The 144,179-nt window shown below is 37.0% G+C and overlaps 4 protein-coding genes across 7 annotated transcripts; 1 reads left to right on the plus strand and 3 right to left on the minus strand.

Annotated features, from left to right (window-relative positions):
• Positions 1 to 8,272: 8,272 nt before the first annotated feature.
• Positions 8,273 to 11,827, minus strand: LOC115446112. Its single transcript, XM_030172670.1, has 4 exons — positions 11,578 to 11,827; positions 10,456 to 10,614; positions 9,490 to 9,636; positions 8,273 to 8,546 (listed from the first exon to the last, which is right to left on the minus strand). The coding sequence occupies exons 1-4, from the start codon at positions 11,629 to 11,631 to the stop codon at positions 8,376 to 8,378; spliced, it is 531 nt and encodes a 176-aa protein (XP_030028530.1). The 5' UTR covers positions 11,632 to 11,827; the 3' UTR covers positions 8,273 to 8,375.
• A 2,296-nt stretch (positions 11,828 to 14,123) lies between these two features.
• Positions 14,124 to 48,797, minus strand: LOC115446116 (kynurenine/alpha-aminoadipate aminotransferase, mitochondrial). Of its 4 annotated transcripts, none has more exons than XM_030172676.2 (16): positions 48,584 to 48,797; positions 48,011 to 48,198; positions 47,141 to 47,263; positions 46,473 to 46,544; positions 45,350 to 45,463; positions 44,113 to 44,268; positions 43,247 to 43,441; positions 41,571 to 41,762; positions 35,751 to 35,868; positions 35,228 to 35,375; positions 34,409 to 34,572; positions 33,840 to 33,956; positions 33,262 to 33,359; positions 32,577 to 32,686; positions 30,641 to 30,729; positions 17,987 to 18,111 (listed from the first exon to the last, which is right to left on the minus strand). In XM_030172676.2, exons 2-15 carry the CDS (start codon positions 48,023 to 48,025, stop codon positions 30,645 to 30,647), a joined length of 1,707 nt encoding a protein of 568 aa, XP_030028536.1. In that variant the 5' UTR covers positions 48,026 to 48,198; positions 48,584 to 48,797; the 3' UTR covers positions 17,987 to 18,111; positions 30,641 to 30,644. The 4 variants fall into 4 exon arrangements, with proteins under 4 accessions (XP_037301033.1, XP_030028537.1, XP_030028536.1 ...); XM_030172674.2 differs by having other exon boundaries at positions 33,840 to 33,959; XM_037445136.1 differs by lacking the exons at positions 32,577 to 32,686; positions 33,262 to 33,359; positions 33,840 to 33,956; ... (9 more) ...; positions 48,011 to 48,198; positions 48,584 to 48,797 and adding exons at positions 14,124 to 14,690; positions 15,281 to 15,478; positions 15,937 to 16,116; positions 16,674 to 16,934; positions 17,230 to 17,416 and having other exon boundaries at positions 17,943 to 18,111.
• A 5,290-nt stretch (positions 48,798 to 54,087) lies between these two features.
• On the plus strand, positions 54,088 to 58,618 carry LOC115446114. Its single transcript, XM_030172672.1, has 4 exons — positions 54,088 to 54,157; positions 57,505 to 57,663; positions 57,889 to 58,035; positions 58,348 to 58,618. Exons 1-4 carry the CDS (start codon positions 54,104 to 54,106, stop codon positions 58,516 to 58,518), a joined length of 531 nt encoding a protein of 176 aa, XP_030028532.1. The 5' UTR covers positions 54,088 to 54,103; the 3' UTR covers positions 58,519 to 58,618.
• Positions 58,619 to 61,030: 2,412 nt separating this feature from the next.
• LOC115446119 (homeobox protein orthopedia) lies at positions 61,031 to 109,393 on the minus strand. Its single transcript, XM_037445471.1, has 8 exons — positions 109,014 to 109,393; positions 98,355 to 98,474; positions 94,313 to 94,418; positions 91,913 to 92,030; positions 69,024 to 69,189; positions 67,221 to 67,373; positions 66,260 to 66,379; positions 61,031 to 65,333 (listed from the first exon to the last, which is right to left on the minus strand). The coding sequence occupies exons 1-8, from the start codon at positions 109,045 to 109,047 to the stop codon at positions 65,200 to 65,202; spliced, it is 951 nt and encodes a 316-aa protein (XP_037301368.1). The 5' UTR covers positions 109,048 to 109,393; the 3' UTR covers positions 61,031 to 65,199.
• Positions 109,394 to 144,179: the final 34,786 nt, after the last annotated feature.

A 144,179-nucleotide genomic window follows, 5' to 3' on the forward strand; every position in this document is an offset into this window, starting at 1 on the left:
GAACGGCTGGACCGATTTCACAATTTTTCTTTTTTTTTGGGTTTTTTATTGTCAGGAGGAAGTTCTTATGAAAGAAAAAAATCAAAAAATTGCGCGGAAAATTAGAAAATTTAAGAAAACTTAACGAACATATCAATTAATTTGATAGTATTTGTTTAATACATGTGTTTGCGCCTGCGTATTACAAATCTCTAGTATAAAGCAAGCGTGTTGTATTAAATATGTATTTTTATTTTTGGGTTTATTTTAATCCCAGTAATAAATTACTTCTGATAATCTATAGATATATATATCTTAATCTCTCGTTTCTTTTTCAGAAGTTTCATTCCTGCCGTATGTGAATTTCAACACTCACGTTTTTTTTTAATATCATCATCATCATCATTTCAGCCGGGAATCATCCACTGCTGGACATAGGGCTCCCCCATTGAGCGCCACAAGGACCGGTTCTTGGCCGCCCTCATCCATCGCACTCCGGCGACCCTCACCAGATCGTCGGTCCATCTCGTGGGGGGCCTACGCTGCGTCTCCCGGTTCGTGGTCGCCACTCCAGAACTTTTCTGCCCTAACGGCCATCAGTTCTACGAGCTATGTGTCCTGCCCACTGCCACTTGAGTTTCGCAACTCTAAGAGCTATGTCGGTTACTTTGTCTTTTTTTAATATATTTGAAACTAATCTTATCTTGTAAATTTATTCACTTTTAGAAACCTAAATGCACCTTAGTCTAACACCTATTATTTTCTTTGCTGAAATGAAAATATAAGAAAAAGGGTGGCAAAGGATTTTCTATCCTTCGAAATAAATTCTTAGACCTCGCGCAGTGAATTCCAGTCTCTGTGTTTAAGTATATTAAGTACCCTAATGTTAAGAATAATTAAACAAGAACAGAGCAATTTAACTCAACTTATACTATGCTGTTCTAAATTTATAAACAAAGTATTTTGTAGTGACCGATTGGAACTAAAGACCAGCAAGGAGAAAATATGCTTTTATATAAAAAAAATGTCGACTCAAGTCTTAAAACGCTTGTAGTACATAACTCGCTCCACACACCAGCACAATGAATGAGGATCGCTAATCAGTTTAGATTTCTCATTTCCAGGAGTGCAGCTACCTCTCCTCCCTCCCCCGCGTCGGTGCACACCGTCCCGCCCCCCTCGCGCCCGCCTGCAGTTCCTTTCGATTTCATTTAGCTAATTAACTGCAGAATTATGAATTTCCAATGCTTTATTTATTGATATACTTTTTATGGGTTGTGAATGGTTGTTATTTTGTCTTCATACACCGGCTTGAACAGGGTAGTTCCATAAAGAACATAGGTGAAGTTTATGTAATTATTTATGTACTAGCTTATGCTTACAGCTTTGCTGTGTGTATAAGTTATTTCGGGATAAAAGTCCTGTTTTATATTTTTTTGGGATAAAATGTAGCCTATATTTTAAATTAGACTTCTAGCAATACATCAGTGAAAACTGCATTTAATTCTATTCAGTAGTTTTTGTGTGATGTGTGTACAAACATAGACATGAAGATACAAATTCTAAAAAACAGTTTTGGCTTCTGTTGCTTTAATAAAGGTCCCCATATTAGTGTTTCTTTAATATCTATAATGTACAAACATTAGCCTGTTACAATTTTGTTATATGTAATTATAACACAAGCGGACTAATCAGAAACTGGAGTGCCTGATGATAAATTATATCCATTACGCCTAAATATACACAATTCCAGAAATATTATGGAGTTATGTATCTGGATGGATTTTCATATGTATTGTTAAAGCGGCGATAGCCTAGTGGAACGGACTGCCAAGACGAATGTTCGCAGGTTCACATCCCAAGGGCACACACCTCTGATTTTTCTAAAAATTATGTGTGTATTCTTTATGAATTATCGCTTGCTTTAACGATGAAGGAAAACATTGTGCGGAAACCTACATACCTGAGAAGTTCTCTATACGAATTTTTGAGGGTGTGTGAAGTCTACTAACCCGCACTAGGCCAGCGTGGTGGACTAAGGCCTAATCCCTCTCAGTAGTAGAAGAAGCCCGTGCCCAACAGTAGGACGGTATAAATACAGGGCTGATATTATTATTATTAAAAGTACTGTTAAGAAAGAACTGTAATGAACTAGCAATGTTTTATTTAAAAGTATTTTCTAGGCAGTCTAAATTAAATTATGAGTCTTATCTAATGTTTCAGAGTATACCTCAATATGTTTTAATTTAAGGTGCATATGACTATTGTTTATGGAAAGTTTTGGCGTTTATCATCAGACGGTCAACTTGCTCGTATTATCATGCATTTACATATTTTTTTTTATTGTAAGCCAAGCTACTGTCAGGCGAGCGGCTTGTTTCATCATCTGAAAGATATAAAAATTGCTAAGCCAAAACTGATTTCTTAGTACGCTGTTCATCCTCTTTGTAGTCGGTTAGTTGAAATAGTTTTTGCGTGTTTACGATATCCATGTCGTATTATTAATGTCACAAAACACGCGATCCCTCTGTTTTGAGGGGCCCTTGAACTATTGTACAAGATCTCAGATCACTACAAACTAAAACAGCCACAATCGCCTTGATTTAAGGTTGAAATTTCTATAAAAAATCATAATTTTTACAAATACTAATCCATTTGTATCCAAACCGCCAAACTGATGCGACAAAGATAATTTGCGCATCGGAAACTGTTAGTCTATACGTAATTGTTAGATTTTGATGTTTTTGGACGGTAAAGTTATATTGGTAATGCATGTATTGTCTGAGGGCGTTATTTTTCGCGCCATTTTTTGCAATTTCGAGTAGTTTTGCGCAAACTCAAAAGATTTTGTTGTTTGAGACGCAAAGGTGCCGAATTTTAAGGAGATTTATTTTTTCTGGAAGCACGCTCGAGAGTAAGCCATCTTAGAAGATAAATCCCGACTAAGAGATAAGTTTTGCACATTATACTTAAAATATTAACCACAATACTATACAGTCTACGCACTGGATTTCTATTACATTGTTCTATCTTAATTTTTACTTATGTCGCAAAAATGACTAAAATTTTTCACGTCGGTAAAAATTAGAAAATAATAATTAATGCTTCCCATTTATTTATATTTCTTCTCCGGTCATGTCGGATTGCCGTCTCACCGGACTATGAGAAGGAACAGAGAGTGTTTGTGTATTGCACACACTTGTGCACTTATAGCTCCTGCGTGGCTGATCTCCGTTGAGATTGACCGCCGTGGCCGAAATATGAATGTCATGCAATTTATATTAATGTCAAGCGAATCTTTGTACTCAATTCAAATGCCATCGCTACTGATTTAACGCTGCCGCATACCACCAGCTAAGCGTCTTATTCGTCTCGACATTCAATTAGAAAATGAATTAAATCCAATATTATCAATAATACTAGAAATCCTTACTCATCACTTTGACATTCAATTAGAAACTATATCAAATCCAACATGTTGAGCAATACTAGAAATCCGTACTGATCACTGGCGTCCTGGTGACGTCATCCGATCAAAACAACGCGGTACCCGTAGAGCCCCAGTGGTACCGGACCAGGCCCAGCAAACCAATCTCAGACACAACAAAACAGCATCCAAACGAAACGACGCGAAAAGCCAAATCGCTCCTGAATAATCGCTCAGCAATTAAAACTGCTTATTTCCTTAATTCGCAGCAATCGGCCGACTGAAGAGTTCAACACTTGCACATTTACATGAACTGAGCTATTTTAAACCTTCTCTTGATAGTTTAGAGTAGATTTCACCGTGGCACGGCTTGGTAATTTCCTCTAAATGGTAGAGTCGAGAGAAATAGACTTTAACTGTACGGAATAAAAGTGAATTTGGTGTGATAATGCGTGATGAGACGAAGTAAATGGGAAATTGTGAGCTAACTCGACGATGTCGGTATAAAACAACTCGTCTCTGATAATGAGAAAGAATGCTCAGAGTAGTGACGCGGACAGAGGCTGGATGAACACGGAATTTCATTTGTTAATATTGTAGTGTACGTGATTTATACACAGCGGTCGGTTGTTAACTGGTTTATTCGTTCAAACATCCTACCCCCATAATAAGAATATTGTAAATGACCTTGACATCACGGACATTCCTAAGTATAGGAAACAAGTCCTGCAATTATTACGTACTCACAATAAATAATTATAATTAATCACATTAATACATGTTATAATATAAGATGTTGTTATGTTTTGTCACTTCTTATTATGTTTAATGCCTTTTGTCTGCTTTAAGTTTCTACTTATATACCTAAATAATATTAGTAACAAATATGATTATTTTTGCCGCTATACTAATATATAAATTTGCATGCTGTGGTCTCCTATAATCGAAGAGGCACGTCACATTGTTAATTGTACAAATACTACTACATTGTATTTATTATATGCCGTGTATCCTTTCTTGGAGGTCCTTAAATAAATAAATCGATGTAGACTAATACAGTATAAATATCAAACGAGAGACCGCGGCTTCGGATTCCACATTAATAATCTCTGCATGGACCTAAAATATTCGCCTCAAAATTGGCATCAACGATAGAAGATACATGCACACACATACACATTTTATCCCCGAAGGGATAAGCAGACGCGTTACTAGAGCACCAACTTTTCACCATGTGTGTTCCGTCTCATAATAAGATAGGGGGCGGGTCTATCGCCATATCGGGCACAAATTCCAGACTCCGGGCTGATACTGAGTAGAACCCAAAGTCACTTGCTGGACCCGAGGATCGAACCCGAGACCTCAGCACTGCAGTCGTACTACAACTACGCCATCAAGGCAGTCAGAACGATAGAAGATTTGTAAGTATAATTTTTTAGGGTGTAAATCATTGTTATATCATTGATCTAGATCACAAGGGGAAGACATAATATCAAAGTGTAACCTCCCCCCCCTCACCCAATGAGAACCAAACTAAGATGGTAACATAGTAACCAACGTGGTAACCACGTGAAATTATAACTTCATTAAAAAGATATCAAAGTGTAGACATATCAGACATGACTAGTAAGATTTACCACGGTATAACCTATTGTCACAAAAATCCGACGCGAAACAACACTCATAGGTATATGCCATCAAATACCCACATATTTGCTTACATTAATATCTATTCATTATTTTATTCGTTCTGATATTGCAGATATTTCTAATATAAGTTGTGGACATCAAATAAATAAAACTATATTTAAAAAAAATAATAAAAATCGCAATAGCATGGTTAAACCAAGTTTCAATAAAAATAAACTAGTTCCTAAATCAAACTAAAAAAACTTTTAAAGTAAATTTTAAAACCGCACCAAATATTTTGACAGTCTAATTCATACCAAAGGGCAATATAAGCGAATAACCAGTCTCTGTAACAAAGTGCTCTGCTCGCATAGTGAGAGCGAATCAAACGCTAATGATAACTGCAGGATGTCTGTCTGTGTGTTGTTTGAACGTCATTACCGACTGGCGCGTGTACCAACACAGGTGAATTAGAAAAACTCCGATAAACTCAGAAGGGAATGTTTTTGTACAACTTAATGAGGGACCTAATTTAACATTACCTATAAGTACGGGAAATTTTTACATTACGGTACTAAATTAAATTAAATACTTATCTTCTTGAGTATAATACTTTACCCGAACTGTAGATATAAAATGATTTACATAACATAACAGTATATTACTGGTCGTAGGTCTCTCATATGTGAGAGTCCATCTGGATAGGTACCACCGCAATGTCTATTTCTGCTGCCAAGCTGCAATGTGTAGTCACTTTTGTGTTGCCAGTATAACTACTGGACATAATTAGACTTAACATCTCATGTCTTAGGATGGCGAGCGCAGTGGAATACCAAACAATACTTTGTAATTCAAGGTGTTGGTGTTTCTACTGTTTATGGGCGGTCGTATCGCTTACTATCAGGCAAATGGCAAGCTCGTCTCGTCATTCAAAGTAATAAAAAAGTATATACGGGTTACCAAATTTGGTGTCGGTGCCTAATTAGAGAATTTTCTAAATCGATTCATAAAAGGCCCAGAGGTATCAAATATAAAAAAATGCGCATCGAATTGGTAATTATCGATTAATAATAAGTTTTAGGTAATAGTCCCAACTAGGTAGTTTTTGTTCAAGAACTTACAAGAGGTTAAGAAAAAAACCGGACAAGTGCGAGGTGGACTTATGCACCGAGGGATCCGTACAAACTTGTAGGTAAAGTATCCAAGTAAACAAGTTCAAATTGGTCAAACTTAACATTGCCGTTCGATCGTAAGACACAGTTATTACACCGACCGCAAATAATAATTTTGTTATTATAAATCCGTTTTTTTGTTATTATAAAATATAATTGATATGGTTTTCATATTTTTTACTTTACATGTATTGTAAGACTTAGCTTCTTGTTAATATTTTGGTAAGTACCCTATAGGTTTACCCCCTTATTCATAGACGCCCAAAACATGGCGCATATTTTGGCCTAACAAGCATTTCATTATCTTATCCCGTTTCTAAATTATAGCTTTATTTATGTTAAAAGTGGACAAATAAATATATTCAAATAATATATATTTTGTTGTAGACAAAGTAAATAATTAAATAATAAAATCAATAAACTGCGACTTATAATCTGTTCAATAGTAAAGAAATTAAATAAAATGAGTTGTTTAATTCTCCCTCGAGTCTATTGTTTGTAAACAAATTAATCAAGTGTGTAGAAGAACTAAACAACTTGATTTGTTTAATTTAGACATTGAAAATCCTAATGGTATTCACTTTAATAAACTCTATAATTGTAATTATTTAACCTTATAATTACTTTACCATATGGTTTCTAGTGTGGCAAAACTAAATAACTATACGAGTTATTTAGTTTATTTCAGCAAACTTACAAAACATTGTTGTGGCAGAATTAAAGAAGAAGTTTTTATTTTTTTATATTTTTATTCTTCAGGTCAGAGTTGTTTTTGTTAATGCATAATATAATAGATAATAAGACCCAAGATATATAAAAATACCGACATTAAAATTATTTATAGTTTTTTAGTAATGTTTAAAAATAACGAAAAAAAAAAACAGTTAATCGCGTTTATCTCGAAACTAGAAATTTTGAGTTATTTAGTTCTCCACCTACAGCGACGATATTTAATATTAATTATTTTTAGATTCGTAATAGACTTATGTGCCATCTGTTGTCGAGTAGCTATAAACGTAACAAACATGATTTAATTTCTATCATTAAAATATCTATATTTCATTACAAGTAGATTCAATTTTATTATTTCAAGACGGAATGCGCTGTATTAAAAACTTTTGAAGTAAAAATCAAATTTCAATGTCCCAATATAGCGAACGTACAAGACGAAAGTACTGCCATCTAGTGGCGAAAATTAATACTTTTAAAATATTCATAGACATGAAAAATATTATTAAATTTGTTGACGATGTCTTATTCTCTACCTGGATTCATTGACACAAAGAAAATAAATCAAATAATGGAAAATTGTATTACGTTGCCAAGAATAGTATTTACATTTGATGGTTAAGTATATGTAAGTGTCAAATATTAATAAACGTTATAAAAAATAAATATCTCGTAATGTCATTTATAAAAATACCTGTAAGTGTTGTCGTTAATTTAATACAAAAAAAATACTGAACAGATTTGGATGAAACTTTGCCATAATATTGGTTAAACATCAGAATAACACAAAGGCTACAATTTATAATGATTTTGTGTAATTTGGTCATAATATAACGATACATATCAAGTAAGTCGGAAAAAAAATATCCCAGAAAACTACTTCACGCGGGTGAAGGTTCGACAAAAGCTAGTTTGTCATAATATTAAAAAACATATTATCTTAAATAAATTATAAGGTGAAAATCCACACTGTGGCTTTTACGGTTTCGTGCTGTCATCTATAGTTTATACATGTTTCCTGTAGATGGCGACAATGTAAACACGCGATGTTACATTATATGGTGACAACTAGATGGCGCTGAAGCAAAAACATTGCAACTACAAATCACGCAGATTACACCGAAAGAAAATATTTCTCATAGTTTCTGAAATTTATAAACTATCGACTTGATTCGTGTCAGTAAATTAGTTCTAGAATTTTATTTATAGGCATAACGTATTTATCTGTTTGATATTTATGGAATGCCTTGGTATACCTACTTCAAGTATCCAATGTTAATACCATTATGTTAAAGTGGAAACTTACACATTAATAAATTTAAAAAAAATAGACTCCCGTCATAAAAATTTAATAATAACGCAACTTTCACTGATATATCACTTTCATCATTTTGTTATCCAGTTTGAACATTGCTTGGAGGCAGGCGGTGTTGATGCAATCAGGGTTTCGCGTTTCTGTGTTGCTTGATGGTGAAATACAGCTTTACCCACATCAGTAGTTCATTGGAGGCAGTCTTGCGCGCCGTCATGTTGGCCATGGCTTTAGAAAAAGGCAGTTTGTACGGGAAATTATCCCACTTAAATGTAGAGTTCTTAAGCTCGACCACACCCTAGAATAAATATATATTTTTTATACATTTTCTGCAAAGTGACAAAGCTGCACCTGATGGTAAGTGGAGTGGGTCTAATAGAACTGACGAGAAATGATAACCCCGCGCCAGTCGGTACAATTATGTCGGCCTGTTGGAACCGGATATACATCTAATCCCGGAACAGGACACACCTATGAGCCATTATGGCGGGTTTATATTACTCCCTAAATTACTTAACAATCACACAAATACATACAATACATAGATAAGTTACACACACAGCCATGAGCGCGCAGGTATAAACAATCACTTAATTACATCCATTAAATGTCCGCATGTGGTCGAACATGAAATAATTTACTTTAAACTGATAACATTTTAAAATGTAAACGTGCCTAAAACAAAAATACCGTTGTCTAATTTTTTTACTCTGAGTTCGATTATGAATTTTTAATATTTTTTTAATACTTCATTTCGAAGAAAAAAAATAAAAACCAAAAAATGCTTGATGACGTCACACATACGTTTGAATGAAATAGTTCCTTGGTCCACCTTACTATTTACTTTAAGAACTAAGGCACCGTCATTTGTCAATGTCAAATGTCAATATTACAACCGTCACAAACAAAAAAATACGTCACAACTGTCACAAACAAAAAAAAATGTCACTTCACTTCTTTTTTACTGCAAAGCAAAGGTCATTACATCTTGAGCCGTATATGTGACGTCATTTGGAGATTACGTCGTTTCAGAATAAAACACAATTCAAAGTGAAAATCATGAATGAAAATAGTTTTGAAAAAAGAAAAAATATGGGTCTCATAATTTTAGATCTAGTATCATAAAATATAGACATTTGAGTATGTTAAATAATGAAAAGGCAATTATATTAAGATCCATCACAATTTTGAACATGGAGGCATATTTTTAGTCAATTAGAATAGATTAGCGTAATACGCACCGGTTGTACAGGACAGACGAAGCCTAACCTACGAAGTATGTTTCCCATCAAAATGTCTTTATTCATGAGGTCACAAAGCTTTTCGTGTATCGTCATAAAAGAGAGCCGGTACTCGTTGTGAAGGTGTTCGTGCGTGTCCACATGCACCTGGAGAACACAAACAAAAGTTAATAACTGCCTAATAACAAAGAGATGCATATAATTAGGAGTGACGTCAATAGGCGCAACGATTCGGGAGTGATGGCGATTGCAAGATAGCCCTACTTCTTGCCCGCTCTTGCTCGCGGCGAAATTTTAAATTAAGAATAACTGTGAAACGAATTTATTTTGGATAAATATTGGTAATCATTATGACTAACTTTTTTTCTTTTTTTTTCTATTGCTTTGAATGACAAAACGAGCTTGCCATTCACCTGATGGTAAGCGATACGACCGCCCATACACAGTAAAAACACCATATAAAGTATTGTTTGGTATTCCACTGCGCTCGCCATCCTGAGACATGAGATGTTAAGTCTTACGTCCAGTAGTTCCACTGGCTACAATGTTCTTCAAACCGGAACACAACAATGACTACGCACTGCTGCTTGCAGAGATAGACATTGTAGTGGTACATACCCAGACAGATTCTCACAGAGACACCTACCACCAGGGTCAGTAACGGTGTCATCTATATATATATAAAATGAATCCCTATTTCCCTTGGTCACGCCACCACGTGTGAACGGCTGGACCGACTTCGCTATTTTTTTTTGTTGTGTTTGTTATTGTCAGGAGAAGGATCTTATGAAAGAAAAAATCAAGGAAGTTGAGCGGAACGTTAGAAAATTTAAGAAAAGTAAATTTCGGCGATTGACAGAATGCGCGCTGCAAATTCATAGTTAAGAGGGGACATCTGTCGCGTCAGCTATTTTTAATGCAAACCACGAGGTTTTTTCTTCATATTGCGTTGCATTCCCGACTCACCGTGACGTTGTTGTTCCATGTTTGCTTCAATATTCCCTTCCCGGTTATGTAGTAAGGACTTCGTCGTCCGTAGCGCTTCACCATTGCCGAGGCATTCACGATGTGATCAGGATGAGTAAAGGCTAACTCTATCCTTTCTGGTACTACTTCAAAATAACACTAAAATTTGATAAAGTTTAGCGTTAATGTTGTTAGTATATAACGTGTCGTAGTAAATTGACTGAATCACCTGTCTTAGAAAACTGTTAACTTTATGAGATAGGTATATTTATTTAGCAAATATGGGTAAAACAAATGATTATACATGATGATTCAGTAAAGCAAACATATTTAACCAGAGGACGGTATGCAATATTACATTGTTTGAATTATTTAAAATATTTATGTCACATTTATTACATAAGAATAATCATTTATTTAACGATATAAGACGTTAGTTGGATAGATAATATAATATTTTAATAGTAATATAAAAAAAAACTGTTATTAATTTGTCCAGGTTTATTTATATAACAAAAAGTTATTTCAGTGATATTACTATAAGGAACTATTCATTTTGTAAATCGATTTATGTTATAAAACAATTCATTTTTGCACGCCATCTGGCAGCATGTATCGGAACTTATAAATTATATTACCATCCTATGTTTCGTACCTACATTAAATGAAATTTAAATACTGTGCTTATGAAATAATAAAAAATATATATTAAAATATACGTCAGTCACTTTGTTTTTTGAATATTGATATATGCAAACCTTTTAATGCCTTAGACAGCAAGTATATAAGTAAGACTGATTGTTATTAAGTAAATACGTAACGATACATATCAAGTAAGTCGGAAAAGAAATTGCTATCTTGGCGTACGCTGCCTAAACCGTTGGAGTTAGACAAAGATGATGTACCGTAGGATTGTTTGTCTTAAATAGTTCTAAATAAAAGTCCACGACAGTCTATATCTAGCTTTTATGTGGAAGCCACTATGACCAAAATAGTGAGCCATAGATATAATTAAATCGGATACTTTTTTAGCGGGACTTTTATCTCAGAAAACTCCTTCACGCGGGCGAAGACGCGAGCAAAAGCTAGTAAATAATAAAGAAGAAATAAAGATGAACTTACATATATCATCCCGAAGCAGAAAGTTAATAGTATACCGAATCTTGTGCCCGACATAGTAGCGCGGTTTATGCGCGTCGAACAGAGATCTGTTTGTTAAATGGTCCTACTTATATTATCCATCGCATTATCTAAACTATATTTTGTACGCGTCTCCGTTCGGAAGGCAGTTTATTTGTCGATTAATTCTTTTGCAATATACAATTTAAAACACCTATTTTAAAATTTTGTTGAATTACTACGACACACCTGATTTATATTGTACTAGTTGACCTGACAGACGTTGTCCCGTCTTAATTATGAATTTGCAGCGCGCATTCTGTCAATCGCTGACAGTTATTTCAAACAATTGACAGTTATATAAAATTCATATTTTCGTTATGTTTTCTTAAATTTTCTAAATTTCCGTGCTATTTTTTGATTTTTCTTTCATAAGAACCTTCTCCTGACAATAACAAACAAAGCAACAACAAAAAAATAGTGAAATCGGTCCAGCCGTTCACGCGCGATGGCGTGACCAAGGGAAATAGGGATTCATTTTTATATATAGATAAACAAAAGTGTAAATACGAAATACGACATTCAGAGTGATTTTATATTTACGCGAAAGTTAGAGATTGAAATAAAACTATTTTAGATATTTCATCACGGTTATTATTCTTATTTTCTCCCGGTATTTTTGAAGATTACAATCCCCTTAAACTAAAGGCTGCAGTCTTCGAAACGTCGGGAAAATAATAATATAAATAAGCGCGATAGAATCCGTTAATAGTTTTATTTTAATGTAATTTGGAGGTTAAGTATACAGGTATCTTCTAGGCAAGCGTGTTCCAGTGTGTGTGTGTAGACTACGTCATTACTCACCATCAGGCGAGATAGTGGTCAAACGCAAGCCTATATGCCATAAAAAAAACTACGAACGTCTATACAAACTATAATCTCCCATTAATGTTTTAGAGGGTGAATTCAAAAAACTTTTCACACCTAATTGATCTCTGTGTAAAACATTGTTTGTAGACCCAGCGATCACACCACCTAAAAACTGACCAACTCGGTTTTCAATACACTATACTTATAGTTTTTTTTTTGGTTGACGGATTCCGCAATCAACACCGGGGGAATCCTGCGAAGGGTATACTGGAATCCCCTGGCTTAGCGACTGCAGGGCCTGGAGGTAAGTTGGAGGGGATAGCTGGGAAGGTAGAGTGGGGAAAGGAAAACTCTTGGGATGGGAAGAGTGGAGAAGGCCAGGAAATATTCATAAGCCCTTATAGGTATCAATGTGAATTAGCAACCATGAGGTATACACACTTTACTGTGCCTAGGGCCGCGATAAATGCACGTGAATGGACTACATCGGTTTGTATTGCAATAACACAAACAGACAGACTAAATTTGTTAGACGTAAATTCGCAATTAATTCATAATGTATGGACCAGAAAATTTTAATAATGTTGTTTTCAAAACAAGGATTAAAGTTATGCTCCATATCCTGTGATTACGAATTTAAAATCGCGTCAATTTCAATAATTGGGCATCATTGATGGGTATCTTCCGTGACCAGAGGCGACCGTTGCGGCATAAATTAAAAGGTTTTTTAGGCTATAGTGTAATATTTAAATTAGAATACAAGTAATGCTGACGAATGTGGTGGATTGGCTACTGATGGTTGGTCGGTGCAGTCACTTCTATGATGCCGAATTAAAAAGCAAATTTATGTCAAATGTTACAACTTGTCAACGCACAAACACAAGTTAGTTATAGTGCCACAAACTTATCTGGCCCGGTGGCCGAAAGAGGAACTAACGACGTCGTTTTGAAAAGTCAATCAGGGCCCTTATTCTGTATGATAGTGTAAACGCGTAACGCGGCCGTGTCATGTTATCTTCGAGAAATGTGCGTGGAATGGTATTCTGTAAGCCAAATTTCTATAGTCCTAAACATGATTGTGTTACGTGCTTGTTACGCACTGTCAAAATAACGTGCGGGATAGAGAATAAGGCTCCTGCCTGCCATTCGCTGACATAACAGCGACTTTCTCACCGGGCCAGATAAGTTTGTCGGACTATACGTTATACTTGTGTCAAAAGATATCGCTCGATGAGCTAACAGCAAAATATTAGATTCTAGAAAGTAGTTGCAAATATTTGGCTTCCTTGTTGGAAACATGTATTTAAAATTATCTTTTGCTTGGGGATAAGAGTCTTGCTTTATATTTTCTCGGGATAAAATGTATTCTATATTTTAAGTTAGACCTCTACCAATACATCTGTGAAAATTGCATTCAATTTCATGCGGAAATTTTTTCGTGATCCGTGTACAAACATAGATAAAAATTCTAAAGACTTGTTTTGGCTTCTGTTGCTAATAAAGATCCTCATATATTTTTTTCTTCTATGTCTACAATTAAATATACATAATAAGTAGTTGTAATTATTTCTCTTCATGTTTTGTGATGTGATACTCAATTGAAAAATATGATTGATAGTTAGAGTTCCTAATACCAGTCACTAGCTTCACATACTTACATTAATAAAAATAAAAAACAGTTTTTCCTTAATATTAAATTTTATTTATAAAATACTTACAAAATATTGAATAAATTACAATATAAATATGACTATTTGATTGCAAGCCCGCACTAGGCCAGCGTGGGTACATAATTATCTAAAACCTCTCAGCGCTAGAACCGCTTGCTCCAAAAGTAATTTTATTAATTTCGATTATAACTTGACCAGGAAAATAAAAAACCTGCATAACATCACATTAAAATTGTTCAGAAATAATATTTTTCCTTAAATTCACAACCTGCTTTACGTGCATCATTTCTATCTCGAACATTATAATTTTTTAAATAGTTCCACATTTTACACGAGGTGTTTTATATTCCTGGTCAGGGTACAATACATTCCTTATTGAGTCCCCGTCACTCTCTTGTGCTGCGCCTGCTGCTCCTCTCGTATGAGTTGCGCGAGATGTGATGCTGCGATGGGCATGTCCTCGAGCTTGACTTTGCTGAACGTCAGCCGCAGGTAGGGAGAGGGAGCAGTGCTGTCGTATTGGAAGGCATGTCCTGGGACCAGCATCAGACCTCGCTCGAACGCCGTGTGGAACACCTGGACATTATATACATAGATAATAAAGTTTATTTTGGTCTTTTTAAAGTGATGATAGCCTAGTTGGTTGTGAAACGGACTGCTGAGACGAATGTCAGGTTCAAAACCCAAGGGCACACACGTCTGCCTTTTCTAATTCTAATCTGAATTATTGCTTGTTCTAACGGTGAAGGAAAACATTGTAAGGAAACCTGAGAAATTCTCTACAGGAATTTTCGAGGGTGTATGAAGTCTGCCAATCCGCACTAGGCCAGCGTGGTGGACTAAGGCCTAATCCCTCTCAGTAGTAGAGGAGGCCCGTGCAGCACTGGGACAGTTCTACACAGACAGGACACAAGACTACTACTCCTACTCATTATACTTAATTGTAATTGTAATTATCACTGTGATTTTCAATTCAGTACTGTATACAATATTGCAATCTATCAATACGCTAGCTGTATTCACATCAAGAAGATGACAATTATTGTAAAAATAGTTTTAAGACCGATACCTTTATTATGTAACTTGTAAAATTTGACAGTGTTGTGAAAAAAGCACAAAAAAAAAAAAAAAAAAAATGCCCTATTAGTGTACTGCAGTCTACGCACCATGTTGTACACGTCGCTGACGCCCCGCAGCCGCATCCAGAGGAACAGTCCGGCCTGCGGGGAGCTCCACGCCGCGAGCCCCTGCAGCGGCTCCAGCGCGCGCTGCAGCGCGTCCCGGCGCGCGCGGTAGAACTCACGCGCGGACTGCAGGTGAGTGGCGAGGGCCCTGCGGTCGCTCAGCAGCTTCAGCAGGATCGCCTGCGGATACCGACAATTTTTTTTTTATTGCTTCGAATGACGAGACGAGCTTGCCGTTCGCCTGATGGTAAGCAATGCGATAGTAGAAACACCAACACCTTGGATTACAAAGTATTGTTTGGTATTCCACTGCGCTCGCCATCCTGAGACATGGGATGTTAAGTATTATTATGGCCAGTGGTTACACTGGTTACAAAGTTCTTCAAACCGCAACACAACAGTGACTGCACACTACTGGTTGCTGAAATAGACATTGCGGTGGTACCTACCCAGGCGAACTCTCACATATGAGAGACCTACCACCAGTAATATTGAAGTGAAACTTTTTTTAAAACGTGATTTGAAACTCGATGAAACGAAAATTCGTCACGATATTTGAAAAATGAACATCGTCCAGCCTGCTTGCTACAATATGTTTAATACGTGTGTTGCGCCTGCGCATTACAAAGCTCCCTGACCTGCGAGAGCGTGCAGCTGTGCAGCAGCTCGGCCTGCGCGTGCAGCTCGAGGCGCTGCAGCAGCGGCGCGGGCGCGCTGACCCAGCCCGCGCGCAGCCCCGCCGACACCACCTTCGACAGCGAGTCCAGCCGCACCACGCGCCCGCACGCGTCCAGCGACAGGAACGACGCCACGCGCCTCTACAACACCCGCCGCTTCACAAATCACTTCAAATAAACACGTCGGCGAACATACTTGTGCTTATAGTCAACGTAATGAAGTTTTTATATGACTAAAGGCATTTTATATTGAACATTAAATAAATGAAGGCAGGAAAGAAATTAAATAAAACAGTGTATAATGTTAATAAAGACAAAGGGAACAACGCGTGACGACGATTAAAGCCCTAACCTAGCTAACCTACTAGCCTTTCACTAGCTACCTAAGCGATGACTACCTGAAGAAGAAAGTCTTTTTATCATCAATTATCCATTAAATCTTTAAATTTAACACATATACCAAAACTTAAAGTATAAGCCGCTCATTATTTCGAAAATTTACACAATGCAACTTTCATTCTAGAACATACTCACACTGACATACCTTCAAAGTTAAATTAGTAAAAAAAGCAACTCGAAATTCACACACCAGACATAAAAAATAGGACATTTGTGATTCACCAAATTGGCTGTTACCAAACAATATCCCCAATCCTAAACCTACGCTTAGCTTTCATAATACAACCCCAAACACTCACCTCGTCATAATTAAGGAACATGTACGGATCATCTTCCACGATGATGAAGTCGTATTTGCACGCCAGCTTGTAGATCTTCCTCCTTCTCTCTTCAGGTATGACGGCTCCTGAAGGATTGCTGCCGGTCGGGATCACGTACATCATCTTGGGCATCTTCAATCCTCGGGAGAGACGGTCTTGCAGGACAGACTCCAGCGTCTCCGGAATCAGACCGTCTTCGTCTTCTGGAATGCCCAGGATTTCTGGGTTGTAGGGTCTGAGCTGGAAGTGGAATTATAAAGGTATATTGGAAACTATTATTAGTGAAGTTTTAGTTTAAGCGCACTGATATCTGAAACTACTGCTCTGATTTTGACAATTCTTGCTATTCGGACAACTTAGCTTTTCCCATAGAATTTAGTTCTTTTGAGTATCGTACTCAATGAGGCAATAATTCGACATAAACAAACAGGCCGGCAAAATTATGTCGACTGGCAAGGCACTCGTTAATCGATACTCTAACTGGATACCTATAATCCTACCATCAGGTATAAAAGAGAACAACTAAACTACTCACTGTGCTGTGAAGTCCACCATAAGCATACTCGGTGGTAATCAGCGGGTCTCCTGGCTCGAGGAACAGCTCCGCGCACTGGTAGATGCCGTGCTGCCCGCCGTTCATAACCATTATATCCCGAGGGATCGGCGGGGGACGGTGCAGGTCTTCTTGGAACTGACGCAGCTCCGTCAGAAGGGACGGGAGACTGTGATAAGTTTTTATTATTTATGGTGTCTGTATGGTCGAAAATGGCTTGGCTCTGACAAAAGAAATGAAGAGGCGACAGAGTAATTTGTTTAAAGATACATGGGCCCATATCTTTACCCCTGGAGGAGTAGGTTTGTGCATCATGAATCGTATTTGCACGACTTAACTACTTATCTGGTTTCAGAGTCTATCGCTTCGCCGTTTCCATGTAGTATTATTTCGAACCTTAACTCTGCTACCATTGCCATTATATTACATTGGTATCATCGACTTCCTTTTCATATCTGTACGGCCTGTATACTAGGAGGAACTGGGTTCGAAACCCGATCAAGAAACCCTGAATGAGTTTTGACAGCAGGTCGTCAAAACAGAGCTAAATTTGTTTTAGCAACAACCCTGAAAGAGTCTTGCATCACATTAACAGTTCAATTTTGAGTTGAATTGCAAGTGAAAAAGGGTGACACCATTGACTTTTATATTAAGGGGAACTTGAAACTATTACCATTTAAAGTAATTCCACGTACCCTTGCGAAGGCACATACTGCAGCGCGGCTCCCAACTGCTTGCCCTCAAACAGCATCCCTCCACCGCCCTTCATCTCCAGGGAGAGGCGCTTGAACGGAAACACCTCCTCGTTGGGCATACCCTCCGCTAAAGATATCATCCGTTTGCCCACTTTGTACGCGAGAGATGCTGGAATAAAAAATATATTTAGGCTTTAAATTAATACAGTAAGTACGAATTTATATAAGGATCTATATCCTAGTTATGTTTGCTTTGTAATTATTAGTTGGTAGATTTTAGTTTTAATCTGTCTTTTTGTAAAATATCAACATTGCGTACTAATTTGTGAGTGTTGTGTACTCCTATAACTGGTACATACATCAGAATGTGACTTTACTACTTTTATGTTATGAACAAGAAATGTCTGTACTGTTGGAGAACCATATTTAAATAAATAAATAAATAATATATACCTAATTTAAAATAACGCACAGTATGAGTTGGACTCGCTAATTATGTGACATAAACGGTTATATCTTTTAATAGTGTTGACTTAAAAGCTGGATTTAATCACATTTGAAAGAGACCGAAGACCCGAGTATTTAATATAAATTTAGAATTTGATAACCCTACGCGTTTTTGAGGAAAAGTTTCTTGTCAGACAAACGGATTTCATGAGGGTTAGATTTGGCTATGGATGGACCTTTATACTTTTAATTTTCTATAAAATTATTTGAAAAAGGATTTACAAAGATATGTTATAAGCAGAGTCACAGAATACGGCCATTAGCAGCTACGCTATGTAATAAATATACAAACGATTTCACTTCAAATTAGAGATTAACTCCAAAAAATAGTTAATGTGAATTTCTTCTATACGGGCAATGTGACCTCACTGCACCTGATGATTATTAGTGGGGTCCAATAGAATACCAACTGATGAGACATGATTACCTCTTGACAGTTGACACAATTATGCCGGCCGACCACCTATATCACCTCCGATTAGGAACCGTCAGAGGGGCCGCGGCCGGTTACAACATCTGCCTGATGGGAAACCTTCCCCTTCCATAGAGGAACGCAACCATCTGTTCCTCTACACTAGCATCAACCTATACAACGCTAAATGTATTTATTTCAAGGAAGTAGATCAAGGTTTATCATTCAGTTACATGCAAAACACGCCAGCTAACACGATGTAATCCGCGATAACGTTTAATTGCGATAATCGATGCGGATATCTACACTATCAATGTTGTTCATTGTCAAGTTTAATACCACTAGTGGTTGACCGGTAGCAGAAATTCGGCTGTATTTAATATATGTGATACGCATATCTATACGTATTATAAAAGTACCCTGTCTATTTGTATGTTATCGATTTTCTCAAAATCTACTGAACGGATTTTTATGAAATTTGGTATGGAGATAGTTTCGAGACCTTGGGAAGATTATGGTCTTTCTATCCCGGGAAAATATATAGCGGGACTTTTACCCCGAAAAACTACTACACGCGGGCGAAGCTGCTAGCAAGACCTAGTTGTACATAGATTGTTTTTTTTTTTAATTACTTTACATGAACTTTTATCATCCCAACTCTCATTCTTCTGTGCGCGCGAAGTTTTTAAAAGGAGTAAAACTGGCGTGATTTAAAACATAAAGTTTCAATTAGAACCTGTACATATTTCCTGATTACCGCGTTCAAACTAACAAACTCTTGTGCTTTATCATCTATATATATAAAATGAATCCCTATTCCCCTTGGTCACGCCATCACGCGTGAACGGCTGGACCGATTACACAATTTTTTTGTTGTTGTTGTGTTTGTTATTGTCAGGAGAAGGATCTTATGAATGAATAATTAAAGAACTTGAGCGGAACGTTAGAAAATTTAAGAAAAGTTAATTTCAGCGATTGATAGAATGCGAGCTGCAAATTCATAGTTAAGACGGGACAACGTCTGTCGGGTCAACTAGTATAGTATAGAAATGGAGATAATTATCTTCAAGTATATAATACTAGACAGTTTTGCTCGAAACAAAAATCCCTATTAAAACTGCCTAGTTGGTCTAGTAACAACATAATTGTATCTGATATAAACTCTGAGGTTCACCGTACGATTTTCAGGTCATGAAAAAAATATGAGTCTTGTGAATTACCATAAAACACTTTAATTGTTTGAAAAATATTGTTGGAATTAATGTTAGATATACCAATTCACACAGCTATCAAATCCAGGATATAAGAGCAAACTATAGGTGAATTATTTGCGTCTCTGCCTACCCACTCAGAAATAAAATTCATTTGTCCAAGTAATCACACAAGGACATAACAATGATTGTCAGTATGTTATCTACAAAATCAGTATTTATTAACACGTTTTCAATTGACATGATAATTTATGGCTTATCTAACTCAGCCGTGGCCAAGAGCTTTGTGAATTTGATTAATGGCGACGAATTCACCCAATCAAGAAAAGGTGGGGCAAAGTAAAATATTGTTTTCGATTTTGAAAATAGTTTACCGTTTTCAAAATGTTTGGCCATGAGCTCGCTCTGTATCATATCTTGGGAAATACACGCGGCAGACGTGGATGTATTTGTTGCGTCTGGCTACTTCTTCAAGATAAAATGTTTGAGTGTATGTATCCCAACCTAACCCCTAACCTAACCTTAGGGCAAATATTGTGCAATCTACCTTCACACCGAATGCATGCCCATGCATGGGGGAATATTTGCACTAAGCCGATGATCTTAGTGTGAATTAATGCCTTTTTGCAAATTTCGGTCACGGAGCCGAATCAACAGAGATCAGCCAGGTATGCAGGAGATATTATAGTGCACATTTGTGTACGCAATACACATGTGCATTCTCTATTCTTGCACTCGTATAGTCCGGTGTGGCGGCAATCCGACATGGGCGAAAACAGATCAGGCGCAGACGCACGCATGACGTTAAAGGACGGAATACATATGGTGTAAAGAGGGTATCTGCATCTCTGCTAACCCTTCGCGGATAAAGGCGTGATGCGTGTGACTGGATAGAAATAGTACATATCTGAAATATTGTTCCGTAAAATCAAGTTCTGAAATTAACCAGTTTACATCTAGTAAGACAGGTTAGTTAAAAAGCGGCGATAACCTAGTTGGTTGCGGAACGGACTGCCGAGACGAATATCCGCAGGTTCAAATCCCAAGGGCACACACCTCTGACTTTTCTAAAAAAATATGTGTGTATTCTTTGCGAATTATCGCTTTCTTAACAGTGAAGGAAAAACATCGTAAGGGAACCTGGATACCTAAGAAGTTCTTTATAGGAATTTCGAGGGTGTGTGAAGTCTACCAATCCGCACTAGGCCAGCGTGGTGGACTAAGGCCTAGTCCCTCTCAGTAGTAGAGGAGGCCCGTGCCCAGCAGTGGGATAGTATATAATACAGGGCTGATGATGAGGATGAAGACAGGTTGGTGTAACGGGAGAAAGAAAATGTCTCGTTGGTTGACATTATAATATATACAAATACCAATACCAATAAAATAATATTATGTGGTATCAAAAGGAGATAAGAGTTCCTATGTCGTGTTTGAGACTAGGGAAATTTGGACAATACTACAAAAGAATTATAGTTGATATTTCATGTAAGAACAAAAAATACTGGGAATTAAATGGGATAAAACGATTAAATGTAATAGATTTTTGTTTACAGCTCCCGACTTACCAATGTCTTACAGAAAATTTAGTCACTAAGACTATTGGAAATGGAATAATTCTATCCTTTCTTCCTCTCTAATCATGTATCCAAACAAACGAAACGAATAATCTGATTTAAATAGTACTAATATTGATAGTTAAACGAGATTTTAGAATTAACCTGGAATTGTTTCCACACAGCGCTAGTATACTATAATATTACTTACTGATTTGCCTAGTAATAGCGGGTTCTCGCATCGCCGATCTAGAACTGATGAATCGATTGTAATCTTCTTCTTCCAAAGGTTTAAAGTCGCCATCGCTATCTGCCTTCTCTCCGTAGAACTTGAAGAACTGATCCACGTCAATATTACTAGAGTATTTCGCTTTGTTCACATGTAAAGGCTCTAGAATTTTCTTTATCGTGCCATTTTTCGTAAATATTTGTACCCACATTTTACACTAGACCACTGACTTTTTGAAACACGACAATCACTGTGAATGTAAAATCACTGTTTTCAACAATTCTGCTTGCGATTGCTTTATCATGAAATGATAAAAGGATTTCGGTTTATTAATTTATCCGTTTTGCGTTAAGACATTGTTAAGTCCAATTTGTTTTTATATTTATTGTTTTTCGATTAATATTCTAAAGCGATGTTCTGACAAAATATGTTATCGTGTTTCGAAAAACCGTGTGCAGTTGTGAATTTTAATAATAAATTCGTTTTCGGCTGCAGTGCCGCCTGCATCTAATGCGCGGATGCTTTTTATATGTCCCGTTTGAAGCTGACTTCGTTAATATAAGTTGTAGCTTGTATGACAACAAAACTCAACATTATAATTAGAAACAATTTATTTCCCTAGTGTTAAGAATGGTTATAATTTATACAGTTTAAATGTCACTCAACACATAATTATTTATATACATATATTTATTATATTGGAGGGATCTTTTTTAGTAGAGCAGCAAAAAATAAAACAATTAAACTTTTTTTGTTTATTTGTCTGTATGTTTGTATATACGTTACACAAAAACCGCTGCATTGTATTGAATACAGTTTTCATTTACCTAAGGCATAATCTAACGGAAACATTATATTATCCAGGGCACACTTTAAGCGCGATTTTTATCCTGGAAAGTCTTCTGCACGCCGGCGGAGGCGCGGGCAAAAGCTAGTGAGCAATAAAGTAACAATAATACCTATATAAGATTTTTATCTTAACATCCTTAATATTTTGGAGTTGAAAGTATGTAGTTTAGTTTTTTTTTTATTTCTTTGAATGGCGAGACGAGATTGCCGTTCGCCTGATGGTAAACGGGCCGACATCCGAAACACCATCCAACACCTTGAATTACAAAGTATTGTTTGGTATTCCACTGCGCTCGCCGTCTTGAGACATGAGGTGTTAAGTCTTATTCCACTGGCTACAATGTCCTTCAAACCGGAAATTGGATATACAAAGGCCGATCCCGGAACGCGACTCATGTGGGTCACTATGGCGTGTTTTACACCTCGTGTACGCTTGTGACTACTCGGGCCGATATAAATATCCTACCAAGTGATGGTATACACCGAGACGTGGCCTCTCATTGTGGGCCTCATTAGGAGGCTCAAGGTTACTCAAGGAGCTATGGAGAGGGCTATCCTCGGTATTTCCCTACGAGATCGAATCAGAAATGAGGAGATCCGTAGGAGAACAAAGGTTACCGACATAGCCCATAGGATTAGCAAGTTGAAGTGGCAGTGGGCCGGGCACATAGCTCGAAGAACCGGTGGCCGTTGGGATCGAAAGGTTCTAGAGTGGAGGCCACATATTGGCAAGAAAAATGTCGGACGCCCGCCTACAAGGTGGACGAACGACCTGGCTAAGGTCGCAGGAAGTCGCTGGATGCAGGCCGCTTCCAACAGATCGACGTGGAGATCCTTGGGGGAGGCCTATGTTCAGCAGTGGACTTCCTGTGGCTGAGATGATGATGATGATGGTATACATCAAACGTTTTTATGTGAGACCAATGGAAATATAGTGTATCAAATAAAAATAATCTAAATGAGATATTAAATGACTGAGTTCTTAGATAACAAAAAAAAAATACACATCGAATTATTTAATTTAAATTCGGTTAAATAAATTCATAAATTAATAGTTTTTCAAAACCACAATAAGCATTAAAATTGTCTTTTTAATTGGTAATGAGCTTGCTACTTATATTGCCTTTTTACTGACGATATGACATGACATGAATATTAAGGTGGACTATATAACTTTTCCATCCTTTATCGTGTTATAAAACAAAGTCCGCCGCGTCTGTCCGTCCAAACCCGATAAACTGAAAAAATATCAGAAGGACTACACTGAATGTATTCTTCGAAGATCGGTCAATCAACAGCCTTTTTTTTGCCTCAGTCCGCCACGTAACCAAGTAGGGCCCTTATTCTCTATGACACTGTAAACGCGTAACGCGGCCGTGTCATGTTATCTTCGGGAAATTTGTGTGGAATGGTATTCTATATGCCAATTTCTATTGTATTGAACGTGAAGCGATGCGTTAGGAGCTTGTTACGCACTGTAAAATAACGTGTGGCATAGAGAATAAGGTCCCAGTCTTCGAAATGTCGGCAGAAAATTATAACTACGATAAAATGAACGGAGATATTCGAGAAGTTTTATGTATGTTATAATTAAATAATTTTGTATGAAAAAAAATATTTGCCCATTTCCTCTGACGGTAAAGGAAAACATCGTGAGGAAACCTGCTTACGTGAGAAGTTCTCTATAGGAATTTTAGGTGTGTGAAGTCTACCAACCCACAATAGGCCAGCCTGGTGGACTAAGGCCTAATCCCTCTCAGTAGTAGAGGAGGCCCGTGCTCAGCAGTGGGACAGTATATAATACAGGGCTGATATTATTATTATTTTTACATTTATATATCCTCTGCTACCCGTACAAAGTCGGGGTCGCTGCTATCCTTATATTATCTATTGCATTAATCAGTAATCTTTACGATAATATCATACGTTATTAGTAACATTTTCGTATATTTTCAGCGCTATTTGTATTTATGAGGGAAAGGCAACAGATGCACGTTACAAGATTATACTAACAGTGACATTAATTTGAAGAGGGAAAAAACGTTTGAAAAACATAAAAAAAACAAAATTATTACTTGTGCTATTACACTTGTCAAATAATGTGATAAATTCCAAATCTTAATCATCTAATCTAATGAAGGTATTTCCTGGTATTATGTTTAGGAGATGTGAAGATCATTTGATATCAAGGAACGCTCTTCAATGGTGCAATAAAATTTTAATAACGGGTATCGTTTAAAAAGATATATGTGTCTACTATTGTTATGTTTACGAGCGGAGATCATTTGACAACAATTAGCTTGTACAATAAAAGTTAAATTACGGGTATCGTATAAAAAGATAATTATGTTTGACTATTTCAGTGGCTAAGAGTACAATATTCCTACATGGAACCCGATAGAATATATTGCAATGAAATGAAATCGTTTATTAAAAGTCATATTAACAGAGACTTGATTCTATTTAAAATAAATTTATATAAAAAATATTGTATTCAAAATAAAATTATATAAAAATATTGTATTTAAAATAAATTTATATAAAAATATTGTATTTAAAATTAATTTATATAAAAAATATTGTATTTAAAATAAATTTATATAAAAGATCCTTAATACTAGAATTTCCAAGGGTGCCCAAACTAGGCAATACCTGTATTTCGGGCTATCAACGACAGGGTTAAACTAAAACTGAGACTTAAGGACGAAAGGGAAAAATAAATTTAAGAGACTTCTAAAATAATGTACGAACTAACTAACACACACACACACGCACAAAACATCACGCATTTATCCCCGAAGGGGCATGCAGAGGCGCAACCAGGGCACCCACTTTTCGTCAAGTATGTTCCGTCCCAATATGTGATAGGGACGAGCATATCGCCGTATCGAGCACCAATTCCAGACTCCGGGCTAATACTGGATTCTAACCCAGGACCTCAGAGCGCTATCGTACCGCGCATGCACTACAACTACGCCACCAAGGCAGTCTAATTGTATGTATGTGTAATTGTGCATAAAATAAAATTGTAACCACTAATTAGAACTAAATTTAAATGTTTCTAAATAGCACCTGTTTTTATGACCGTGGAGCTCAGGTTATGTTCTGTAGATTCGTAGTCCACATTTTTAAGGAAGTTCAGTATTTTATTAGACCACTAACTGAACAGTACTTTATAAGGCATAATCGAGAGACCTTGTTGTAAATCTAGGGATAATATAGTATAGAATGTCGTAGTATTGAAACATTTTTGCTTAACTAGAGTTAGCTAAAGGCAATTTGAGGATTAAAAACCTCTTGCTTAATAATGTGTTGTAATCTGTAGAGTTTATTGTTCATTTGTGTGTCGAAATGCAGGCTTTGTGGATATATAACTGACGTACTCTAAGAACCTACTTGTTTATACATATAACGAGTTTGTCGAGAACCTGTGGGATTTACACAACATAGTTTTTAAAACGGCCCGCTGGGCTCTCTCAAGGGGCAACATGATAGTTTTAGCTGAACGACCCTAAACACCAATGCAATATCTAAGCAGGGATTGGCACATTGTAAATAAACCAACTTGATAATTCGAAAATTAGCAGTTATGTAGAAGTTTCATAATTTCAATAACCTTACGAATTCTACCAGGCAGTGTACCTATATGTGACTCAAAGTTTAAACGTTCTATATAGGTTATACAGGATCATTTTGACATTGCGTTACTAAATGAAACCACATACTCATCTACTTGAAAATAACACTTTACAATGTTAATTGAGCCGTAGATGTAAAATAAAAAAGTTTCGAACAAAATTAATATTAACTAAAAGTAATTTTAATTTTACGCGCCCTAATGTCACTACACGAGTCCAAGAGAATTCGTTGCAGCGACAATATCACACTTTCAGTCAGAAATACACCCACGCATACGCCATATTCGCATTAAACTACAAAATGATAAAAAAATCAGAAAACTAAAACCAGGATTTTTTGTTGAAAATATTTGTTATTAATGGATGATTTTTGGCACAATGTCAGCAACGGTGAAGATAAACTACAAAATGATCAAAAAATCAGAAAACTAAAACCAGGATTTTTGGTGAAAAAATTTGTTATTAATGGATGATTTTTGGCACAATGTCAGCAAAGGTGAAGACGAGTATATGGTTATTTGACCCTGTATAGGTACAGGTGTAGGTATAATATCCATGAATGCGGATTGCAAATCGTGCTAATGATTACGAAAGGAAAGCCGGCAGGAGTCGAGTAATATGGACCCTTCGCCAGTGCACTATAGGGATGTCAGGTCAGAGGAAGTATATAAGTGTAGCACCCTATAAGTTTTGATTCCCTAGAGAAATAAAAGAATATGCGACATAAACGATCATATATTTTAGTTTAATTTTAACTGACTAAAAAAATAGGTATACTCAATTCGACTGTATTTATTTTAATGTTACTTCAGAACTTTTGACTGGGTGAAGTTATTTTAATGATTATTTTTTTATTTGAAAGTTGGTGCTTGCCGTGTGGTCCCATATACATTACATTGTTGTTAGACCCTTGACTTCGGAGATACATCAGAAAACCCTTAAATTGATGTCCCCACCTATGCTGTCCTCGACGTATACTGATTTTTACTAACACAAAAAAGCAAAAATTAAATACTTTTTCACATAAAATTAAACCGACTTAAAAAACCACAAAATTATTTAACGTTACCTATTTTGGCGTCGGTAACTAATTAAAATTGCTAGTTATCGTACATTTGTTCGTGTATTCTCTATCTTATCTATGGTTTTTGAAAGCGGTATTATTCTTTATCAAAAAGTTTTTATTTCACAACTAAAAGAGACAATAGACCCTAGTGTTTGATATAAATTGATACTTCATGCGTTTCCTGAGAAAAAAAATTAACAGACAGATGGACAAAAAGTGAACTTATAAGGGTGTTTTTTGAAGCACGAAAGCCAAATCGATTCAGTCAAATAGATCAAATCTTGCTCAAGTAATGCTCTAACATATATTATACATTTTTTTAATGTAATAAACTAAGATGTTTTTATTACATAGATACGTTGTCCGAGCTCAATATTGGCAAAAAGAAAGCAAGGTAATTGCCCGACATTCACTTTGACAACCTCCAACCACTGTCGCCGCTAGTCGGCTTACTAACTTTTGGCATTTTTATAAACAAAATGCCTTCCTGTGATTTTAGACGATTTACAAATTATTTGTTTTATTTTATTTTTATTTATTAGGCACAGAAACAACGTACAAAGATACTTTATCATTTAATATACAGTAGGTTTACATAATAACATTTTAAAATTTGTACACCGATAAAACCCTGACTATACTCTAACTGTGAATGGAAAAAACCTTTCATTTCATACGTTAGTAATCAGTATATACTATTAACTTATTTTTTAACCAATAAATGCATTTTATTCGACATTCGGGACGTATTAATGCGAGCTGTAACTGTCGATGTATATATATATCCTTTTCTAACAAATGTATGCATAATCTTTGTATTCCTTCTTCGAGCTAATTTGTAATTATATGTACAGGTATGTGACTATAGTAAATAGTGCGCCGTTTTTATGTGCAATTTTGTTAGTTTATGACGCGTCTATTTGTAAAACGTCATTGGGAATAAATATCTAGGTATTTAATTAACGCGTGTTTATTATGTAGATTATCTCATAAAACATATCATGCACGTGCCATCTTATCTTATCTATGTATATAAAACTGAATCTCTATTTCCTTTGGTCATCGCATCACGCGTGAACGGATGGAACAATTTCGATAATTCCTTTTGTTGTGTTAATTATTGTTAGAAGGTTCTTATGCAAAAAAAGGAAGTTGAGCGGAACATAAGAAAACTTAACGACAATATAAAATTTATATAACTGTCAGTTGTTTGAAATCACTGTCAACGATTAACCGAATGCGCGCTGCAAATATCGTTTGAACACAGATGGACCGGTTAATTTATTATAATTCGAATTCAATATTCATAGTTAAGACAGAACGTCTGTCGGGTCAGCTAGTTATGTATATTTTAAATGCAAATTTGTAAAAATGTTTGGATGTTTATCTATATCTATTATAAAAAGCTGAAGAGTTTGTTTGTTTGAACGGGCTTATCTCAAGAACTACCGGTTCGAACTGAAAAATTCTTTTAGTATTGGATAGCCCGCTTATCGAGAAAGATCACGCTATGATCAATCGGAGCGGAGCAGTAATAAAAAAATTTGCAAAAATGGGGAAAATTTATTACTCTTGAGAGCTTCCGTTAAATGCGCTGCGGCGTAAGCGGTTATAGTTATGCAACAATCATGTGTGACAGAATTGTTTCTCTTGAAAATATCTAAAAATATATTTTAAAACAAGGACCCCAACTTTATCTATCTACCTGACTGAACACGATAAACTCAAAAATTACCCAACGGATTTAGATGAAATTTGGTATGGAGAATGGAGATAGTTTGAGACCTTGGGAAGAACAAAGGCTAATTTCTATTCCGGAAAAATATTAAGCATGACTGTTATAACGGAAAATATTATCGCGTACAAAATATATCACGCGGGCAAAAGCTAGTAAGGAATAAACGAAGAAACAGCTAAAGGATTTAGATGAAACTTGTCACACGGGAAGACCATATTCTGGCTTACCAGATAAACTAGTCTTAGGAATGGGATAGAAATTTATATGAAATAAATATCTTTTTATTTAAATCCTACAGAATACTGGATTTCTAGATGTTCTGGAGCGCACGTCCGTCAGCAGAATGGGCGGCACACTGGTTTCCCAACTCCTATATAGGCATTTGGCGACATTTGACAGTTGCTCCCTCCTTATTTCGAATTGACAGCTAACACTAGTTTTTTCTCGCTAATTAGCTACCAAGCACGTAAAGCCGTTGGTCCTGCGGCTGATCTCTCCGGTCATGTCGGGCCGTCTCTCTAGATTATGAGAGTGAAGAGAGAGTGCTTGTGTATTGCACACACACTTATGCACTATAACATTTCCTGCGTACTTAACTGACCGCCGTTGAAATTGGCCGCCGTGTCCAAAATCGGTTAGGAAGTAAAAACTAAACGAAAAGCCACAGCTCGCACTGAATATTCATAGTTAAGACACGACGTGCACTATAATATCTCCTGCGTGGCTGATCCGTTGAGATTAGCCGTGGACAAAATTCAGTTAGGAAGGAATAATTAATTTACTTCCCTGGGAGTAAATGGAATATTTTAATCAGATTTGTTAAACAGATGGTACTGGCGTTGTAAAGGTGGCGCTATGAATCGCTCCAATGTTGTAGGAACTTTTGTAGCAGTAAAAGGTTTCCATGCAGGCGAAGCAATACCTAGTTCCAAATATTATATACTTATTTTGCGTTTTTAACATTTATAAGTTTGACAATCAACTCAAAATTAAAATAGTATTTAGTACTTATAACAAAAACTTAACTTATTTACTAAAAGACAACGATTTTAATCAAAATAGTTGACAATTAAGCAGAAGAGCAAGAACACAAAAATATAGCCAGCGAAATGCAACGACTGTGAACGTCCGTCCGATTCTAAGCAAAATGGTGGTCCGCTGACCAGCCGGTTCAGTTTCGCGCCTATACCTATATATTATATCTCTACTATTCACTACTGTTAACTGCCTCAGTGGCGTATGTAATATGGCACTGCAATGCTGACGTCTCGGGTTCGATTCCAGGGGTCGGACAGTGATATATGGTTTTTTATTCAGTATCAGCACGGAGCCTGGAATTTGTGCCCTATATGACAATTCCACCCCCTATCACCTTACGTGACGGAATATCCTCAGCGGAAGGTGGGTGCATCAGTTGCGCCTCTACCTATCCCTTAGGAGACATGGCGTGAATGCATATCCTTTTCACGTAAGTACAATAATACATTATACTTACCCCATCATAATCTAAAATTCTTGTCGTATCTGGGGGTTGTTGTGTGGCTGCCAGTCGGAGTTCCCGCTGCACTTGACCCTGGGAACAATCTGGAACAACACTGTTGGTGGATCACCTAGTACAAAAGGCTAGGTCCTTTATGGAACCTAAGCTAAGTTTTAAAAAAGAACTGCAAAAAGACTTGCTTGATGGGTTTAATTATCAAGTAACACTATCTTGAGTGATTTAGATTAGCAATAATCTTGCAGATGAAGAGTTCCACAAGCTATGACCATATAAGAAAACAGTCAATATCAATCAATCGAAGTATGGTGATAGCCTAGTTGGTTGTGGAACGGACTGCCGAGACGAATGTCCGCAGGTTCAAATCGCAAGGGCACACACCTCTGATTTTTCTAATAAATTATGTGTGTATTCTTTGTGAATTATCGCTTGCTTTAACGGTGAAGGAAAACATCGTGAGGAAACCTGCATACCTGAGATGTTCTCTGTTGAATTTTCGAGGCTGTGTGAAGTCTACCAATCCGCACTAGGCCAGCGTGGTAGACTAAGGCCTAATCCCTCTCAGTAGTAGAGGAGGCCCGTGCAGCACTGGGACAGTGTATAATACAGGGCTGATATGTCGTAGAGAAAACTCTTTACTTGGTTATTTTTTGACATGACCGGTAAGGTATCACCGGTCTATATTTATTTTCCAGACAGTTATTCAATTATTGAAACACTTCTTTACTTCACTAACAATTTACTGCATAGTAACACTAGCGGAATACACAATGTGCTCGGTTCGACGGTCCAAACAAGACTGCTGAAGACTACTACAAGACTCATACAAGATTGAGCTCTCGTCGTTCAGCCGGTCCTTATATTTTCAGCGGTCGACCTCCCTCCTCTTCTAATACTTCCTCGATGTAATGATAGATGGCGCCACTATCGCTCCGGAAATTCACCAGGGGCCTTATTCTCTATCCCGCACGTTATTTTGACAGTGCGTAACAAGCACGTAACACAACGCATCATGTTTAGGGCTATAGAAATTTGGCTTACAGAATACCATTCCACGCACATTTCTCGAAGATAACATGACACGGCCGCGTTACGCGTTTACACTATCATACAGAATAAGGGCCCTGTGCTGCGGCGACATATATGTATATACTAGCTTTTGCCCGCGGCTCCGCCCGCGTTATAAAGTTTTTCAGGCTAAAGTTTTCCGTTATAAAAGTAGAAGTTTCCCGGGAGCCTATGTTCTTCCCAAACATACTGTCTCCATACCAAATTTCATCTTAATACGTTGGGTAGTTTTTGAGTTTAACACGTTCAGACAGACAGATGCAGCGGGGGACTTTGTTTTATAATATATTTTTTAGAACTTTTTAAGTGGAACAATCCCGTCATACATCATTGTTGCATAACTTTAACCGTTTACGCAGCGCAGGCAACGGAAGCTCTCAAAACTAATAATTTTCCCCGTTTTTGCAACATGTTTCATTACTGCTTCGCTCCTGTAGGTCGTAACGTGATGATATATAACCTATAGCACTCCAGGAACAAAGGGCTATCCAACACAAAAAGATTTTTTCAGTTCAAACCGGTAGTTCCTGAGATTAGCCATTACTGCTCCGCTCCTATTGGGTATAGCGTGATGATATATAGCCTATAGCACTCCACGAACAAAGGGCTATCCAACGCAAAAAGAATTTTTCAGTTCGGACCGGTAGTTCCTGTGATTAGGCATTACTGCTCCGCTCCTATTGGGTATAGCGTGATGATATATAGCCTATAGCACTCCACGAACAAAGAGCTATCCAACGCAAAAAGAATTTTTCAGTTTGGACCGGTAGTTCCTGAGATTAGCGCGTTCAAACAAACAAACAAACAAACAAACTCTTCAGCTTTATATAATAGTATAGATATATAAAACAACCATCCTTCTCACCTCATGACTCGCTTGTATCTCTCTAACATGTGGTCTATCTCTCCCACCGGCTCGGGCTCGTACGTGGCGAGGCCCAAGTACGGCGCGCCTACACTCACAGCACCCACCATCTAGAACAGCGATTCCTAAAGTGGATTCAACGAATCCTAAAAGTTCATAAGGTTTTTGGAACAGTAGCCTGTGTGGATTCGTTCCGGAATTAGCCTTTGGCAGTCAATATTCTACTTTGACTTCACTCGAATTACCATCAGGCAGAGAGGAGTCACTTTGATAATATGACCGAAACTTAGAAACAATCACCAATTTGAGTTTTTGTTCGTATTTTACAACCATTATCTTGCAGCTATAGATATTTGATGTGGGACTTCATAATATATGTTTAGGAACTGATGTTTTGGAAACATAAGATAGCGGAATCCTAAAACTTTCTTAATTTTAAAATCAAACAATATAACAAAAAAATATATGTAAAAATTATTTGATGTATTGCAAAACACTACTACATATTAGAAAATTCAATAATAAACGAACCAACTAAAATCGTAGTATTTCTTTGCACTCCAACATAAAAATATACCAAAAAGAACTGATCTTGGTAAGGAACCGGGCTTTTTCCAGTCACACTACCTTAGTAATCCGCAGGGAAGTTTGAGAATACATTTTATGTTATTGATAATTCACTCACCGCTTGTTTGTTTTCCTCCATCTCAGCGAGTTTCTTGTTCAAGTCGTGTTTGAGTCGTTGCATCAACACGAAGTCTTTCTCCAGGATCCCTTGCAAGCCTGTCGAATGAGTGGTGTTTAGACCTTACCTTATTTTTTTTTAGATTAGTAGGTCTCCGTAATATCTTTCTTCACTCTTAACAGTGATAATTGCCAACAAAATACGTAACATAGAAAATCCTAAAAAAGTTCCAATTCTAAACAAGTAATCATCTTTCTTTTTTTATTGCTTTGAATGACGAGACGAACTTGCCCTTTGCCTGATGGTAAGCGATACGACTGCCCGTAAACACCAACACCTTGAATTACAAAGTATTGTTTGGTATTCCACTGCGCTCGCCAGAGACATGAGATGATAAGTCTTATTATGTCCAGTAGTTACACTGGCTACAATGTCGTTCAAACTGGAACACAACAGTGACTACACACTGCTGCTTGGTGCCAGAAATAGATATTGCGCTGCAACCTACCCAGGCGGACTCTCACATATGAGACCTACCATCTGGTTTTAATGCTTTTACTAATAATGTTTAAACTTACCAGCGTTTTGGAGCAATGTATCCAGATCGTGTTCGCAGTGTTGTGCAGTCGCTGGCTCCAGTAGTCGAGGAGAGGGCGCGGATGGAAGGCGAGGGGAAGACTTAGAAGATGCCGTTTCTACTATCACATAGTTTATCGATATATTGTATGTAATTACGTATGTACAAATTGTTAATTTAATCAATTTTGTCGAGACAACCGTCGATAAGATTAACAATTTAATTAAATAAGTATTTATAAGAAATGTTTTTGAAAATTTTATCTACAGACTTATTTAATTGACGCAGCTATTTTAAAGAAAGAGTGTAAAGGATACCACAACATTCTTCAGAGACTTTGAATTCGGGATAACGAGAATCCGATGTATTAAATAGATAAAGAAATTTAAGAAATATATTTTATATTTAAATCTATACTATTATATAAAGCTGAAGAGTTTGTTTGTTTGAAAGCGCTAATTCTGCATTAATAAATATTTTTGAGTTGGATATCACATTCATCGAGGAAGGCTTATAGGCTATCAAACATTATGAATATTTTGATACATGAATAAGAAATATATGTATTACCTAGTATAGTGTTAACGGGTAGGTCCCAGACAGAAGGCCGCCGCGGCCGCAGCGTGTCTCCGGGAGGGGGCAGCACTTCCCCCTGCTTGTCTCTCAATGATATCACGCACGCGTAGTCGCAGCATACCAACAGAATCTCGCTTCTGTTATACTTTTGGTATTCTCTGCCAGATGTTTTTAAACAAACCAATGACCAAAGACTTTCCCGCCCTCACATCCACCACTACAACTCCTGTAAGCATCAGCAGTGGCACGCATGACACCGAGCGGTGAAGCTCGGCGAGTCTCAGGGAAAACTAATTTATCATTATCCCGCCACGAAATTAATCAAATAGGGAGGAGTTGGAAATGGAAATTAATGACCAGAGGAGCAAGACGCTCGCCTGATAATAATAGCAACCACAAGTAACTTTTAATTATAACTTCTATGTGGCACTACACTGGGCACCGTCTTCTTAGCAACAGAAACTAACACTTTTGGATAAGAGATCATGAACTTGTAAAAAATACATATTTAAATTAATATTGGACAGTTCCTTACACTCGTAAAGGTAATCAGACGTCCCAAAATCCTAAAACAATCATTGTCCTGTCTCAAATATAATTTTATTCCATATCAAACCCTACACATATTTTTTAAAGCGGAGTCCTCATTTTCTTAATAAGTATTTTATGCAATTGTGAGTTTCTATAACTGCGTCCAAGTATTCAAAACTCAATTTCGATCTGGAATATTTCAGACGTCTCCAGGATCTTCGCCCTAAGCCTAGGTACCAGTGGCACAACTCTAAACACGGCATAGGTCTTCACAGTACTTACGGATCACTCTCTATTCTCCTCCCAGGACAGTCGCTGGCGTGTGGCAGCAGCACGAGTCCGCCCGTGGAGCCCTGCACCACGCTCGAGCCGCGCCGGGACATCGCGCCCGCTTCTAGCGGCACTTCCAATGATTTGTGACGCAATGGACCTTGAAGATAAATTTACTTCAAAAGACTTGGCCTTCGTCCTGAACTGGGATATTTTGTCGAGACGTTACAAAGTAGGACTTACATAGTATGTTTTAATAAGACGTTAGAAGTATAAAAACAGACCAGTAGAGAATGGTGAAATTTTCCAAAAGAGAACCCGACACCACATTTAGGTACTCATATGCATGAATGCAGGCTGCAAATCGTTCTAATGATAATTAGATTCTACATAAAGAGAAGACGACAGGAATCACGTTATATGGACGCTTCGCCAAGAGTACAGGAGTGAAACGTGATATTGTCCATTTTTTTTTGCTATAATGCATTTTTCTTCTGGGAATTTACCTCAATTTAGTTTTAAAGACAATACTAACCAGGAAATATACAATAATTCCCGAACTCGATCTTCTTCCCCAGAACTCCTAGGAACGGGAATTTGATCTTGATGCTTTGCAGGAGACACTCTTCGTATATATCCCATACGTGCACCATCTGTACGAAAATATATGTCCATATGATTTTTAAACTTATACTTCTTTTGACGTGTTTAGAGAAAAATGATAAGTAAATTTTTACGATGCGCGCGCACACCCTCCCGAAAAACCGACACCATTAAATTAGCTACCCAATAGTTAAATTATTACATAATTATTGAATATATAATAAGTGTGCAAATAAATCTTCTATATATATAAAAATGAATTGCTGTTCGTTAGTCTCGCTAAAACTCGAGAACGGCTGAACGGATTTATCTTATCTTGGTCTTGAATTATTCGTGGAGGTCTAGGGAAGGTTTAAAAGGTGAGAAAAATTCGAATAATTGCCGGGAAAATCCTCAAAACAGCATTTTTCTATTTCCCATACAAACGTTTTCTAACTAATACGTAGAGTCAATTTGTAATTTATTACCGCTGTATAAAGTTCAAATTCGCGTGCGCGTTGGAGGATCTAATATCGCGTTCTGAAACTCAACAAAAGTGAAAGTGAATCGCGAACGCGACAAAATTGCATAGTCTCAAAATACATAGTACATAAATAGTGTTCGGCTTCGAGAAACTCAATTTTAGCTAACTTCAGTTGTTAATCTATACTATTATATAAAGCTGAAGAGTTTGTTTGTTTGTTTGTTTGTTTGTTTGAACGCGCTAATCTCAGGAACTACCGATCCAAACTGAAAAATTCTTTTTGCGTTGGATAGCCCTTTGTTCGTGGAGTGCTATAGGCTATATATCATCACGCTATACCCAATAGGAGCGGAGCAGTAATGGCCAATCTCAGGAAATACCGATCCAAACTGAAAATTCTTTTTGCATTGGATAGCCCTTTGTTTGTGGAGTGCTATAGGATATATATCATCACGCTATACCGAATAGGAGCGGAGCAGTAATGGCTAATCTCAGGAACTACCGGTCCAAATTGAAAAAATCTTTTTGCGTTGGATAGCCCTTTGTTCGTGAAGTGCTCTAAGTTATATATCATCACGCTATGACCAATAGGAGCGGAGCAGTAATGAAACATGTTGCAAAAACGGGGACAATTTATTAGTTTTGAGAGCGTCCGTTGCGTGCGCTGCGTAAACGGTTAAAGTTATGCAACAATGATGTATGACGGGATTGTTCCTCTTAAAAAGTTCTAAAAAATATATTATAAAACAAAGTCCCCCGCTGCATCCGTCTGCCTAAACGTGTTAAACTCAAAAACTACCCAACGTATTAAGATGAAATTTGGTATGGAGACAGTTTGAGACCCTGGGAAGAACATAGGCTCCCGCGAAACTACTACTTTTATAACGGAAAACTTTAGCCTGAAAAACTTTATAACGCGGGCGGAGCCGCAAAAGCTAGTTAATTATAAAAGATACACAGAATAATAATTATTAAGTCCGATAAATTAAAAAAATATTAGAACATCTCAATCAAAACTTATACTAAACCCACTATCATTGCGTACACATACTAATTTGCATTAAGTACAAATTCATAAAATGCTCTACATAATATATCATAGTTATGTTTGCTTAGTAATTATTAGTTGGGAGATTTGAAATAAGTTTTAATATGTCTTTTTTAATATGTTTTAATATGTCTTTTTTTTAAAAGCGGCGATAGCCTAGTTGGGTGTGGAACGGACTGCCGAGACGAATGTCCGCAGGTTCAAATCCCGAGGGCACACACCTCTGACTTTTCTAAAAAATCATGTGTGTATTCTTTGTGAATTTATCGTTCGCTTTAACGGTGAAGGAAAACATCGTGAGGAAACCTGCACATCTGAGAAGTTCTCTATAGGAATTTCAAAGGTGTGTGAAGTCTACCAATCCGCACTAGGCCAGCGTGGTGGACCTAAGGCCTAATCCCTCTCAGTAGTAGAGGAGGCCCGTGCTCAGCAGTGGGCAAGTATATAATACAGGGCTGATATTATTATTATGTCTTTTTTAAATAAATAAAGCCTTGAACTATTAGTAAGAATTATAATTATATTATCGAATATCTAAGTCATTAATTTACATATAAATAGTCCCACTTACTTGCAGAGCAATCAATTGTTGGATATAAATATTTCCACATATGAATTGATTTACTTTGTTAATTTTTTATTTAACATTAATTGAACTTAATGAAAAGAAACTAAGATAAGTATAAATATATGGTCTGTTTAGATAGTCTGTTCACAAGTTTAATTAAAATGTGTTTAGCAGAACATATTCAGTAGCTAATGTAAGTTTAGCATTTTATCACCATTTATTTGAGAGCTTAGTGACCATTGTTTTCGATCGGCCTAATCATTTATGAGACCATTGATGTATATTCTATAGACATGAACGTCAATATAAAATATTTGTTCAAAATCTGAACTAAAATGGCAACCAAAACGTCACTGTTATAACCTATTTATTCACTTGAACAACAAATAATTTTACTTATTTTACTAATATCTTTATTCACATCCAAGTTTGCACCTAGACTAGAGTTTTTATATTATAATCGCCACTCCGTACACAGCCACAAGCATCAATATTGATACCATACTAAAATCAATCTGGATGGATAACAGTTCAATTCAGTTGAACACAGTGAATATTCGGAACGCCAAATTTAGTAAGTAACTAGCTTTTTCTCGCGGCTTCCCCCGCGTGGATGTGTTTTCCAGGATAAAAGTCCGGCTATATATTTTCCCAGGATAGTAGCCTACAACCTTCCCAGAGTCTTAAACTACCTCCATACCAAATTTAGTTTTGTTCTACCACATTGTATACCACGTCCCGTTCCCGTGGGAACAGGATAAAAAGTATCCTATGTCCGTCTCCTGGTTCTAAGCTACTTCTCCACCAATTTTCAGCCAAATCGATTCATTCGTTCTTGAGTTATAAATAGTGTAACTAACACCACTTTCTTTTATATAAGCTTATATAGATACATATATATCGATGTATGTGACGAGTAAACATTTTCTTAGAAATTATAAAACAGGTCGTAAAATTGATAAACTTTCGAAAGTGAATACTTATAAACAATCAGTAAATTTGATTTTCTACAAATAGAATGGGAGCCTTAGGTACGCGGAGACACCTCGGATCTCTGTGTGTTTTACCGCCTCTTCCAAGAATAGTTATCCGAGTTCGTGCCCGCGTACCATTTTACAACCACACCACTCGCCGTCGAAGTGAATTTCACTTGTACTACGTGAAATTTTTATTAATCTTATGTACAATAAAATATGGGATGACCTCCTTACATAAATGTTCCCCAACCGCTAAGACCTGTCCTTTTCTAAACGAATCTTGAAAATAGTACTCACATCTTGGTCAACGGCTTTCCTGTACTTCTGTCATTGCTACAGACCACGGGTGGCGGATGCTAACCATCAAGTTTACAACTTACTCGTTTGGAATACGGCATTAAAAAAACTGCAACGTTAAATAAATAAAAAGAAACTTCTATAATTTCGCGCTAAAATGATACCTAAATTAGAAATGATGTCTTTCAAAATTTAAAATAAGAATGTTCTTTTTTTATTTCTTTCTAATGCAGCCAGTGTCTTAAATGCAATTAATTATATATATTATTAGGAACTAGCTTCCGCCCGCAGCTTCGCCCGCGTGGATTTCGGACTTCAAAAATGGAGCCGGTCGCGAACGTTCGAGAATGTTCGTTTTACGAAGCTACTCGCTAGGTGATTCGCTAGCCTCTAGGTGCCAAGCAAGCCGCCTGCCTGTGCGTTCGCGACCTTATATATATACAAAAATAATTCTTATAGCATGATTCAGTATTCACGCATGATGGCTTATTATTAGCGTATTTCATGTATAACTTTGGTGTTTCTATACCGATTTCTGTAATTATTTTTTATCGAATATTTAATAATGTAAACTTTTTTAATTAGGGATGACTGAGAGTGTTATAAACGTAAGAGTAGACAAATATAATGAGAAAGCTTCGAACTGCTAAGCTATCGGGAGTTACACGTGTTATCGTGAGTCAACCATAAGAGATAGACATATGCTGTCGTGGGATATTTTTTACATAATTTTAAGGAGAACATTTCCGTCATACATGATTTCTGTGTAGCTTTAACCATTAAGGTTGCACACGCGACGGAAGCTTAAAAAATGGAGTAACTTCTCCCGTTTTCCCAACAATTCCCTTCACTGCTCTGCTCCTATTAATTGTAGCGTGATGAAAAGTATACTATAACCAGCTCAGGAGTATGAAAAATAATTGTACCAAGTTTCGATAAAATCCGTCGAGTAGTTTTTGTTTCTATAACGGTTATACAGACAGACAGACAGACAAAAATTTTACTAATTGCATTTTTGGCATCAGTATCGATCCCTAATCACCCCCTGATAGTTATTTTGGAAATATATTTCATGTACAGAATTGACCTCTCTACAGATTTATTATAAGTATAGATTATTGAAAAAGTATCGTTTATTTTAATGAATTCCGTCGTATCATATATTATATCTAGATAACATGATATGTCAATGATAATAACATTTTGAGATAAAACCACTCGCACGTTAATTTTATTCAAATCAGTTGGCAGTTGGAGATAGTAATATTTCGTTTTATTATTTTAATATAACAGACAAGTGAATAAATAACTCGGTTTATAAACGAGCAAGTTCTGAGGTAACAATGACTAAAAAAAATTACGCCGAATTGAGAGCCTTCTCCTTTTTTTGAAGTCGGTTAAAAGAGAAGTAAATACTAGGATCTCCCACTTTGCATTATTAAAATATACAACAGGATGAAAATCATTAGCCAATTAATAAAACAGGATTTATCGCATTGATAAAAGACGGATTATTTATATCCGTCGCCGATAAAAGTATTTTTTATGATTAATAATATTTTTTCTTTTCTTAATTAGAGTTGTGAGATATCAATATAAATATATGTTAGGGTGCTTATAGGATTATTATGTTGTCCGTTTGTCTGTCTATCGAGGTCCTTTCTCTTAGGATTGCGAAAATGTATCAAGTTGAAATTAACATCAAATAAATAGGCTTACAATATCTTTCAGCTGTGAAAAAATCAAAGTTGTAACTTGTAAATCAACGCTTTCCAAAGATATGGCCGTTTATGTCGGAATCGAAACCTATAGGGTACTTCCAGTTAACTTAGAATCATGATATTTGGCAAGAAACAATGTCTCATAGGACATGCAAAGGAAAAAATTTAAAACCGTAAATATGTACTTATAAATACCCTACTTACAAGTTTGTACGGACCCTCGGTATGCAAATCCAACTCGCACATGTCCAGTTTTTGAAAGTAATACATTTATAAACAGAGGAAAAGTTTGTAAGGAAACAATTCTTTAGTTACTTATTTATTTGTTAGTTATTAAAAATATGGCTTATTTTTATGACCCATCAACAGAATAATGTTATCCACCTCAGGAAGATCTTGTTTTGATGACGTAGAGTTCAAAATCCCAACTCAAAGTGTTACTTTATCTGAGAACGAACCCAGGACCTTAAGTCTATAGCCCACCATGTGAAGAGTGCAATATTTAAATTTATTGCTTCAACCATTATATGGCTATAATGACTTTTTTGCAGTATCTGGGTATACACATAGTCAGCATCGGTATTTTTATCTCTTTCTGTTGAAAGTAGTGACATTTTTTCGGAAAAGATGTCGCTTAAATCAACTAGGCTTTCAACCGTTGCAATAAATTCTACTTACAAAATTATTACAAAACGCCACTACAATCTCGGCGTGTGGCAGAACAGCGACGTCCAACACATGCGCGGGCGCAGGCGCGGCGAGGGTCGCGAAGGGAGTGGCCTGCGTGTGCTCCCACAGGCGCAGCGAGCCGTCGCAGCCGCCCGTGGCCAGCAGGCGCAGCGGAGCCACCGCGTGGAAGCAGGACACACCCTGGGCCGGACTTGGGGAATCAGTTTACCGACTTATTTTCTACCTAGTTTTACTTATTCATAAGGTCTGCTCCCGCCTGATAGTCCTTTCCCAACAAAAAACTACTATACTGGTGATAGGTCTATCATATTATGTTTGGCCGCCAAGCAGTAGTGTGTAGTCACTGTTATGTTGCGGTTTGAAGGACATTGTGGCCAGTGTAACTATTTGACGTAATGAGACTTAGCATCTCATGTCTCTAGATGTCAAGCGCAGTGGAATACCAAACAATACTTTATAATTCAAGGTGTTGAATGGTGTTTTTTCTGTTTATGGGCGGTCGTATCACTTATCATCAGGCGAACGGCAAGCGCGTCTCGTCATTCAAAGCAATAAAAAAACGCCTAACTGCAATGTCCCGTTATGTCCAAGTAATCTATAGGTATATATTCTACAAGTGAACAAAATAAAAAAAAAAACTTCTGCGTCCATTTCTAACAAACAGAATTAAATGTCAGATATCAGATATTTAAATGTTGGACGCAGTCAACTCCTAACAACTCTTATAAAACAGGCGAATCACTTATGTTGACTTTCTAGAAGATTATACAAGATGCAGTAGTTGTATGACAAATGTTATTACTGTTTGAACGATTATCTTGATGATGTTAATGTATAGAATGAATGTATTCTGTCTTCTCTAAAATGTTAAATTGTTGTATGCTATTATAATGGGTCATAGCTGTACTGTAATATAAATGTACGAGTATAACACCTTAATCCTACCTGTGTACCACAATAAATATCTATATATATAAAAATCAATTGCTGTTCGTTAGTCTCGCTAAAACTCGAGAACGGCTGAACCGATTTGGCTAATTTTGGTTTTGAATTATTTGTGGAAGTCCAGGGATGGATTAAACGGTGACGAACATAAATAATAAATAACGGAAAATACTAAAAACGACAATATAAGTTTTCAATACAAAATGTTCCTACCTGTCAAACATTTCATGTCTTTTCTCTTTTTAGAAATAAAGAACTGTAACATATATATAGATGTATTCAGAAATAAGTCTGTTTCATAGTTGTATTATGAGGTCCGATTTCTTTGGTTTATTTTGTTCAAATACAAAACATTTCAGAAATAAATAAAGTGTAAAAGTGTCAGTGGGTTCTTAAAAATAGAAAATAAATAAATAAATTTCAAGACTATTATTAAAATCTATCATCAATTTGTCAGTGCGTGAGAACTTTATTTATCGTTATTGTCGCAAAATGCCACGGAGAAGATGACTTAGATAGTCGAAGTTAATCAAATGTACGACGAGCTACTTCACGTGCAAACCGTACTTTCGACTAGCGAGAGACAGATAATGATAACATACGAATTGTATGGCAAAATTGTGTTTCACAATAAATAACAATAATAAATGTATGTAGGTGATACGAAGTTCACCGGGTCATCTAGTAATAAATAAATAAATAAATAGTTCTCGACTTACCCTCTGCACCCGGAACACGTAGTCTTCCATCTTCCCTGGCACATGACGTATCCTGACGCTGATGGTGTTGTCATGTGAGCAGGAGATCAACATGTCGCCATCTCGCACGTAGCACACACGCCTGATGGTCCTGGAGTGGACGCGGCGCCAGGTCGTCAGGCTCACGTGGGACGTGTGTGGGGCGGATGAGAGCTCCTGGGATGGAAATTATATCTGAGATTTTGAAGAACTAAGGTCCGTTGTATCAATAGGGTTTTCGAGGAACGTACGTTTTTTTTATTGCATTAGTAGGAAAACGAAAGAACGGTCCACCTGATATTAAGCAGCATCCGCCTCCCATGGCTAAAACAATGTCAGAGGCACAGCCAAGCCGTTGAAATTAAAATATTTATGGAATTGATAGCTGATAAGATAAACAAACCTTGAAGACCGACTAAATGTAACTATGTCTGTTGGACAGAGATCGTGAATCGATGAACATTAAGGATTTCCGTTGAATCACGTTCCAAGATATTCCGGCGTATATCCAAATTAAACCGGTATAATTGAATAATGTTTCTATGGATAATCATCATTCTGCTCCGCATGAACTCCTCGACCATCAGGTGCAGAGAAGTCCTTTGACCGAATCATCATCATCATTTCAGCTGGGAATCGTCCACTGCTGGATATAGGCCTCCCCCATTGAGCGCCACAGGGACCGGTTCTGGGCCGCCCTCATCCATCGGACTCCGGCGACCCTCACCAGGTCATCCGTCCATCTCATAGGGGCCTTGCCTATGCTACGTCTTCCCGTTCGTGGACACCACTGCAGAAGCTTTCCGCCCCAACGGCCATCAGTTCTACGTAAAAAAAATATTAACTACCATCCAAAAGTAATAGTTGCTGCTGTCAGACGCCTTGGTATAGAGGAACTGCAGTCGTGGCTGGTGGAAGAGCATCCTGATGACGTCGCCGCGCTCGGTGCCGATGGCCAGCTCCGAGGAGTCGCCCATGCGAGCTGATGGGGAGTACGCGAGGCACTGCAAAATGACAATTTAGTTAAAGCAAATGACTGTTCATTTGTCAAGTTAACAACAGTTGAAAGTAGGAAGTTTCATGTCAAAACGAAGTAATGACTAGTTACGATCTTAGCGTTCATTCATTCATTCATCTCAGCCACAGGAAGTCCACTGCTGAACATAGGCCTCCCCCAAGGATCTCCACGTCGACCTGTTGGAAGCGGCCTGCATCCTGCGACCTTAGCCAGGTCGTCCACCTTGTAGGCGGGCGTCCGACATTTCTCCTGCCTGTACGTGGCCTCCACTCTAAAACCTTTCGACCCCAACGGTCATCGGTTCTTCGAGCTATGTGCCCGGCCCACTGCCACTTCAACTTGCTAATCCTATGGGCTATGTCGGTAACCTTTGTTCTCCTACGGATCTCATTTCTGTTCGATCTCGTAGGGAAATACCGAGCATGGCCCTCTCCATAGCTCGATGAGTGACCTTGAGCCTTCTTATGAGGCCCACAGTGAAAGGCCATGTCTCTTAGCGTACGCTTACCTAAACCGTTGGAGTTAGACAAAGATAATGTACCGTAGGATTGTTTGTCTTAAATAATTCTACATAAAATTCTGCGACAGCATATATCTACCTTTTATGTGGAAGCCACTATGATCAAAATAGTAAGCCACAAATATAATTAAATCGGGTACTTTTTTAGCGGGACTGTTATCCCGGAAAACTCCTTCACGCGCGCGAAGCCGCGGACAAAAACTAGTTAGTAATAACTTTTGGAGCATAATTTTGGACCAGACGTCTAGTTTATAATTAATTATACTGTCCAATGTCTGTCTCAGTCAATACATTTAAAAGCAAATGAATAGCTAAAAATAAAACTACTGATCATGTTATGTATTAAACTCGTTTCATTATACCTTTTGATCTGTTGGTTCACCTAATTTCTACAATTTTATTAATAATATTTATATATGTAGCTCATAACATGTATTGTAAATTATATTATGGCAGCCCAAGATACAAGCGCAGCTTTATTTGGGCGTCACTGGCAAATACTGTACGCCTACTAAGTCTGAATTTGAAATGAATAAATAAAACCTACTGTGGGTATATTGGGAAGCCCAGTGACGCAGTACAACAGTGTATGTGTGAGAGTTCCTGCATCGTAGAATGTCAGGCTTCGGTCAGACGCTGCCAGCATCAGATACTGCACATCCTGGAAGGTAGAATACTACTTATTAGCAATAGGATACCTGGCGCATTGTATTTTTCGATCTATTTGTGTTATCACGCTTCGTCGGCGGCTTTAGAACACTGTAGCCAAGGAATTAGGCATTATCGCCAAATAATACTACTTAAAATATGATACTCTCAACTACTATGAGAGTAGCTTCAGAAACTTTACCAATGATTAGTTTTATAATGCTGAAGCCGTAGCTAAGACTTCTACAGTCGGTAACGCTAATATATTTTATATCCGGATAGCGACCACCTGACAAAAGATGTTAAAACCCGCCTTAGTGGCCCACGTAAGTGTCGCGTTCCGGGATCAGCCTGTGTATATCCAGTTCCAACAGGTATAATTGTGTCGACCTTCGAGGAGTAATCATCTCTCGTCAGTTGACAGTCTATTGGACCCCACTCCACTTATCAGGTGCTGTGAGCTCACTTTGCCAAGCACGTACAAAAACGAGAAAAATAATAAAAAAAAAGTGAATGACATAATCGAACGATAAGCCTCTCGCTAGCATCTCATTCTTATACATAACGATAGCGTTAACGATTGCCGAAAGGATTCATAGCTACGACCCTAGTAGTATTTTTCATAAACAATATTATAGCGTATGTGGGACGTCGATAGCTTTGTACGCTGATTGTTGTTTCTTTCACCTCTGTCATTATAAAAGGTTTTTTTTTTATTGCTTTGAGTGATAAAATGAGCTTGCCGTTCGCCTGATGGTAAGCGATACGACCGCCCATAAACAGTAGAAACACCATCCAACTTGAATTACAAAGTATTGTTTGGTATTCCACTGCGCTCGCCACCCATCCATCCATCATTATGTCCAGTAGTTACACTGGCCACAATGTCCTTTAAACCGTAACACAATAATGACTACATACTGCTGTTTGGCGGCAGAAATACACATTGCGATGTTGCCTACCCAGGCGGACTCACATATGAGAGGCCTACCACCAGTAAAGTAAGTAAACGATACACTTACCATAAGATATATAGCATCTGTAATCCAACAGTTCTTGATGCGACGACGCACGCCGCTGCGATGATAAAACATCTGTCAACCGAAAATGTTCTTTATCTTCTTAAGGAGACGAGTCTGTTGTCCTAGCTATTATAATATTGCTAATGCTTTTTACAATTTTGCATGACAATGTGACGCACTGCACCTAATGGTAAGTGGATTGGTGTCCAATAGAATGTCGACTGACGAGAGATGATTACCCCTCGGTCGACACAATTATGCCGGCCTTTTTAAACAACATATACACAGGCTGATCCTGGAACGCGACACACTTACATGGACTACTATGGTTTTAACACCTTGTGACGGTCGCTATCCTGGCGGATATAAAATATATCCTACCACCAACAAATGTATGCAAGCAGCAATCATTGTAAACAAGTTGTATAATACGCCATACAAGTCCACGTATGTCGCATATTGTAAAGATGTGTATATCCGATAGATAACTGACGAAGAATAATCATCTCTCGTCAGTCGAGTTCTACTTACAATCAGTGGGATCATATAGTTTTGTCCGTGTAAAAATACCCTACTGATAAGCAGTAGTGATCATGATTGTGTTGTATCCTATGAATAGACTATCCCGTTTGTTAAGGCCATAAGGTCCAGTAAAAAGCAAAGATCACCTCATACGAGTGTAGCAGGTTCAATTCCCCGTCGTAGATTCCGACGCGGCCTCCGCGCGTCACCGCCGCGTAGCAAAACGAGTCTGGCTTCTCGATGTTCACCAACTTTACCACGCTTTCTCTCTGGAAATATTTAATGTTGGCCACCAAACAAGATATTATGATATCCAATGATCAATAACATACCGACGTCTTTTAAGTAAAGTCTCATAGCAAATTGTAATTTAATTTTACTCACTTTATTACTTCGTTATTACTTAAGACCAATGTACCTATTTACCTGATATCATGAATAAAAATTTTGAATTTGGATTAATTTGTATAATTTTTGCGTGAAACTTGCTTTAATTTTCTGTGTACACATATTTTTGGAACTATGAATGAAAAAAACGTTTCAGTTCATACGTAAGTAATAAGTATACACTATTTAACTTATTTTTTTAACTAATAAATGCATTTTATTCGAGGCTCGTGCTCATTCGGGCATACTCGGGTACACTCGGGCCGTATCAATGCGAGCCACTAGGCCAGTGACTATAGTGAAATACTGCGCCGTTTTTATGTGCAATTTTGTTAGTGTATGTCGTGTCTATTTGTAAAACGTCATAGCATTTAGCAGTATTAGGTCTACGGTGGATTTGTTGCAATGTGTGGTAGATTATCTCACTTACCAGCTCAGTATAAGCTGTTAAACAACATTGATTTTCTGCTGTACCGCACTATTATAGCACAACAAATCTTTTTGAACGTTCAGCCAGATAATGTGCTAAAGTTAAATTATTCGTAGACCTTTATCGATTGTATACTAAACTAAATGAGATTAAAATGGAAGAAGACATATCAGTATATGCAATAGTCTTCTTGCCGTACCTTACAATGCTCCATTCTGAGCACCCTGGGCTCATGGATAGGTGTCCACGCTTCAGCTCTTGATCTGGTTTTCCTCGCCCCCGCTGCCACCAGCCTGGAGACCAATTGCCGCCACCATATCTTACCGCAGTTAAACGGGTCCAAGAGTCGGAACAGTTTCTGCGCGTGAGTGGCGTATTTGTGATGCTCTGGTAATGATACCATTCTTTCAATATCAGCCTTATTATATGATAGGTTTTGTTGGCACTGACCTACATTAATAAACATACATTTATATATAAATACATTCATATCTACATAAATACACTCATACACAAAAAATAAAACATTAATTAATGTGGTGGCGCCACGTATATGTGCCTCCAAAGGGAGCAGCGGCGGAGCGGAAACTAATCTTAACAAAAATTAAAGCGGGAATTATTGGGACGGATCGTCCCGGCCGAGACCCAAGACCCGATGCGTTGGGCCAGGCAATGGCCTCCAGGCCCAGGCGTTTGTTGACTGTATTTTGAGTCCCCTTCGGAGGGGCTGGTTCGTTGCGGGCATTAGTTGGTTCAAGGACTGCACGCCTACCTGTACGATGCTTCAACAGGCGGCGCACGCCGTCCTGGCGATGGCGTCGCTGTCGATCACGACGCGCACGCGAAAAGGACTTGCAAAACACTCTAAATCACGTCACCAACAGGACATGCACAAGCGTTATGAACAGTGCGTGCGTATTTTTGCGTTTTTTCGACAGCCACAGCAATGGCTGCGGCGGCGACGAGTAACGATGTTAATATGGCGCCCGCGCGGATGGCACTGCGCGGGGCGCGTGCGATAGATAGGGTAGGCGTGCGTGTGTGAGAGAGAAAGGCGCGGAAATAGGAAAGGCAAGAAAATAGGGAATAGACTGCCAACTAATAATCGCGATTTAATTTATTTTATTTTATTTATTTGAGGATTGCCGACAAATTTTACAATAATGCTAATATAATAATAAATTCTAAAAATGAAATTAATTGTAACTTCAACTAAAGGCAACCACAATATGCGTTATACAATTTTACAAATTACTAAAAGAAATTTTACAAATTTTACAAAAGAACTAAAACATAATAGATTTATCAGAATGGGACTCAGTCAATCTCACTTAAAAAAGTTTTCCTGAACGTGGACAGCGAATCACGAAATATGTCAAGATTAGTAATTTTGTTTGATAACTGATTATACAATGCTGACAGTCGATGTATGGGGGAGTGTTTACCTATGTTGGTTCTACATCGGCGGACCTGTAGGGTAGGGAGAGGTTTGCGAGGCGGCCACAAAGGGACGTTGAGAACAAATTTGCTTAACGCTTTTGAATTATCAATTTGACTATTTCATATTATTTTGTGTCGATAGACCATACTAAGCATTTCTCTTCTAGAACTCAGAGATTGCATTTTGAAAAAAGTCAATTTATCTTTGTAAGCATGTATATTTTTAGGAACGATTTTTCGATAGGCTAGGTGCTTAAGAAATATCATTTGAACACTTTCAATTCTATTAATATGTGTCTCATAAGTTGGGGACCATATAGCACAGCAGTATTCTAGTTTGCTTCTTACATAGTAGTAGTAAAGTAAAATTGTGGTAGAGACATTTTTAAATTCTTTACTACTTCGAAGAACAAACCCTAAAGACTTATTAGCTGCATTTAGTATATTATCTATATGCGCAGTAAATTTGGATTTTGAATCTACGTGTACCCCCAGGGCACGAATACACGGTACTTCCTCCAAGATACTATCTGATATGGCACAGTTCGAAGTATATGGCGTTTCAAAGTTCTGATATGGTAGCATTTTGAAGGATTCAAATACATATAGTTTTCTCGACACCATTCCTCAAGTACATTTAAATCCTGTTGTAAAAGGTAAGAGTCATTTACAGTTTTTATAACACGCATTAATTTAAGATCTTCCGCAAATAAGTAAAAATTGGAATATCGAAATCGAGTAACAAAGTCATTAATGTATATGTTAAAAAAGTGGACCTAAATTTGAACCTTGGGGTACTTCAGATGTGGCTATAAATGGCTTAGAAGTGCATCCATCAATAACGACAGTTGAAGATCTAATTTTTAAGAATGAATCACACCAGTAGAGGACCTTTAATACCCAATGCATGTAGTTTTCTGACTAGAATTGTATGATTTATTTTGTCAAAAGCTTTTGTAAAATCCTATATATGGCATCCACTTGATGTCCACTGTCAACGGCTGAAGCTACGTCGTCTATATAATCTTATAAGTTAAATCAGTGGAGCGCTTTGTCATAAATCCGTGTTGGTAAGGTGATATTTGATTTCTGGCTATGCTGTTAATGTGCGTATAAACTAAAGATTCGAATATCTTTGCGAAAGTAGACAAAGTGGAGATTGGAAGATAATTTACTATTAAGTCTTTTTTTCCACTTTTAAATATTGGTACAATTGTAACTTTCTTCCCTTGATTAGGGAATATAGATATTAGTAACTTGTTAAATATTGTATGTAGTGGCTGTAAGAGATGCTCAACAGTTTTTACTTAGGTGAAGTACATAAAATGTCGAAAAAATAAACAAATAACAATAATATTGTGCAATTGTGCCACAGAACCTATGCACTGGAATTGACACAACCGTACAGTAGATTTTAATTCCATTCTGTCAATGAGCCTAGTAATTTTATTATTTTTGTACTCAGACGTCTCAGACTTACGCACATATATTTTTCCATTTCTAACCCAAACGAATCTGTAGCCTAGGTCTTTGGCCCTAGCTCTAGTTGCCGCATGAAGACTCTTCATTACCGGTGAGAGGTGTTCTCAATCGTACACAGGATGTCACTCCTCTCGAATTCCGAGATGACTGCTGTGGAGCTTATCTGCATTGGTGGTAAATATGAAAAAATGAAGTCGTGCTTCAATTTTTTTTATAAAAAATGAAGTCATCTTGACGGAACCATAATGTCTGATTCCTCCACTCGTTATTGATGCGAATGACTACGCACTGTGACATTGCGGTGCGCACGAGCGCGTGCAGTGTCGGCACGCACGCGCCCGAGGTGCGTGGTTCCATGGCGTCGTCGGAGCAGCCGAATACAACCGACGACGACAAAATAGGAATTGCCAGTCTCATCCGTGACAATATACGCTTCAACACAATTACCACTCACTTGGTAAGACAATAATTTTGTGATCTGTAATTAGTCTGTTATTACTTTCTTTTGCTTTCTACTTGTATCTATGAACTGCCTTGACCTGTCGCCTACAATCTTTATAACTTATTCTTCGTAGTGTGCGGTGGAAGTATATACTGTGTGAACTATTGGTGTACTTATTACTTCCGTGCTGTACTCTTTCACGCTTTCACTCCTACACACCTCTACAGTTGCTCGTATTAGTCTTGGCAGGTTCGGATTTTGTTAATTGTCTGACGATACCAGCATTCTTCTGGCCAAATGGTAAGCGATACGATCGCCCATAAACAGTAGCAACACCATCTATAAGTTTTAATTACAAAGTACTGCGTGGGAGTCCACTGCCCTCGTCACCGTGAGACTTAAGATGCTGAGTCTCAATATGCCTAGTACTAAACTGGCTACAATATCCTTGTGTGTTTTGTAATTTGTATTTGTATTTTTGTCAAATTTATGCTTCTCACCAACTTAGTGACCGTACGTCACGTGGGTCTCTCATTGAAAATCAGCGCTACAGTATCAGTAATGCTGGTATTGCAGCAAGAAGCTGTATGAGGGTCCCCATTGTTGGCACAATGGGTATAATTGGGTATTTTTCTATTTATGGTTTTCTTTCCATTTATTGTATATGTTATACTTTCATTGTCCCAATAATAAATCTTTCCCTCTTTCTTTCGAAATATCTTTCCCGCCATAGTGTCCCACGTAGGTGTGTCGCGTTCTGGGATCCGGGTTGAAGGAAGTTATCAATGCGACAATTTTTTTTATGTTTGTTACCATCTAGATACTCCTTCACTAACCATCAGGTATGGTGGAGACCAGTGGTAAAAGGTGAAATTTATCGAAAGGGAACCCGACACAACATATAGGTACTAATATGCACAAATCATCATCATCATCTCAGCCACAGGAAGTCCACTGCTGAACATAGGCCTCCCCAAGGATCTCCACGTCGACCTGTTGAAAGCGGCCTGCATCCAGCGACTTCCTGCGACCTTAGCCAGGTCGTCCGTCCACCTTGTAGGCGGGCGTCCGACATTTTTCTTGCCTATATGTGGCCTCCACTCTAGAACCTTTCGACCTCAACAGCCATCGGTTCTTCGAGCTATGTGCCCGGCCCACTGCCACTTCAACTTGCTAATCCTATGGGCTATGTCGGTAACCTTTGTTCTCCTACGGATCTCCTCATTTCTGATTCGATATACATAAATGCTGCAAATCGTTCTAACGATAATTAGATTCTACATAAATTACGAAAGGGAAGCAGGAATCGGGTTATATGGACCCTTTATCATGCCTGTATAAAAGAAATAGTCTTGTAGTACAGGTGACGTTTCGACTTGTTCGGTTCGAAGTCCGGCAGCCTTCTAGTGTTAATGAAGAAACTGTTGTGTATAAAGACGATAATGGTAGAAAACAATAAGCAGTTCTAATAAAGAAAATAAACCATTTCATTGAGTTGAAAGGTCAAAATCCTATAGCAGATCAGTAATATAGACATGCGGTATTCACATCAATGAAGTCCAATTATAGAAATAGTTGCAATTAAAACAATTTCGTATCGAATATAATTACCGGACGCGATACATAATTTCTAACATTATATAATTGTATAAATAACATAATTTTACATAATTGTTATTTTGTGAATAGATTTTGTCTATGATTATCGAATGTTTATTTACATTTTTACATGTAGATCTGTGTGTCTATTTTGCAACGCAGCTCTTTAACGAAATTATTAAAAGATGGATTGAACAAATGTCCTTGTTAGACTAGTAGTATAATAATAGTATCAGCTCTGTATTATATACTGTTCTACTGCCGGGCACTGACTTCCTCTACTGAGAGGGATTAGGCCTTAGTCCACCACGCTGGCCTAGTGCGGATTGGTAGACTTCAGGCACTCTCGAAATTCCTATAGAAAACTTCTCAGATATGTAGGTATCCTTCCAATGTTTTCCTTGACCGTTAAAGCAAGCGATACTTCACAAAGAACACACACATAATTTTAGAAAATTTGGAGGTATGTGCCCTTGGGTTTTGACGCTGTGTATATTCGTCTCGGCAGTCATTTCCACAACCAACTAGGCTATCTAAACTTATGGCTAATCTTATTTAACCAGCGTCGCTACCTCTCTTACTAAAACCCAATTAGAATAACTCATCCTAACTTTTTCGAAACAGTAGTGGGGGAGAGACTTATCAAATAGGGTATCCCCCCCCCCCGCCACTGACACACTGTCTTCCCACCACTCGATAATAAAAGTATATAATAATAATAATATCAGCCCTGTATAATTAAACTTGCCCACTGCTGAGCACGGGCCTCCTCTACTACTGAGAGGGATTAGGCCTTAGTCCACCACGCTGGCCTAGTGCAGATTGGTCGACTTCACACACCTTCGAAATTCCTATAAAGAACTTCTCAGATGTGCAGGTTTCCTCACGATGTTTTCCTTCACCGTTAAAGCGAACGATAAATTCACAAAGAATACACACATGATATTAGAAAAGTCAGAGGTGTGTGCCCTTGGGATTTGGACATTCGTCTCGGCAGTCCGTTCCACACTCAACTACGCTATCGCCGCTTAATAAAAGTATACCTCTTGTCGAATCATTTGAATAGAAAGAAAAATCTTATTCAATCATCAGAATTGATTATATTAATGACAAAAGTGTTTCAATGATGTGGTAGAAAAAATCTCAGCCGCTCATCATAGCTGGTCTAATATACAATCTTTGAAACTGGAAGCAAACGTTTGGAATTTTGGACGTAAACACATGGCGGGCGGAGCCGCGAGAAAAGTCTAGTTTAATATACATAGTACAATATATATAGAATTGCATCGCCATATTTCTGTTCGACTCGCACTTTTGCACTGTGACAAAATGTCCACCAAATTATTCTGTGTGCTGTTAGCATTCTGCTTTGGGGTGATTTACGTAAGTATATCTTTATTAATATTCCCCTTGCTGTATCCTACTCCACTGTGGGGTCGGCGCAACATACATATCATGATGCATTTATGATTTGTCTTAGTGTTTATTGAGCGGTTAGCGTCAATCCCTTCTGGCGACCCTCAGAGGCAATTCTTCTGCGCTTGGTCTCCACACCAAATGCACGGGGGAAAATATGTAAAGCTATGGGTATAATATGTATGTAACTAGTAGATTCACTCAAACCCAACGCAAAATTCACAAAAAAAGAATAGGAAAAGTCTAAATTTCGATTCGAGAAGTATGGACGACATACTTATTCCAGCTATTTCGGTTTGAAAATCAAACTACTATACCGAACCGATTTTAGAAATATTTCTATAGCACCAATTTGTAATTATATCCTTTTAAATATGAAAGATTTTTTCAAACCTGTTAATAAATAACAAACATAAAAAAATACACGTTGGATTGAGAACCTCCTCCTTTTTTTGAAGTCGGTTAAATATGTATCATACCAAATATAGTATTGACCGCGTTGACGAAGGCGGCCTGTTCGAGCCACAGGCAGTCGAGCGGCTCGGGCGAGGAGGGCGCGAACTCTATACCCTCCTCGGCGGCCGCCGCGCGCATCACAGCTTCCACGCGTCTGCAAACAGCATATTATTAACCGCTTATAAGGCCGTGCTAAGCGCAATAGCGGTATGTCAGGGAAACCTATTTTTCGAGATAATCGAAGTTTTGTAAATACTGAGATACAGAAACTCTTTTAAGATTTTTTTAAACAAGTTCTAAACAAGATACCGTATTTAGGTAAGTTCATTGGATGGGTATTTCTTTAATCTGACGACATAAAAATCAAGATTTATTTTTCTTGACACACCGCTTTTGAGTTTAGTACTACAATATTGACCTTGTAGGAAGTTGTTGGTAGCTGGTACTATATGGAGAATCGTGATGCGTCTGCCAATAACGCCATTATTAACACCAGGTCTAACAATTATGAAGTGTGGTGAAGTTCGTGTTAGCAAACAGATGTTATCACGAGCCACTACGATACGTTAGAGAGAAAGACGCTGAACAGACCATAGATTTGTGGAGAGGCACTAAACTATAATGAAACCGAGAGTTGCTGAAATCGAACGACATAGGTGACAGCAAAACTACCATCCTTTGTTTCCTGAGGCACTGGCATCACCCCGGTCGAGCTGTTTGTATACAACACTGTGCAGCTGCCATCACCTGTCAATAATCTAACCAATAGCTCATGTGATAGGACCCTTTCTGTTAATTTTAATTTTATCCGTGGTGCTTCATAACTAGCTTATGTAGTTGTAAACGTCCCTATCCTTGAGGTTAAAACGCCTCCATAGTTCATTATTTTGTCTCCCGTTTTGCTATGGAGGGAAGTGGACAATTAACATTTCCAACTCCTCCCTATCTTTCTGTATGATTAATTTCGCTGCGGGATAATGACAAATTAGTTTTCCCTGAGCCTCGCCGAACTTCACTGCTCGGTGTCTTGCGTGCCACTGCTGATCCTGGCTTACAGGAGTTGTAGTGGTGGTTGTGAGGGCGCGAAAGTCTCTGTCAGTCTCTCACCTGTTGATCTCTTGATCGCGACTTCTCTCCTTGTTCCTCCTGAAGCACCTTCGCAGTTTGCTGAGCACGGCCGGCGTCATTTTGTTCATGAGCTCCCTCGCCAAGGAATCATCGTCATCATCACTAGAAGTGAAACGTTTATTACGTTACCACATCATTTGATGACAACGCATTTATATAAATTTCTAGAAATAAGTTGTCAACACAAATTAGAATCACAAATGTAGAAGTTCGCGATACTAATTGTAGTAATAAATATTATACTTAAATATGTATCAAGGAACGGGTGGATCAGACAACAAACCTCTTACTTACTGGTGATAAGTCTCTCATATGTGAGAGTCCGTCTGGGTAGATACCATCGCAATGTCTATTTCTGCCGCGAAGCAACAGTTTCTAGTCACTGTTGTGTTCCGGTTTAAAGAACATTATTGCCAGTGTAACTACTGGACATAATAATAACAGTTCATGTCTCAGGATGGTGAGCGCAGTGGAGTACCGAACAATACTTTGTTGGATGGTGGTTCTACTGTTTATGGGCGGTCGTATCGCTTACAATCAGACGAACGGCAAGCACGTCTTGTCATTTAAAACATAAAAAAAAACACTTAGAAATGTTATAGGTACTTATTACCCACATAGTACGTACCACGACAGACTCTCCTCGGATGCACTCCGCACAGAGTAACTCCTCTCAAATATCTCTGAACACTCCTCATTCAAAGACTTCTGTGATTTAATGGACATAATTAAAGTTAATAGTAATAGATGCTCGTTAACAAAATATTTTCACTTTGTATAATCGATGAGATTTCTGGTTGCTAAGTTTTTGCTACAGCGCCACCTAGTTTTAAATAGGGAATTTAATAGAAGGTGTACATTCTACTTCTTTTACAATTCTGTATAAACGCCATCTATTGTTAGAGAGCATGTTTACAATATGTACAGCGCCATCTATCTACAAATAGCAAAAATACATTCGGCAAATGTTTTAATTTTTAACGTTTTCTAAATAAATGAAATGACATAAACCTAAATTAAATATTTTTTTTATCATTGCTTCAATTATTGGAGGATATGTAAAATAAAACAAATACCGTCGTGGGAGTTATTATAGCGCCATCTATCACATTTGCACAAATATTATTTGGATGTGCTGCAATCTACATTTGAGTATTATAATTAATTGCGTGTTACAATTTATTTTGTCAATACTACGTATTATCTCGGCATTCATAATCTCTTCATAACTTTTAAGTAATCTATTTAAATACCAACTATACATTTTTCCCCTAGTTTTTCTTTATTTTTGTATTGTTTGCATTTTGTGTTTGCTTGTAATTGGTTGTGCAACTGATACTAAGTGCATATGTTTTATATTTTTGGATTATTGTTACAACCATAAGCAAACCTAAAGAAAAGTTGATTAAGTCAATCGCACGGTAGGAACGCTTGTGATCATTCGTTTGACGAGTTTTACTTATTTACTAGACCACATATTTGACTTCCTTGTAATAACCTAACCGCAACATGGGGCTCTTGTCTTCACGGTTCGTCTCTATTGTCCATACCACCCCGTCTGGGCTTGCACTATTATACTTCATGAATAGGTGTCACAGTAATTTTAAATGTACGTACATACTAATAGTAATAGACCTTTTTTTACCAGAAGCGATTCATCAGTCAACGAATATACGAAAATACCTTGTATACTGTCAAAAATAATGTCCAATAACATTATTAAATTTTAGTGTTATCTTGAAATAATACCAGAAAGGATAGATATACCTTTTACTCATCCGGATCACGTCGTGAATGCCTCGGCGATAGTGAAGCGCTACGGGCGACGAAGTCCTTACTACATAGTCGGTAGGATAACATTGAAACAGACATGGAACAACAATGTCACGGTGAGTCGCCGAATTCAATGCAAGAAACATCTAGAAAAACCCATCTAATGGTTTGGTTGAAAATTGGCACTGAATCCTATTTCAAATATTCCCACGAGTAAGAGCGAGCGAGTAGTTGATCGCCTTGCTATCTCTTTCACTTCCGCGTCGCTTTGCCCGGCGGCGTCACGCCTCACAACGTTCTCTGTTATTAGGCAGTTATTATTTTTTTTTTGTATTTTTCAGATTCACATGGATGTTTACGAATACCTTCACAATGAGTACCGGCTCTCTTTCATGACGGTACACAATAAGTTATGCAACCTCATTAATACAGACATATTATTGGGAATCATACTTCGTAGATTAGACATCGGTTGTCCTTTGTATCCGGTGCGTAAGTCGTTTGTCTATTTGACTAAGTATACAAAATGGCTCTATTCTCTTTGATTAAATTTCAATCTGTTTAATGTAATTTTAAGTTAATTTTTCACCCTACCTTAGATCATGCGCAGACATTTTATGTGCGAAATTAGTAATCGTCTTCTCCCGACGGAAGAACCGCAACTTGTAGCGCACAAATGGCTATGTGCCTAAGGAAGCTGTAGTATTAAAAGTATTTGCATGCGCGAGACTGCGTGACTGTTAGGTGAATATATAAATGAATGAACCACTCAGGGACTGATATTGTTTTTACCATTCTAGGGTTTAGTTGAGGTTCGGAATGCTACATTCAAATGGGAACATTTTCCGTACGTGATTCCGTACACTAAGGCCTTGGCTAATATAACGCTGCATCACAGCGCCACCAACGAACTGTTGATGTGGTTGAAATTGCATGTCCGCGTCAAGCAACACGGAAACAAGAAGAACTAGATAATACTTTGAATAAATGCTTTCATCAATCGAAACGCCTTAAACGCCTTCATACCATGTTCCAACATTTAAAATAAAATTAATAATATTGATTTGTCCATAAAAGCCGTTATTTTTCTTTCGACCTAAATGAGGCCTGTTTTTTAAGTATGTATTGTTTGACAATTCCATACTGATATAAAGCATATAAACCCTATATGATTTTGTCTCAGTGGGGATTCGAATCTGGGACTCCGAAGCAGTGTACTGCGTACGAAATATCACTACGCCACCGAGGCATTCTTGATTCTGTACGATTTATGAAATTTCCGGCTTTAGCCCCATTTAGTTTCAAAATTAAAAATTAAATTTCACCATCTAAATGGCGTCTACACTCTCCACGTCTCTTTTAGTTTCTTATAAACGCCATCTATTATTTTTTAGCGTATTTATACTATACTAGTGCACTGGACTAGTGAAATTTGGTATTTCTTACCCTGTGACTTTTATTAGAGCGCCATCTATCATCAAATAGAATAACCAGATCTTGGCGTTGTCATTCATATTTCAACGGCGTAGTTAAATGCATCTTCACGTAACGTAGACAATGTAATTGTTTATTATGCTACTAGATGGCTCTGTGCACAAAACTATCATTTTAATTATGACTTGTTACCCTGGATACACACTGTAGGAGGCACGGCGAGTGCAAGAGTGTGGATGGCGCCCTCGCCTCGTTGTCCCTCGCCTCGCTTCACACGCTCACCGTCCGACGTCGGCTTTTCGACCGGAGATAAAAGACCCGAGGCTCGAGGCAAGCACACCGACCACACTGGCCGACTTATGCGCATGCGTGCTACACTATTTCGTCCTTTATACATTTAGTCGACATGTACATGGATATCATAATTTTTATGAACATACAATGTAGCAAACGTAGTCACGTGACACTTTAATCACCTCAACCTTGTAGAAGACACGCTTGCCAACTGAATAAAACGCAAGTGTGGATGGATAGTAGTCGCGTAGACTCCGCTGGCCGCGCCACGAGCAAGGGCTGCTACGGGGTGCGCTCGCGAAAGTATAGATTCAGGTATTTTTTTAGTGCTTTGAATGACGAGATGAGCTTGCCGTTCGCATGATGGTAAGCGATACGACCGCCCGTAAACAGTAGAAACACTATCCAACACCTTGATTTACAAAGTATTGTTTAGTATTCCACTGCGCTCGTCATCCTGAGACATGAGATGTTAAGTCTTATGTCCAGTAGTTAGGTACACTGGCTACAATGTCCTTCAAACCAGAACAATACAGTGACTACACACTGCTCCTTGGCGGCAAAAATAGACATTGCGGTGGTACCTACCCAGTCAGACTCTCACATATGAGAGGCCTACCACTAGTAAGGATCCAGTGAGATCCAAGAGATCCAATGTTCAATAGCCAAATAGCAACAGTTATGCAATAATGACAATGGCTAATAGACGAGTTCCATGCGTACTAATTATAAACTTCTTAGCTATACTAAGTAATACGATCAAATTTACACAAGCCGTTTCAAAACTTCGCCTAAACACACGTCTGAAAGAGAGTACCTAACGTGATAGTATGTATGGATGTTATTTAATATTGAGAAATGAGGAGTAGAAAACAAATATTAAGGACCTTCGCTTAATATTGATTTGCAATACCAAGTGGATAAAGGAATAGTTATTTTTCACGACTATGTTTTTCATTGAAATTAAACTTTTTCAAACGTTAAACCTATTATACAATTTTTATGCAGGAAGATTACTTAAATATTATTTTTTATTTCTGACGAGAAATAAATAATTCGCCAAAAATTCTCTTTTTTTCGCTAGGTTTGTAAAGAGAAACAACTTATTATAGTTTAATAGTATTGTCTACTCCTTTCCATTGCGTTTTTGGTCCCTAAAAGGGATTGTTCCGTTCTTGCCTCCAGAAGATTTTTACACGAAGGCGTAGTTAAAATATGGAACAATAATCAATGACATTTAATTATATAATCCACTCAGTAACACAGTTTAATTATTTTCATAAAAATGTCGTGTCCCGTGTTTATGTTCGATGCGGAATTGATTAACTCGCGACGGTTTCAATAGTTGGACCCCATTGATGTGAATACCGCGTGACGCGGGAGTAATTGTTGGGTTTTTTATGGGTAATATGACCCCACTGAACCTGATGGTAAGTGGAGTGAGATCCAATAGCATGTCGTTCGACGAGAGATGATTACACCTCGGCAGTCGACACAATTATGCCGGCCTGTTGGAAACGGATATACATAGGCTGATCCAGGAACGCGTGACACTTACGTGGGCCACTATGGCGGGTTTTAACTTCTCTTAAATTGTAAAAGATATATAATTACTATATAGAACAATTGAATTTACATTGTACGCGTACTTTCCATATCTCTAATAGTTTGGATTATTCCGGAACTATCAAGGAGGAGCTTCAAAGAATAAAATAAAACATCACATTGAACATTGTCTATTTATTGTATGTATATAATACTTATATAACTAAAATAACACGCTAGTGGGCCATACATATGTATACTTAATACACTGCAGCGAATTTGAATGAAATCGACTGTCCGACATACATACAGTCAAACCACTCAGTCATTTTATAGAATATTAAAATTTCGTTTTAAATAAAATCTAATTAGCCCTGATAAAATTAAACTACACAAACAAACGGACGGAAATCGTGTGAGAAATAATATATAAAAATAATACAGGGCCTCGAAATAATAGGAACTATCGACCACTTCCAACTTAAAATAATATTACGCGCAGCGCCAACAAACATGGATGGTGAGCTGAATGCTCGGCTAGTAACAACCACTGTCCATAAACAGTAACAAAAGTAGATTTTCATTATATCCTGCAAACATTAGGCAAAATTATTGAACAGTGTAATGGAGAATACGTATACTAGCTGTAATATTTTTTAATCTGGATAACTACTGTACGATATTGCTTGGAAGAAGATGGGATATACACAGTTAAATTCTACCATACAAGAGATCTTTATAATGCTGAATAGAGTCCCTAGTAGTCTTCAGCCAGTATAAGACCCGACTTTTAGTGACTTAAACAATATACAATATTATTTTAAGTATATTACAAACCCAAAAACAGTTAGTAAAGAATCAGTAGCACAATCAATTGCAATAATTATTACGTTATATTTTATAACAATACACAACGGTATGGTTTGTGTTGCCCTTTCTATGTTTGAGATACATTGAAAATTACAGCATTCTTTGTCAATAAGTACATGTTGCATCCTTTTTGGAAGGTCGAATAATGGCATTATGTAAATGTTTATTAGCGCGTCGCGTTTTAAAAAAACATAATAGTGGTGGAGTTTCCGAACACGTTCACAATAGTTGATCCTATCTACACTAACTGAAATGCTCGTATACAGCGTCAACTCGTATACACACGTGCTGGTTGTTTTACGATAAACATTCATCAGAGAACTATCATCCCCGTAGTAGAAGCGAACAATGTCGAAAATATGATTTCAATTTAATTTAAATTATTTCTTTATTTAACCTGTACTTTTATGAACATTTTTTTTTTACAGAAATATATTTATTAAATAAAAACCATCTTACGACGGCACTCAGAATGCACACAGAATTAGAGACAGTATTAAAATATGTAACAGTTTCGCTCTTGTGCGATATTAGCTGAGCGCTGTCAATTTAAGATCAGCATCTTAAGATTTTCGCTTGTATCCTATAACATAAGCTCAAACGACATCTCAAGTCACAAGTATATGAAAGATTGTGATGAGTTTTATTTAACAGAGCCTACTCAGCTGAGAACTCTCTTAAATGTCGGCTTAATTCTGGTTCATTAAATATTTCAGTACATTAGTTACTTGAAATTTTAGTCAAAGATCAGATAGATATGGCCTAAGTATGGAAATATTTACCACCTCATAGAATTGAGGATATTGTGGTTGTTAAGGGATTTTGAACTTTGGGTCTTTGATGAATTTCTCATAGTGTTCTTAGAATAAACCCAACCAGCACGAACACGCATCAGAACATTCACACTGACTTACATAATAATATTTTGGCTCGAGTCGGTACAACTTAGGTGTTTAAATGCGAGTTAATCGAAATTTGCCGTGGGCTCTACGTTTTATTAATGTATATTTACACAAAAAGTTACAATAAACCGAAACAAATTACTTACATACTAAGACGTCCGAAAAATATATTATTTTATATATTTAAATTACAATGGTTTAAAAAAGGTATTTTTAATTATCATACAAAAAATATAAAAATGCGTTCCTAGATTTATAATTTTCCGTTAACAATTTACAAACAAATATTAAAAATACACAAATATATTTCGAAAATAAATTTACAGTTTCGATATCCAACTGTAATTATTAAAGAAAAACATTACCTTTTAATAAACTTATTTGAAACACGGAGCCCACAATGCTATTTCAATAACACTACTATTTGTGGAATGTATCAACACAACTATAGGCTATCGCGTGAACCTAGCTTATGACTTGTAACATGAGATATTGCAATCCGATTAAAAACTTTTATAGTAAACTCATAATCTGATTAACTTTTAATAATTAGGCGGTGAAAAAAAAACTAGGTTAGAAAAATTACTCAATATATTTTTTGCATTGACTAAATAGGCAAAGGAACACGGATCCATAAAGCCCAAATATTTAATATCATTCTTATTTTAAAATTTTCAAACGGCCACTCTTATACATCGAAAATTTAAAAACCGAATGCCACAGACAATTTTAAAGTCTTTAAATGTCAAACTACAATATCCCAAGTTAGTTTGTAAGTTAAGTTAACGCAAATCCTTAAGGCCTGCGCGTTTTCCCGCGTTTATTTACAAAGGCCCGTACACGAGACATAAGCGCACTGCTACAAGGTGGTATATCGAAACATAACACTTTCCAGCCGTGAGCTTGCGAGTGCCACACGACCGCACAAATTATATATTTCACGCTACTTTTGACCATGATGGCAGTTTTGGTTATTTCTGAACGTTATACTCAAAACATTCAGTTGATCTTTATATCAAATTTTATCAAAATTAGTTAACCATTTTAGAGCGAAAAAAACATTTTTTTACTCTATTTTCAATTCCTCCAATATTCTGTCACAAAAATTATATTCAAACTTGAACAATGACGTCATTGTACAGCAATTTTTATGACAATAGCAAAAAAACAATGAGTTTGTGTATATTTATTTACCTTGTATACCGGTAAATAAAGTTACAAACGCATTTAAACTAACACTGAAGAAAAATATATGTTGTAACTTATTGGGGGGTCATGACACACGTAGCATTCACTATTCCGCCCCTGTGAATCTAAGTCACATTCATTTTCAGTTCATGGCCCAGATGAGGTTACAAGCCTTGTCATTTTCAACAGGTAGGCCTACCATTACTCAACATTTTAAAAAGTATGGCGTCATACAATGCGCACGGTCGTGTCGCAAATACACCAATAGCTATGATACTTTATTAAATACCTTAAGTTAATCTATAATTTATTTATTGTACGTACGCGTATACATCGAATACAGCTCACAATTTCATTGTAAAAAAATGTCTCACGTTACCCCTTTCTGGGATGAAAAATTGAATTAAATCGCTTTAACTGTCCACACGCTATCAAATATATTGCAAGAGAAATTGTATTTTGAACCTAAGGCAACAGAATCTAAAATACAGAACGCAGGAGATTTTTTAGTCGTTCAAATAAGAGAAGATGCAGGAATTGGCGTCACAGGTAAATTCCATATTTTTAATCATATTTATAGCCTGACCAGGTAAATAAAAAGCCTCACCATGTCATGCTGGAATATTGAACTAATTTCTTGTACTGTCAACTAAGCGAAAAAGCAAAAGTGGTGCCCTCATTCTATAGATATTTCTGGAAATACCCCCATATATGCATTAAACCTTACTAATAAACGGTGTATACGTCTGTATACACAATGTTTTGTCTCGCTTCCTTTGACAGTAAATGTCATTCAACATGAAAAGACAAAACACTTAACAATTACAGATATATACAACTATTGGCATTGCTACGGACTTTCTAGGCGGAGCAGCTTGTCGAAACAAAAAGGAAAAAAGGTCGCTGTTTCAACGAAAGGGCCGCTCAAGAAGCCTGCACGCGCGACCACAAGGTTTTTTCTAGAGAGAGCAAAGATGTATGTGGGTATCGACCACCCATGCCCCCTCCTAGCTACGCTCATGTATACAACGTTTATTAGTAAGACGAATATTATTTTTCAATAAACACAAAACCGTTGACACATATTTGGGATCACGGTTTTTAATTGATAGTACATTTCTAAGGATTAACTGTAGTGGTGGTAATCTTACGCTTAATTTAACAAATTGTATGAACGAAACTGCAGTAAGAGCCTGGGCTGCCAAAATAAGCGGGTGTTGCAAATCGTAAATTTTACGAAAAAAAATTCTTGTGTAAATGAGAGCTAATAATTCTTCTCTTATTTAGAATTTGAATACTCTGCGTTTATCCATTTGTAATTTCATCTCTATATTGTAGTGTTTTTTGTTTGTAATTTGAACTCTATTCCTAGTCGGGTAGAGTGGTGTGGACGTGCCGTGCGTATGGCTGGTGACGCGGTCAGTAGACGGGGCTGTGCGCGTCGTAGTTGAGCTGCAGGTAGGGCGGGATGGCGGCCGACAGCTCGGACGCGCGCCGGCGCAGCGCTGCGATGCTGTGCCCGCGCCATCCCTCTTCCTCGCCCTCGCCGCCGCCTGCAGACACACACACACATCATGCCTATTATTGGAAATAATTATTGGAATTGTGGTCTAATATAATTGAAGAGGCACGTCACATTGTTAATTGTAAAAATGCTACGACATTGTATTTATTATATGCCGTATATCCTTCGTTGGAGGTCTTTAAGTAAATAAATAAATAAATCAATTAATTAAATCTAATTGTTCGTATGATAGGACTCTTTAATTTAATTTTTATCCGTAGTGCTTTAGAAATGGCTTTACCAATTGTAAACATCTTTGTACTTGAGGTTAAAATGCCTCCATCGTTCATTATTGTCTCCCTCTTTGCTATGGAGGGAAGTAGACAATTGATAATTCCAACTCCTAGCCTAGCTTTCTATTTGACTAATTTCGTTGTGATATAAAGATTTATTAGTTTTCCCTAAAACTATAACATGCATGCCACTACTCATCCCGGCTTACTGGACTTGTAGTGGTGAAAGTGAGAGTGGGAAATCTCTAGACACTCACATTATACTTACAAAGATGTATATATGTACAAAAAACCCCTACTCTTTTAAAACGCTAACATCTTGTGCTATAGTAGATATCTAAATACCTAAACTCTCTTTCTTCTGTTAAACTGATAGCGCATCAAGATCTTAAGGTATTTTGCAATAAAGATAATTTCAAAACACATAAAGGTTATTTTTTTTTAATTCTGGCAATGTACTGCACCTGATGGTAAGCGGAATGCTGTCTAGATAATGTGTCGAATGGCAAGAGATGGCTGCCATTGCCATTCGACACAACCATGTCGGCCTAATAAGATGCTTCTTCACGCTCAAGCGGAAGGACACGGGATCTTCTGACATGTGAATAGATACCAACCGTCTCTGCTTGCTAGTTTATGTGCCTTTATAAAAAACTTAGAACACTTAACGCCAAATCGTTACCTGAAGCGGTGGGCGACGCGTTGTTGGCGCAGTGGGACATGTGTGGCGGCGTGGGCGAGCCCTCCAGCGCGCCCTGCTGCCCGCCCGCTATGTTGTTGCAGTATGACATCATCGTGTCGCCTGCAACAGGACAACACAACATATTGGTTACTAATATTGTTTGTTGAGAGTATATTGTAGTTTGTATTGCATTTACAGTCTTACTTATAAAAATTTCGCAAAGCTATGCTTAGTTAAAACACAAATTTATTCTATCAGCTGTAAGTCAAAACCCGCCATCTTGCCTCTTAATAAGGTTTGAACTAGGAAACCGTTGATGTTTTGGATAGCTATTTAAGCAATTCTTAAGCACCTCTTAACGCTAAAACAAGTTTATAAGTGAGATTGTAAATCTTAACACGGAATTGCTGAACGGCTTTGCGTGAAATATGTAATACGTGATAGAGCATATTTTTTGACGTAGAGAGTAAAAATTGGGATTTATACGTAAATGGGAAGGTCTATCGAGTGTAGCCGTGAACAAAACCTAATATGTGACCCGCGTCTAAGGTGCCGCGTAAACGCTGTCATTTCATTGCCGAGAAGCATAGCACTACTCTGAAATTGAAATTTATTTCAACACACTACGTGGTGGTAGCATTAGCCACTTTTTGACAGATATTCCAAAAATAACTTACCTAGTTTATACGACCTTGTCTGAAATGTCAATCCTCTTTGATGCATCAAATCACCATAGTTCGGCCCGTATTACCCAACTTTGGAACTGAATTCTGATCCTGCGACTCTAACTGATTAATCAATGCTGTTACTCACTGGAGTCTGGAATTTGTGCTCGATATGGCAATAGGCTCGCCCCCTATCACATCATGGGACGGAACACACTTGGCGAAACGTGGGTGCCCTGGTTGCGCCTCTGCATACCCCTTCGGGGATAAATGCGTGATGTGTGTGGGTTACTCACCAAGCGAGTTGAGCGGGTAGTGCCCCTGGTACGGCTGGCCTGAAGCGACCGAGGAGATGGGCAGCGACGGGTTGAGGTCCGCGGCCAGCTGCGGTAGACCTCCAGCTCCAAACCCGCCCATCGACACGCCACCCTGCGACAACTGAGATAGCCCTGGAACCAGCACGAGGAATCAGTTAATGGTGTTTAATGTATCTACGTGATGGAGTTTAAATTTCTATTCATTTAATACTAGTTGACCCGACAGACGTTGTCCCGTCTTAACTATGTATGCACGCGCGCATTCTGTCAATCGCTGACAGTTATTTCAAACAATTGACAGTTACATAAAATTAATATTTTCTTTAAGTTTTCTTAATTTTTTTAATTTTCCGCGCAAATTTTTGAATTTTTTCTTTCATAAGAACCTTCTGTGGACAATAACAAACACAACAAAAAAATAGTGAAATCGGTCCAGCCGTTCACGCGTGATGGCGTGACCAAGGGAAATAGGGATTCATTTTTATATATATAGATACACAAGAAATCCCCATGTTCGGTGGTAATCTTTGATTGATGATTCTTTGATTTGAGGTGCAGTTGGATTGAAAGGTAGTAAGACCGAACGAAGTCCGGTTCCTAATAAGGCCCAACATCCATGTTTTTTGGTATTTTCATGTGTTTTAGTAAAAACACATACCACGATTTTTTGTTCGTTATTTAATTATTAACTTATATAATATGTAGTGATATGTTGCAATTTCATCAAAAGTTTGTCTACATATTTTTATGAAATGATGTTATGGAGATTTAACATTAGGTGGGACTTTAAGGATTCTGTTACCTTAGACGTTTTGCTTCTATCATTACTTATAATAAAGGTAAATTGGTATGAAGTGGGCTTCAAAGCATTTCTTATTTATTTCGCAGGCTGCAGTATTTGTCTTCTCTTTCTTAAACCGTCTTACACTGGCAGAATATTGTGTATGTTTGTGAACGATTACAATCACTTATCGCAAAAGCGGACCAAATCACAGTTTTGTCGTAAAATGTTTATTTGTGTCCATTGCTTTACACCTACTCCAAGAAATATAAACATCTTTTTCTCATTTGGACATAAAGCATTATTTTAATATGAGTAATTTTTGTTTCAACATTAGGTCAGTCTTACATCAACGATCCAAACTATCTTCCTACGGATAATTTATACCACTTACTGACCATCTCTATTTATTTATATTTTTTTTTGTATCCTACTTTTATAATAGAGAAAGTTTGTGAGGATGGATGGATGTATGTTTGTTCCTCTTTCACGAAAAAACTACTGAACGAATTTAGATGAAACTTTACAGTAATATTGGTTATACATCAGAATAACACATAGGCGACAATTAATAATGATTTTGTGTAATTTGGTCATAATATAACGATACATAACAAGTAAGTCGGGACAAAAATGTATCCCAGAAAACTCCTTCACGCGGGCGAAGCGAGCAAAAGCTAGTAATGCATAAGCTAGTTTATCAATATACTAGCGACCCGCCCCGGCTTCGCACGGGTGCAATGCTGATACTAAATACACTACAGAAAAACTGTGAACGTTGTATATAAAAACATAGCGGCCCGCACGGGTATAACATAACAAAATAACAGTATTTCTCCACTATTTAATGGATGTTATTATTATACATATAAACCTTCCTCTTGAATCACTCTATCTATTAAAAAAACCACATCAAAATCCGTTGCGTAGTTTTAAAGATTTAAGCACACATAGGGACAGAGAAAGCGACTTTGTTTTATACTATGTAGTGATTAACATACCAGCTGGCATAGACCAGGGTCGGTCCGCGAACACGCCGGGTGCGCACACGTCGCCTGCGCCGAAGGGTGGCAGTCCGTGCGAGGGCAGCAGCGCTCCAGGGGACCTGAACACGTTGGTGCTCTTCTTGCGCTTCTTCCATTTGGCTCGACGGTTCTGGAACCACACCTGCAAACAATTATTGTATTTAAGTAAATAAGGGTACGAATACTTTTTGTATTTACTGTATCCCAGGCTCGAATGGCGACCACTTATTGTATTTAAGTAAATAAGGGAACGAATACTTTTTGTATTTACTGTATGATATCTCCCAGGCTCGGATCGCGACCACCGTACACAAGGTGTTAAAACCCGCTATAGTGGCCCACGTAAATGTTGCGTTCCGGAATCAGTCTGTGTATATTCGGTTCCAACAGGCCGGCATAATTGTGTTGACTGCTGAGGGCAATCATCTCTCGTCAGTTAACATTCTATTGGACTCAGACTTACCATCAGAAGCAGTGGAGTGACCTTGCCGTGCACGTTTAAAAAAAAACTTGAAATGTTATTTCGGCATCATAAGACAATTCCTATTATATCGTAGTTGATTATAATAATTCTAAAATCTATCGAAAAATGCATCATACCATCAGATATTTTTGTTACTGACGTCATTTTGGCGTGCCAAGATAGCAACCCTGTTCTGTTTAGGCTAATATTTCCACAACCGTATATTTCCAATTAAATTTACCAGCCACACGGGACGACTTGTAAAAAAATGATATTCAGGGAAATACATGTTCTAAGAAATGCATGTAAGTGATAAAAATAAAGGTTTATTTATTTATTTACCTACAACAAATGTTACAATTCTTTTCACCGTTTTGTAATCAGAAACGCCCCATACCTTAATTAACATAACATAAAGGGTTGCCAACACTTCTTCAAGGAAATACAATATTTTTCATAATAAGCTCTAAAAAATGTAGCATACTTCATAAAATTATAGTATTTATGGAAAAACAAAAAAAATAGACTAATATATTACATTTGATTCTCATTTATTTCTATTAAAGTTCGTAAGCTTCTTCAATAGTAGGTACAATACTGTATAAAATACGGTACAACACTCAAAATATTGTACAATACTGTTATAATACGGTTGCCAAATACGAGTAAAGTATTTTTCGTACTATATATTTCTTCAATAGTATATTACGGACACCCAAAATATAGTACGGTTGGCACCCTATCATGAACCACCTAACCCCCAAATCCGCAACCATTCCGTTTCAATATCGCAGTCTTATCCGCCAACACAATCCATCACGGCGTGATAATCTCCGTCCCGCGGGCCGGGATCGGTCGCAAATCGCACGTCATTTGTCACGTCTCCCGGTTATTGATACCGGTACCGGACCGGGAACCGGGAAGGGTTCACGGTCGATGATTTATGTATGTTTACGCGGTCGCGTTTAGGGAATATTTAAGGATTTTGGTTCGAAAAGAGTTTTTATAACAAATTAGGCCGTATGCTATATAAAGCTGTGATAGCTTAGTTGGGTGTGGAACGGACTGCTGAGACGAATGTCCACAGGTTCAAATCCAAAGAGCACACACCTCTGACTTTTCTAAAAAAATTATGTGTGTATTCTTTGTGAATTATCACTTGTTTAAACGGTGAAGGAAAAAATCGCGAGGAAACCGGAGAAATTCTCTGAAAAAAGAATTTCGAGGGAGTGTGAAGTCTACCAATCCGCACTAGGCCAGCGTGGTGGACTAAGGCCTAATCCCTCTCAGTAGTAGAGGAGGCCCGTGCTCAGCAGTGGGCAAGTATATAATATAGTGCTGATACTATGATTTTTTTCATCTCACTTAGGTAGTTACTATTAGTTGAGCCTTTGCAATTCTTTGGTATAAATAAATTATGAAATAATTCAGTTGTAACGCAGAAAACCATCCAAAATGGTATTTATGTAACACCGTTTCGAAATAAACACCTAGATTATGTGTCAAAAATCGAACCGAATACCTCATAGTTTACAAAGTGCCTAACCATTACACAACTGGGGTACAATTTGTACTTTTCCTAACTAAAAACTCAAAGAACTCCGCAATAAGAATTTTCCGTAGTGTGCGAGAGAGACAGACCGAGTTAGACAGAGAGAGGTATATTCATTTAGCAACTGTCAACTGCAGCGGAGCGGTGTCGGCGGTCGCCAGTCGTTTATTGCTAACACATAATGGTTTAGGCACGTATACCTCGGTGATGTACGACTGCTGTACTAAGGTCTCAGGTTCAATAACAGACCTGAATGGAATTGTGGTCAATATATAGCGAGCACCTTATTACACAGGAACTAAGAACGGAATTAAAAGATCTCATCTTTGAATAGTATCTTAAGTAGGCATCAGTGGCGAAGCGTCCATACAACTCGATTCCCACCGGCTGCCCTTTTAGGCTTACTCACGTTGGTCTTAGTTTTTGTTTTCCGTAAAATTGACCGCGATTTGTTAACTAAGACACTTTTTCTTGCATCGGGTTACCTTTTGAAAAAAATCACCAATCGCCACTGGTAGGCATTTAATTAAACTATTTAACAAAACTTGAGCTGTTATTTAAGCGCCTGTTGTCAACGCAGTTTTATAAACATAAGTCAGCTGTCAAACTTCGTCATACGCTTAAGATCACGAGATGTTGTTATCCATTTATTAAATACCGATGATGTTAAGATGTTGACTGTAACTTGACAACGGTTTATATGGCACTTGAGAGCGATACTAAGTTGGATCTATTAATAAATCCCATAGATGGCGAAATGGTACACCTTTGCCTAGTCCAGAAAAGGAAAAAAGTATGTATTTTACAATGTTTATTCAAAAAAAGAATTTTCTAAATCGGTCTATAAATGACGTAATTCTGAGGTAACAAACATAAAAAAATACATGTCGGATTGATAACCTCCTCCTTTTTTGAAGTCGGTTACCAAAGGAACGCTATCAATTTATTTCACTGCCTATACCCAACTTACGTAGCATCAATTAACACAGTTTTACTAAACTTGTGTATGATTGGCCAACTTGTTTTGCTGAAATATTTCTCGTTCACTAATAATATATCAAGGACGGCGTATGACCCAGAAATGCTTAATTTAGAGCGTCATCTCGTGGTTTTCTTTTAAGGGTACCGTATTTTTTTAATAAGCCTTTATGATTATAAGTATTTAACCTTAATAGGTAGCTGGCTAAAGACTGGCTGATTTTTTTACAGAATGGAAAAACATAATATTTTAAAAAGAAAGGCCCATATTTCAAAAGATAAAATCAAAAAGTGTTCAAAGGAATTCCATTTTCAAATTTTATTCTTAAAAATTCTGTTGCGTATTTATGGTTGATTGTTGTTTTTTTTTTACAAGATGGCGGTCATGTTTTTCAAGATCAATGGTAAACCTCTGTCCCTGTTACATGATTTGCAGTCTATTTTCCTACATATATACTATGTGTATGTTACGGTGGGTATACTGTGTCCACACTCGCGCGTGAGGGTTCGGTTAGCGCGCGTTGTTTGATGTTCGTGCGCGGGTAGCGGGCCTCGCGTCTCGCGTGCAGTGAGGGCGCGGTTCCATCATGAACAGATAGCGGAAAAGGGAGCGGTAGCGGGTATTGGCATGTCTACTGTATCTAAATACATTCCTAAACGCAACAAAATTTATTACCATTTATATTCTAAATTTAAAATAGCGCACCATAATTAAATAACAATTAAAATACGTAATTGAATGTTAAAGGATCTAGATTACTAAAAAACTGAAAAACTTTTGAAACAAAATGTATGAGACTGGTATTATGTAGATACAAGCACAATACATACATATATATACACACAGCGCCCTATATAGATTTCAAATATTGTTAAATATAATTAACTAACCGCTCGCCGCTTTCTATTGTTTCAATATTAATATCTAGGTATACGGAAGGAACTTTCTCCTGACAGCCAGGTATAGGAAACTAATACAGGAGATCGTACCACAACATTATATTATAATTAATAGTGCTCAATAAAAGTTATACAATATTATACTGTTTTTAATGGTGCTCAATAAAAGTTATTATATTATTTATTTACTGGTGGTAGGTCTCTCCTGTGAAAATCTGCCTAGTTAGATACCACCGCAATGTCAATTTCTGCAGCCAAGCAGCAGTGTAGTCACTGTTGTGTTACGGTTTGAAGAACATTGTAGCCAGTGTAACTACAGGACATAAGACTTAACATCTCACGTCTCAGAATGGCGAGCGCAGTGAATACCAAATAATACTTTGCAATTCAAGGATGATGATGAAGATGATGTTTCTACTATTTACAGGAGGTCGTATCACCATTAGGCGAACGTCAAGCTTGTCTCGTCATTCAAAGCAATGAAAAATATATTTATAATGTCAGCCCGCTGCCGCTTGTCATTCCCACTGCGTCACTAGCGTGGGCGTTAACACACAGCACAAACACATAGCTCACGGTAGCTATGGTGCTGTTACCACCTCGCCACTATCCATGCAGCCCCCTCCTTTCCTACTTACCCCCCTCTCAACCCCAGAGCCACGTGACTAGTTTAATATAGTGTTCCACATGAATGTTTCCAATCGAGTTGGCTTAATTCTAGATAGACGGCTTGCTTAGCATGAATCCGTCCTAATGGCCCTAGGAATATTGTGGTATGATATATTTAATATCCGCCCGGATAGCGACCACTGTATACAAGGAGTTAAAACCCTCCATAGTGGCTCACGTAAGTGTCGCGTTCCGGGATGAGTCTGTATATAAACGGTTCCAACAGGCCGGCATAATTGTTTCGACTGTCGACACTATTAGACCCCACTCTACATACCATCAGGGCCAGTGGGGTCACTTTGCACACGTATAAAAAAAAGAAAAGAGACGAATTTACATATATTAGTGTTAGAACAAGGAAACGAAACTAGACCGTTCCTACCCACAGTTCATACGCTGACATTAGGCCAAGGAGCCGATAAGGTTGACTCTATAATATGACGAATATAAATCTAGTAAAGTTACGTTTATAAGTAGGTAACTATTTAAAGTGACTGGGTCCAATAACTATATCGTTGGTAAATTGATAACTAAACATTGCTCGTGGCTTCGTTCGCGTGTAAAATCTTTTCTGTTTCAAAACTCCGTAAGTTACTGTAGTTATTGACTAAGTTAACGGTACAATGTCAGCGCCATCTAATTAAATAATTCAAATACTTCCCACGGGACCAATTACCGGAATAAAAGTAGCCTATATATTAATCTAGGCCATGGTTTATCCGAGTGCCGAATTTCATCTAAATCCGTTCAGCGATTGCTGCGTTTAATTCTAACAAACATTCAAACATACAAAGATCGAAATATTCAAAAAAAAACATTCGACTTTATATTAGTGTTTCTACTTCTAAACACCACCCGCGCAATAAATCGTTTCCGGAATAAGGTTTAGTTAAATAAATACTTTTTTAGTATAAATAACCTATAATATTCGACACACTCTAATTACAAATGAGCTGAATTTCATCATAAGCTATTTTTACGTTAATTCCTAATGTAAACATCTTCACAAAGTTTTAAATTTTTCATATGTAGTAACATAACCTCTTTTCCTTTTGAAAGAAGCGCATTTATGTTACATTTCCTGAACTCATTTATTCCGAGCATGTTCGCGCAATAAACAACGTTCGTCGAGTGTATACACTGAATGTTTCATATTGTAGAACAAAACTGTTTATATGTACTAAACGATTTGTTGAAATGGCGAGAGCCTATTGGAAGTAGAAAGAGCCGAGACGAATGATAATTATTCTGCTGAATTGGTTTGACGTATCAAAGTGCAACTATGTTCTCCTACTTGATAAATAAAGTAATTCATTTTGTAATAATTTCTTATGTTTCCGCGAATTATAAATTATAATTAAACTATTTTTCAGATTTTAACAACAGCTAAAACTTTAAAAAATTGTATAATGGTAAAATGTAGGTAGATATTGTAACTTTGACTTTACGGATGAACAACACCTCAGACCCGTGACCATGAAGGCTGCAAAGTCTTCAAGACATCGGCAGAAAAATAAAATACTAACCGCGATAGAATCCGAAAATTAGTTTAATTTTAATATTCCATTTTGTGTCAATAAACATACCAGACTGCTTTGTATGTTAATTGTGTATACTTGCAAACATTTTCTGCATGAAAATGCTTGCACATTTTTCAGATGTAGAGAATGCGATGGTATCTACCCAGGCTTTTTTATATACAAACACGACAAAGTGACCACTACACCTGATGGTAAGTGGAGTGGAGTTCAATAGAATGTCGACTGGCGAAAGATGATTACCACTCGACAGTCGATATAATTATGCCGGCCTGTTGGCACCTGATATACACAGGCTGATCCCGGAATTCAACACTTACGTCTGCCACTATGGCGGGTTTTAATACCTTGTGTACGGTAGTAGCTATCCGTGCGGATATAAAATATATCCTACCACCAGCAGAGTTTAGCATACGTGACACCTATGTACTTTACCTAAGTGGTACTACCCCAGTCGAACCGTTTCTACCGCGTGTAGAAACGGTTCGACTGGGGTATCTTTACGATAAACCAATTCAAAGTACTAGGCGCCCATAACACGAAACACATTCATCGCTTGCTGTGTTCTGAATCTAAACACATAGGTTCGGTATATAGGCGATACATAGAGCGCCCCCCGCTCGATACACACCGCGCACGCGTACACACCGGGCTAGGGATGTGCGGTTACCATAGCTATCATATCGATATTATTTATTATTACAATATTTGTACCCGAATTTATTGTCCAAAATCGCAATAAGTCAGGTTGGATGCACATGGCTGACTTCAAATTAAGGTTAGAAATGTATCTTCATCCTTGGATGAATGAATGAATTATGAATGATGGATGAATTATATCGACTTGTCGATATAATTGCAATTGTCGTAAAACTTTTCGTTGGTTGATATTACATATATATTACTTAAAATTCTTTGCAATTTTACATATGATATGGTTATCGACATTGATTTAAAAATATAAATTCGGTAATAAATGGTAAATAATTAGCCTTTTAATATTCTGTATCCATGTTAATCTACAAAAACGGATGATTAAATTTATTTTAATGAATGTTCTTAATCTACATTTTCTAAAAAAGTAAAACATTCCTGCGTAGAGGTCTCTCTGTAGTTTGCAATGCTATACATTAACGAGGTCAACTTAATTTAGTTGGTAACCGGGAATTTTAATTATGACACAACGGATGCCTTAATCCTATTAAAATTATAAATACCAAAGTCTTTGAATATCCTTAGAGTAGTATACGCAAAAATATTTGAATTGATTTTAAATTCCAATAAAGTAAGTATCTCGCCTGTTTCTATGCGCCAGCAATAAAAATAACTTCACTGGTGGTAGGTCTCTCACATGTGAGAGGCCGCCTGGGTAGGTTCCACCGCAATGTCTATTTCTGCCGCCAAGCTGCAGTCTGTAGTCACTGTTGTGTTTCAGTTTGAAGAACATTATAGCTAGTGTAAACTACTGGACATAATAAGACTAAACATCTCATGTCTCAGGATGGCGAGCCTCGGTCGAGATCGGCCTATATTAGACATTGGTTAATAAATAAACCTTATCCTGTATTAACATGTAGGTTACTTTATATCCAAGATGGTGTAATGTAAAAAAAATCCCGAGTCAAGTGACAAAAATGGTCATAGCTTTCTTCTCTTATACTTCATCCACTTCTCACGTGGAATCGGCGAACCCACTTTAATAAATACGTTACAGAATGGATTAGACTTCGTTTTCACAACTTCGTCTTTTAGCCTGCCTAACCTCAACATTCTTCAAGATATTGTAATTACACTGAAACTGTTGCCCAAGCTGAGATTTGAACTCCAAACCTCCACCCAGCCCTAATATACATCGCCAAATATCATAATAACAAAACGTATATAAATTAAAATACATATTAAAATTTACGACGAATATTAACAATTTCTTATCGACAAAGTGTATTGGACTCCTTACTCGACAAGCCCCGCCCGCCCCTACCAAGTTACTTCCGGCCCGCCGCGCTTAATATTACCAGCGCCGCGCCAACTTCCGGTACGAATATATGGCAACACAAAGCGATCCCCGAACGATATATTGTATTTCTGATCGCTTATGGTATTTCTTTTCATAGATTTCAGTGGCGAGGAGTGAAATATTCCGAAAGGAAACCTGACTTAACATATAGGTACTAATATGCATAAATGAGGTCTGCAAATCATTCTAATGATAATTAGATTTTACATAAATTACGAAAGGGATGCAGCGGCAATAGCCTAGTTGGTTGTAGAACGGACTGACTAGACGAATGTCCGCAGGTTCAAATCCCAAGAGCACACAGCTCTGACTTTTCTTAAAATCATGTGTTAATTCTTTGTGAATTTTCGATTGCTTATCGGTGAAGGAAAACAACGAGGAAGCCTACATATCTGAGAAGTTATCTATCAAAATTTTAAGGATATGTGAAGTCTGCCCGCGCTAGGCTCTTTGTGTATTGTAGCTAACGGTGAAGGAATGCAACGAGGAAACCTAAGAAGTTCTTTGTGATAATTTTACGGTTATGTGAAGTCTGCTTGCACTAGGCCAGCGTGGCGGACTAAGGCCTAATGCCTCTCAGTTGTAGAGGAGACTCTCAGCAGTGTAACAATATATGATACAAGCCTGATAAATTATCTAACTACTGTCCCACTTCTCCACACATTATATTCATTCACTAAGAGTCGTAAATCAACTTACATTACCACTAAATTACGTCGGCCGTCTTCTATAATGTAATGATAGTTATTATTTTGGAAATATATTTCATGTACAGAATTGACCTCTCTACAGATTTATTATAAGTATAGATAGATGTAAAATTAGTGACTTGTCAAAAGAGCTGGTCACTTTAAAACCAAAACTCTAAGTTATTTCACTCCATTACTTGTACATTTCCATCTCTGGGATCGAATGTCTTAACATTCCATTACGAGAGGCTCATTTATATTAATCGTAGTCGACTTGCGAACTTCTGTTTGCGGAGTTTGTTGTATAATTATCTGTTTCCGTCTGGCATTTCATTATTAAAATACCTGTCTCTCTTACTAATCCTACTAATATTATAAATGCGAAAGTTTATGAGAATGGATGTATGTATGTTTGTTCCTCTTTCACGAAAAAACTACTGAACGGATTTAGATGAAACTTTACAGTAATAATGCTTATACATCAGAATAACACATCGGATACAATTTATAATGATTTTGTGCAATTTGGTCATAATATAACGATACATATCTAGTAAGTCGGAAGAAAAGTTATCTCAGAAAACTTCTTCACGACGGCGAACCCGCGAGCAATAACTAGTATATAAATAAATTCGAAATTCGGAAGGTGTCTGTTAAAAGTAAAGACAAAAACCTCTATATTTAACCTTAATCTTAAATACTGGGAACTACGTTAAAAACCGTCAGATTTTTTCTACTATATATATTGCCAGATTCATTGGCTGTCAAAGTTCCTGTGACTTTTGCTTATGCCGTTTGTGTTATTTAAATTCGTATAGCTTTTTGCTGTTATTTTCACGAAGAAAATAGTTGATAATGGGCTACACAACAAAACAATACAGTAGGTAGATCTACCCTCGCGCGGAGGGTCCCGCGGGATGTTTAATTTGGTTTGCATGTAACTGTCCGGACGCCGCCACCATCCGCGCCAAAACGCAAACCTGTGTTCGCGTAATGCACTGCGCTTTCTTTTCTAAAAATTACAATGCTTGGGGGAAGAATTGAATAGGATAAAAGTATGTTCGGAGATGTGCTATTGGTATCTTTTAATCTGATATTGCAAAGTAAATTCAGTTTTTTCAAAGTTTGGAATGAACGTAGAGATTTTAAATAATCTTTTATTACTAGATAAATAAGCTGAACAAGGGCCAATACATTCAAAGCTTGCTAAGGTGAATTATTATTATTTATTTTTAGGCCGAGCATGGACATTGGACAAGTATCATTCCTACTGGTAGTAAGAGAAGTAGCATCTAGACAGAGCATTGATTCCCAAAGCGGTCCAGGTGGATTCAGGGATCCACGGGGGAATCGATGGGGTTCTACGGCGTGACCAAAAAATGAGGGTTTACAATTCGTAAGCGGGGTCCACGAAAATTTTTCTGGTTTTGATAGTAAAGAACTAAAATGTGGGCTGACTTCACCTATCAATATAGGCAGATTTTTTAAGGAAGATCAGCGACTGTTGCTTGCATATTCTGGGGATATGGTAGAAATTTAGCTGCAGGGGTCCACTGTACCCAACAAAAGCTTGAAAGAGGTCTATGAGAAAAGAGATTGGGAACCTCTAAGATAGAGTATCAATTGTAATTGACGAGAAATCACTATCCATCAGTCGACACAACGCTAGACTGCTCACATCAGATATACACAACCTGATATTGGAACGCGACACACGTGGGCCACTATGGCGGTATTTGCACCTATATATTGCCATCCAGACCGCCAGAATCTAAATTAGAAGCTAGTTTCCAAATACCATAATTTGAATAGATAAATAGTTGATACAGCAACACTAGGGTCGGAGTGTAATCAAGTCGCCCCACACGATTGTAATCCCCAGTATATTGACTTTTAAATGCAACATCACGCCGCGCGGGTGTTAGCCCGCAGATGTACATTATTAACGGGGATTATACAATATTGCCCGGTGTTTCGCTTTGCACCATTAGATTTTGATAATCAGGTGTGATATGCCAGATTGTTTATTGACTTGGGTTCGATGCCCTGGATATTCTAATTGGATTTTAGAGTATTCAGGCAACTGTTGAGATGACAATCTATTGTTGTTGATTTATCATCGAGTATAATATAAGTCATAGTAAAAAGCCTGAAGGAATTTTCTACAGGATTCAAATTGATCTAGCAAGACTTGCGTGCAAATGTTAATTACTGTACAAGATCATTGATGTTGCGTTAATAAATAAAACCATATACTCGTCTTTACCTCTACTAACAAAAACTTGTGCCAAAAATCATAAATATTTTCAACAAAAATCTCTGCTTTACGTTTCCGTGTTTTGAAAATTTTGTAATTTTGTAGGGAATATGGCGTGTGCGTGAGTGTATTTTTAAAAGTGTGATATTGATGTTTTGTTAGAAACTTACACTTATTTTTATTTTACATCTACGGTTCGAGTAACTAATTATAAAGTGTTATTTTCAAGTAGAGCAGTATGTGGTTTCTTTAACGCAATGTCAAAATGACCCCGCTTTATATAATTGTAACACCCTTTGTCAACAATTGTTAAGTGTAATAATTGTATTTGAATTCTAATCTGTTTGCTTAGAGAAACGATAGAAATCATTTTGATGGAACTCATTTGATATATAAAGAACTTGCGGAATGTTGTTTAGACCAATCTCATAAATGGCTAAATATAAATGAAACGTAATTAGCAAATAGAAGACTGATTTTAATTCGCTTTCTATTTTATTATTTACCGTAAAATATGCGCATTACGTGTAATTTGTAAGTGCTGTAAATTAATTTAATTAGTATACGCATCAGAATGTGATTTTAGTTTTTAATATTACCTTATGTAAATAACATATATTTTTTTTAAATTAATAAAGTCATTGAGGTTACGTTTTAAATTTATCTAGACTTCAGTTATACAAGTTAGCCTCCAAGAAGTAATCTCTAACTCAAATATTTACACCAACAATAATCTGAATACAGCAATTTCATTTTTTTAAAGTCATAAAAATAATTGACAAATAAAACATTCATAACCTGGTCCCATAAACACTTTTGCCTATAAAAGATAATGTTGCCACATTTGGTGTGAAAAAAATCCCCCCAAAAAGACCTTACCCCACATTATGGGGATTTACGTGTGATTTAGCATTACTCGAGGCAGTTTGCAATAAAATTGTATTGGGGCTGAGTTAATTTGCCGACACCGGCCAAACTGGCGGGGTGGGTTAATAAGTTGGGGCTGAGTGACCGGCTCCCAGGTGGGTTGGTAATGGTCAGGTAAGACGGGCATAAGTCATGTTCAAAACTGTCCGGTCATTGCGATGAGATCATTTTTCCTGCTGATTGACTTTCGTAATGGATTTTTTTTGGAAAATGAGGGTGAGTTTTTCTTGGCTTCTTGGTCAATGATGAATTGATAATGTTAAACAAATAGTGCGAGTTGGACTCTCATATTGAGGGTTCCGTACAGACTTGGAGGTAAGGTCTCTAAATAGCTCGTAAATTAATTTAGTAAATGAATGTTCGTGTCCTAAATTTAAAAATAAAATGTAAATTCAATGAACTTAGCTTTGCCGTTCAATCCCTAGAAATGGTTATAGAACTAACCGCTAATAATAAGTTTGTAATATTAAATACGCATTTTATTTTTGTCATTAAATTACATATATACCGTTTTGAAAACTTTGCTTTACATATCGTGCTGTAACACATTGCTTCTTGCCAAACTTTATGATTGTAACTCAACGGGAAGTACCTTATAGATTTTGATTCTCTTATCAGATCGTTAAACATGCGACATAAACACTAATTTTGATCGCGTTGACTTACAAATTTGTTTTTTCACAGTGGAAAGAGACCTTAGTCGCGCATATCTGATATCAATATCAACTTAATAACTTTGTGTTCCTGCGAAAAAAATCTAATAACTTGCGATCTAATAACTTATTAGTATTTAATATTTACAATCCTAATGCTGCCCTGTTACTCGATATAGCCATCAGAAATGCTTTTTCAACTCTATTTATTAGTAATAAGGATAATATTTCAACATTTTTATAACTACTATATATTTAAGTATGATTACTATTATAAAAAAAAATCTAATAGAATCTACCTGAAAATCATAAGTCTACCAGTAAAGCGAAACTAACATCACGCCTCGCACAAGATGGGCAGACAAGACATCGCAGTCTCGCCCTAAGTTATTGCGACAATAAATCTTAATACAGGGCCCGGCGAGCATGCTAATGCCGTATAATATGCCCGCGGTGGGGGCCACATAATTACCCAATAATACCGGCACAACACTAGTCACTATTTTTTATCGATAGTTTATACAAATAAGACGGTTATTGTATACAACATATCTAAAAACAGTAGAAAAATATTACTTTATTAGAAAAAGATTTACACCCTTATTCATAGAGGTTTTTTATCTAAGGACAGAGTAAATCTGTGATAACAAATCTGTTTCTCAGCTTTTCTGACAGCCAACTAGATTAAAGTTGTATCTCAATGTTAGCCAATCATAACGGCGCTATGTCTACGCACTGCGAAGGCTGCCATGCCGTCAGCACTGAGAAACAGACTTGTTATCACAGCAATGCTCCGTCCTTAGATAAACAACGCCTATGAATAAGGGGGTTAGTATATAATACCATGACTAAAATTATATCTTTAAAAGCGACATGATAGCCTATTTTTGCAACACCCAGTTCGAATTGCAAAGCCTGTTTTGGGACTGAAATGCGGCTGCCAGCCTGGGAAATTAGATAACTTTGTAACCTGTAATGTCATTCAAGCCGAAATACAATTGCGTTTGCACATTGCTAATTAGAAGCAAAATTGACGCCGTAGTATCTTCACAGACAGACTCTACTGTACAAACGATCTCCTATCTAATGGAAGGTCAAAATTCAATTTCTTAATTGTTAAACAATGGAAATAGAATTACATTTCAATTTTATTCTGTAGTTATTTCTTTAGTCTATGGTTTTAATAAATTGTATACTTCAATATGAAATGGAATTCGCCCTTAATACGAATGTAATAATGAATTCATAATTTAAAAAAGGAATTTTATATCCAGCCAGCATCGTCGTAATTGAATTAACTCGCGTTCCAAATATAAATTCAACTGTAAACGCGGAACAATATAAAAATCTGTTTTCATCGGCGCGAAACTAAAATAGGGATATCAAAGTAAAAAAGAATTGCGAATAATTAATGGTGGAAAAAGACTTCCCATGTAACGGCGAGAGACGAGCCTCAACTGTCTAATCGTCGGGAATGGCAAATGAGTTGGCATGATTTATTTTTATCGATGTTCGCGTGTCGCACCACTAGCGCCATACATCTTTTTAATAATGAAAGGATTTGGTAAACAGAATGGGGAATCAGGACCTTTCGCCATTAGTTATTTATTTTTATTTTTATAGAGTCGGCAATGCAGTTTTACATTTTTGATGAAGTTGGTTTCATAATGAACTTAACGAGATTTTTTTGTTTACAGAAGCTGAACTAATTTTATTATTATTATCATTTGCATTGTTTAATTTGATAATATTAAAATATACTTATCTTTATTTTTTTTCCGAGTTAGAGCAGTACTTTTTTATTGTTAAAAAAAGGCATTTATTTTATTGTTAAAAAACTCGAATTGCGGATATTTTACTACTCCTTCAATGCATTTAAAAATTCCCTCATCGCTGGAAATCGAGTTAATCGTCATCTATTGCCCAGTGATGATGCATCCAAAAAATAATTCAGAACACACCTAATGATCTAACGTGTTACTCACTGGCCGAACAAGGGCACCACACAGGCCTGCAGCGAAAGGCAAAGGTGACGCAACTTTATGGTGGTGCTAAAATACGCGCTTGCGTTCCGATTGTTTCTTATTTGGCAGTTAGAGTTTATAGAGCATCGTTCGGAAATTAAAAACGGTTCGACGTTTAGAAATCCGAATGACATTGCTTTTGAATTTAAAAATAGAACAGTTAAAAAAGAAATGTAAGCAGAGTTATATTATTACTAGCTTTTGCCCGCGGCTCCGCCCGCGTTATAAAGTTTTTCAGGCTAAAGTTTTCCGTTATAAAAGTAGTAGTTTCCCGGGAGCCTATGTTCTTCCCAGGGTCTCAAACTGTCTCCATACCAAATTTCATCTTAATACGTTGGGTAGTTTTTGAGTTTAACACGTTCAGACAGACAGATGCAGCGGGGGACTTTGTTTTATAATATATTTTTTAGAACTTTTAAAGTGAAACAATCCCGTCATACATCATTGTTGCATAACTTTAACCGTTTACGCAGCGCAGGCAACGGAAGCTCTCAAAACTTATAATTTTCCCCGTTTTTGCAACATGTTTCATTACTGCTCCGCTCCTATTGGTCATAGCGTGATGATATATAGCCTATAGCACTCCAGGAACAAAGGGCTATCCTACACAAAAAGATTTTTTCAGTTCAAACCGGTAGTTCCTGAGATTAGCCATTACTACTCCGCTCCTATTGGTCATAGCGTGATGATATATAGCTTATAGCGGTCCACAAATAAAGGGCTATCCAACACAAAACGAATTTTTCAGTTGAAACCGGTAGTTCCTGAGATTAGCCATTACTGCTCCGCTCCTATTGGTCATAGCGTGATGATATATAACTTTGAGCACTCCACAAACAAAGGACTATTCAACCCAAAAAGAATTTTTCAGTTCGAATCGGTAGTTCCTGAGATTAGCCATTACTGCTCCGCTCTTATTGAATATAGCGTGATGATATATAGCCTATAGCACTCCACGAACAAAGGGCTATCCAACGCAAAAAGAATTTTTCAGTTTGGACCGGTAGTTCCTGAGATTATCCATTACTGCTCCGCTCCTATTGGGTATAGCGTAATGATATATAGCCTATAGCACTCCACGAACAAAGGGCTATCCAACGCAAAAATAATTTTTCAGTTTGGACCGGTATTTCCTGAGATTAGCCATTACTGCTCCGCTCCTATTGGGTATAGCGTGATGATATATAGCCTATAGCACTCCACGAACAAAGGGCTATCCAACGCAAAAAGAATTTTTCGGTTTGGACCGGTAGTTCCTGAGATTAGCGCGTTCAAACAAACAAACAAACAAACAAACAAACTCTTCAGCTTTATATAATAGTACTAGCTTTTGCCCGCGGCTCCGCCCGCGTTATAAAGTTTTTCGGGCTAAAGTTTTCCGTTATAAAAGTCACGCTATATATTTTCCCGGGAGCCTATGTTCTTCCCAGGGTCTCAAACTGTCTCCATACCAAATTTTATCCTAATACGTTGGGTAGTTTTTGAGTTTAACACGTTCGGGCAGACCGATGCAGCGGGGGACTTTTGTTTTATGACATATTTTTGTAGAACTTTTTAAGAGGAACAATCCCGTCATACATTATTGTTGCATAACTTTAACCGTTTACGCAGCGCACGCAACAGAAGCTCTCAAAACTAATAAATTGTCCCCGTTTTTGCATCATGTTTCATTACTGCTCCGCTCCTATTGGTCATACCGTGACGATATATAACCTATAGCACTCCAGGAACAAAGGGCTATCCAAAACAAAAAATATTTTTTCAGTTCGAACCGGTAGTTCCTGAGATTAGCGATTACTGCTCCGCTCCTATTGGGCATAGCGTGATGATATATATAGCCTATAGCATTTCAGGAACAAAGGGCTATCCAACACAAAAAGAATTATTCAGTTCAAACTCCTAGTTTCTGAGATTAGCCATTACTGCTCTGCTCCTATTGGTCATAGCGTGATGATATATAGCCTATAGCACTTCACGAACAAAGGGCTATCCAATACAAAATGATTTTTTTAGTTCGAACCGGTAGTTCCTGAGATTAGCCATTACTGCTCTGCTCCTATTGGGTATAGCGTGATGATTTATAGCCTATAGCACTCCACGAACAAAGGGCTATCCAACGCAAAAAGAATTTTTCAGTTTGGACCAGTAGTTCCTGAGATTAGCCATTACTGCCCCGCTCCTATTGGGTATAGCGTGATGATATATAGCCTATAGCACTCCACGAACAAAGGGCTATCCAACACAAAAAGATTTTTTCAGTTCCGACCGGTAGTTCCTGAGATTAGCGCGTTCAAACAAACAAACAAACAAACAAACAAACAAACTCTTCAGCTTTATATAATAGTATAGAAGTATAGATAGAAGTATAGATGTGAGCATTCATTTATCATATTTTTTTTATTCATTCTACAGGGAACCGGCTAAGGTCAGACCATACTGCCATATTATAAGTAAATTTGCTTATTGCTTTGCTTATTTGAAAGTAGTATATCACGTCTTTAGGGTAATAGAGACCAACTTAAGACAGTGTTATTATTATAAATATATTTTAGATTCTAGAATATTCTAGGATTCTAAAATAAATATGTTCAGTTAAATCTACTACAAATATATGGCAATGGTATTTACAACTCATTACTAGGGGATCATAATCTTTTGAAGATGTATTCCGCTAAAGAAGTGAAATATGCGATTATTTTTTAAATCTTTTTACAACACAACTAAAGGACGCGATGTAGAGCGCTGTGGGTTCGCAAACAACTCTGCTTTTTCAGTATATACAATGTAGCGGGTGTTGTTTGTACATCGCGTCTATTAGCAAATACGCTTTGGACGCGGCCATGTTGTATTTTAACATTGTATTTAAACTACTGGCAATTCTGCCGCCCGCGTCTCACTACTCAATAGACCTTACAAAGTATTAAGAATTGAGTTACTAGGCTCACATAATGGCACTAAAACTATAAACAGTAGCAACACTGGACAAAATTGTGAAATATTAAGTAAATTGGCAAATGAAAACGGCTCGCGTCTGCTCTACTGCGTTGCCGAAAAACTAAGACTGGCAGCTATATGCGCACAGAATGACATTCATAGGGTTATGATGCCCTGGTACTTTGATAAAATTATTAATTATTGTGGATCAATAGACTGAGCGTTGTTATTTAGTTTTAAGTGAGTACGATCAAAACGTGTGAAAGAGATAGAGCTATGATGCGGCTCGTAATCATGAAGATCGTATACCTTCGTTTTATTGGTTGCATCATCCATCCGTTTCGTTTTGTGAAAGTATTCTCATTCCTTTTCTTTTGTCTGTGGTTTACAGATTTATTTCTACCTATATATTTCAGTAAAACCATTCGTAGCTAGTTTGTTTGCCAGCGGAGTGCAAACAGACGTAACCTTTACACGTGGGAGGATAAAAACCGGCACAATGCGTTACGCACAACAAATAATAAAGCCACGGAAGAATGTAGCGGTGTGGCGCGAAGTGGCACCGGCCGACACAAAACGTACAAAACTCGGACCAAGACCGACGGCCGACGGGTAGTGACTACTGTTCGATATACTTCTATGTAATGATGTCCTGGTACTGCCAACTATGTATAAGCGGTTATAATGACTACTGTTTAGTTATACTTGTTTGTTATGTTCTCCTAGTACCATGAATAGCGTGTAGTGACGAAATATGGGAATAAAATATTGTTTTTTTTTTCACATACGTACTACCTTATTATGATAGCCTAGTACCATAAATCTGATGAAGATGGATTATAAAATAACATACTGATTTTTCACCGCATAGATAAACTTACCTTTAGTATGATAGCCTAGTACTAATAATATCCAACAACTAGTTTAATACAGGCCTTTTTAATTTTCATTCAAGGTTTTTCATTTACGCGCCGTAGCACTGCAAACGACTGATCGTCTTATCGTTAAATTGAATAAAAGAATAATTGTTTACGTAGTATAATATTATATGAGTTGGTGATTACGATATTAGTAGTGAAATACTTCTAAAATCATTAGCGTGTAAACCAACTAAAGACATTATTACATAATAACTGAGTCGATTGCCTGACAAGTTATTAATTGGCTAATCCCAACACTCGACTGTCAACTGATAAGCCGCTGAAGGCAACCTTTTGAGGGCGAAAGGCGAAATAGGCACGAAATAGAGTCTATTTCATTGGTCATTTTTGACAACCGGTCAATTCATGGGTTAATTGTAAAGACGTTTTTTTAATCTCTATATATGGTTTAACCATAATATTAAGCATTTCATCACGAATTCAAATGAAATCAACCAATAAAAAGTTTACGTTCTATAACGGTCACCTGAATTTCACTAGAGAATATTCACTTTATATTCCAAGATTTAAGAAGTCAATAAGGTAAATAATTAATAACATATATCAGAGATTTAATTCAACTTTTAATTAAGACTATATCATGCACCTAGATGATTTCAACAATTTCTAACTAACCAAACATAAATGACAATATTTTGTATTCAATTCACACTACACACACAAGTAACGCCCGACAAGCTATCGGTATAATCCGCCAGCGAGCTTGTACAAGCGTTTAGTCTGCAGTTAACTGCGCTTTACATTAGACATTAGGGCTAATTTGTGTCGTGTGCTCACTAATATTTGTATTTCGTTAACGCCGCGACACAAGGCTCGTGCGTTTGTCGAACGTTTGTATCGATAATTAAATGTCATTTCTATTGGCGGTGTGTAAATGTTCAATGAATCATTTGAAATTGACTTCAAGAGGAAAGGTTTTCTGTTTGTCGTAATTTTCTTTATATTTAAATTTAACATACGTAACTATTGTTTGCCTACCCAAGGACTTAAAATTAAAACCATAAGGTTCAGATTCCCACGGAATAAATTTGACGAAGTTTGTACCATAATTCCACCCGACATCAATCTCACTAATGAATCTATTTCTAAAAGTAATGTTACACTTTAGCGAGAATGAAAGTGATAACAATAATCAAATGACTAATTAAAATATTTATATGCCGATAATGCTAAGCGTGTTGGCTAATTAGTTAGTCAAACTTAACAGCCGTGTGTAAAGTAGGAGCCAAGAAATCGATTAGTATTGCATACATTATTGGCTATAAACATGTATATTCAATATTGAATTATCACCCTGTTCTAGATTTTGTGGAATAGAAAGTTCTGCTTTTGGTTTCTAGGTTCTTTTATTATTATAAGGGCACTGCAAAGTGACCTTACTGCACTTGATGGGAAGCGTAATGAGGTCCAGAACATGTCACCTAACGAGAGAGGACTATCCTTCGCCAGTCGATACAATTATGCCGTCCTGTTTGATAATTCTTTTCTATCACTATTTACTCGTAATTAAATAGCCCACGAAAGATTGCCAGTATTTTTTTATTGCTTTGATTGACGAGACGAGCTTGCCGTTCGTCTGATGGTAAGCGATACGACCGTCCATAAACAGTAGAAACACCAACACCTTGAATTACAAAGTATTGTTCGGTATTCCACTGCGCTCGCCATCCTGAGACATGAGATGTTAAGTCTAGTCCAGTAGTTACACTGGCTACAATGCCCTTCAAACCGGAACACAACAGTGAATACACACTAATATATAATAGACAGTATTTAAGGGTCACAAAATATAAACAAATATAAACAGCGAATAAAAAGATTGTACACTGGAGTGTAAAGGTTTATAAACCAGTAGCCAAAGGCTATAAAAATGGTGCCATAAAATGCGATGTATTGAATAGTGTATTCGACCACCCGGTAATTCTATAGGGGTCCGATGGTGAGTGACCACTTTTTGATCGCCGTGGTTGAACTGTCAGTTTGTGGGTTCGATTCTCTTGCCGAGACATGTTCTTAATTACCTTACTATCCATATATATAAAAATGAATCCCTATTTCCCTTGGTCACGCCATCACGCGTGAACGGCTGGACCGATTTCACTATTTTTTTTTTAGTTGTGTTTGTTATTGTCAGGAGAAGGTTCTTATGAAAGAAAAATTAAGGGAATTGAGCGGAATATTAGAAAATTTAAGAAAACTTAACGAAAATATTAATTTTATATAACTGTCAATTGTTTGAAATAACTGTCAGCGATTGACAGAATGCGCGCTGCAAATTCATAATTAAGGTGGGACAACGTCTGTCGGGTCAGCTAGTTAGCTTATAAAAGGAGGTTATTAATTAGATGTGTACTTTTTTACAAATACCTTTTTTAAATAATTTTCCGTAAGACCACAGTAATTTCTTGTTTAGCCAGCAATTTTAATTAGACACCGACTCCAAAATTGGTACCCAGTTATGTTAAATATTTTTATGGATTTAGTGGTTTTTGTAGGCGGTTTAACGTTTTATTAAAGTTTTTTTTTAATGCCTTAGTAGGCAAACGAGCAAGCGGTCCACCTAATGGTAAGCATCAACTGCCTACGGACTTTGCAATGCTAGAAGCACAGCCAAGCCGTTGCCTATCGGAAGGTGAGCCCTTGTGATCCAATTGTTACCAAACTTCAAAGGGTGACCCATTGCGCTAATTTGAGGATTACATAAAAAATCATTAAAATCTCTCCGTCAATCAATCGGGGGTATGTGATGTAGGTCCATTCCTTATTTACACTACCTTACCCCAAGCCAAGTTATACTCCCAGGGATACAGAATGTCACCGATTCCGCGAACTCTCAACGCTCTTAATGCTCTCCTTAACAGCGCACCAGATTTTGACGTTTTTTCAGTTGATTGGAACGTGATCCAGTATGAATGTTTGCGTTATTGTGAAATTAACTCATGATACCGCATATTTCATGTACTTATTAAGTGCATTATTGATCTGTTTCATATTTTATTGTAGTTATATGTTGTTATTAACTTAATTAGTGTAATTGGTTTATCCGTTTTAATTGAAATAAATAAATAACGTATTTAACATTGGTAATTAATGGAGCAACAAAAACTGTGTTTTTAACTTTGTAAACAATTGTTAAGGGTTGCAATGTATACTCGATATATTGCCCTTATCTCGAGCTGTTATAATAAGTTATATCACCTACTCTCCTCTTCAATGCGTGTCAATTTTCTAATCCAACGCTGGTCTCTCGGGCAAAAACTGTCTACAAATACTCAGGTAACCAGTCCCGTCAAATGTATCGAGCGAGTGCAACATTTGTATGGGACGTGCGAAGAGGGTGTCTGTCCCTCCGCGCCCCCCGCACCGCACCGCCGTCCACCGCGTTTCACCTTTTTTATAAAGCGGATGTTGCTGTTTGATCGGCATATTGTTTCGTTATCGTCTGGGATTCGATTCCGATTGGTAACAACCTGTTATGTTTGCGAGATATCGGTCCGCGTCGGCAGTAATCTTTTCTTTTATAATGTAATGATTCTAAAGTTTTTAATTGTGTATTCACATCTTTTCATATTGATAGGTCGCTCTTGTGTGAATCCGCTTGGATAGGTACCACCGCAATGTCTATTTCTGCCGCCAAGCAGCAGTGTGTAGTCACTGTGGTGTTCCAGTTTGAAGGACATTGTAGCCAGTGTAACTACTGGACATAATAAGACTTAACATCTCATGTCTCAGGATGGCGGGCGCAGTGGAATACTAAACAATACTTTTTAATTCAAGGTGTTGGATGGTGTTTCTACGAGGCGAATGGGAAGGATGTCTCGTCATTCAAAGCAATAAAAAAAATATATAAGACAAAAAACACTCAGTTTGAAATCGAATAACCTCAGAAACATTGAAAATAAAATTGAGTAAACAAATAAATTGCTATATAATCCTTTGTTCATTTTAATATTAATGTAATCAATTTTAATAATTTATCTTAAAGCTATGCCAATTCTTTTGTCAAACTCTAAGGAGTCCCAAAGGTGACCTTATAGCTAATATTTTTGTGATTAATAACTGAAGGCAGATTATAATTTCAGCTCGTCATGTGGCACCTTGAACCATAGAGAAACGTTATTTGTGATTCGTATCAATGTCCGCAGACAAAAAAATGCTTGCAGTATTAATTTATCCACCACATCGTAGCATCATTAGTGGGCCAAGAGAGAACTATCTATTAACTTTAACTCGATCGACACGAAATCTTTCTTATACGTCCATGGCACAATGGCACTAACTACACAATACCAGAAGGTTCAAATTGTATTGTTGGAGACTCACCTGCACTCTACTCTCTGTGAGGCCGATCCTCATGGCGATCTCCTCGCGCATGAAGATGTCAGGATAGTGCGTCTTGCTGAAGCATCTCTCCAGCTCGTTGAGCTGCGCCGGCGTGAACCTGACGAACATCAAAATTTCAATATTTTTTTGTTTTATAAATCTATATATATAAAAATGAATCCCTATTTCCCTTGGTCACGCCATCACGCGTGAACGGCTGGACCGATTTCACTATTTTTTGTTCTGTTTGTTATTGTCAGGAAAAGGTTCTAATGAAAAAAAAAATCAAAAAATTACACGGAAAATTAGAAAATTTAAGAAAACTTAACGACAATATTAATTTTACATAACTGTTAGTGGTTTGAAACAACTGTCAGCGATCGACAGAATGCGCGCGTGCATACATAATTAAGACAGGATAACGTCTGTCAGGTCAGCTAGTGTGATATAAAATCGGCTGAGCTGTTGCAAAGCTGAGAGCACACCAGAAACGCTTTAGCATCCCTATCCAGATCCTCTAACAAGCCGCGTAAAAAAATCTAAATGTTACCAAATCTGGGTATCGAACTCTCCTAATCCACAGTTCCTTTATACTTACACTACACGAAGCTGGTGACATTCAGGGCCTTTATTTTTGGATTTAAAGAAAGATGAACCACTTCTTGGTAAGTGGTCACAATCACCCATGGACGTGAGCACAGCGAAGGCGCTATCTATTGCGAGTAATTCAATCAGTGGACACTAGCTTTGCTTCCAATTTGGCCCGCGTGGGAATCGATTTGTAAATAATTAAAAAAGTAAGCTTTTATGTCTTGAGATTCAACCTTAAATACAATGAATGGCGAGACGAGCCAGTTGCTCGCCTGCTGTCAAGCACTTGCAGCACCATCCAAGATTTAAATACAAAACAATGTCCTAGTTCTTACACCATATTCCTTGGCGATAGTTATTGGTTTCGACAAACAGTGGAAGGTGCGACGGCGACGCGACACTAACGGGACGTCTAAACAATTGTCCAACACTTCTTTGTCCTGCCTCTTCCACTGTTTGGCAAAACCATTAAACATTGCGATAGAACTTACCGCACCAAGCTCACATATACAAAAGACCTACCACCTAATAAAAGGCTTTCTAAGTCTCAAAACTTCGTTTCGAAGTTTCTCGAACGCCATAGTTTTATTACCCGATTGACCTCACAAGGTCGGGTCTACTAAAACTAACAACTACCTCAAAGGATATGACAATTAATTATCATAATTACCAAAATTATGTAGCGTCATATATATTTCCAGTCCATATTCTCTTGGCCACGAAAACATAGCGGAGATAATTTGACGCCTTGGGGCAAATAGGTTCGATCTGATGTATTGAAAAACCTCTTAGAACTCTGTTGCTCCAAAGCCGTATATTGTCTACCTTACAAATGGAGGCTGATCGAAAAGTCTGTTGTACCAGTGGTGAAAGATGAAGTTTTCCGAAGGGTACCGACACAATATATAGGTACTAATATGCATAAATGCGGTCTACAAATCGTTCTAATGATATTTAGATTCTACATAAATTCTACGTAGGGGAAGCCGGCAGGAATCTGGTTCTATGGACCCTTCCTCACGGGTTTTTACTAATATCTTACACAAAACTTGTTTTTAGTACGAACTATGTAATCATTGGAGGTCCGTGCAAACTCTCTTACCAACCCAAAATTTTATATTAAATGTACATATTTTGTAAGACTATTCCTATTGCGATCTACTAGAGAAATCCCTACTATAAAATAAATATATCCTGTAGATTAATATGCCTACAGAGTAATTCTACCACTGCTAAGAATGCGTCCAAATATGGCGCCATACTTTCCGCTCGTGTGCAATTCTTAATTTGAATGCTGTCCCGATGTCCACGTTTTCGAGCTGCTCAACACCATAAGACCGGTGACTCCAACAAAACTGTCTAGTCACCCTTGATGTTGGACATTAGTGAAATAACACTTTCCCAGCAAGACAAAAAATCTATTGAGCGGTGCGCGAACTGACTTGCACAAGCACATGTCTATTTCTACCGCCAATCAGCAATGTTTAGTCTTGTGTTCCGGCTTGAAGGACATTGTAGCCAGTGTAACTACTGGACATAATAATACTTAACTTCTCACGTCTCATGATGGCGAGCGCAGTGGAATACCAAACAATATTTTGTAATTCAAGGTCTTGGTGTTTCTACTGTTTATGGGCGGTCGTATCGCTTACCATCAGGCGAACGACAAGCTCGTCTCGTCATTTAAAGCAATAAAAAAACAAGCATTCATATTCGTCTTTGGACGCATTCTGTAAACTCTTTAAATAAAGCAATTTTACGGATTTTATCACGGTTTTTTTTTATTCTTGAGTAATTTAAAGTCCATACCTGGTCCGATGCCTCTTTTGTTTGGCGGGTTTGTCCGAGTCCGAGGTGGCGGAGGACATGCTCACCGGCACCGTCGCCATGTGCCCGCCGTGCTGGTGGATGCCGCCTGCAACAGTCGCCGGTTGTTATCGCTTTGTCGGTACGAATATAGATCATATCGTCGGGTAAATAATAAGAGTTCGTTTTCAGTAAATTTTGTGATGTTATTTATTACAAATTTAACTAAAAAGTCTTTTTTAGGTAAACAAAGGGGGCAAGTGCGAGTTGGACTCGCGCACCGAGAGTTCCGTACCAACTTATAAATAAAGTATATAAGTACATATTACACGATGTATAATCATAAGATTATGATTATGTCCAGATTTTTTGCATTATATGTGGTTTCCATAGGTTCTTGCGAAATTTCATTCAGTCTAAGTCAAAAGGGTGTTCCCTACAGGTATTAAATCACTTATAAAATCACAAAGTATGCGACATAAACGGTCATATCTTTTGATCACGTTAACTTACAAGTTTGATTTTTTTAACAGCTGAAAAAGACCTTACACCCTAGTATTTGATATTAATTTCAACTTAATAGCTCTACGCATTCCTGAGAAAAAGGATGTTGACAGACAGACAAACGAATATACAGACAACAATAAGAATTCTGATTATATAAAGGTTCCCTTTGAGATACGGAACCCTAAAAGAGATCTTAATTTAATTATTACATAATTTCTAAAATAAGTCTTAGTTTTCTTTGCTGCTATTTATTAATATTGTATTTATTATTGAATTTTAGCTTATTCGAAAAATTAACCCTAATATAGATTCGAGCGTTTCGAATTTAGCCACCATGGTAGTAATAACTAAACAGAAATAACTTTTTTTTTATTGCCTTAGTAGGTAAACTAGCGGTCCACCTGACGGAAGCAACATCCGACATCCATGGACTAAAGCAATGCTAGAGGCACAGCCAAGCCGGAGTCTACGGGGAGCCGTTGCCTACCCAGCAACATGAAGGCGTAACGAATATCTATCTATATATATAAAAATGAATCCCTATTTCCCTTGGTCACGCCATCACGCGTTAACGGCTGGACCGATATCACTATTTTTTTTATTGCGTTTGTTATTGTCAGGAGAAGGTTCTTATGAAAGAAAAAAATAAAAAAATTGCGCGGAAAATTAAAGAAAACTTAACGAAAATATTTATTTATTTATTTATTGGATAAGGATTGCTAACGGAGTTTACAATAATTCTTATAATAACTACACATAATTATAGCTATAATAGCTTACGTAATTGTAACTCTGGTTATAAGCAATCACAGCATGAGCCACAATCTTTAAGACAATAGAAAATGCTCAAGTACTTAGTTTATCAATTGTACAGATAACACTATTACAATACTTAAAAAAGAAATAAAAAAACTATTTAAATTTAAATGTAACAATTTGCGATAGAGATCTATTAATTTTATATAACTGTCAATTGTTTGAAATAACACAAATAACATAGCTAAGACGGGACAAAAAAAATAACATACACCTCTCTTTACCTATGAAAAGATAAATAGTGTGTTAGCACTTGGGAAAAACTTATTATTCTAAAGTAAACACAGGTAAGTGAGTAGGAGGTTAATTTATGCGCAGGTTTTTCTAATGTTGGTAAAATTATGTAACGTGTGAAAACTGTGCGGTAGTATTTGAACAACGTATATCCAACATTTAGATATAAAAAATAAGTGTATGTGATTTCGAATAGGCGAATTTCCTAAAAGCTTTTTGCACGTTACCATAGATAATTTTAAAATTGAGGAGCCTGCACACTACATCGTTTCATATGACTGCTGGAAAGTATCAAACAAAAAAATATTCTTTGTATTCAAAGAAATTAGACTAGAAGTGGCTCGACTAACATCCTGTTCTAGAAAGAAAATAAAATCCTTGATTCCGTGTACAGCGCCACCTCCCGTGTCTTATTGTGAAACTAATATATTCAGGGACCCACTCGAAAACATAACAAAATATTAAAATAGGTTCAACAGTTTAGGAATTTAGTGACATACACACGTAGAAAAGAATTACATGTATATTTTTTTAGTAAATTATTAAAACAAAGACCAATCTGCTAAATTCACATTCAACAAACTTGGGAAGGTAAAAATAGTTTTTAAGTTTTCTGAAATTTGCATTATTCTTAATTTTTATTTCCGTAAAAACTTCTTACAAATAAAATAACTTTAAAAAAATATGAATCGTTATCAAGTGTTGGCGTGATCAAAGGAAACAGGAACTCATTTTTATATATATGGATACCCTCTGAATCGTAGCATCTCCGTCTAATAATATAACTACCTACCCATTTCTTATAATTCGGCTATTTTCTGAAACGGCCGAAGATATTTTGCTGGTCTTTTATTAGCAAGTATGAGAAGACAGCACGGCGTCCAAAACCATTTAAATAACACCATAGGTATAATAATAATGCCTTTTTTGCGACGAATCAACAATGAATTTATAATTAAATGTAAATATTGCATAAAGTTTACGCCCAAAGCAGCGAAGGCGTGGTCAACGGATGAAGGTCATAGATTCCATTCCCGGATTATGCTCCGCGAACTTTTATTTTGACAATAATCTTTACATAATATAATAAAATCATAATAGCCCGATGTCTGTACATTATAGATATTGATAAAAAAAATATGGGAGTTCTTTATTAGAGCAACAGAAGTCAAAGCAATATTTTATTTATTTTTGTCTGTCTCTATGTTTGTACACGCATCACGCAAAAACTACAGCATGGAATTGAAAATAGTTTTCACTAATGGGTTGCTAGAGGTTTGACTTAAAGTATTGACTACATTTTATTCCAAGACAAACTCTTTCACGCCAGCGATGTGACAAGCAAGAACTATTTATACAAATATAAAAGGTCTTAGTAGCTTTAATAATACTTAACATAGAAAGCACAAGTCTTTAACAAAATACCTATGGCTGCATAAGTTGCTATTTCGCCTACCTTTTACATACAAAGTGTGTTAATGTTTGTTAGTTTTGAGAGGAAACCTCTAGTGTTGGAACCATGACGTCAAGACATTAATATTGAGCGAGTGACGCCATGCAGAAGGAAACTGCCCACTCACGCTGAGTTAAACACTTCTCTTAACGTATTTTCTTATATTTATACCCCCTTATTCATAGATTTTTTTATCTAAGGACAAAGCATTGCTGTGATAACAAGTTTGTTTCCCAGTGCTGACGGCATGGCAGCCATCGCAGTGCGTAGACATAGGGCCGTTGTGATTGACTAATATTGAGATACAATTTGATTAGTTGGCTGTCAGATAAACAAAGCTTAGATAAAATACGTCTATGAATAAGGGGATTAAACTTTAAATGGACAGAGAGTCTAATGTCAATAGGTATAATATTCTGTCGTTTCCTGAATATAATAGATTGATTTTCTCCTAAGGCGACTCCATAAGAATTACCAAACAAATGACTTAAAAGTCACCGACTTATGACCTAAGTATGTATGACTATTATAGCCACCTCAAAAATAATCGCGCAAATACTATCAACTTGCTGCCAAGATAATTGACATTACTACAAAATTTATAACTAGCGTATCCAGTAACTCTTAGTTTCATAGTAATGTATCAATAATGATATAATAATATCAGCCCTGTATTATATACTTGCCCACTGTTGAGCACGGGCCTCCTCTACTGAGAGGGATTAGGCCTTAGTCCACCACGCTGGCCTAGTGCGCATTGGTGGACTTCACACACCTTCGAAATTCCTATAGAGAACTTCTCAGATGTGCAGGTTTCCTCACGATGTTTTCCTTCACCGTTAAAGCGAACGATAAATTTACAAAGAATCATGTGTGTACATGATTTTAGAAAAGTCAGAGGTGTGTGCCCTTGGGATTTGAACCTGCGGACATTCGTTTTGGCAGTCCGTTCCACACCCAACTAGGCTATCGCCGCTTTAAAGTAATGTATTCCTCGGCGTAAATAGACAGGATCTTATATGAGTGTTGACAAACCCTGCAAGTGTTCTGGGCGAACGTTGTGCGCGATGTGCAGCCGCGCGCCGAGCGCATGGTGCCTCTCCACGTTCGGTTTCACCTCCAGCTGCTTGCCCTCCTCGCACGACTCTTTGTGACCTGCACACACCACACAACACTCACGACATTGCTCTACAAAAGCTCTTAAAAAACTATGTGTACTTATGTACGCACGTAAGAAGTTATATTTCTTTGGTGGAAGAAGATAAAAATCTTTCTAATAATTTAATCCTTCGCGTAAACCTATGTTTGTAGAAAAAATTACACTAATAATAATAATAAAAAAGGTATTTAATACATTGAAAGAAAATGCCGGCGAAATTACCATCCCTTTAAAAATAAGGAAAACATTGTAAGAAAAACAACGTACTTAAGAATACGTCATCATCGAAGGTAAAAGAAATGCCAAAGCGCACTAAGGCCAGCAAGGTGGACTAAATGCACGTGGAAATCTTAATGTCGCAATATGTTACGATTTTTTGCGAAACAGTAGTATCCCTTAAGCTCATTTGCACTGTAGATAAACAAGTATATAATCTTGCTCTACCACTTTAAGAACTGAATGAAGGTATAACACAAATAATGCACACATTGTAATGCATATTGCAATGTAGTAAAGTAGGTTTGGACGCTATTTATGCCGCTTGGCGTCAATCTTCGAAAGGAGATCAAATTCTAAAGAACCTAGAAAATATACAAGATAAGAATATCACTCACATTGTGGTATACAATTAATATTTCCAACTCCTCCTTATCTTTCTATTTGATTAATTTCGTTCCGGGATAATGACAAATTAGTGTTCCCTGAGACTCGCGGAGCTTCACCGCTCGGTGTCCTAATGCGTGCCACTGCTGATCCTGGCTTACAGGAGTTGTAGTGGTGGGTGTGAGGGCGGGAAAGTCTCACGTTGTGGTAAGCCCAATCTCTTCCCGGAATCGTCATCAGTGCCTTATCTTACAAAATGGTGCACAGCATTAAATATTATTCGTTATTCTAATACATTAAATACTAAGTTTGAAAGGCTATAAAAACATTAACTAAAAAGTTCTTCTAACCCAAACGCAACAGCGTCTGTGCCACCGCATTGTCTATTTTTTCCGAAGAATGAGACCTATTTCGTGGTGTAAAGGACACCATAAGACTTAATTTCTCAGTATGATAAAACTCTATTAATACGGTAGTTAACGAATTGTATGTATGTTATCCAAAATCTAACAGAAAAATATGTTTTTTAAATCCACGCAATAACATGTAAGTTATAAAGCTTTGAAATTTGGTAGAAGAAGTAACTGCCAAATATCAGTAATAGCAAACTGTGACGTCAGCGTGTGTCACCGGCTATAATACTGCCTGTATGAGAAAGGGATAGCACGATAATACAACCACGCCCCCTCTTCGCTCACAACAACATATTATCAAGTATGAATAACTTCTATTTTTAAATCAATTTTAATGCCGATTTCACAGAAGAATTTCTTGTTCATTTTATTCACTAGTACATCTAAAATAAAGTATAAAATCAAACATAAAACTACGCAATTGCAATTGTAATTCAAAGTTCACTATCAGTCATACCACTTACTATCAGAAAATATTCTCTCCCAATAAAAATATAACTAAATCGAAAATTCTCCATTCAGTGTTGCCACTCCCAATGTCCCATTCCACTAAATCGTTAACGTGCTAAATGTATAAAGTTCGGAGCGGAGGGCGACCTTTACTGCCGCGCTCATTTTCTATTAACCCCCCGAAATTGGGGAATATTCTTAAAGTCGCCAATTCTAAGTTTTTCGAAGAGTTCGCGCGAGGATTTTGCAAGAACTGAAATTACTTTTATAAGTATTTGTTTCGTTTAGGCATATAATTAAAGCCTACCGCCCGATTTCAGGACTTTTAGAGAGAATGAAGTCATCAGAAAAATGTTTTCTTTTTTAAGTACTAACAAATGTTTATTCTCCTGATCGGATCGAAATTGAGACTATTTAATGAAAGCCGCTTTTAAACAGGGCGACATAATTCTAACAATTATTGGCGAAAGACACATTTCGTAGAAGAAAACTAACACTACTATTGTTGGATTAGATTTTTTTTTCTTTATAAATGATTCCACTAGTGGGGATTCTTATTATCGATACGTTTGTCCCCCACCTACGACGTTGGTTCGATCTTATTGTATGTATTGGTTATACATAAAAGTTTAATATTATTAGCAAATCTGCCGTGCAAAGCTCAAAAGCGGTATCTCAAAAAAAAACTAAACCTTGATTTTTATGTCGTCAGATAGCTTAGAGAAATACCCACCGATTGAACTTATCAAGTATCTTGTTTAGGACTTGTTAGAAAAAAAACTTAATAGAATTTCTCTCTCAGTTTTGTATACAAAACTATAAGACTATATTTACAAAACTTCGATTATCTCGAAATAAGGTTTCCCTGACATACCGCTATTGCGCTTTGCACGGCAGAAATGTGATATTGCGTGTGGTTCTATAAGATAGGAATATGGGGACGAGAGTAGGCTATTGTATACTATTTGATACGTTGCCTACTCGCCCCCATATTGTTGGATTAATGAGATCAACCCTGCACTAGGCTAGCTGGTTTAGGCCCTGATTCTTTTTAACTGACTTCAAAAAAAGGAGGAGGTTATAAATTCGATGTGAATGTTTTTTTATATGTTTTTTACCTCAGAACTCGCTCATTTATGAACCGATTTGGAAAATTATTTTTTTATTCAAAAGAATATACCTACCTCCAGATTAGTCACATAGATTTTTTTCACATAGAACTTTTTCTAGCTTAACTAGCAATTTTAATTAGGCACCGACTCCAAATTGGTATCCAATATCCAAAAATAACATATTTGTATTAAATACGCTAATAAGCGCATTAAAACATGCTTTGATATGGGTGAAATTGAAGTATTTTACATTGGTGTTTTGCTATTCAACAGTAGATTGAGTAACGATCACATTAGCGCAAATTTTTTGTTTAAAATTTTTCCCAATGATCGCTCTATATAATCTTAGAATTGTTTAGTTGGCGACTTAATACTAAGCTTGGACCTCATGTCATGGCAACTAGCAGGGGGGGTTCACATCGGCGTCGGGTCGACGATGAAGTACCTGGGACTCGTCCTCGACAGCCGATGGAACTTCAAGGAGCACATCCGCCTTTTGGCTCCCAGGTTGGTAAAATTCACCTGCATAATGCGGCGTCTTTTGCCAAACTTGGGGGGGCCAAATGCTCCCTACCGGCGGCTCTACGCAGGAGTCGTGCGGTCCATGGCCCTGTACGGTGCCCCGTGTGGTCCGCAGCTGTGGCGCGGCGGCAAGGCCGCTTTCTGAACGCGCCACAAAGAGCGATGGCCATACGGCTGATACGGGGATACCGCACGATCTCCTGCGAGGCGGCGGGCCTCCTTGCCGGACTACCGCCATGGGGTCTCGAGGCGAAGGTCCTTGCGTCACTGTATGTGTGGCGCGGGGAGGCGTAGAGCCGGGGCGTAGCTCCGCTACCGCGACAAATTGCCGCGCGGCGGACGGAGCTCCGGCAGAACCTCATGGCGGAATGGCGACAACGACTGTCGCAACCCTTGGCTGGGCACGACACGATAGCGGCGGTAAGTCCCCTCTTCGAGGTGTGGCTGACGAGGCGTCACGGCGTCCTCTCATTCCGGACGACGCAGGTACTGACCGGTCACGGCTGCTTCGGCAGGTACCTGTATCGGATCCGGGTGGAGGATACGCCCGCGTGTTTTTACTGTGCGGATCGGCCGGAGGACACGGTGGAGCATACGGTGGAGGTGTGCCCAGCTTGGGCTGAGCACCGCCGTGTTCTCACAACGGCCATCGGTGGCGGAGACCTCTCGCGTCGGGGCCTGGTAGAAGCCATGCTCCGGGGCGAGAGAGAGTGGGACGCAGTCACCTCCTTCTGCGAGGACGTGATGCTCGCAAAGGAGGTAGCGGAACGGATACGGCGCCAAAGCGCCCAACGTCCCATCCGCCACGGCAGACGCACAAGACGCGGGCGTCGAACGTCTGCTGAGGATCGTCGGCCTCCGTAGGCGCGGACCGTCGGGTGACGAGCATTGGGTAGCTCGTCGCCCGAAACACCCCTAACGGCCCGTGTGTACGGCGCGTAGTGTTCCACGCGCGCCTCGAAGAGCAGTGTCAGCATAATTTGCGGGGCCCTTTAGGGCCGGTGCCTGCCTAGGTCTCAATGCCACCGGATCTTGGACCTAGGCACATAGGCAAAGGATGGGAACACCGTAGGTTCTTAGTCAGTAAAAGTCTGACACGCTCTCCCGCCCATCCCAAGGCGGGAGATAGTCAACTGAGGATTTACCTACGTAAAAAAAAAAAAAAAAAAAATGTCATCGCAACTATCAATGATTTTATTACGTTACTAGCTGACCCGACAGACATTGTCCTGTCTTGACTATGAATTTGCAGCGCGCATTCTGTCTATCACTGACAGTTATTTTAAACAATTGACAGTTATATAAAATTAATATTTTCGTTAAGTTTTCTTAAATTTTCCGCGCAATTTTTTGAATTTTTTCTTTCATAAGAACCTTCTCCTGACAATAACAAACACAACAAAAAAATATTGTGAAATCGGTCCAGCCGTTCACGCATGACAACGTGACCAAGGGAAATAGGGATTCATTTTATCCGTATTCATTATATCCGTTATTTTGTTATTGTTTTTGAGATATTATGTTTGTGTATTGGATAATGTGTTATTGTGTAATGTGTAGAGCTTATCAAACATAAGCAGTATCTTTGCAACTCGCGTAAAAGAAAGCAGCCGCTGATCTGAGATAAATTTAGTCCAATAGACCATCATGGGGCAATAAAAATGTCGTGAAAATCAGTTCAACATTTCCAAAGACTAGTCGGTGAAGAGAGATATAATAAATAAATGGGTGTTTAGATGGTTTCTTTATACGTGCGCGCCACAGTGACCTCACTGCACCTGATGATAAATGGAGTGGGTTTCAACAGAATGTCGACTGACGAGAGATGATTACCCCTCGACAGTCGACATAATTATGCTGGCCAGTTGGAACTTGATATACACAGGCTTATCCCGGAACGCGTCACTTACGTGAGCCATTACGGCGGGTTTTAACACCTTGTGTATAGTGGTCGCTATCCGGGCGGATATAAAATATATCCAACCACCAGCATCTAAGTAACATGTCTAAATAAATTAAGTTTAGAATGTCTTTAAAAAAACGGTTTATTTACTTTCATACGTTCTATTAGGTAAAGGTGAATCCACACTTTTTTTACCCATCGGGATCGATATTTCGCAAGTTTGCGGCTTCAATATTTGCTATTAATCACTTATTTGGTTTGCATGAGTCGTCTGTTTGTATGATTTTGCAAACGAAGTCATAACCCATAAACCCACACAAAGGAATTGTACACATTAATCACTATAGAATGGGACTCATGTGAAAAATAATAATATCTGCACTGTATTTTGTAATGCCCACTGCTGGGTACAGGCTTCTTATACAAATAAAAAACAATTTTAACAAAAATTTCACCGCCTTCAAAACCAAAAAATTATTTCAAATAACAGGTCACACAGACATTTCAAATAAGACAGCGACTTATTACCAATTGGTAATAACTTTTGGACATTGCTTTTGGAGCACAAACTTGGTCCTGATTTTCGTTCTATAACTACTGTTTAATATCTTTGTGATAGATACATCTGTTGTCATCGAGTTGATTTTTTAAATGGAACGCCAATGCCATCTTATGGCATTCGACAGAATCTTCGCTACACAGCGCAACGAGGATGTAAGACGACATCAAGGAGGCCGGAAAGCTAGCAGTCAAAGAGAATGACAAGCCTATGAAAAATTAGCAATTCAGCTGGTTTTAGAAAGCGATCGAATATTATTATTGGAGTCAAGTGCTGTGGGTGCGTGGAGACTGTCTCGCGTTCCGTAGTAGTTTGTGTTGTTAGAATTACAATTGTATTGGGACAAAAACTACAACTACTAAAATCTGACTTCGGTTATTGTGATCCGACATATCCCCACATACGCCCACGATACTTAGTACTAACAAGCTGTGGAAGACGATAACGTGCATACACCATGCCTGCCGTTATATCGATAGGATATATTCGATACATTTATTTTTTATTAGCATAACCGTCTGTAAAAAAGGCGTTTTATTCACGGCCTTTGTTTCCTTTATGACCAATAACATAGATCTAAAATGCTTTTCATCCCTCTACTTTCATTAACCCCGTCATACCGGTAATTAATTCATCAAAAATTTCCTTGATTAATTCAAATCCAACCCCACGAACAAACTTTGATTTGAAACAATACGTTTACCTCGCCCCGGCAAGTGACGAATAAAATCTTAGCAAACATCCCGCGGCTTGGCGGGATTACAGCGGACTCATAAACTGGATTTAATGGAATTGAATCCCGTAAAACGGAACTGTTGTGTCGCCACGAGGGGACGGGAATCTGTTGTGGGTTTAGGGTAGCTGTGTTAGCTTTAGTTTTACAGTGGGATATGGCGGATTCATATTTGTAATTTTATTTATTTAATGCTCGTGGCTCTGGCCGTTGTTTGTTTTATAAAGGCAAAGTCACCTCACTGCAACCGAGGGTAAACGGATTTGAAACTAAACTTAGAGTGCCGGCTGACAAGAGTAAATTATGCGTCGCCAGTCGACGCAATTATCCCGGCCTGTTTGGGACCTTTTGAATTTGACCGTATGAATACAAGTTTCACCCGCTTTTAACTTGTTCCCTCCCATGTTGTAATAGGGGCGAGGCTTTCGCTATATTAGACACATAAACCCGACGCTAGGTTAATACTGCATAGAAGAATACAATACATTATACTTTTCCAATATCAGAAGCCTTAGTAATCCAAATATCGTCTATTTGGTACCCTCAAAACATCTTAACATCTTCAAAACCTTCCACATTTATAACACGTTTGCAGTGCGCTCCAGATGCCTTCGAAATGCGTCCTTAACCTCGTGTGCGTGAACTCTAATTAAATATTCCGTACCGAATTTTCGGCCACAGCGCGGCGGCCAATCTCAACGGAGATCAGCCACGTAGGAGGTATTATAGTGCACAAGTGTGTACAATACACAAGCACTCTCTGTTCACTCCCATAGTCCGGTGAGACAGCAATCCGACATGACCGGAGAGAGATCAGGCGCAGGACCAACGGGTTTACGAGTGTGAACTCTAATAAACTACTTATGGACCAATTGACGCTATAAAATATCACTAGTACAATAATATAATTAACTATGGTATAATAATTAATTTAATTTTGATTATCACTTCAATGGAATCTCCGATACGATTCTCTCTTTGCAGGACTTACAATGTGGAGTAGATTAAAAAAAATTTTTGGCGGAAGGGAACGCGAGCTCGAGTTAATCTATCTATATCATCTATATATATAAAAATGAATCCCTATTTCCCTTGGTCATCGCATCACGCGTGAACGGCTGGACCGATTACACTTTTTTTTTGTTGTGTTTGTTATTGTCAGGAGAAGGTTCTTATGAAAGAAAAAATTAAGGAAGTTGAGCGGAACATTAGAAAATTTAAGAAAACTTAACGAAAATATTAATTTCATATAACTGTCAATTGTTTGAAATAACTGTCAGCGATCGACAAAATGCGCGCTGCAAATTCATAGTTAAGACGGGACAACGTCTGTCGGGTCAACTAGTTACAAAATAAAGATAAAATAATCTGTTAATTATTCAAATCTGTACTGTATTGACTAATATAAAGACGTGACGGGCAGTTATACAGTGGCACGTATTTATTCGAATTTATAGTTGTTTATGTCTATAGATAATTGCGACGCTTACAGACTGCCTGGGTGACGTAGTTAAATTACGCGGTACTAACATATTGAGGTCTCGTGTTCGGATTCTAGGTCGAGTAAAATGATTTTGGGCTTGGCAACTCAGCAGCCGAAAGTTTAAAATTGTGCCAAAGGCATTAGGATTACACCCTATTATGAGATTATATTTTAAAATAGAGGCCGTCAAACGAGACCACGATGACGATAGGAACTTAAATATTATAGGCAAATAAGTAATAAACTACTAGGTGGACAGAGTTGCGCTTATGATAAGTTAAGGTACATGAGAATTTTATTATTACTTAATTAAAGTAGCTTATATAAACAAAGACAATTTATATTGAACATAAACTAAATGAAATATAAAGTAAACAGGGAATCCAGCTCGGGCTGGCAGGTGGGAAGAAATAAAATGATGTATATATGTAATTTTAAATAAACAATAACGGAAAAACGCGTCGCGATCCTCACCGGTGAGGACAATAAAAGCCCTAACCTAGCAAAGTTACCAGCCTTTCACTAGCTACCTAAGCGATGACTACCCGAAGAAGATAGACAGAAATAAACTCCTCGTTTTATTTTTTTTAAACAGCGACAATGGCTGTTCCCTCGGAAATACCACCTAACTACACTGGGTTTTATAATAAGCATCATTAAATACTTTACAGTTATTATAATTTATATTGAATTGATTGAATTGTCCCAGAATCAGATAGAGCACGGGTGGGGCCGGGGACAATCTATAAACTCCTGGTTTACTGTGTTAAATGAAAATATTACAAACCAAAAAAAAATACACTTTAATAGTGAAGTTGGTGGATATCGCGTAAAACTTTAACATGTTTAAATGTGTTATTTATTTAATAAGGAGTTTGTAATTCTTATGTTCTAACCTTTTATATCGTTTTATTTGTTTCCTTTTATTTTAAATGACTATAATTAGGTATAATTACTGTTTATACTTATAATTTATGTTTAATGTGAGTTACCGCAATAAACGTATTTTCTTTCTTTCTTTTAATCGACTTCAAAAAGTTATTCAATTCGACGTGTTTTTTAGTGTTTTGTTCTTAAATAGAAAATATATAGTTTTGCCAGAATATACGAAGTTCTCCATGAAATGTCTTTTCCTTGTGAACTTAATAATTAGTTGTAATCAATGACATTCACTAATAGAATGTATGCATGTTTATGAGAATTAACAATATACACCAAATTAAAAGCACCTTTTCAACCTGATTCACCAAGTGTAATTGAATTTCAACGCCCTTTTTAGCAAAATAGCTTATCAAAAATACAATATTGGATATTATTTTTTATTTCCAAATGAATCGACATCGTGATTTCGATCCCCGATCCAAGGCAAATGTTTGTGCGCTCTACAAATATTTGTTTCGGGTTTGTTGTAAGCCCCTTATATTTATTCACAACACTTGTATGTTAGTGGTTTAGGACCAAGGGGCCAGGCACACACAGTGCCGTAACTAACCGTTTATGCGGCCGGTACGGTCTTCTAAAACTGCGCATGAATGACCTACCATTTGGTCCTAGTTTGGTTATTTCTGCGCTCTTCCAGGGTCAGCACTCTGTGTCTGGGTACCGTTGGGGACTGGCCTATTAACAGCATGAGGCACACTAGGACTTTAAAGAAGTAAAAAAGGGATGGCGAGTGACTTTTGACAATTAAATTAAATAATGCGGGCAACTCTTATTCTCTGATCGATTCTGCGATTTGATAAATCAAAGCGGGTAGAATTTATAATATTTCGTTCTGTTTATTTATTCATTAATACTTTATTGTACACCAGAGACAAAAATAATAGTATAAGAAAAGAGAAAAAAGAACAAATGGCCGTCTTATCGCACAAGGCAATCTCTTAACGTTTTACAACTTTTACAGCGCACCAAAGTTGGAATTAAATATATTTAATTTCAACTTTTGATGTGTTTAATAAATAAATGATAATGCTCTTAATGTTACACTAGATTCGAGAATTCCTTCGTTTAGTTTATATTTTCCGCCAAGCGGTAGTGTGCACTGTTGAATTCCATTTTCAAAGGTATTTTAAGTATTTACTAATTATTCTGAGATATTTAATAGTTTCATATAAATTTTTCTCTTTCTTCTCTCTCGCTGGGTGTATCCCATGATGTGATAGACGAACGCATCGCCATATCGAGCACCAGTTCCAGACTTTGAGCTGCTACTGAGTAGTAAACCCAATATCACTGCCTGACCCAGGGATCGAACCCGAGACTTCAGCTTTACAGACGTACCGTAATACAACTACGCTACCGGGGTATGGTATACATGCAGGAAGAAATCAGACGCATAAATAGAAAACATGTGTGCAATAAATTTTAACCGCCTTAAAAAATGAGTTCTTGCAAATCTTTTCTTGGAGTTTCTCTACATTGTTTAAGAAACTTGTGTCAAGATGTTATATTCCTAGAGCTATTGTTTTAACGCTGTGCATTATCTATAATGATGATACCACATTAGGGGTTAGCGTTATGCCTATTAACACATTAAATAACACGTAAAAATATTGCGTAACATAAAAATGTAATATTAAATTCATAATGTTTTTAAATGCCATCTCAGCTCTTGGCTGCCTACATTTCGTCTTGAATAAGGGAAATTAAACGTAATTACAGGACTTTAGGTGTTATTTTAGGGCCCTAGTTCAGTCTATGATAATCCTATAAGGAAGATTTGAACGAATAAACTGAATTAGAATGAATAGAACTCACCTCCCAAAGCAGTCGCGGTAAGGTTATTTAACATGGCCTCAAAGGGCCAGGCGCGGCCGCCCCCTATGTCGACATCCTGCCGCACACCACACAAACACTATTCCAGCGACTAGCAACCGGTAACCGACACCACGCTCATAGTCCAAAAAAAACACAAAAAGTTCAACAACACACAAAAAGGACGTTATTCCGTACAAAATCCGGTTTAATTTATAATAATTAGCGTCGCATTAAACCCAATTAGTTTTAATTACGACTCGGCTCACAACTTATTTACGCACTTAATTTTTGTTATAAAATTAATACAACCCGTTTAGTATCAATTTGTATAAATTTGCAGTTTGATTGGTTCGCCCTTAAAATGATCGTTTAATGTGAAAACCGAGTGGCGACTGCTACAAAAACGGTTCTCTGCGGACGCGATCCGGCTCGGAGGACCGTCCTACCGCGGGACCTATAGCCGTCCCGCTCTGCCCCGCCGGCGCCGCCCACGCCTCTCGCTCGCGCACGCACACCGCCGAGTAATGGACGCTCACTTTTGTTTACGTTCGATATGAACAAACGAATAATCTATTATTTCATTCGTGCACGTATTATTGATACGGATCGGTGGCGGCATGCAATATTCATGGGCTGATATTTGTGTCGCCGTCTCTCTCTGTCTCGCAGCGGTCGCGTGTCGCTGTATACGTGCCGTCTCTGTCGCGTTTGGATGTGGAATATCGAACGCGCGGCGCGGCGGCCCGCGCGGACCAATCGCGTCGCGCAGAAATCACTTAGCGCCAGGGGCAGCGGCGCTCGGCGATATTGAAATATTATCACGGTACACACGCAGGGCGTTCCGATGTAATGAAAAAAACAAATACGAGCCAGTCCGCGGTACACAGCTATAGCGGCGGTAAATAAGGGCCCTCGAATGAGACCCGCTGCGAATATATCAGGCCGCGCTCGGACGTCGCTCGCTGAGTGCGATTCCTTGTTAAGGCGCCTTTAATTTTCGGACTTCGTTGAATAAGGAATGCGGGAAATGGCCACTTCATGGAATAGGGAGCGGGACGTTTTTATTTTTCCCATTTTTTCCGTTAATCTTCCGTTTTCATCCTTGGTTTGTGATTTCACTATTTATAATTTAAGCGGCACGAAATTCAGGGCTGTTGAATTTATTGCTTTTTTACTTTAAATTTATTAATATTACGATACGGATAATATATGATTATAAAATCATACCTATATATTTAATAAGTAAAGTAACTTTGTTGGTGAATATCTATTTGTTTAATCGTCCTCTACTATATTAAGGAGAAGTTACCTACGCCGTTTCTCAATCAAGCTTACCTTTGTAAGTTATTAGGCTTTCATTACTTATAAATTCTTAAGGAACTTATATGATTTTCAGATTTTTCACCACCATCAAAGGGAGATCCTACCTATATTATTACTTGGTACCGTTTGTCCCCTTTTTAAGCAAATTACGCGCACAGAAGAGTGTCAGATTTACAATGAATAAATGTTATATAGAGAATAGCAGGAAATTAAAAATTATAAATAAAATTTGTTACAAATATATAAAATATGACTGTAGAATTTCGACCACTGGGATTACTTAAACATCATCCATATACAATTAGCTACAAAGGTACCTGAATAAATACCAAACTTTAAATTGCTTTAAACATTAACTACTATCTCAATATTTTTTTTTCTTCAGCTAAAGCCAACTAAACTCTTCTATCTACAGAGTTCAATCTAATTTTTTTTCTTTACCTAAAATCAACTAAACCCTTTAAGCTTTATTTTAGTGAAGAAAAAACTATTGTTAAGGACACAATAGTTTCACGATTTGAAATTTTGAATTTGGTCATCTTCTTTTGTGGCTGACTGTTGGAAGGTTTATATGTCAACATCAAAAACGTCTTCAGAATTCTCTTTACAATATTATTAATTATAAAAGGAAGGTAAACGACCTCCTGCTCCTTCTGGTCACCTGATGGTAAAATATCACCACGTAAATTTATATTGAACATTAGGTGGACTCATTTTGTGTTTTTCTTATACGAGCGCCACAGTGACTCCACTGCACCTGATAGTAAGTGGAGTGAGGTCCGATATAATGTCGACTTACGAGAGATGATTACCCCTTGCAAGTCGACACAATTATGTCGGCCTGTTTAAACCGGGTATACACAGTTTGATCCCAGAACGCGACACACTAACGTAAGCCACTATGGCGGGCTTTAAAACCTTGTGTGCGGTTGCTTTCCGGGCAGATATAAAATATATCCTACCACCAGCAGCCTCTCGTTGAGCTCGCTACAAAGACTTTTAAACCTTATTATGAACCACTCAGAACATGAACTCGAACCCATTGCAGAGAATCCCAAACGACGCGGGCAATATGAAACTACAAAAGAATTTAATAAAACATCCCAAATACACGACTTCCTGTTCCGTGAAAATTCTCCGCATTTTTCGTCCAATATTTGGATATAACCGGTACTGGTACAGGGTGTTCAAATTATTTAAACTCTGTCACTATTTTCAGCATTATTAATAACCAGATATTTATTGTCAGATAAAGGTACCAAATTAATTAAAGTTTTTATGAAGAGCGCTACCAATGACCAGATATTTATTGTCAGCTAAAGGTACCAAATTAGTTAAAGTATCTAGGAAAAGCACTACCAATGACCAGTATTGTCGGGCAAAGGTACCTTTACTTTTGTACAATGTTTGTGTGGAAACGAGAGAAGTATGCCAGAATCGTGCCAAGTGGCAATCCATAGTATCTGTCTATACCTACGGGCGGCGTGATACTATATGTATGTTTGTATTGTGGCAACTCTTATGACTTCTTCTGTAGCTGTTACATTTACATTTGCAATTCAAGAAATTGATTGCTTTAACTCCCCGCTAGGGCAATTTAAAGTTTTCGATATGAAGAGATCAATGGATCTACATGAATGTACTTTGTTGATAGTTCAATCTACTATGAAGACTTCGCGGAACTCTGTCTGAGGTGTATCACTACATTGTCTATTAACAAAGAAACCTTTCTGCTGATTCATAAGTTAGACAGACAGTTGCCTCCTAGAGCTCATTCCCGTCAATATTATTACTGCTTTATGAATAAAATTCAAGTTATAATAACAATATAACATTGAAATCCGGTCAGTCTGCCGCGTGAGCACGAAAGTTGAAAAGTCTTCGAAAGGTCTGGAGAAAATTATTTTATTTATTTATTTATTACACTTTATTGTACACCAGGGATAAAAATAATATAACAAAAAAAGAGAAAAAAGTACAAATGGCGGTCTTATCGCACAAGGCAATCTCTTACAGACAATAGTTATAATATAAAAACGGCGATAATATTCGCAAATAGTTTTATTACAATGTCTAACATTCGCGTAAACATATGCAACAATTTAAAATTCAAAATTGCATAAATACATAACTAACTGTTAAACTATTATACAAGTCTATTTTCATATTAAGATTTACAATATTTCGCCCCAAAACCATCCAAACCCGTTACAAATATTTGTTACTAAGACTCTCTCTATCTCTGTACCACCAAACCCACTCATTGACCTGTCACTCACTGTCAAAAACTGACAACAAACTTTGCATTAAAATCACCCCGTATAACAATTACGAGCGTGCACTCCCGGCGGTCCCTCCCTGGGCCCTCCGGCCCTCCAGGTGAACTCGACGCGGCGCGGGAATTTAATTCAAATGCTATTTACTATGTACGTTTTTGGTGTGCACATAGAATATACGTCAATATTCAGTGTACATGGTGTTAGGTCCAAAATAGCAATTTTGAAAATGTAATCAATAAATCTTTTCATTGATAAGTTTGTAAAAGTCCGATGTCTGTACATTATAGATATTAAAGAAAATTTAATATGAGGTGACATTATTAGAGCAACAGAAGCCAAAACAAGTTTTTAGATTTTTGTCTGTATGTTTGTACACATCATAGAAAAACTACGGCATGGATTTGAATACAGTTTTCACCTATGTATTTCTAGAAATCTAAATAAAAATATACGACAAAACTTATTTGTAGAAAGCCCTCGTTTTTATAAGTAAATTTTTGGAATTAAAGACCAACAATCAAATGGGTTATAATTGATTACAACCGACTACCACTATTCACTCCCAGCCACAGAAACTTTGAGTACGTTTCCGACATTAGAAGGAATGGGGAATTAGCATGGGAGAAGGCATTTATTGATTAAAACTTATTGAACCACAAAAGCAAAACTACAACATGTATATTCAGCTGTAAATGTTTTTTTTATTGCTTTGAATGACGAGAGAAGCTTGATGTTCGCCTGATGGTAAGCGATACGACCGCCCATAATTAGCAGAAACACCAACCAACACCTTGAATTACAAAGTATTGTTTAGTATTCCTCTGCGCTCGCCATCCTGAGACATGAGATGTTAATTCTTATTAAGTCCAGTAGGTACACTAGCTACAACGTCCTTCAAACCGGAACACAACAGTGACTATACACTACTGCTTGGCGGCAAAAATAGACACAGCGGTGGTACCTATCCAGGCGGACTCTCACATATAAGAGACCTACCACCAGTGTTTTTCATCCAAAACATGCTTTTATTAAATCTGACTGCAGTATGACCATTAATTAACTGTCCGCTTGGGGCTAGGCGCCCATATACAATACCTTCTGGCTAATCATTGCAAACTTGTTCAATAAGTATCTACTGCTATTGTAAGTATTACTTTTCAAACTTGACAGTTAATTAGCTCGCTCATTTGACTCTAAAATATAGTGTTCAAAACTCTACCCCACTGAGATTAAAGTACAAATCCGAACCCGCCATTCTACACTAGTGTACACGAAATCCCACATTAATAACGTAGTGTATACACTAAACATCCAATTAGCGTAGAGACAGCTGGCATGCCGGCCGCTACGGCGTAGCGCTGTAGCTTATAGTGTAGCGGAGCTACGGTAATTAATTCTACTATTATTAATATTATGTATCTACTGAAGCTTGAGGAGGTTGGGGGATATCTTTAATAATATTAATGTTAAATTTTGTGATGTTTGCTACAAGTTATATGGAACTCTGATAGATCAAGTCCTAAATTAACGTAATATGTATCCTTATACGTTAATTTAGGACTTGGGTTGACTTATTTAAATCATTTTTTTCGAGAAAGATAATAAAAAATTTATGCAGTAATTGGAAAAAAATCAAACTAAAATTAAACAATGATAAAAAAATCACATCCCGAACGTACGTATATTTTTTTTTTGTGTAAGATAATAAAGATTTTATGCCGTAATTGGAAAGAAAAATCAAACAATGTTAAAAAAATTCACATCCTGAACGTTGAAACCTAAAAAACTCCAACCGCACATATCTACATGGGCTTGTCAAGCTTTCAATACAGACGGGGAAGAGGGAGAAGGGCAAATAACACCCAAGCTTCCAATCTCAATGACAGAAAACTTAGACGAGATTTAAATATAATCGACATCAATCGTATATTCAATACAATTTACTAGCGTTTAATATACAATTATCATGTTATATCAAGTGTTGGCGAGATCAAATACCACCTAAGGGGAGGCAGGGGTGACAAGTTAAGAGGGGCATATTGGCAGCACGCGTCTGTCCGTATTATAATTGCAACATATTGCATTGAGTTGTATTTAGATATTTATATATTAGTACATATCTATTTAGATATAAGCTTCATATTTATTACTAGTTAAAATAGAACTCATATCTTTCCGGAGATGATGAGTCAAAACAGTAACACGGTGTCATTTTTATAAATAAACCAATTTATTAGATACCATAAAAAAGGTATTAAAGAATTTATTAATAATTTCCTCCTACCTCTAATACCGGGTAAGGTTTTTTTTTTTTTTGTTATACGTTTCATGATATTGGATCTCCACAAGGAATCAACAGGCCAGTCTTCAAAATAACCATTTTAAAGGTATTATAAGAGCAAAATTTGAATTATTTTCTATATTTATGTTCAAAACGTGTTAACGTGAAGAAAAAACTGTACATAATAACATAATTAAAGCATAGAGGAGTGCAAAAACATTTGCTTGTCGTATGATATATTTAATATTCGCTTGAATCGATACCACCATTCACAAGATGTTAAAACCATAGTGGCCCATGTAAATGTGTCGCGTTCCGGGACCAGCCTATATATATCCAGTTCCAAAAGGCCGGCATAATTATGTCAACTGCCGAGAGGTAATAAACTCTCATCAGTAAATATTCTTTTGACTTCGTTCCATTTACTATCAGGTGTAGTAGTCACTTGCTTGCTTAAATGCTTGTATAAAAAAATATAATAAAATGTATCTATATATTACAAATATGACCCAAGGCATTTGTTGATGCACAAAAAAATGTTTAGTGAGGATACTCTTCGCCTTTCCAATCCCTCCACAAATATGACATCACCCATGGAAAAGCAAAAATGTAATAAAATCTACTCTCAAAGCATCACAGCGCAGCGGAGGGACACAAACGAAATTACATACAGGTGGGCTCTCGAGTGGCTCCTGCGCTGCATATTACTGTTATATTTACCCACTTTAAAAAATAGGAGGTTCTTAATTTGTGTTTGTACTTTATGTATTTACATAGATTTTTATGATTTTTTTGTCGATTTGCGTAGTTTTTTTATTAGTATAGGAATTTCGCGTAATTGCCCATTACAATATATTTTTTTATAAAAAAGAATTCAATACACTTGTATACGATATTGCCATAAGCTCTGTAAAATTGTACAAAGTTCAACGAACTGTTAGTGCACTACTTACACCCCTGCTTATCCCATACCAACTTTGTGTAAATAAGGTTTAATTTCCCACAGTTATGCGGTAAACCAACAGCTAATCATGACTAACAGATTAACGTAAGAATTAAACAAACACAACAGACCCACTGCAGCGCTTTCTGATTAATCCAACATTTACAGAAGTGATTAACGAAAGGGTGTCCATTGGTCTAGCGACAGCATACTTCGTCTGCAAACCCTGAAGTCTTGGGTCTGACTGTCGGATGAGCACCATATATTTGTTTTTCGATTGGAAACACATGAGTTATCGGCAATGGAATTTGTGCCTGATATAGCGATAGGTTCGTCTCTGTCACATCATGGGATCATAGCTCGGCGAAATAAGGGTGCACTAGTTGACTTATATTAAATTCTTAGTAGATAAAGGTTCGAACTTACGTTTTTGATATCTGGCGGAGTAAAATCTTTACTTACGTAATAAAGAATACTAAAAATCTGTCACTTACCTTAATATTTCTTGGCGTCAAGTTATACGTCCATTCCAATGTCTTACACTTCAAATACAGCATCTTCATAGGAACTAAGATCAATGATTGAAGTCTTTATGACATCAACTAACTCTCTTTGCGCAGTTCACCGGATTGGCTCAAACCTTGTGATTTACAATCGAACGACTTAATTCAATTAGATCTTATTGATATATTCATCCATATCATTGTCAAATCTCAAAGTTTTATCCCCGTATTAAAAGTTCTCGATATCTATATATATATATATATATATATATATATATATATATAAAAAATGAATCCCTATTTCCCTTGGTCACGCCTTCACGCGTGAATCAAAAAATTGCGCGGAATATTTGAAAATTTAAGAAAACTTAACGAAAAGATTATTTTTTTATAACTGTTAATAGTTTGAAATAACTGTCAGCGATTGACAGAATGCGCGCTGCAAATTCATAGTTAAGACGGGACAATGTCTGTCGGGTCAGCTAGTCTGTAATAAAAACAAAAAAAAATAACTTAAACAGTAATATTTGGACAGTTCATTGGCTCCTGTTTATTCGCTTGTAAAAGATCGCCCTAGAAAACTTTAGAGTAGGAAATGTCCTGGACATATCCAGCAGTTGAATTCTGATGACGATGAAGATAACTTGGTAGTTTTAACAAGCTACAAGCTTTGCAAGTTATTTATTTTCTGAGTAGATTGGACTAGACTAAAACTTAGTTTAGAAAGCAAGTTCTTGTAGCAATGTATCAAGAAATTCCAAATCCGGAAACATTGGCGTCAACATTTCAATGGTTTGGGTCATGCGACTTGCCATAACTTCTGAACGATTCTATATTTACAGAAGTTAACGGGCCGTAATTGTGTATACAAAAATAGCTTGTGGAAGTAGACCACTGCAAGTTTTCATGCTAATGTAAAACTTGCTTCAATATAATACTTTGAATAATTACTATTAATTTAAAATCTATTTAAAAAGCATAAAATATACTGATCAATTTTTGAAAGTCATCACAGATAAATTCTACTCGACTGGTATCGAAAAATTAAACAAAATAAAAACAATTTTAACAAAAAATTAAACCGCCTTCAAAAACCACTCAAAACCAAAAAATAATTTCACATAACAAGTATATATTGGATACCAATTTTGGAGTCGGTGCCTTATTAAAATTGCTACTTAGCTATATTTGTTGCATAGTCCATCCATGAGCTAAATTTCTTTCAAATCAATTAAAAGGAGTAGGTTTGCGTGTACTACAACATACACAGTGAAAGGTGTAATACCAAGCACATGTATGGTGTTTCATCTTTTTATTTCCTCTTTTTTCGAAGCAGGGAGTGTAATACACCCACATTTGACCAGCTATATGTAACAGGGGAAGAATTTGGGTAGTGTACAGTTCACAAATTTAAATATTTCCTTAATAGCTTCCATTTGCTGTGCTGCGGCGATGTGTTTATCTCCGGTGACGATCTGACTTGCTGACTTTGTACGCTGGCAGCACATTGTTTTCGTATATTCGTTAATGTATTTATCTAGCTTAACTAGCAATTTTAATAATGCACCGACTCCAAAATTGGTATCCAATATATACTTGTTATGTGAAATTATTTTTTGGTTTTAAGTGGTTTTTGAAGGCGGTTTAATTTTTTGTTAAAATTATTTTTATTTTTTTGCTTTTTTGTGTTTGTAAAAAATAGACCATCTCAATGGCATAGTTGTGTTTCGCTCACGATACGACTATCGCGCTGAGGAGTTACACCTCTGAGTACCACTGAAAAGGGGAAAAGGTGTGATGCCATATATATGTATGTAAGAAGTAGATTCAAGCAAACCTAACGCAAAAACACAACTGATATTATTTGGCTCACAGTACAACTATAGCGCTTTGGTGTTACACCTCTGCTTACCCCTGAAAAGGGGAAAAGGTGTGATGCTATATATATGTATGGATGTAAGAAGTAGAGTCAACTAAACCCAACGCAGAAACACAACTAATGTGTTTCGCTCGCAGTACGACTATCGCGCTGAAATGTTACACCTCTGCCTACCCCTGAAAAGGGGAAAAGGTGTGACGCTGTATATATGTATGTAAGAAGTAGATTCAAGCAACCCTAACGCAAAAACACAACTGATATATTTCGATCATACTATAACTATTGCGCTGTGGTGTTACATCTCTGCCTATCCCTAAAAAGGGGAAAAGGTGTGATGCTATATACATATATGTATGTATGTAAGAAGTAGAGTCAATTAAACCCAACCCAAAAACACAACTGATATGTTTCACACACAGTACGACTATCGCGATGAAATGTTACGCCTCTGCCTACCCCTGACACGGGGAAAAGGTGTTATGCTATATGTATAAGTATGTGAGAAGTACAGTCAACCAAACTCAATGCAAAAAATAACTAAATAAGTCACAGGAAAGCTAAATTCGCGATTTCCTTTTCTTGGACGATATAATTATTCTAGTTTTTTTAATTTTAAAACCAAACTACCGAAGCGATGTTGAAAAAAAATTTATGGAACCAATCTGGAGAGAAATTCTTTCGAATAAAAAAAGAATTTTCTAAATCGGTTCATAAATGAGCGAGTTCTGAGGTAACAAACATACAAAAAAAAAACACGTCGAATTGATAACCTCCTCCTTTTTTTTTTAAGTCGGTTAAAAATACAAAATAGTGCAAATAGAAAGAGAAGAAGATGGGAAGAAGAGAAGCGAAGTTAGCGCAACACACTTTTTTAAAATGGTTTCACAGTAAGAATTTGCCTTTTTTTAGTCCATCTGCCGGACTGACGTATAAATTCTCTGTGAGATCCAGTCTTGAGCAAATCATATTAAAATTTATATTGAATACGTGTATCTACGGTCTCTTAATTGTGAAAAAATTAAACTTATAAGTCAACGTGATAAAAAAATACTGTTGAAGTCACATATTTTGCGATCACACAATGAGATCAAACCTTATAGGGTACTTCCCGTGGTCATAGGATCATGAAATTTGGCGAGAAGCAATATCTTACAATTTGAACAATGGGGCTGATATTATTTTTATTTTTATTAATGTCTTACAGCATGTATGTAGGTACAAATGAAAATATCTAAAAAGCGAATTTACTATTACAAACTTATTATTTGCGGCTACTGCAATAATCATGTCTAGAAATCGAAAGGCAAAGGTAAATTTGTTAAATTTAAACTTACATTTATACTTAGATACCTTACCTACAAGGTTGTACGAAACCCTCAGTGCGCGAGTCCAACACGCACTTGTCCGCTTTTATTTTACAAAACCTTCAACAATACAGAGCTGTTTAATTATAAATTATTGCACAGGAGCGCAATTCCGAAATGAAAGTAGTCTTTATTTAATTCAGCATATTATGACCTATCCGTTTGACAAATTTCATCAAAATCTATTCAGCGGTTTATGATAATCTGACAACCAAAAAATCTTTAAGAAATAAAATAAATTAAAACGCTTTATTCATCACGTAGGCGAACATAGTTGCACTTATGACAAGTCAAGGTATTTGAGAATATTTAATTATTATTATATTTATATAATATTAATTCCTCTTCCTCTCTTATGTAACTACAGATAAATCGTATTAATTATAATAGGCATAATACGGAAAGGCAAAAATAAAATACTTTAAAATCAACAGAGCATTCGCGTTTGAAAATTTCATGGTTGTTTCTTATAACCCCATAAAATGCATGCACAAACAAACAATAAAGTAACAAAAACACCATTAATGCGCCGCGGAGGCGCTAAGCGATGATTTTTAATAAAAAAAATATACACCCTTCGACTAAAATCTGATATACCTATGGGGCAAAAAGATTTTAAACCAAAATAACATTTAAACCGCTTGATTTACAATGAAAAATCGACCTTATTACCTATACTTAAGCTAGATTTTATCACAAAAGTATTTGCGTGCCTCAAAAGATTTGCAAGTTATTGTAGTTGAAAGGAAAGTAATAGCTAAGACTAAGTTAATAAGGTTGATATTTCAATGGCTCTTGATGGCAGTTGCGGCCAAAAAAAAATGAGCCTGTGGGGCATCGCATTGTGGCGTAACCGCTCTGGTAGTTTATTATACGTTAATACGCACCTTAACCCGGATAGATCAATGTACACTGGAGAACAAAATAAATCACCAAATCAAATGTTTTTATATGCTGATTGTTTTTGTCGATATTTGATTTAGCGTCTGATGTTACTCTTTCCTTGCATGAATAGGTATTACTGCATTGTCTATTTTTGCCAATAAAACGAGCATGTAAGCACGGATTGTTGCCTTTTTATATTTTAACAAATTTACAATTATATTTCAGTTTAAAAAATCTCCTCCGTAGCTTCATGCATACTAATTTCTTTTAGAGAATTGATTGTTTTAAATTTCCGATTTCTTAATAATATCCTTATTAATGATAACTTTCACTGCATAATTATATTAAGCAACTAAAATTCTAACTGAAACCGGCAATAATTCTAGATTACAAATATTTATTATTGTATTATATTGCATTGCATCAGGCTATCATATCCCAATGAGGCAAAGGCCTCCCCAAAATCCTGCCATGAATCACGATCCTGCGCTATTTATTTATCCATAAAAAATATCCAATAAATATTTAAAGACCGAACTTTTTGCCTGGCAGTATACGGTCGCCGCCCTAGCCCGTCGGCATTATTATAAACTTACATGGTTTTTAACTTCACCACCCGCGCCGCTGTCACTTGCCGCGAAAATACAATACTGAATATTGATGATGCAGACAATGCGTGCCTTTAATCGTGTTTTATAATTCTCCTTCCGCGATGCCTTCTATAATAATAAACGATAAATAGGTTATTTTGTCTCTGCTTACCCTTGAAACAAAGTAAACTTATAATATACACTTTTTTATCACTCTGAATGACGCGACGAGCTTGCCGTTCGCCTGATGATAAGCGATACGACCGCCCATAAACAGTAGAAACACAATCCAACACCTTGAATTACAAAATATTGTTTAGTAGTCCACTGCGCTCGCCATCCTGAGACATGAGATGTTAAGTCTTATTATGTTCAGTAGTTACACTGGCCACAATATTCTTCAAACCGGACAACAACACACTGCTGTTTGGCAGCAGAATTAGAAATTGCGGTGATACCTACCCAGGCGAACTCACATATGAGAAACCTACCACCAGTGAAAACAAGTTGCGTATTATGGAATCGACTAAAAGTCCTCATTCTAGAAACCTGAATCACATTTTACTAAACAAAACATCAATTATAATTTAGTAAAAATGCAATTTAAAAATTCCAACCTAATAAATGTTAATTGTGAAAGGCACTAAGGGAAAATGGCGGATACAAAAATAGCAGGTAGAGCCTACACCGGCGGATGTTTTATTCGGAAATGAATACTTCTTCCGCCCGGCGTTTAAATCGCTGGCCCGCATAAACTTTACCAGCTAGAGATGCGAACAATGTCGATGGTTTATGTAATAATATTTCTGTAAAAAAAATTATACGACTAGACAAAGTGACCTCACTGCACCTGATGGTATGTATAGTGGGGTCCAATAGAATGTCGACTGACGAGAGATGATTACCCCTCGACAGTCGACACAATTATGCCGGCCTGTTGGAATTGATATACACAGGCTGATCTCGGAACGCGACACTTACGTGGGCCACTATGGCGGGTTTTAACACCTTGTGTACGATCGTCGCTAGCCGGGCGGATATTAATTATATTCTACCACCAGTACATTACTATTGAAGATGTTGAAAATAGATTATTGAGACATAAAACATGAATTCTTTTTTATACGTACACTAATGCAAAGAGGGATCATTTGACTAACCTTACCTTAAACTGATTTTGAAAAGAGCAACACCAGAATTCCTTGGCCGTTCTTCTCTGGTGGGAACTGCTTTCAGAACTGGTGGTGGAGTTAATATTGACGGAATCTAAATAATGTGTACGATACTAATGCTCCTAAACATTAGCAATAACTTGATATTATTATACTGATTACATTGCACTTGCATTGGCGTAGTTGTATTGCGTACGACTTTTGCACGGAGAGCTCGGGATAGAATCCGGGTTTGGGCTAAGAAGTATTGAGGTTTTGTTCTCATTATCAGTTGGAGTTTAGAATTTATGTCCGATATGGCAATAGGCTCATCTTCATTACATCATTGGACGGGACATACAAGACGAAAATTAGGTATTCTAGTTACATCTCTCTCTAGCCAATGAAGGATAAATGCATGTTTATTTAATTTGTTTTACAATGGTCTTCAAAGCGGAATACAACAGTGCTAACACAATTCCTTGGCGGGAATAGTAGATATTACAACGACATTATGCACATACTGATGTATTATCGTATTAGATACACCTACTTAGTATATATATTTTTTACTTTTTAACCGACTTCAAAAAAAGGAGCAATTTTAATTAGGAAGCTATTAAGGAAATATTTAAATTTGTGAACTGTACACTACCCAAATTCTTCCCCTGTTACATATAGCTGGTCAAATGTGGGTGTATTACACTCCCTGCCCCCGAAAAAAGAGGGAAGAAAGATGAAACACCATACATTTGCTTGGTATTACACCTTTCACTATGTATGTTTGTTAGTAGTTAACGCAAACCTACTCCTTTTAATTGATTTGAAAGAAATTTAGCTCATAGACGGACTATGCAACAAATATAGCTTAACTAGCAATTTTAATTAGGCACCGACTCCAAAATTGGTATCCAATATATACCTGTTATGTGAAATTATTTTATGGTTTTAAGTGGTGTTTGAAGGCGGTTTAATTTTTTGTTAAAATTATTTTTTAATCCAAATATGCCACATATCTGTGGAAAAATATAAAAAAAAATCCCCTATAGTATATTTTTACGGCTGAGTTATATATCGACAATCGACACTACCACATCCCTATCAAAAACCGGGCATAAGAGCTAAGCCCTGTTCGCTCTCCCTCGGGAACTAATATATTGTTATTTGCTACTGAAATACCTACTGTGAGATACTATTCTGCATCTATGTGTACTCAAATATAGTTCATATTGGGGTCGCTTGTGGTTCTACCATTGCAAATGAATGTACAGATATTTGTATATTTGTTGGTGAATTATAAATTAATATATAACATATTCAGCCACATACATACTGGTGGAAAGTCTCTGATGTGTGAGAGTCCGCCTGGGTAGGTACCACCGCAATGTCTATTTCTGCCGCCAAGCAGCAGTGTGTAGTCACTGTTGTGTTCCAGTTTGAAGGACAGACAGTGGACATAATGAGACTTAACATCTCATCTCTCAGGATGGCGAGCGCAGTGGAATACCAAACAATACTTTGAAATTCAAGGTGTTGGTGGTGTTTCTACTGTTTATGGGCGATCGTATCGCTTACCATCAGGTGAACGGCAAGCTCGTTTCGCCATTTAAAGCAATAAAAAAAAACTAAACGGACCTGTAGAAAGCTGCCTGCATCCAACGTGTTCCTGCAGCCTTTATCAAGTGGCCTGTCCTTGCAGGTGGACCTCCAACGCTGCGCTTTCCCGTAAGTGGACTCTTCTTGGGAATTTTTTCCCATCTGCTGTCTTGTAGTCTATATACTGGATTAATATATAGGCTACTATGATACTGGTAATGCGGTGATTTCGTACAGAAATAAATTGCTCGCGGAATGTGAATTACCTATTTTTAAAATGAACGCCTTATTGATTTTGTCTCTGTTTGCTCTGTGTACATGAATTTTTATGTTCAAATTATAAAACAACCAATTTATTGAATTTCGAAAAGTTACCTGAATTAATTTGTGCTAATTATGGCGTTAGCATATCATTATCATCACTATGTACGATTCTACTTAACCCTTCAAGATAGCGTGAGTTTATAAACCATAAGCCTACGAAGCTAAAAAAAACACATTTCAACTTTAAACCATAAAAATAAATCATAAATTAAAACGAAACAAAAATAAATCACAATAAATCCCGAAAACGGGAAACACACATTTTTGCAGTCGATCCGTAAGCCGCGGGCGAAGTCGCCGCGCCGGCAGAATACAAACAACCGATAACTAACCCCACAACACATATTTTAGACAGTATTAACCGGCTGATTTATAAAATAGACCGGCTTGTGGAAAAATTGCGCATCGCTACAACTCGGGCGTGCGGATTACGCGCTTTGGATAAAGTCCTCGAATGATTGGTAGATATGGGCGAAAAATTATGTTACGAGTTGGGCCTTTTTATATTACTGTAGAGCAGCCTGATGGTGAGCGATACGACCGCCCATAAACAGTAATACCATACAGAACTTTGAATTACTAAGAACAAAGGCATAGAACACCTCACTGAGACTTAAGATGTTAAATCCTATAATGCTCAGTAACTCTACAATGTCCTTCAAATTGGAACTGTTGCTTGGCGGTAGAAATAGACATTGTCATGGTGCCTTCCCAGACAGCCTCTCGCATACGATACACCTACCCGTAACTGCTTTTGTTATATAGATAAGTTCAATCCGTCGAGCATTTGTCTGTTCTGTCGCCACGCTGCCACAAAGTATTCTAGTTTAGAAATCGTTGGCAACCTAAACTACCCATTCATGTGTTAAACAGAAGTTTGTCATTAGTCAGTTGGATATAATATAGACAATATAGAAATTAGACCGGGATTACATTTAACATAATATTATTCATAAAAATACTATCGCACCTTTGAAGACTAACCTTAAACGATTTTTATTCATGTCTTTTTTATACGTTCTGTAGCTCAAGAAATTTTAGGAAGACGGTATTAGTAACTCAATTATTGAAATATTTTATTTAGTAACAATTTTTCTTTAAAGGTGCAAATTATTAATTACTAGCCTTTGCTCGCAGCTTCGTCCGCGTGAAGGAGTTTTGCGGAATATTTTTTTTTCCGACTTGCTTGATATGTAATTAATATTAGGTTGAGTAATTAATATTACTCAACCTAATCCATATTATTTAAATTAAACCATTATATTTGGATGTTTTACATTCAATATCATCAACTTCTATTTATTAATATTCACAAATCAACATGATAAAGTATGCGTGACGCCTAACCCCAGTTTCAAAGTATTTTTTCCGTACAATGTAATAAAGAATTAATAAAACGTTTGTAATATCCAGCGCTGTCAATAATATTTAGTTTAAAGCGCGCGAAGGCACGTGGCTGGGACAGGTGACGCGCCCTCTGACAGGGAATACCTCCTCCACTGTGGGATCTAATCAGAATTATATAAATGCCGTTTTATTGCATAAGTCGGCAAAGGGCCACGTGATGTTCAGTGAACTCTATATAGGGTAATTGTAACATCGCGTTTCTAAATACTTGTTACTATGCCGTTTCCAACCCGTGTACTGCACGCGTAAAGGTGAGGAATAGGAATTAGTAGCAGGTTATTAGAAATTACGATAATATTTGAGCCTCTGAAAATCTTATCCAACATATTGCATCGGCAAGCTTGCCGCTTCAAGTTGGTTTCCTGTGTAACAGTGATACTACTCTATTTATCTATAGGTATATGTCTTGCATTTTCGAAAACTTTTTAGTTTCTTCTTTTCAGCCGAATGCTGGCAAAATTTCATCTCGAATAATTTGGGTTCGATTTTTATTTAACTTCATTCAGTTGTGAGAGAGAAATGTTGAGCAATGAAATGTATTTCGACTCTCGTTTATTAACCGACTTCAAAAAAAGGAGGAGGTTATCAATTTCAATTCGACGTGATTTTTTTTTGAAAGTAATATAAAACAGAACGCAATAGATTCTCACGTGCCCCTCGCGCGTGCAATTGTTTAAATTTGAGTGAACTCTGTCAGTAGTTGTTAGCGCAGGGCGGCGCGGGGCAGCGCAGTGCGTGCTGCGTGTAGGCAGGTGACGTGACGTATTCTCTACTTGGGACCGGATATTTGCTCCACAGCGATATTTTATTTCGAACCGGCAATATTTTTTTGATTGACAAAGAATAATTGTCTCTTGTCTATCGATCCTCTATATAGGGACCAGTAGGTACGTGTGACGGTGGCAAAGCGTCCATACAATCCGATTCTTACCGGCTTCCCTTTTATGTTATACTTATGTTTGTCTTAGTTTTAGTTTTCTGTTAAATTGGCTGCGATAACTAAGGCAATTTTGTTTGGCCTCAGGTTACCTTTTGAAATTTTACCGTTCACCACTGCTGTGTGAATGCCTAAAAAAATTATTTAATTCTTTATGGTATTAGATATGTGTTGGTAGTATCAAACAAAATGTAATACGAATGAACCGACTTATGAGAAGCTTATTAAAAGGTTTGACTGCTTTAGTCTCCACTATGCCTCCAGCTCTTTCAAAGCTGCAATAGTAGGGGCTTATTCTGGACAAACGTCATTTTGACAACGCGAAACAAGCACACAATACCATCGCAACCCATTAAAAACTTTATAAAGAGACCAAACCTCCCCGACCTATAGGGAACGAACCAAAATATTATAACACAAAGGTGCATCATATAGACTTGATTAATGTTTATTGCGTCGGGGGCTACATATAATTCGACCTATACACCAACTTATTATACACACCACCTACCTGCCCGTCACCCTTATTACCTACACAATAAGAGCTATATTCGTTTAACTTTTGCAAAACATAAGGATTTTATATTGGTAATGTTCTTGTGATGTCAGAATGGGAACATTGATGAATTCTCGTGAGAAACAGAATTTAATCAGTGCATATTGTTGCAAATGATTTAATTTCGACTGTTCTTGTAATAAAATATACGCTTTGATGGTATTACCTTTGTAGTTACTTGTGTCAGTCGTATTGATTTACTTTAATTAATATTGGTGTTTTAGAATGTTTAAAGTATAATATTACCTTTTTGTTTTGATAGGTATGTCTATAAAGAACATTTTCGTGTGAATTTGCGGTATTATTTGAAAAAAAAATATTGGGTTACGATTCCGGAACCATAAGTAAAGTCCCTACGATAAAAACTATCACAAATCCAGCCTGCATGCGTAAAAGGCGTGTGTTGGGCCGACTCCACGTCCCAGTGGGATGAAAGCAAGAAATTGACGATAATACTAATTTTGACTAATAGCAATTTTACTAATATTTGTTCATCCAAAAACATAACTTTATTTTCTTTCATAACCATATTCCCCTCTTAAGTCGTCACCAAATCATCTTCCACCACTAAATAATTTTAATACTATTAAAAACAAGAATGATTTGCAAGTCGCACCTTAAAAACAAAATAAAGGCGCGTCCGCACCTCCGCGCGTCGCCCCGCGGCGTCGAACGGACACCCGGAGCGTTAATGACCTTGCAAACAGCCGGCTAAAATAATAAATAGATATTAGGAGATTACCGCTGTCAGCGACGCGCGGCGGCGCGTGCGGCGCGCGGCGGCACGCGACCGCCCATTGTGTGGAACGTTATGAAGTCGCTGTTTGCAAATTAAATCTTCTAATCGGTGGGAGTTGGGCAAACAAGGCAATAAGGCGCGAAATATGCTACGGGGTTAATCGCCTCGGGGCAAAATTGATTACACTTAATTTCTTATATTTACGCGAATGTTAGATATTGAAATAAAAGTATTTTTTCGGATTTTATCGAAGTTGTTAATAATTTTCTGCTGACGTTGCGAAGACTTTGCAGCCTTCATGGTCAAGCGGCGGACTGAGGTGTTGTTCTCATAAGTCAAAGTTAAATATCTACCCTTTACAATTATACAACTTTTTAAATTTTAGCTGTTGGTGGTCCGATCTACACAGAATGAACTCACAGTGTTTTGAAGTCTGGCAGTTTTTGGGTTCCTATTTAATTAAATGTAGAACAAGGTTCCAGAATTGTGCAAGTCTCCATTTGACTACACTTTTATTAATGCTTTAATGGGTGTATGATATTTGTACAGCCATGCTGTAGCCTTCTAGATGTATTTGTCTACAGCAAAATCGATGAATGTAAATTACATTTTACTTAAATATTTAAGTAATTGATTGTTCCCCTTTAGAATAGAAATCCTTGCGTGACGCACCTGGCTTTTTGAATCACGCCTTCATCCCCCAAGGATTAGCAAGAACCGAAACCTTGTTTATATGTCCCATTATGTGATAGAGACCTACAAACAATGCTGTTTCAATATTAGGTGCTTGTGACATCGTTATTATTATATTTTTTTTAACTGCACAGCAAAATGACCCGCACCTGATGGTAAGTGGGGTGGGGTCCAATAGAATGTCGACTGACGAGAGATGATTACCTCTCCACAGTCGACATTATTATGCCGGCTTGTTAGAACCGGACATACACAGCCTGATCCCGGAACGCGACACACTTACTTGGCCAATATGGCGAGTTTCAACACCTTGCGATCTAGGACATAAAATATATCCTACCAACAGCAATTTCAATTTATTTGCTATTATGTTAGCATAACTACGTAAACTACATAAGACAGGATGGTTAGAGAAGTGTAAAGTAGGATCTTAGATGTTTTAACGCTTTCGTAGTTCTGTTTGGACTAGAGTATTCAAAGTATACTACCGCTGGACATCGTCTTCAGCCTTAGGAAGTCCACTGCTGAACATAGGCATGACAGTAGTCTAAACATGTTAATACGACAAATACTGCAAACTGGTGGTAGATCTCTCAAATGTGAGAGTCCGCCTGGGTAGGTACCACCGCTGTATCAATTTCTGCCGCCAAGCAGTAGTGTGTAGTTACTGTTGTGTTCCGGTTTGAAGGACATTGTATTGTAACTACTGGACATAATAAGACTTAACATCTCATGTCTCAGAATACTAAACAATACTTTGTAATTTAAGTTTTTGGATGATGTTTCTACTGTTTATGGGCGGTCGTATCGCTTACCATAAGATGAACAGCAAGCTCGTCTCATCACTCAAAGCAATAAAAAAAAATCCATCGGAGCAACAAACATTACTATGACGGATTAATCAATATGCGCAATAATCTCCAATAAATCGAGAATAAAATAATCAGCATAGAAATCGAACCTAAACTTCACGATTTAGATTTCACTACCTCTAAACCCGAGGTGATATTAGTAGCCATAATAACAAGAACACGACATACGCATTGTCTTTGCTGCATACAGTCAAGTGGAACTTGATTACTCCGTCCTTCATTAACTGGGGAACATACGGGCGTAATTTGCGTCAAGTAACGTCGCTTTTTCGTCACTGTTTGAATTTGTTCCCAATGATTTTTAATGTTTGTTATTATTTATTATTTGTTCCTTGATTATATTACCTAATAGGTTAAACAGAGACGCAACGAATTTGGCAAAGTTGTGACGTGGTAATATGAGAGGTGATGTTATTCTTTTGTCGGATATTTTGTCTCTAAAATGGCCAAAAAAACGCTTTTCCTTGCCTACTGCTGAATTAAATTAAAACTGCGTGTTGAATACTTTATAATTAAACGTATTTTGATGTGCAAATAGATACTTTAATTACTTAAAATGTAGCGACTCATAATGATGTTCACAGAGTAGAAAGACGAGTATAGATCATTAAATTCTACACACAGATTAAAAATTAAACAGCAGAGTATGGAAGGCATGGATTTCTTTTACTTCACTCCGGAAGTAAAGTACTAACATATATTCTGTTGCTGTAATCTTAATAATAAAATATTGACACTAGATGTCGTTACTGCTTTCGTGTCTATCACAACAATGTCGGAACAAGGCTTAATTCACCAATGAATTTAAAATCGATTGCAAAATAAGTAACAGATACGCAAATAAATGAACAAGAAACCGAGTTAATATTACAGATCACGATAACACGGTATGTTTAACCGCGCGGTACATTTCACAATACACATTCGTGTGTTTCCAACTCTATATAACGTGGTATAGCTCCCGGAGTGGTCTGCAGTGGCCCACAGTGGCCCTCGAGGCTGGACTAGACACAGACATACTTGCTTTGTGCTGTTTTATATATTAATATACAGAGAGTACGAAGATATGACTTGTTGTATACTGCACTAGATTTACACGCGGATTCGTCTGTGTAAAAGCCCGAGGAAAACTTATAGCGCTCAAGAATGATAATCCTTTTGATGAAAGAATTTGAGGATCAAAGAAAATATTTCAGATACAATAATACTTCAAAACAGTTATAGATACAGAATGCACTGAACATATCCTTGAAAGCGTATTCTAAAATATTATTACGTCCTTTTATATCTACCTATTAATTGTCATACCATTGGCAAAATACAGCAGCAAGCCGGCACTTCAATCGATCTGCAGAGGCTGCCTTAGGGAGAGGCAAACTGAGCAACCGCCCGGGACCTCAGAACTGAGAAACTGTTAAAACCAGGGAACGTTTTTTGCTGTGCCCGGGCCTCGCGTCGTTCTCTTTTGCTTTTGCCAGGGGCCTCGCTTTGATTAGGGCCACTGTCGATCTGTAAAATAGTAGTAATACTCAGCAGTAAAATAACGGTGAAGGAAAACCACGTGAGTAAACCTGCATACCTGAGAAATTCTCTATAGGAATTTTGAGGGTGTGTGAAGTCTACCAATCCGCACTAGGCCAGCGTGGTGGACTAAGGCCTTATCCCTCTCAGTAGTAGAGGAGGCCCGTGACCTACAGTGGGACAGTATATAATACAGGGCTGATATTATTATTTATTATTCTCAGCAGTGGACAAATTGTCTAGAGCAGTGGAGAAGGGTCCATATAAATCGAATTTTGCCAGCTTATTTATTTATTTTATTTTACACTTTATTTCCATAAATGAATAAATATGGAGGGCATTCTCTACCAGTCAACCTTTGGGTAATGCAGAGATGAAAACAATATAGGTAGGTGTGAAAAATAATAATATAATATGACTGCGAACATATATACATACACGTTAGTTATAATGTATAACTTATTATGAATGTAAAGACAATTTGATGAACTTAGATTTATACATATTTAGAGTGACGTCACGCAGAACCTAATTACACATTGGTCTTCAGTAATAAGACTTTTAAAATGTCAAACCTGGACAATGCAAAGGTAGTTCCTACCTACCATATACCGAAAATATTTAGATCACATAATGCGCTTTTTTCATATAATGGATAATTTTCACACAAATAAATGTATGAAGAGGAACGAAGTCACGCTCTGTGTCTTGTTGAAAGCAACACAGATACTTTCGTAGAATTCGACTTTATTTGTGTAGAATTTTCTATAAAACTAGTTGACCCGACAGACGTTGTCCCGTCTTAACTATGAAATCGCAGCGCGCATTCTGTCAATCGCTGACAGTTATTTCAAACAAGTTAAGTTTTCTTAAATTTTCTAAGTATCCGCGCATTTTTTGATTTTTTCTTTCATTAGAACCTTCTCCTGACAATAACAAACACAACAAAAAAAAATATGAAATCGGTTCAGCCGTTCACGCGTGATTTCGTGACCAAGGGAAATAGGGATTCATTTTTATATATATAGATCTAATTATTATTAGAACGATTTGCAGACCACATTTATGGATATTACCTATATGTTGTGTCCGGTGTTTAGGAAATTTACTTTTCGCTACAGCGTCCTACGTTGAAATACTGTTTATCACACACCATCTTATCTGGTGAGAATATCGCCGGCCATAAACGGCCAATGGGGCTCTTTTGTCCCTCCGAATGCGTTTTAACGCTGCATTGTGCCTCACTCCATTTGTCTTTGGAACTTTTTAATTTTTATTTTCACATCGACCTCCCGCGGTTTAGGCTGTCTGTATACAAACCGTTTTCATTCATGAGTTTGATGCTTAGTTTTTAATAAATCTATGTTCATATTAGTAAAAAAAATACAAGTCGAATTGATAACTTCCTTCTATTTTTGACGTCGGTTAAATGTAAAATTGTGAGTATGGAGCTATTATATTAAAAATAGTGATTATACATAGGAATTGGAAGGTTAATTTATTTCTCAGTCAATCAGTAGTTTAAGTTAAAAAATTGGACTTTTGACAATAAACAATTTAGGTGTATAATGATTACAATAAAAAAACGTTGTTATAACTGTTTTCAATTCTTGAATTATCTTAAGAAAATACTTATGGTTTGATGTAAAACATCTATGACGCGTTTTTAATAGATTTTACGTCAAACAACCTGGATAACTAGTAATATCAACTATCGACGTTCCGAAATGTACACATAACATCCACCGCAACAATAAATACAGACAGATCTAAATACATACTTCAAACTTCAAACATAACCGCTCGTGTACAAGAATCCTTAAACAGTAGTTCGAAATTCAAAAATGTAAAATTTGTTTATGGGGCATAAATGAGGCTGCGCTACCGGAAGCGGCGCGGTGCGGGGCGGAGCAGGCGGTGTGGCGGCGGGGGGCGGTGCGGCGCGGGCGCACGGTAGCTCCAAGCTGATACGTCAATTAGCGGGTAAATGTCAAAATTCGATGTGAACTATACACGCATATACAGCGTGCTCTTTAAGTATTAAGATTTTAAGTTGTCGTTACAATAACGGTAATACTTCAACGCAACTGAGTACACACATTGCTGCTTAACGGCAGAAATAGATGATGCGGTGGTACTTACACACACATAGAAACACAAGTATGCACGCATATTTCTGTGTATTTGTTTTTATGTTGACGTTACTCTAAGCTCTAGATGAAAATCAACGTCAAACAACTGTTTATGTTGGTCTAAATCCTCTTGGCATTGTTATGATGGGACATATACCTACCACACTGAATGATATCTGAGTACATATATTACTAGGTACCCACTTAACTATAATAATTGTATTTTTCATGTACCTACATTTTTTATAAATTATGTTGTTTTCCACTTAACCAGTAACTATTTTTTTTTTATTTTTTATTCAAAAGGACTTTCGCATTAGAGAGACCTGACTATTTTTCGTAAATCCACAAACAATAAAAATTCTCTTTCAAAGCTAATAAGTATATTTCAATATTATTTACACGTAAATAATATTTCCACTATTCTATCGAATAGAAATATTTTGATTCACAACAGTTGATATTTATGAATCGAACCCATTAATAAATCTAATTCAACAATAAATTAGAATAGATTAGAGTTTAAATATTCATGAACAATGCCCACAAAACGCTGGCTGAATATTAACCAATAATGAAATATAATTAAGGTGAATGATAGTAAAATAATCAAGTGGTTTGCATAGAGAAAGATACCATGATATCGCCAACTCTCTCTAAAACATAATTAAGATGGTGCGAACTTTCGATTAGGACCATCTGTCTTACATCTTAAAGCTACTTTTTACGTACATAGTAAAAAAAAATGTTATACTTAACAGTTTTTACTTTTTATATAACCGATAAAGTCACTGGGGCTCCAAATAACAGGCCTTGCGCATTGTAACTTAATGTTACTAAAGAGGTGACCTCCATTCCTTTGATAAAAAAAAATAAAAAAGAGTATTTACTTTTTTAAAGTTGTACTTGGACTTAATGTTGTTACTGACATGATAAAAAAATATCATAATTCAACTTTTTTTAAATGTCAAAATTGAACCTAAACATTCTTTGATATAAAGTTGTATTCGTACAATTACTACATGAAGTGATATTGGTATCGATTAAAGCTACCGCAAACAGCCTGTAATTAAATTCCGCACCAATCATGATCGTCATTAATTATAAATATTTAATCATGTCTAACGGACAGATGTATACTGTCCCAAATGATTAATTTAATATCAGCCTTTGATTGAACTTTCATAATAGGTTTTATATCATTTAATACATACATTACCGTCGTCTTCTTTTCCTTGTTAATGTGGGTTTGTTCCGCAACATGTCTGCCAGAATTAACCTTAAACAATATATGTAATTCTTTGTGTGGGAGATAAAGATGGTCCGATGTTTTCATGTTGTGTTACTTATATTTTGATCGTTATTTTAAACATCATTAGGCTCATTCTCATTTTTTATGTAATTTTTATTTAATGTATTGCTATTTTGTATCATAAAGAAACATATATTTTTGGTTTAAACTTTATATATGTATAGTCAATGTTAATAATATGAATGTTACTTTTTCCAATGACACTTTGGAATGTTGTGAATTTAAATTTATTCTTGTTATAATCTATTGGATCTAGTTATAATTAAATAAGTTATAATAACTTAAATAAATAATAATAAATAAATATTTCGAAAAAATTGGCACAATATATTACTACGATTATCAATAATCAAGTCGCGTAGAAAATCAGAAAAAACACTACATAACCTCATACAATTTTCCTAAATTAAAACCTAATTCGCTAGATCAAATAAATAACAAAAAAAAATTAAAAAAAAAACAAAAATGCATCAACCTGTATATAAGTAAATGAGTTGCGCACGCCGAATGTTTTCACACGTCGGTTCACTCACGCGCTCGCGCGACGGTATTTTCCGTGTAGCAGAGCGGGGGAGGGGCGGAAAGCGGCGAAGGGCGGAGGGGCGGAAAGCGGCGGAGGGCGGAGGAGCGGAAAGCGGCGGAGGGGCGAACGAAGCAAATTCGCGAGCAATCTTCGGCCAAACTCATAGACCACCATGAATTGATTGGATTGTAGTTAGTAAGATTGCGAGGTGGTGGGGCTCTTGTATACAAGTCTGTTCGGGCTTCCGCTTTGTCTATTTCTATCGACATTCTATAAGTTCTGGTTTGCAACAGTACAGAGCAAGGCCGTGGTTCATGTCACACAGTTCCGTGAAGTTCAGTTAAGCTGATAATATTTCTTGAAAAGAGCTTTCAATCGAAGGCATAGCTAATAAGAAAAATATGGTTTTGGCCCGATCCGAAATTCGAACCCAGGACCTTAGCAACGCAATACAACTACACTACCGATGCAGTCACCAGCTTTTTATAATTAAAAAACTGTCTACAATATCCTTCAAACTCATACACAATACTATTTGAATTAACTATTGTTAATACTTAAGATCACTTACCACCAGTTATGAATTACAAACATGTTTCTCTGCCTACCCATAAACAAATACAATAATCCGGTCAATAAAACATAACACAGGTTCAGGTCACCAAATGTTGACAACCCCACAGAGCCGGCAGAGGTTACAAACCGTGGGGGAGCGCCCCCCAAATAAATCAGCTCGATGTGATTCAATATTAATGATGTTTTAACCTTAGTGATTTATTTCGGATGGCACAAGGTGTAAGAGAGGGCGTATTGGGTTTTTCTTCAAGGTATATTCACTAGCTAATAATGCACGGCAAGATTTTTTTTATTCTTTTGAATGACGAGACGAGCTTGCCGTTCGCCTGATGGTAAGCGATACGACGATAAACAGTAGAAACAAAATCCAACACCGTGAATTACAAAGTATTGTTTGGTATTCCACTGCGCTGGCCATCCTGAAACATGAGATGTTAAGTCATATTATGTCTAGTAGTTACACTGGCTACAATGTCCTTTAAACTGGAACACAACAGTGACTGCACACTGCTGGTTGGCGGCAGAAGTAGACATTGCGGTGGTACCTACGTAGGCGGTCCCTCACATACGAGACACCTACCACCAGTATTTATATAAATTAGCCGGGCTGTAGCTGAAAATTAACAGAACCTTGATTTTCTATGTATTTTTATAAGATAAACCGACAAGAGCTATATAATATTAATGTGTATTCTCTGCTCGCCTTAAACAAATATAATTCTAGGTATTAAGGAACCTAAGAAAAAAAGACATAAAAGATTTTTTTTCTTTATTAGGTCGGCAAAACTGATACAAACACTTAACTTTCATAAAAAAGTTATCATCACTTCTATTATTAAATTCTTAAAATAAAAATAATATTACTAAAACAAAAGTTGGTGAAAATATTTGAATGCTTTTTTACAAGTAAACTAAGAAACAGTTGAACGGATTTGCATGAAATTTAGCACACATATAGAGCACGTCTCGGATTAACTCATAGCCTACCGATCCTGATAATTTGCTTCCTATGAAATAATTGCATTTTTGACAGGATTTTTTTTGTATTAGACAAAGCTGTCATCCTGCAGATGACGTTATAGGTGTAAAAATGATACTACCCCAATTAAGCGAGTCCAATCATTTTGCAGTTAAATAAATCTACATTTTGACTCCAATATTCTGCTGTGCAAAGCTCAAAAGCGGTATCTCAAAAAAAATCAATATATTCATTTTTATGTCGTCAGATAGCTTAAAAAAATACCCATCTAATGAACTTAACTAAATAACGGTATCTTGTTTAGAACTTGTTAAAAAATCCTTACAAGAGTTTCTCTATCTCTATTTTACATACAAAACTATATTTACAAAACCTCCATTATCTCGAAATAAGGTTTCCTTACATACCGCTTTCGCGCTTAGCGTGGCAGTATAGGTTTACCATTACGACATACTACGATTGACGAATAAAATAGCCCTTCCCAAATCGTACCGAAACTCCCCGCCTCCGGCTAACACTTGCACCGTCTTCCCAAAGCCGGTGTGGGCCCCAAGTTTTTGTTTATTGCTAATAAGGTATCGCGCAGATTGCGGCCGCGCGGGGGATGCGCGCAATTTCTTTTTACCGCACATAAACACGTTTAAAACACTATATTGTGAACACGTTCGCGAAAATTTAAACCTAATATATTCATAAAGTCACGCTATAGGTATTGGGGTAGATAGGAATGCGGGGGTGAATAGGGATAGTATGGTTATAATACACACTTAACTTATTAGTGGATGCGGAGGAGTCAATCAGCAGTTTTCTTCCACCGAGCAGTGGTGTGTAGTCACTGTTGTGTTCCGGTTTGAAGGACATTGTAGCTAGTGCAACTACTGGACATAAGACTTAACATCTCATGTCTCAGGATGACGAGCGCAGTGGAATTCCACGCAGTTTGTAATTAAAAGATACATTAATACATAAGTATCATTGGATGAAGATAAGTCAATCAACAGTTTTCCCTCACCAAGCAGCATTATGAACTGTTGTGTAATATGTTCCTGTTAAAAGAACATTACTCAGCATCTTCTGGGCATTATGAGACTTCACATCTTATGCCAAAGTGACGAGCGCACCGTGAAATGTTGTGTAATGTGTTCTGGTTTAAAGGACATTGCTCAGCATAATTTCTGGGCATGGTGACGAGCGCAGTGAAGTGTCATGCAGTTTATAATAAAAGTTCTGTATGGCGCAGTAGTGAAGGTTCCATATAACCCGATTCCTGCCGGCTCACCTTACATAATTTATGTTTAATTTTATTATCATTAGAACGATTTCCAGACCGCATTTATACATATTATCAGAACCTATTAATGTCAGGTTCCCATTCGAAAAATTTCTTTGCCACTGCTGTGGTGTTGTTACTGTTTAATAATATCAGCCCTAATATACTGTCCCACTGCTGCACCGGCCTCCTCTACAACTGAGAGGGATTAGGCCTTAGTCCACCACGCTGGCCTAGTGCGGATTGGTAGACTTCACGCACCCTCAAAATTCCTATAGAACATCTCAGGTATGCAAGTTTCCTCACGATGTTTTCCTTCACCCTTACAGCCAGCGGTAATTAACAAAGAATAGAAAAATGCGGACATGCATCTCGGAAATCTATTCCACACCCAACTAGGCTATCGCCTCTTTCTTGCTGCTGTTTATAGGTGGTCATATCACTTACCATCAAGCGAGCGGCAAAACCACTTCGCTATGCCCTTCTAAAGAAAATTTTAGTACAGTGATAAACACTTATGACCAAGCTATTCCTTTTAAATAATTGATGGCATTTAACGACGTTCCTATTATTATTTAAGGCTGCTATGTAATTGAATCTAAAACTGGTTTCAATTAAAACTGTAGACTTGCAAACCGCGTTCACATGTTCTTAGTATATTCAGCGCTGTATTTAGATGCACTGGACGGAGTTATATTTATTTTAATGTTGTTTAATTCTCAGAACAATAGTTAAAGCCAATAAGCTGAGGTTATATTTGTTAGATTATTTTTAATGGATGTTTTTTACCAAATTAGATACTTACAATAGAAGCTCTACACATTCCCGTTTTTTAAAGAATTTGGACTCAACAATTTACGTAAGACCATTTGATTTTTTTTTTTTTTTATATAGGCACAATAAAGTGACCTTACTGATACAATATCGACTGATTAGAGATGATTATCCCTCGTCAATCGACACAATTTTGCCGGCCTATATAAACGTTTGTAATCTACTGTCCGTACCGGAATTTTATCCGTAGCATCACATATGGCTTCGTTTGTAATGGTCTCTGTGGTTTGTTTACAAATACCTCCTTAGTTAATTATTTTATCCCCCGCATTCCTATGAAGGGAAGTGGATAATTAATATTTCCAGGTAACCTATCTATTAGATTAATTTCGTTGCGGGATAATGACAAATTAGTTTTCCTTGAGACTTGCCAAACTTCACCGCTCGGTGTCAGAAAATATATGACATTGACTACTAACTAAACCCAATACATCAATGGTATTTGTAGTTTCTTTTGTAACCGCCATGGCATTATTGTTTACAAATTTCCTGCTTCCATGATACCACCTACTCTATACAAAGTCACCAGCTGAAGATCTTGTTTTTGAATGTAATTACGCATGTCTAACATGGTTAGTTTATATTTTTTTTTAATAATTTACTGTATTGTTGACTTATAAACAGATTTAATACTCGATTACTCTACTAAAACTGGTTTAGTATAATGATTTCTTATATTTACGCGAATTTTAGACATCGAAATAAAACTATTAGCGGAGTTTATTGCGGTTTTTTATATTATTATTTTTACCCGACGTTTCAAAGACTTTGCAGCCATCACGGTCATGAGAGGGACTGAGAAGTTGGTCAGCCAAAAAGTCAAAGTTACAATATCTACTTACATTTTACAATTATACAAAATTTTAAAATGTGTTAGCTATAGACAGTCCGATCTACGCTGAATGAGCTCACAGTGTGTTTAAATTCAGTTTAAAATCCGTAAATAGTTTTACTTCAATGTCTAACATTCGCGTAAACATAAGAAATCATTATTTTATTTTTCCCACAATTTTGCGAAGACACAAGCCTTCACAGTCAAGGTGTGGAAGGGCATGATCCGAAAACTAGTTTCATTACGATGTCCCACATTCGCGTAAACATCATACTTCGTACTAATATTATAAATGCGAAAGTGTGTGAGGATGAATGTGTGTATGTATGTGTGTATCCTCTTTCATGAAAAAACTACTGAACGGATTTGGATCAAACGTTACAGTAATATTGGTTATACATCAGAATAACATATAGGCTACAATTTATAATGATTTTGTGTAATTTGGTCATAATATAACGATACATATCAAGTAAGTCAAAAAAACATTGCTATCTTGGCGTACGCTGCCTAAACTATTGGAGTTAGACAAAGATGATGTACCGTAGGATTATCTGTCTTAAATAGTTTTACATAAAAGTCCGCGATATATATCTTTTTATGTGGAACCCGCTATGATCATAATAGTGAGCCATAAATATAATTAAATCGGATACTTTTTTTACAATACACAAGCGGGACTTTTATTTCGAAAATCACTTTCACGCGGGCGAAGCCACGAACAAAAGCTAGTGTATGTATATTTTATAAAATAACTAAATAAGTAGCTTTGTACTTGAGACAAACGGTTTTCTTCTGACCATTGTTTCCTCGATATTCATAAAAGGTATCGCTGTGAACTCCGGTCGGAATGAAACAAACACGCCGTATCAGGAAGTAATGGGACTATGGTCTATGAACCGCTTGTGTAATGCGCAATACTAGCATTTCTACCTAAAGGCACTGTTACACCAGGTGGGCACACGGGAAATGTTACTGTGGAGCAATATTGTTATAAATGAAAAAGATTGTTGATATGTTTGGAGATTTACTTGTACAAAAAAACACTGATATTATTTAGATACTAGCTTCCGCTCGCAGCTTCGCCCGCGTGGATTTCGGACTTCAAAAATGGAGCCGGTCGCGAACGTTCGAGAATGTTCGTTTTACGAAGCTACTCGCTAGGTGATTCGCTAGCCTCTAGGTGCCAAGCAAGCCGTCTGCCTGTGCGTTCGCGACCTTATATATATACAAAAATAATCCTTATAGCATGATTCAGTATTCACGCATGATGGCTTATTATTAGCGTATTTCATGTATAACTTTGGTGTTTCTATACCGATTTCTATGATTCTTTTTTATGGAATATTTAATAATGTTAACTGTTTTAATTAGGGATGACTGAGAGTGTTATAAATGTAAGAGTAGACAAATATAATGAGAAAGCTTCGAACTGCTAAGCTATCGGGAGTTACACGCGTTATTGTGAGTCAACCATAAAAGATAGACATATGCTGTCGTGGGATATTTTTACATAATTTTAAGGAGAACATTTCCGTCATACATGATTTCTGTGTAGCTTTAACCATTAAGGTTGCACACGCGACGGAAGCTTAAAAATGGAATAACTTCTCCCGTTTTCCCAACATTTCCCTTCACTGCTCTGCTCCTATTCATTGTGGCGTGATGAAAAGTATACTATAACCAGCACAGGAGTATGACAAATAATTGTACCAAGTTTCGTTAAAATCCGTCGAGTAGTTTTTGTTTCTATAACGGTTATACAGACAGACAAAAATTTTACTAATTGCATTTTTGGCATCAGTATCGATCCCTAATCACCCCCTGATAGTTATTTTGGAAATATATTTCATGTACAGAATTGACCTCTCTACAGATTTATTATAAGTATAGAAGATAGATAAGACACTATATTTTACATAATATTACTACTTTTTATCCTAATAGAAGATAAGATATTTTATTTGTTATAGGACATGAGCATACATACACGGGTACGCAGGATCTTACATAATTAGAATGGAGACATCATGTTTAGCCGCGGCAGCAGCGTATAAATATAAACAGATAGATTTAATATATTATTAACATCATACATTTCAATTTTTAAATTATTTAGCATTTTTACATAATATAAAATGCCTCTTTTAATTACACACTAAAATACTGGAAATACTCTCCCAGTTAGTATAAGCTGACCCGCTTTCTTTTGCCTTTATAATTTTGCTATGTCACTACGTTTAACAATAATAGATATTATTAGATATAAAGTAAGAAACGTAGTTTTTACTGAGTTTAATAATACATTGATAATAAGGCAATATCCCCCATCGAAAATCAGCTAGTATTAGCTACGCTATACTTCAGTATGGAGCTAGATGAGGGTTCTCAATTTTAGCACAATATCACATACATTTTTATAACATCAATATATAACTATGACTTTTTTGTTTGTTCTAACAATAAAAAAACCCTTTCTTTATTCTTTCAATAAACGGATTTTTTATTTGAAACATGGTAGTAACTTCCCCGCCGTGTCGTTCTGAGTTGCTCCGATTTCAGCCCAGCGTAGTTTGTTTGTTCCGTCCATTGGCACCTCCAGTCGTGCGCCGCGCCCGCTAAGAGCCGCGAATAGACCGCGCAGACAAATTGGTAACAATATGTTGGTTCAACACCAGATATTTTAGTTTTAATGAGGGTCACCGGATGGTAAGTGGAGAGAGTTCACGGCGCGGCGCCAACTAGATTTTAGATTTTCTATATTTGTATAAAATATTTAAATACTAGCTGACCCGACAGACGTTGTCCCGTCTTAACTATGAATTTGCAGTTTTCTGTCAATCGCTAAAATTAACTTTTCTTAAATTTTCTAACGTTCCGCTCAACTTCCTTAATTTTTTCTTTCATAAGAACCTTCTGACAATAACAAACACAACAAAAAAAATAGTGATATCGGTCCAGCCGTTCACCCGTGATGGCGTGACCAAGGGAAATAGGGATTCATTTTAATATGTATATATATCGTCGCTGTAGGTGGAGAACTAAATAACTCAAAATTTCTAGTTTCGAGATAAACGCGATTAACTGTTTTATTCGTTATTTTTAAGCATTACTAAAAACTATAAATAATTTTAATGTCGGTATTTTTATTTATCTTGGGTCTTATTATCTATTATATTATGCATTAACAAAAACTCTGACCTGAAGTATAAAAATATAAAAAATAAAACTTCTTATTTAATTCTGACACGACAATGTTTTGTAAGTTTGCTGAAATAAAGTAAATAACTCGTATAGTTATTTAGTTTTGCCACACTAGAAATCATATGGTAAAGTAATTATAAAGTTAAATAATTACAATTATAGAGTTTATTAAAGTGAATACCATTACGATTTTCAATGTCTAAATTAAACAAATCAAGTTGTTTAGTTCTTCTACACACTTGATTAAATTTGTTTACAAACAATAGACTCGAGGAAGAATTAAACAACTCATTTTATTTAATTTCTTTACTATTGAACAGATTATAAGTCGCAGTTTATTGATTTTATTATTTAATTATTAACTTTTTCTACAACAAAATATATATTATTTGAATATATTTATTTCTCCACTTTTAACATAAAAAGCGCTATAATTTCGAAACGCGGTAAGATAATTAAATGCTTGTTAGGCCAAAATATGCGCCATGTTTTGGGCAACACAAAAGTGATGAAAGTCCAAAATGGCCAAAATCCGAATTATTTAGTTCTCCACCTACAACGACGATATATATACCAGTGGTCGAAATTTTGCCGTTAAATTGAATATATTTATAACACATGTTATGCATAAATTTTATTTCTCTGTACACCTCCTTTATATAAACTTTAATCATGCTAAATCTCACACCTCCGTGCGCGCAATGTACTTAAAAAGAGCTGTGTTTTTTTCACTTATTAAAATATAGATAGATGTATTCTTCTGCTAAAATGCTAGGAATTGTTCATCCATAATCTAATACTATAATTATTGCTTCCTTATACCCAAGGTTAAGGATATCAATTTCTAAAGCAACATTCTTTGTGCCCATACCTATTCAAATAACTCATGTACTACCAAAACTAGGCACTTGTTCAAATTGTGCGCAATCCCAACAATTTTACTATAGAGATGGTTATGAATTTGTAAATATAATTATCAGGGCCTCACCATGGTGTTTATGATTTAGTGTCACTCACCGAACGTTAAATGATACAATTGAAATCGGCAAATAGTAAGGAATTTGCAAGTCATATGAAAATACCAATGACTTGGATATCGCTGTCATAATGTTGTTAGAGCTGCTAGTTATAAATATTGAATAATAGCCATTGTGATATTAATTTTCAAGTCACGATGGATAGTTATCGTTGAACTTCAGAAGTTTTCTATCTATTATTTAATTCAGTACTTAATTTTCATATAAATGCATCTTCATATCTATGCAATATACATATTATAAAACAAAGTCTCATTTTCTGTCTGTCTGTATGTTATCGATTTTCTCAAAATCTACTGAACGGAATTTTATGAAATTTGGTGTAGGGATAGTTTAAGTCCTTGGAAAGGTTATAGGGTACTTTCTATCCCGGAAAAATATATAGCAGGACTTTTATCCCGGAAAACTTTTTCACACGGACGAAGCCGCGAGAAAAAGCTGGTAGTCAATGTATTGACTATATTAAGATGATTGACCTTTTGTTTTTATATTACTTAAGTATGTGGTCGGTGCATGCGTACTTTAACAAATATTACAGAGTGGTTTAAACTTAATTTTTACAATAGATCGCCTAACTTTAACCTCTGAAACCCATCTTAAATAAAATCCAAATAGAGTTAGAAA

Source organism: Manduca sexta, chromosome 5 (assembly GCF_014839805.1).
Source record: "Manduca sexta isolate Smith_Timp_Sample1 chromosome 5, JHU_Msex_v1.0, whole genome shotgun sequence".
NCBI lineage: Eukaryota > Metazoa > Arthropoda > Insecta > Lepidoptera > Sphingidae > Manduca > Manduca sexta.

Coding starts and splice junctions, on each gene's coding strand:
- LOC115446116 (XM_030172674.2), bottom strand. Junction 35,376..35,750: donor GAATTATTGTATATTTCCTG/GTTAGTATTGTC, acceptor TTTATCTTCAAG/GTCCATTGCGTCACAAATCA. Junction 34,573..35,227: donor AGGAGAATAGAGAGTGATCC/GTAAGTACTGTG, acceptor AACATCTGGCAG/AGAATACCAAAAGTATAACA.
- LOC115446114 (XM_030172672.1), top strand. CDS start 54,104: ATGTCCACCAAATTATTCTGTGTGCTGTTAGCATTCTGCTTTGGGGTG. Junction 57,664..57,888: donor CATGGAACAACAATGTCACG/GTGAGTCGCCGA, acceptor TGTATTTTTCAG/ATTCACATGGATGTTTACGA. Junction 58,036..58,347: donor TCGGTTGTCCTTTGTATCCG/GTGCGTAAGTCG, acceptor TTACCATTCTAG/GGTTTAGTTGAGGTTCGGAA.
- LOC115446112 (XM_030172670.1), bottom strand. CDS start 11,631: ATGTCGGGCACAAGATTCGGTATACTATTAACTTTCTGCTTCGGGATG. Junction 10,615..11,577: donor TCTGCTTCGGGATGATATAT/GTAAGTTCATCT, acceptor ATCAAATTTTAG/TGTTATTTTGAAGTAGTACC. Junction 9,637..10,455: donor CATGGAACAACAACGTCACG/GTGAGTCGGGAA, acceptor TGTGTTCTCCAG/GTGCATGTGGACACGCACGA.
- LOC115446119 (XM_037445471.1), bottom strand. CDS start 109,047: ATGTTAAATAACCTTACCGCGACTGCTTTGGGAG. Junction 69,190..91,912: donor TCACAGAGAGTAGAGTGCAG/GTGAGTCTCCAA, acceptor AATTGTTTGCAG/GTGTGGTTCCAGAACCGTCG. Junction 66,380..67,220: donor CTACCCGCTCAACTCGCTTG/GTGAGTAACCCA, acceptor GTCCTGTTGCAG/GCGACACGATGATGTCATAC.